At 41.5% G+C, this 144,179-nt stretch overlaps 1 long non-coding RNA gene across 1 annotated transcript; it reads left to right on the top strand.

Moving 5' to 3' along the window:
• Positions 1-69,918: 69,918 nt before the first annotated feature.
• LOC148542897 (uncharacterized) lies at positions 69,919-127,179 on the top strand. Its single transcript, XR_015873675.1, has 3 exons — positions 69,919-70,110; positions 77,760-77,876; positions 126,980-127,179. It is a non-coding gene; the product is annotated as an uncharacterized LOC148542897 (long non-coding RNA).
• Positions 127,180-144,179: the final 17,000 nt, after the last annotated feature.

Genomic DNA, 144,179 nt, shown 5'->3' with positions numbered 1-144,179 from the left:
TTGGTAGGGGTAACATGTTCCCTAGTTAGGGGTATCGTATGACCCTCAGGGTCTTGGCGCCTGGTGTCTGCCTCGTGGTTCGGTAGTAGATACCAGAGTCTATACACACAGCAGGTGTTATTGTTGTTGTTTGTGTTAGGTATCAGCTCTCAATGTGGTCGCAGTATCCAGTGATCAGTTAGGGTTATTGGGCATTGTGATTGAACCGCATGGTTGTGGCATATCGTGATTGTGAACTGAGTTGTTGTGGATGAAATCACTGAAAAGGGTAAGTGTTATTGGAATGCTTAAATTCTAGCAGTGCAAAGTACTCAAAAAGGGCTTAGGTGCGTGGCAGCAACCTGGTTATTCTTCCACAGGTGTGTGGGCGCGGCCTGTTAAATTGTCAACAAGTAAGTGAAAGTAGCCCTGACATTCTTTCACCGATTTAAATCTCTATTGAAAAGTTTAATGGTTTTTTTCCCCAAGATGGGAGCCAAACAAATGGTAGAGATATAAGATGATGTGCTACGCATGGAAGCGCCGATCGGTTCAGCACAGCATATAATGTATACTAAGTACAGTGCGTATGCAACTATATACTATGATGTATGGGTTAAGATGACGAGAATGAGTGTGAAACTTTTTCCCAAAGTTGGCAGCTTTGATAAGGAGATATTTTACAATGTCAGAGATCGCATCTGTATGGTGAAATCTTTGAAGAAATGAGTAGAATATAACTATAACTATAGAATATAATACTATTTAAAGTTGTGGCAGCACGAGGGGAATATGTGGCTTAGCAGTGGGCATGTGGTGCAAACTAGCATCACGCTCACGCCACAAAAGAGAGCGCACACACGGCAAGGTAGCGTTGCCGAAGGGAATGTTAGTAGCGCATGTACAGTCAATCTCAAAAATCATTAAAAAAAATCGTAATAAGTAACTTATACCCTGATTTAAGTCACCTACAGGAAAATGTAATTATAGATGATGATGAATCCACCGTAAATTCAGCCATTGCCCAAGCTGTTAATCTGCAACCAGCAGTGGAAGCAGTTGAAACCGGTGAGTAGTGGAGAGCGTGGCAGGAGAGGGAATATTATTACCACTTAAAGAGTAAGTCCAGAAATAAAAATAAAAAAAAAATATAGTGTTTTAAGTCACCTCTAAGGAAATGTAATAAGTGTGTGTAAGCCTCAAGTCATTGTACATGTTGGTAAAATCAAGTGTCCTTGTTTACAGTAAACATTGAGATTAAGAACTGAAGCACACTAACCCCTGCAGTATATCAGCAGTGAAACTACACAGGGCATGTTTTTAAAGCAATGTATCTGATATTCAGATGATTTATTGTTGTGCTCTGATTATGTTTATGTCATGTATAATGATAGTAAACTGCCATGCTTCATTTCTCATAAACAGGGCACAAGGTTGCAAAGGACAAACTATGGCAATGCCAGACCTGGGTCAAAAATGTGGAACTTTGTCTAAGCCCAGGGGCTACAACTTTACTGTTAACAGCTGTTCCAATAACACGGCAGACAAAGCTGCAAAAAGGGGCAGTAGATTTAAGAATAAATATGACGGTTGATCAAAGGGTGTTTTTTCAAACTGGTGATATGCAGAAATTAATTGAGATGCAAAATTTGTGTTCCATTCAGGAAAAGGCAGCAAAGGGATGTGAGCTAGAGTCCTCTGGACTCTGGAGAGATGGACAAGATAAGCCAGTGGCTCCCAAGGCATATTACCCAAGCTTGGCTGAGGCAGCGCACGGTCTGACTCTGACCTGCTTGAGGAAAAACATTGGGAAAACAATACCATCTGAGTCATCACACATCCCTCTGACAGATGGACCATTTCAGGTAATACAAATTGATTTCATCCAATTACCACCCTGCAGGAATTTTAAGTGTAATGTATTTGTTTGTGCAGCTGTGTTTTCTAATTGGATAAGAGGCATATCCAGCTGCTACTAATACTGCTGTATTCGCTGATAAAAAGGCTGTACAGGAGTTTGTATGCAGATATGGTATCTCTAGAATTATTGAAAGTGATAGGGGTTCTCATTTCACAGGTGATGTCTTCCAGAACATGTGTAAATAGATGGGTAATAATAGCATCAGGACCACTCACAGGCCGCCTCTTAATCTGTCCCCTTTCAAGATACTGTTTGGTAAGCAACCTCATTTGATTGTAAGCCCACAGGATGATTTAAAGGGTAATAATGAGGTTACTGTGGGGTATCTTATAGAAATGAGTTAGCAACTGAAACAACAACAGCAGAAATGTAAAACATTTTCACCTGATATGCTTGAGACAAACTGTCATGATGTTGAACCTGGAGAATATGTAATGATCCGTAATTTCTTGCATTCAGGTTGTTTGACTGACCGGTGAGAAGGACCATATCAGGTGCTGCTGACAAGTATGACATCTGTGAAAGTAGCCGAGAGAGATACCTGGGTCCATTCCAGCCACTGCAGAAAGGTTAATCACCCGGAGGAGATACAAGGCGGAATCATGGCAGATAATGTGGACCTGTCGATTGCAAGCCTGTTCTGGGAGAGTTGGTAACTGCAGTGGAACACCTGAGCTAGAGAAATATACAGACCTCTATTCCAGCAATGGAGTGGTGGGCTGTGATTATGGGGGGGGTCTTTCTTCCTGGGTTTTTCTCATTTTAGTTTGTCTTGGGATGTCTCATTTCTGTAACTGTGGGCAGAGGATGGAGAGATAGGTCAATGGTGGTATCAGTGGAGTGGAGTTTATTTTTTTATTTATTATTTATTTACAGTTTCTTATATAGCGCAACAAATTTCATTGCGCTTTACAATTTGAATTAACATTACACTGGGTTGTAAAAGACATACATACATAAAAGACATACATAAGGGTAAGACGGCCCTGCTCGCAAGCTTACAATCTATAGGGAAATAGGTGTTGATACACAACGATAGGTGCTACATATTGCAAATTGGGTTATACAGCCCACCAAGAACATCTGCAATCGGGCTGGACCAATCACATTGGAAAGTTGGCCTAGGGTTAGGAGGATGTTAAATTGAAGACAGAGAAGATGTGATAGGTGTTTACTATAAGAAGAGAGTTAGATAGGGAGCTATAAAAGGTTAGGTGGGTGGTCCTGGAATCTGATAAGCTTGTCTGAAGAGGTGAGTTTTCAGAGAACGCTTGAATGTTTGGAAACTAGTGGAAAGTCTTATTGTGCATGGGAGGGCATTGCACAGGGAGGGTGCAGCCTGAAAAAAGTCCTGTAACCGTGCATGGGAACAAGTAATGTGAGGGGTTGAGAGACGCAGATCTTGTGCAGAGCGGAGATGTAGGGTTGGAAGATATTTTGAGATTAGGGAAGAGATGTATGTTGGTGTGGTTTGATTAAGCTTTATGTGCGAGTGTAAGTATTTTAAATTGAATACGGTAGAAGACCAGCAGCCAATGGAGGGACTGACAGAGTGGGTCAGCAGACACTGAATGTTTGGTGAGAAAGATCAACCTCGCAGCTGCATTCAAAATGGATTGTAGTGGGGAGAGCCTGTTTTTGGGAAGACCAATAAGGAGACTATTGCAATAGTCAATGCGGGAAATTATGAGTACATGTATTAGAGTTTTTGCAGTGTCTTGCGTAAGATATGGTCGAATTTTGGCTATATTTTTTAGATGTATGTAACAGGATTTAGAGACAGATTGAATGTGGGGAATAAAAGACAGTTCAGAGTCAAGGATGACACCTAAGCAGCGAGCTTGTGAGGTGGGGTTGATTGTCGAGTTGTCAACAGTAATAGAGATATCAGGTTGGTAACTACTATTGGCCAGTGGAAATATAATTAATTCTGTTTTAGAAATATTAAGTTTGAGGTGGCAAGATGACATCCAAGATGAAATGGCAGAGAGACATTCAGTGACACGGACCAGCACAGATGGTGACAAATCTGGGGAGGATAGGTAGATTTGAGTATCATCCGCAATCAGATGATATTGAAAACCAAAAGAGCTGATTAGTTTGCCAAGAGTGGTGGTATATATTGAGAAAAGCAGAGGACCTAATACTGAACCTTGTGGTACTCCAACTGATAAAAGTAACGAAGTGGAGGTAGAATCAGAAAAGCGAACAGTGAAAGAGCTATTAGATAGGTAGGATGAGAACCAAGAAATGGCTGTGTCTTGATAACCTAGGGATTGTAGTGTTTGTGTGAGAAGAGAGTGGTCAACAGTGTCAAAGGCAGCAGAGAGATCTAGAAGAATTAGAAGTGAATAATGGCCTTTAGCCTTGGCAGTGACCAAATCATTTACTACCTTAGTCAGTGCTGGCTCAGTGGAAGTTGAGAGAAGGAGCAATACAGACACAAGGGCGGTATCTGACCAAACCCAGTACATTAATTGTTAAGAGATCTGATAGCCTGGAAACTCAGAGATAGTGTGAAGGTTTATCATCTGATGAATATTGTATTTGTGAGTTTTGTGGGTCCCTAGTCGATGAGAGATTCATCCAACGGTGCCAGCCTAAGTATAACCAGTATTGGGGTGGGTATCCTTTAGAGGATTATCATACAATGGTGGGCAAAATTTTGAACCAAACCGACTGTTGGGTGTGCTCTCACATGCCCCAAGGACAGCATAATGTAGGATTAGTGCCATTCCCATTAAATGTCTCTGAAATTTTAGAATTACAAAAAGGGAAGACACTGGATGGAAAATTTCTTAACACCAAACCACCCCAGTTTAAACTCCACCAGTACCAGGTAGATAAAACACTTTTATGTTTAAACATCACCAACTTCAACAAACCAGGAAGTTGGGAGATGACTGGGAATAACCAGACGATGACCTTTTCACTAAGAGCTGATAATGAACTGTTAAATCTTGAACTTTTACGCACAATAAGTTTAAGTGGGAGACACTTCCAGTATCGGTACACACGTAATGACACTAAAGAAATGGTTGGTAGGGTACCAGAAGGGTACTGTACCAGAGTTATTCATCCAGAAATGTGTGTTACTCAGATGGGAGAACCTGAGATAGGATAATTTGCTAGAGAAATGTGTTTGATGATCATGATGCATTCTATTCCTTATATTCTCCCCAATTATGTGTATTTTATATGTGGAAGGAAAGCATATAAGTGGCTCTCTCCGAGTTCAAAAGGTTTATGCTGCCTGGGAAGGGTACTCCCAGAAGTTATGACACTTACACATGGAAAAATGCTTGGTATCCATAAGAATACATCATCTCCATATCTTCATACACAGTATGAACATCGAGACAAAAGAAACATGATACCTGGTGATGTACATAAAGCCACACAAATGATTAGTGAAACAATTGGCTTTCAAATTTTAGTAGCATTGGATCCCACCAGGATCGCTCGGGGTACTCTAAATTTCAGATAAATACAAGATCTTTCCAAATTGATAGATAATATCACTGAGATGTATGATGACACTTTTAGGTACACGGTTAGGGAGTTACAGGCCTACAATAAATAACTTGTGCAACATAGGTTAGTGTTAAATTATTTAACAGCTGTTACTGGTGGATACTGTATGACTCTAGCCACCCAGTTTGGTGTCAAGTATTGTACGTACATCACCAATAACACTAATGACCCCAAGGTGGTGATAGACTGGAAGATGGATGAGATTCTGCAGCTCAAATGGGAATTTTGTAAGAACCATAATGCTTCAGTGGCTGAAGTAGAGGAAAAGGTAGAAGAGTGGATCTCTTGGTTGAACCCTGTAAAATGGTTCTCCAGTCTAGGAAAGTGGGTCCAGGAGTTGATTGCTAGTGTAGGTAAACTCCTGATTCTTATAGTGGTTGTCATCTTAGTAATTGGCTTATATGTCAGATGTGTTCCTACTGTGATGAAGTGTGGAAAAGGTACTTACAAAACTAACAGGGAGAATGAAATCATGATGGTGGTTAGTAGCAATACTATGGATACCAAGGTAAATGACACACTGTATTACAACTAGAGTGTACAATCAGGTGATTGCTTAGGATTGGTCATGTATGATAAATTATTGCAAATGTTCCTTTAAACATACTAGCTAATGTAGTCTCCATTTCCCCCACTCCACTCTTATAGGTTCGATGAGATCCCACATCCTGCCCATGGTCCCGTATAGATCCGCTGAGCATGTATAAGGGTTGTTTTACCCCTTCCTGAGGCGCATTACTAATGGATCAATGACCTAACTGTGTCATACCGTATAGGACAGTAGATAATTTATTATACATGACTAACTAGGATAAAATTGTGATAGCATCTTGTATGCTATCAAAGGGTGGACTGTCGAAGTCGAATAATTGCATGTGATAGCAATTCAACTGTTATTGGACAATTTGGTCATCCACTGTCCCATTTATGTTGGTACAATACATGACGCACCAGTGCATGCGCACGCACCCATTGTGTGCACTTATCCATACATTCGCACAACACTAAATAGAGACACTGAGACATGTATACAGCTTCTGTATACATGTCTGAGAAAAGTAATTTAAAAAAAATACACCAGGATACTGTGAGTGTTTTACATATAAATTGAGAAACCCCGCATACAGACAAGTATGGCTGTGGCAATTGAAATAAAACCCAGACACTGATATGCACAATTGAATTTGTCTGAACGAAGAGTTAGAAACAATGGTCAGAGGTTTGCTTAAGAAGTATTGACAAGTATATTCTAAATAGGCAGAGGAAAACCTTTCAATTAGCTATTAGATGAAGTGGCAATTGCAGTCAGCTGGGGGTCTCCACCCTGCTTGAAAGTGAACCTCGCTACTTGTAACACCTTGCACTGTAGTTTTAATATATGTTAGAAAGGGATAATATATATAGTAACCCATCATAAATACACTGAATTGCATAACACACACACATAGACTTACATGCATAGCCACACATTATGCACAGTTGCGCTGTTTATCATAAGCACTCTACACATAAATGCACCATGCATATTAGCAACTTTACGCAAGATTCTCTTACACTTACACAAATTTCCTAAAAGGTTCCTTAGTATAAAGGCTAATATTAGAAGGTTTATTTGTTATTGTATAATGTTATAAAATGCATGTATTTGATATCTAAGGTTTAGTATGTAGTAGCCACATCATGTTTGGTGCTATTCTAAACCACATCTTATTTGCAGATCTCTGGTTCCATCGGCAGGGAGATCACAACTTGCTTTTGCAAGTTATCGATTATAAAGAATTATGTGTTAAAATGTACTGTATGTATTGATTAGTTAAAACACACACAAATAGCCATTGGAGGGATGAACTACCATTGTACCAACTGACCTATGACAGAAGAACCAAAAAGAAGAACCAATAGGATTGTGCCAACTCATTTCTATTGTATTGCCTACCCTCTGTAAGGGTATATATTCAAGCACTCTATATTCAGTAGGGAGTCATCAAAGTCTTTCTGTTGACAGAGGCTTCACCTTTGATGCCGGAAATCTGGCTCCAGAGCGCCTGCATAATGTATTGGCTGTACCTTGTTTCTGTATAATCTTTTGCGCTAATTGTATTTTAGATCTCAGCGTGTTACTATCTGCTTTTTGGTGAATCATATCTTTTTGTGCTTTGGAACCACAATCAAAGTCTGGAAAGCAATTATTTCTTGTGCAACTTATAATGCTACATAGCAATATTTAGGGTGTATAGATAAGTGGGAATTATATATATATATATATATATATATATATATATACAAATGCTATTGTAAATATTAATATTATGATCAATGGTGTTTTGCCTTATGATATGCTATACCGATTCAGTTTATTCGACTACTTTAAAATACTATTGAAATATTAGTATTATGTTCAATGGTGTTTTGCCTTATGATATGGTATATTTGTGTAATTTGTTTCATATACTGTGTGTCATCTGTCTATCTCTTTATTAATACTTGATTCTTTGTCTAGATTTGTAGCATATTGTCTGCTTGTGTTATATATACCTGTGTTTAATGATGATATTGAATACTGTTATCAGGTGTGTATACGGTTGTCCTATTTAGACTTATGATATGCTATATGCTATTTTTTTTTTTTTTTTTGGTGTATGTTTTATCGGGTCCGTCAGCGTCATTTCCGGCACCAGGCAACCTTTGTGTCTTCCCTTCTGAGTGGCTGTGGTATGTTGGTTCCGGCTGTTGCACCATTTCCGGAGGCCGTATGGCGCATCATGTGGCCTGGTGCAGGTGAGGTTCATTGGTGGGTGATTGATAGGGGTATTTAGCGGTGTTGTGGCACTATGACTGGACAGTCCCCTGACGAAGGAGGTGAAACGGCTGCTGTCGGGACTTATCGGGTTGTGAGCATGGCTCCCCGAGCCCATTGGAGGCTATTTACTATGTGCTAAGTATATTTTTTGTGCTATATGGCTATTTATCCCTGTTGGTGTCTTTTTATTAAAAAATTTTTCTACTGGATGTGCTGGATTTGTCCCTATTTGGACTTTACTGCTTCATATATATATATATATATATATATATAGCACAACAAGAGACCGGCACTCCACATATATATACACACACAATGCCTGGGTGCCCTCCCGGGAAAAAACCTTTCCAAACGTATATGCACAAAGCATGGGCGGCACTCCACGGTCTTTAATATAGAAACTACGACACCATCAGGTATATATCAATGTTTCAGGTGTATTTATTAAAACCTTTCATCAGGACAAATAACATGAACATCTCTTACATACACCCAAGTGAAATCCCGGAGCTCCCACCGACCCATGCATGCCCGCAGGTGCACAGCGATGACTTCATGCATCCCGCCTGTGTCAGAGAAGGCGGAGGCCCAGTAACCATAGTGACCTGTGCACATTACCACCACCATACCTTGTTGCCGAAGCAACACAATGCTTGTAAACATATATGTGCCCATCGGCACAGACATACAGCATAAATCCCCAATACAATATATACAATATATGTGTTTCAGCATCATGAACATTCAGAATCTGGAAAGGTTATTATTTACATGCCCACAATAACACAGGGTAAATGCAAGGAACTGAACATTTAGCAATATAGATCAAACCAAATATCCTACATAATCAGATAAAATATCCGCCATTTACATGAAACCGATTATCATAGTGGAACATCAGACAATAATGCAGATATAACATAATAATCTAGACATGGGGTTCTCAAACTTGGTCCTCAGGACCCCACACAGTTCACGTTGTCCAGGTCACCCAGCAGGTGCACAGGTGTATTCATTAGTCACTGACACATTTTAAAAGATCTACAGGTGGAACTAATTATTTCACTTGTGATTCTGTGAGGAAACCTACAAAACATGCACTGTTTGGGGTCCTGAGGACCGAGTTTGAGAACCTGTGATCTAGACACAATAGTAATTCCAATGAATGAATATCAGTGCTCCACATGTCCTTAATAAAATCAATTTTGTTAAAACCTATCTAATATAAGCCCATGGACCATCCAGATCCCCACTTTAAACAGCTGATTCCAATATAGCCATCATGATAGACACAATTCCAAACTTAGATAATAAATTCATCCCTAGAAAGTACGCTCATATTAATGGAACCAGTCCATATGTCACTCTCAAATACATATCATAGATGCTACTCAGCTCACACAGTTTGAGTCTTCATCTATCCTATAAGCAGCCCAATATGAAATTAAATCATCCAGAGTGTTATCCATGAAATATACAATACTTCACACGATATATAAGAAAAATTAGAATAATAGCAAATACATTTCATATAAAACAACCCAAAGAGAGTCTCATTAAGCCCAGCCGGGGCCACAGTGTTGCAATTAAATATCTATTTTGCTTCCAATTGTAACAGCAAGCGATTCCTATCTCCACCCCTTACCAAAGGTGGTACCTGATTGATAAGCTTGTACCACAACATGGCTAGAGAGTGCCTTGCAGCTTTAAAATGTTTAGCAATGGGCTGATCAATGTCCTTGCCATCCAAAGACAGCTGAATCGCTGATCGATGTTGGGCGCCATTCCTTCTGAACGAACAGGCAGTCTTTCCAATATATGCCAGTCCACATGGGCATTTTATCATATATATATCAATATGTGATGTACAACTGAGTACATGTTTTATGGCCAGCTTTTTTCCTGAATGTGGATGAGAAGGGGCTTATACAAACAGCGGGAGTTTGGAAGGTAAAACTGGAGTAGTAGTACAAGGTAATATTAACCACAGAGCAGCCTGCAGCCATGGAAAAAAGCAAGATAAAATGCACACTAATAAACAGGTAGCATGAATATCAGCAATAGTACATAATAATATGGCTGGATAATTACCACAGAGCAGTGTGCACTGCAGACAACAAGAGAATATGATTGCATATACTGTAAACACATCCACATAAAATAATGGCAATTACAAACAACAGATATATTGCAAAATCGTATAACAATACACACAGATACACATGCAGTTGGCAGTATGGAATTGCAGCATAACATATAAAGCAGAATGGAATAGCAATATATTAACCAGCATGTGTTTTGCAGAGTATAATAGTAGCAAGAGATATGTACATACTGTATATAGCAGGATGGAATTGCAACAGTACACAACACAAATGGCTTGCAGAGTGGATTTGCAGCACAATGAATATTCCAGGTATACTCGCAATAGTTACAGGTAATGCAAGGCAGAACCAGAACAGGAACCAGGGATACCAAACAGCAGATGCAGGAACAGGGACCAGATAGCATGACTTCCACAAGAAACTATCTCCGGCAAGGCAGGAATGGGCTGGCTGCCCTATAACAGAAGTCAGAGCCAATCCCATGTGAAAAAACGAGATCAGCCTCTGGTAATCCCCACTATGAGCAGCTGAGTGCTGCATGTTCACAGATGCTTCACAGCTGGATCAAACCTCACTGTGGCAGTCTTTGCCTGTTAACTCTCTCAGCTCCGTGCAGCAGATATGAGCTGTCAAATGGCTCATAACATGGTATTAAGTTAATGTTATGTGATGATATTAACACTGATGAGGGTGAGGATAAATATGATGTCATCTTCCAACTGTTGACATCATCAACAACACTGTTAGCTGCCTGAAGCCCAATGGTAGCTTGTTTTGTTGAGCCCCAAACAAACAAAGTACTTCAGCCACAACAGTGGCAGCCCCTGTCACTGAAGTACTTGGTTTGTTAAACTGTGCATGTCCTTTTTAATATACAACATAAAGGTTGGTGCGAGGTTGAAATTCAGACATGGCCTTGCGAGAGCTGTTTTGTAGCATCAGAGAGGAGAAAATGCCATAAAAGAATACATTATTTCTTGACAAGGGTTGCAAGAAAAGCTGACCAAACTACCCCCCTTCTCCCTCCTTCCTAATTTGACAAAACACCGCTGTAGTGAAGCTATGAGGTGGACCGGAGGGTCTGAGCATGAGGGAACTAGATAAAAAGACAGAAAGGGGGGTATTCCCCAGATGTCCCCCAGCACACTAAATTGTACCTGCAACAATACTTAAAAACTATAGGGTAATAGAAATTCAGAGATATTTTTGCATACATTTGCAAACACATGGTAAGCCACCAGGCCAACTTCATGGTTTCTCTGATACATCCACATTGAAAGCCAGCTTACTTAGGAGTTACCCCTTGGACCTCCAATTAGCACTATAAGAACCAGCATGCCCTCCAAATGCTTGTTCCATCCATGCCTCTCAGGGACCACCAGTATCAGAGAAGACGTGAAATTGGCCTGGTGGCTTACCATGTATTTGCAAATGCATGCAACAAATATCTCTGAATTTCTATTACAATAGAATTTTCAAGTATTGTTGCAGGTACAATTTAGTGTGCTGGGTGACACCCCCCTTTCTGTTTTTTTGTTTAACATGACTCCCCCCCTTTCATACACCTGAAGAGTATTGACAAATTGATTTGAGCAGCTTCCACTGTTGTTTTTTTTATGAGGGAACTAGCTGAGAGGCCCTAGGGCAGTACAGGGAAATGGAGGTGGAGTACAGTATGTATGTATGTAGTGGAAGAGAGGAAAACAAATTATGGTTATCCCCAGCTTTGTTTTTAGATTTAGCTATAGCACATATTTTCTTTTAGGAATACAAGTTTGCAGTGACTTATAAGAGTAGTTGGGCATGGTGAGGGTGTTGTTTGCAGAATTTAGTAGGTGCAGGGGCACAGTACAACTAGTTTTATGAAGAATAAAGTACAAAAGCAATATTTATTGCAGTAGAGGGCACATGGTAATTTCAACTCAGCCCTGAAGTGGATTGTTATTTTTTTTAGATTTTGTGTTGCTCACTTAGGGAAGAATGTAAAATATATAGCATTTCCAATGCCATTAACACTTGCATACTGCATTTATTAACACTGTATGCATGAATAATTACACAAGGGACAACTCTTTGAGTAAGAGCTGTACCTTGCAAAAAGAATAGTTCTGGGACTATGACCCAGGAGCCCTATTTCACATGTGTGGCCAGCAAATACACAAGCTGCAGAAAGAAATTCTTCAGATCCCTCTTCAGGGAATTCTGAGGTAAGAAATCCATAGGTTTCTAAGAGTAGTACCATCTATAGATGGCGTTGCCTATCAGGAACAAGCTCTGAGAAGTTTTGCTGTTCAGGGCTTGACATATATTGGATCATCGCAACCCAAACACTTCTGTGGGGACTGCAGTGACAGTGTTCCCTAGCAGATATCAGAGATATCCACTACAGACCACTAAATTGCATATGGGGATTGTGGCAAACCTCCAAAAACAGCAGTTTTCTGATGTTTGACTGCATTTATGAGGTTAGTACATCCCCCTTTATGCTCATTGTGCATTATGTGAGGTCATCTGTGTGCAAATATTCCATGCACCCTGAACTTACAGTTAATAAGCAATTAATATCTTCAAACCATCATACTGCCTAATACCCCTTTTACACCAGAGCTAAAACCTGGGTTATTGCAGGGTTAACCCAGGTAGCTCCTTGGTGAAGAAGGGGTCAGGGTTGTATTCCCGGGTTGAGTGACCCAGCAATCCAACACAGGTAAATTGCAGGGTTTAACACGGGAATGACCCATGAAACCCTGCATTGTATATGGTGAGATCGAGGTCACGATGACCTGCAACACACCACATGCCGACTTCAGTGGCGCTTGGAAATTACGTCATTTCCAAGCGTCCACTTCCACGCTGGAAGAACTAGATCACTGCAGACCTGGCTCTGGTGTGAACAGTGCCGAATCGGGAATAACCTGGGTTGGCACCGACTAAATTCCGGGTCTGATCCGGTTTGGTACCCTGTTCCAACCTCCGGGTCATACCCGGAATTTAGGTATAAGAGCGGTATAACTTGAGTTTAGCACAGATTTCAAATATTATAGTGGTTTGCATCTAGCTGAAGGAAATTAACAACTGATTAAATATTTTATTGTGCAAAAATGTCAAGTCATAGGCATGTAATAAACACATCAGCAAGAGATTGTTCAAAACAATTTTGCAGGGGTACAGATTATTTCACAGAGGTGCAAAATGTCAGAGTTCTGCTGTATTACATTTTTTAATTCTGCCTTTGCTTTACCATTTGACATATGGTTTGGGTACAACTGGAACTTCCAAGTGGAACAGAAAGGAGAGTGGTAATTACATTTGGAAAGCTTTAACCTAAATTCTGTTGAAGAAATTAATACATTTTGATGTTCAGATGTGAAATTTGACAAATAATATGTGGAACAGTTTTGAAAAATGTATCTCTAACAATAGTCCATTTAAAAAAAGAAATAGTACTTATTCATAGCTAAGATAAGCACATTTATTTACTATGCCCCTGACAATTTCAGTGCTGGGGTTGGTAGTACAGGGGCACTATTTTCATCTTTTTCTAATAAGCAACAAGTTATCCACTTGCTATCTTAAGGGCTCATTATCATCTCCAAAATCACGGTGACCAACATATTTCATGAGCTTGTCAGACAAACTGTAAATAAGACATTCTCCCGCTTTTAAGATAATCATTATAAAATATTAGCAACACATCTCATGATAATGAAGTTGGTGTGTGCCAAGTACCTCTAGATAACAAAAGAAATATTGATTAATTTCACCCTTCTTTAATATATATATATATATATATACAGTATATGCTATTTCAGCATCATTCATTGACAGTGTTAGATTCCACCTGCCAGAAGTGCAAATGTTGCACTAAATTATGCTGCTCGACATACAGTACAAACAAATAGGAATAAGGAGCTGACTACATTTAAATAACTTCTAACACTGATCATTTCGATACCTTATCTTGTTGAAAGAAAGGTCACTCAGAAATGAGGGAGCAACAGGAATAAACAGAAAGCTCAGATTGTTTGAAGAGATTTCATGTTCTCATAAAAATAAAAATGACAGTAAACAGGAGCATGCAATGGCAAATGATATTTATAAAATACTATTATATACATTGTACAATGCAACTAGTGATATTAAAATTTCCAAAAATATCCCCTAGATGTGAATCTGTAATTGACATTTACTTATGCAAAGTACAGGTAACTGTAGCATATGAATGGAGAGAACACCTGGCTTTTAACAATACAGTATGTTGCTATATAAATTGCAATGTAATAGAATCATTTGAACAATAAATTAATTCTGATTTATATGAACAACATATTAACTTATAACTGTCATGTGTATCTGTAATCATGTATAATTAGTTGATTAATATGTACTATATCTTAAACACTTATTTTATTTGGCTTTATGCCACTAAACCAATTCTGTAGAATATTAGAGAATTGGTTTATACATGTTAACAGAGAATTCTGCCCACTACAAAATTCGGTTTTAGATGCAATATCCTCAGTAAAACATGATTCAAAAGAATTGAAGTCCAACATCCAAGCCATTCAGTGGACAACCTGATAATTTGCCTATGACTGTCACAGTTTAGCTCAATGGTTCCTGTTGGCAAAAAGTGGTCAGACCACACTCTCCCTGTCTGATAAAAGATCAGCATGAGCAATGACAATCCAAGAGATATTACAAGACTCACTTTGCTATGACTGATGGCTACCATGCTGTCCACTAACCAGGAAAATACAGGAACAAGCGGGAGCAGCATGTCGAATTTTGAGATGTCCATCAGAGAGCCAAAATCCAGGTAAGCTGTCTTTTGGAACTAGGTTTTAAAATTAGCAGTAGGTTAGAAATGAGGAAGGTGAATTTACTATTGTACATTAAGAGACAACATATGACTGGTTAAAAATATCTCACAACACAATATTTGATCCTAAGCCCACCTCTCCTTAAGATTGGATGATTCCAAAATTGTTATACTGTAGCTAGCTAACCATATAATTGATAAAATTAAGGTTAGAATAATACATTAAACCTCATTCATGGTGGATAAAGAAAACAGTGAGCGAGAACATAGCCCACTTCATCAAAATTTCTTGTAGTACCTCACTAAGAGCACAACCATGTAAGCCCTGAAAAGTGCACCCATCCCCTGGTGGTGGTCTGGTTCCAATAAATGCCCCCTCTCATTTCCAATTTAACTGACAAAATATTTGCCAAAAACAGTATCAGTAATTTTTTTAGGTTAATGAATCTGGACAGAAAAAAATTCTACAACTGCAAATATATCTGAAAATAAAACAACATTTAATGGTTAACACATTTTTAGTGGCTATAAAAATGATTCACCCCCTTGGGCTTTTTCACATTTTGCTATGTTACAGCATGGAATCATGAAGAATTTCATTGAAATGTTATTTGTAATAAACAAGACAACGTACTTGATAATGAGCCAAAAGAAAAATTGAATCCATTTGTCTAAAATAATTTAATTAAAGAATGAAAATTAGTTATTGCATTAGTATATACTCCTCCCATACAGTTAATACTTGATATTACTTAAAAAATCACATAACGCCAATTTAAAGAAATGGAGCAATTTCCTAATAGGCATTCAACCCATTAGGATTTATCGAGTTTAATGTAAAAATCCAAAACATCTCCCATTGAGAGAGGAGAGTATCTAAATTAACTCCCTTGTGTTTAATTTAACCTGTTCTATGGCCTGACAAACCAAACCTGAGGTGTCAGAATTATGAACTTCTCCAAAATGCTGAGGGACACAATGGTTACTAAGTTTATGTGTTCCTGTACTCTAATTTTGAAAGATCTTCTAGTTTTACATATACATATATATATGGTTACAGGGACATCTCAACATATAAACTAACGAACACGAGTTACAATTAATGTAACTACATATGGGAAATTTTTCAGTACCATTCATATTGGAGAACTCCTTCCCAGGTCTAGCAATGTGTTTGCAAATAATGCATTTACCACACTGATAGCATCCTTTAATCACTGGTTGTAACATATTAACAGTTGTATCTTGGATTTTACTTGGGGCCAAGATAGCCTTAAAATTCTGGGCTCTTCTGAACACAATCCTTGGTTGGTCTGTCAATACTTCCTTTAACACAGGGCCTAATAAGAAAATACCCCAAAGTTTCTTAAAAGTGTCTCTAATATATTTATCATAATTATTAAATCTAGGGATAAACAGTAGATCATCTTTACGGAATGGAGCTCCAGATTTTTTTGTTGTATAACTCAACAGTTCCTCCCTCTAAAGGCTCAGTGCTTCGACTGCTTCACCCATAGCTTCCTTTACAAGGGTAATCTGATAGCCTCGTTTGAAGAACCAGTCTCCATAAACTGCATTTGTTCACGGCTAGAGATAATATTACTACAATTCCTATTGATTCTCCAAAATTGAGATTTAGGGATATTGGTCTTCAAGTGCTCTAGGCGACTGCAGTTATAGTGTACATAGCTGTTCATATCCACCTTCTTACTATGACAGCAGGTTCTAACTTACTTATTAACTTTGTCACCTGTCAATACCAGGTCCAAAAATTCAATAGAGTCTTCCTGTATATTGGAAGTAAATGTCAGATTATAATTATTTACTTGTAGAAGACTCAAACTCATGAAAAGATTATTTGGACCCATCCCACAATAAAATAATATCATCAATGTACCATTTAAAACATTTAATATGGTTTTTAAAAAGGATTATTATGTATGACCTCATTTTCCCAAACTCCCGTAAATAAATTAGTGAAACTAGGTGCCATAATGGTACCCATAGTAGTTCCACACAGTTGAATATAAAAATTTTCCAGAAATATAAAATAGTTATGTTCTAATATAAAATATAGTTCACCAATAAAATTACTAAAACCCATCTCTAAATCAGAATCCTGCTCAATAAAACTTTTGACTGCCTCCACTCCCTTTTTATGCTCAATGGCTGTGTACAAAGCCTATACATCAATGGTTACCCATTTATAATGGGGTTCCCACATAAAATCCTTAAATAAGTTGAGTACAGCCATGGTCCTTAATAAAGGATGGTAAATCTAATACATACTTATTAATAAAAATGTCCTCATATTCAGATAAGGGAGCAGTTAAAGAGTTGATCCTTGCAACTAAAGGACAACCTGGTGGGTTAGATAGACTTATTATGCACTTTCGGCAAGTGATAAAAGATAGGAATTTTGGGGTGTTTTTGTAGCAAATAGTCATATTTGCTGTGTGTTGAAAAGCCCAAATCTTTACCTCTGTATATAATCACTTGAAGGGCTACAATAAAGTAATCAGTAGGATCTCTAACTAATCTCCTATAGGATTTAGTATCATCAAGGAGCCATTTACCTTCATTAATGTAATCCTGTATATTCATGAGGACTACCTCCTGTCCCTTGTCAGCTTGTTTTATAATTATATTTTCATTGTTCCTAAGATCTTCAAGGCTCTATTTTCTTCAAAGCTGAGGTTATGTGTCCTGGGTTTATATTCCCTATCATACAAATCCTTTTTAACTGCTTCATAGAACACATTCAAATGACTACCCTTGGATTCAAGAGGATAATATTTTATATATATATATATTTAATCGGCTTGCAAGTACCAGGGGTGAGTGGCTTCCACCTCTTGTCAGTCTCCCACTATATCCCCCAGCTCCTTTTACATTCACCCTGTATCACACACCTGGAAAGCCTGATCCACAATCACAACACCGTTGTTCCCCACACTAATACATCAATTAATTACCCCCCTCCTCCCCCATTTTTTCCCTTCCACCCAAATGGCAGCTTGGGTGACTTAAAATAAAAGAGTTTTTATCTAATACCTTTCTGTTTATTTGTTCTTTCCTATATACCAGTTATTTACATTATTATATGTCCAGGTGGTTTACCCATTGACAAGTACTGTTAGGGATTAATTTTTGTACTACAGCTGTACTACACTCTTTCTGTTATAACATCTTGTTACACACCCTCAAAACAACACCTCTAAGGTACGAACCACTAAGAGTTATTATTTATTTATGTACAAAGAGGAGGGCACGGGACCCCTTCATTAGGATCTGCTGCCACCCCTATAGCGAGCGCTGGTTACTCCTTTATGATGTTTCAACAAAGGTTTTCTTCTTTCCACCATCCCATACAACCAAGATTTATGAAGCATGCATGCTATTATTGTTCCAAGCACAGTTACTCTCATCTCTGTCATAGTTGACTGTAGAGATGTATACTCACATATCTTTGTTGCATTCATGCCAAAAAAACTCCTCTCTGTGTGCCAGGTCCCATGAGACTCTGCTAGCACTGGGCATATTGTCAAAAATGCATCTTATTTGCAATGTTTTGTGACTATGATGCACCTGGAGACTGCTATAATAAATTTGATATGCAACACTTGTATATCTGTGCGCAACTGAGTCTCTGAATCGGTATGCTAAGTGCTACAATGCAGCAACTGCCAATTTTTTCATGTCAAATTCTCTTGTGCTTCGTATACTGACTCAGTCACATACACATATAGTGCTGTATGTCAAATTAATCAGCACAGTCCTGATGTGTCATACCTTAGTTGCATTGCATTGTGACAAAGATGCCCGATGCTAGCAAAGCAGAGTTGCATTGGACATGGCGGCTCACTCATGCCAGGCATGTCAAGCTGCATGGTGTATTGAGGATAGATGTATAAGGACACATCTGTAACTCCCTTAGAGATTAACTTGTCCTCTTGTTGGCCTCCCTTACAACAACTCTTCTCTTCCAGATACTCAGTTTTAGAGGACAGGTTGTTCTAGGCAGCCACAGTTATTTCATATTTTATCCTTTTTTTATGATGGATTTAACTGTAATTTGGGTATATTCAATACCATGAAAATAGTCTTGTACCCTTTTTCTGATTGGTACTTTGCAATGACCTTGTCCCAGATCTGTTTGGGATGTTCTCTTATCTTCATTTAGTAGTCTATGTACTAAATGCCTGTGGGAGGTCATAATGACAGATGTATTTATGCTGCAGTCATGTGACACATTAACTGCACACAGGTGTACAGTACTCTAATAAATTATTCATGTGACTTGTGAAGAAAGTCGGTTACTTTAGAAGAATTATAGTATGGATGCAGCATTTTTTCATTACTAATTATTTTTGACAAATGGTTGGATTAAAAAAAATATTTTTGCCACAATATCAAATGCTTTGTGTGAATTAGTGGGAATAAATTTCACCTAAATACAACATAGTTAAATATTGTAACACAGAAAAATGTGAAATACTTATTATAGCCACTGTACAATATGAGAAATGAACTAAGCAATGATTAGCTAACATAATTTAGTTAGCCCATGTCAATTTTACAGTATATACAAGGTATTCTCTTCACAATTATAAAAAAGAAAATATGAACATATCATTAAATATACTGTACGCTGTCTATAGAGCCATACAGTAGTGATAGAAAGTTTGTGAGTCCTTTTCGGAATGTGTGACCTTAGATGTGTTCAGTTACTTATCAATGTTAATGAGAAATCAATAAATTATATAACTCACAAAAGGATATACGTTTTAATTAATTTATTCATCAATAATGATCCAACATTAACTATCTTTGCCAGGAAAGTATGTGAACCTCTAGAATTGAGTACCTGGTGTGACCCCCTTGAGCAGCAATAATTTCAATTAAATATTGATGGTAATTGTTGTTTAGTTCCACACAGTGACTTAAAGGAATTTTGTCCCATTCTACCTTACAGAACTGCTTTAATTCATGGATGTTGATGGACTTTTTAGCATAAATACCCACTTCAGTTCCTGACACAAAACATCAACAGGATTAACCTAGCCATTCAAAATCCTAAAATATGTCCTGTTTAACTTTTAACCATTATTTTGTGCTTAGAGTTGTTATCTTCACTTCATACTTTAGACAAATACTGTACTGTGGGCGTGATTCAGGTTTGGAAATAGATGTTGGCCAAGTGCGCATGTGCACGAGGGAGCCGGCTTCATCGTGCGCACGCGCGAGACCCGGATAGCGACGGCCAAGCCGTCGCTATGGGTCTCGCTACAAAGGGGGCGTGCTGTCGATGGTGAGTGACAGCACGCCCCCTTTGGTGGGTGTGCCGGGGGCATGGCTGGCCAGATGGAGGCGTTCCCATGGGAACGCCTACCGTCTGGGGCCAGCCCCACTGACATCACAAGTGATGTCAGTAGGAGTGTTCTTGGCTCTGATAGAGCCGAAAGCACTCCAGGGCTTGCGGCAACGATACCCTACCACAAGGGTCTCGTCGCAAGCCCGATGGTCTTGACCATCGCAACCATCTTTTTGGCCGCTCGCTATAGCTGTGGGTGGTCAACCACAGCTATGCGAGCGGCCAGGAGGCAGCTAAAAAAAAACAGAGGGACGGCCCTGATTCAGGGCTAGCACTCTGTCAGAGCTTCCGGCTCTGAATCAGGGCCAGAGTGAGATATCTCTCTCAACTGTGAACATGAACAAACCATATTGCAATGCAAGGGGTGTAAATACATACATTTTTGTACATGTGGGGTAAATACTGGCTGATTTTGTATGTAGCCCACAAATACTGCACAGCTTTATTATTACTCTACAATTTAGATGTCAGTTTGGAAACACTCCTCCCAAATCCAAATCTCTCTGCACATTTTAAATCTGCCACATCTGCAGTACAGCATGGTTTCACCAGGATGATCAGTTGAGAGAGATATCTCACTCTATTCCCAAGTCTGAATCAGGGCCTGTATCCTGACTAATTCCTGTAGAATGTGTAGGTACAGTACAATCTAAAATTCATGTTCTTAGTTGCATCGATAATGGCAAGCCTTTAATGGCCCCAAACCATGATATGACCACCATGTGTTTCACGGTTGGAATGCGATTCTTACTTTGGAACACAGTATTTGGTTTTCTCCAAATACAAAATTTCTCATTTAAGTTAAAAAGTTTTATTTTAGATGCATCCATCTACAGAATATTCTCCCTGTAGTCTTTAGCAAACTTTAAATTTGCATCAATCTTTTACTTGGAGAGTAATGCCTTCCTCCTACTGTAGCTATACTCCCATGCGCTTGCATCCCAATTTTGTATGTACAGAGTTGCAGAACTAACTGAGACCTGCGGTATCAGTAATATAAGTGACATTCCTGGATGCTGCCTGTGAGGTAAAAGGGAATGGCTAAAAAGTTGAGTGGAGATGTTGCTTCTTATGGGAGTGTCGCTAGTGCGTTGCTGAAATATGCACAGCCACTCACATACAGTAGGAGGCCATATTCGGGGGAAGTATGGTGCAATTGGTGGTGCATGTAAGTGTGCATCAGACCATAATGCAGTGTTTATAGATGCTGCAAGTGGGTGTGTAAGTCTTTGCACATTCGGAAGCACCAGATTTGTAGTGGCATTAGTATAAAAATGCAGATACAAGACCGGCAAAAGATGCAGACATGGAGGTTGCAGCATCTGCCTCAGAATCAGGCTCATAGCCCTCTAGATTGTATGCTCTTGTGAACAGGGCCATCTATTCTTTTACAATTTCTTCATAATTATGTTATGTGCCTAATTATGTTTATATTTAAAATGAACTTGTTTACTACTGTCCTTTTTGAACAAACCTGAAGTATTTAATTTGATTTTATATTCTACTCTATGTATGGTGCTGCGGAACCCTTTAGGAACCATATAAATAAAAGATGGGCAAGGGCCGGTGCATGTGCATTTCCAGAACACAAATGAATGTAGTATACACTGTAGGGTTTTCAATAAGTACTAAGCTGACAGAATGAAAGATATGATAATAATACACTAAAATAGATGTTCATGTAACATAATGTATTGATACTAAAGGTAAAACACAGAAAGTCTAATTCATAACAATAGATAATAGTAATTCATTATTACTTTCAGTCCCCCATTAGATTTACCTTGTACAGAAGCTAATATATGCATCTCATAGGAGTTATATCAGAATGTGCATAGTCACCTTGCCAGAAAATGTAATTAAATTCATGGTAAAGTGTTACATTAAAATGGCTCAACCTTCTGTGCTAACAAGCTGACAGGGGTTAATTAACTCTGTTCATGTTCCTAGACTCTTCTACTGTGAATAATTTTGCTAAAGAGAAGAAATACTGAGGATTTTCATAAGTGTTGTGCTGACACAACATATTATAAATGATTGTCATATTGTACATGTCAAACGTAAGAAATTAGAACACAGAACTTCATTTTGCTTTGTCATTCTTATCAAGCTTGATGACACACCAAAATGTAGCATCAGCACAAAGTAAAATGCTCTTAGCACAATTTTATAAACTTTTTATAACTCAAACATGTAATTATTTTATTTAAATATGCCACCATGCCATTTTAACTTGCAAAACAAATATAGACACAAAATATAACAAAATAAGAAATGGTATTTGCGCTATACATTTTCTGTGCCATACTGTACATTGCCCCATTTATCATATATATATATACTATATATATCAATACACAATACCTTTATCTTGCGCTCAAAATTAAGCGCAACCTCCCAAATCCTCATTTTTAATTTTTTTGCCCTGAAATTTGGCAGCACTGAGTGACAGTTTTACCCATCCATGCCAAATTTCAGCTCAGTAACTCCAAAAACTTTTGAGGTGTAGCCCCTTAAACACCATGCCCACCCCCCTCAGGAGTTCTGTATGGGAGAATTCCATTTTTTTCGAGTCAGCCTTAATATAAGGAGAAGGACTGGAAGGAATATATAATGAAAAAGATTTGCACTATACATTTTTCCGTGCCATACTGTACATTTATCATATATATATATATATATATATATATATATATCAATACACAATACCTTTATCTTGCGCTCAAAATTAAGTGGAACCTCAAATGGGAACCCCTAATAGCGGGTCCCAAATGATAACACTCAATGAAAAAGATTTGAGGGCGCTAAAAGGTACAGAAATAAAACCTATTTCTTTGACACACAATTATTCAAAAAGGTCTCTTAATGAGGTAAAAAAAAATGTCTCTTTGATATATTCTGGTTCGTAGGACCATTAAGAGTGGTTTCTTCTTGTGTAGTTCAGATGATGCCCCATACGTGGGCTAGCTGTAGCTTCCTGGAATTAGACCCTCTCACCAAATATTCACCCGAAACATGGTCAAATGGCCTCTTGTTAGTAGAATACCAGTTTGTTTAGTCTTGATAATAAGATTTTTCACTATATAAAATTTGCTTACATCCCATAAAATGGTTACCAATATCCAACGTCTTGGTGGGGTAATTACACCATCACCTCTAAGGGTGTGAGCTCAATGTTAGAAAATCTCACTGATGGCAGTTGGATTTTGGCACCAAAAACAGACCCTACACATTTCGTCCCTTGCTTGGGACTTCTTCAAGGGTATAATCTTTAAAAGCGTGATAAATATTAATATGAGAGGATAATCTTTAACGTATAATTGGCTTCATAAGGACTTACATACATAAATACTTATACATACCAAATATTGGTAAATGATAAATTGGACAAAATACTCAACGGTTTAGTTTGGGGAACATTATTCCAGATGTGGCCTGATAAAAAGCGTATAAACACATACACTAGTATAGAAAGGAACAGATGACAGATAAATGGATATACATACCAAAAATTACTGTGTATCAGATTGAAAGAATACTCCGCAAATTCATGCAAAGACTAGTTTTCCAAATGTGGTCTAAAAAAATACACATACTGTATTCTGTGATTACATGTACCCCACAGGGTGTTGCATATTGGTAACCATTTTATTGGATGTAAGCAAATCTTATACTGTATATTGAAAAAACTTTTTAGCAAAAATAAACTGGTTTTCTACTCTCAAGAGGCAATTTCACCATGTTTCGGGTGATTTTTTGGTGAGAGGGTCTAATTACAGGAAGCCACAGCTTACCTACGTATGGGGCATCTTCTGAACTACATTATGTGTCAAAGAAATAGGTTTTATTTCTGTACCTTTTTAGTGCCCGGTAATCTTTTTCTATGAGTGTTGTCATTTGGGACCTACTATCAGGGGTTCCTATTTGAGGTTCCGCTTAATTTTGAGCACAAGATAAAAGTATTGTGCATTGATATATATATATATATATATATATATGCCGGCTACCCTGCAGCGGGGACACGGGGGGCAGGGTAGCCGGCATTAGCGGTCGCTGTAGGAATGATCTGAAGATGTGATGTATCATCCGTGGGGACGAGAATCGTGATCGTGAGTGGACACTAACGATTTGAACATACTTTCATGATTTGTCATTCTGATGCATTGGAATCAGGCGAACTGTGCATCGTCTAGTGTGTACGCACCTTAAGGACAGTACTACCCGAGAGACGGCTTAGCGACAGGATTTCACTATAGAAATCCCAGTGCTAAGCGCTCATTGGCTGGGAAAGGCAAGCCTTCTACCTCTCAGCCAATGAAATGGTCCCACCATTCACTTCAAAGATGGCCACCACGAGTCAATCACAGCATGCAATGTCATCGCCCCGCCACTTCGGCTGGCTTATATAAGCCAGTGTGAGGCAGCAGCATGGTAGTCCGTCAGCCCAGAAGGAGCATGGAAGAGCTCCTGAAGAAAGAAGATGAATGGTAGGCCTGGGGCAGCAGCAGCCCAGTTAAAGAGCTTAAAGACTGCCACACCCAAGGTGAAGGTGCGGCTAAATAAATTACTTTCAAAAATCGGTGTAGTGTGTTTATATTAATATTTATTTTGCTGTGGAACTACAGGTACCAGCAGACCCATAATGCACTGCATGCTGGTACTTGTGGTTCTCTAAGTACCAGCATACGGGGGAGGCTTGCTGAGACCTGTAGTTCCAAAGCAAAAGACAATGGGCCTGATTCAGAGCCGCTCGTAAGCGGCCGAGCGATGTTTGCCCAACTGCGCATGTGTATGGATCGTAATACACATGCGTGAACCAGTCAGTGCGGCTGAAAATCGTTTGTTCGCTAAATAGCGAATGCCTGCTATTTTGAGTGACAGAATGAGGCGTATGTGGGTGGTAGCAGGGGAAGGTGCTTGAAAACGGGGAGTGGAGATCCGAACGCAGGCGTGCTTAAAGGTCAAAACGGGCGTTTTAAGGGTGTGCATAATTAATACAGCAGCGTCATTGACCACGTCACTGGGTTATTTTATAGCCAGAACTGCTCGCAAAATTGTGGTAGCAAAAACCAACCACAAGAATAGCGAGCAGTTCATACCCTGGTCGATGTACTCGATTAATCTAATAAATAGCGAACATGACGTAGGATGCGAGCGGCCAGGGGGCGTATTTTTTTAAAAAATTACCGCAGGTTTTGTTCGCTCATTCAGACATAGAGGCGTTCATTTGAATAGCCACCCCTATTTTCTGAACGAGCGAGCGCAAATAGCTTCCGGCTCTGAATCAGGCCCAATATCTTTAACTCTTTCATTTGCACCACACACTACACAATCAACCCAGCATTGACCACTCCAGGGGTGCTGTGGTTAGCCCTGGGCTATAAGCCTAGGCCTGTTGTGCACAACATTTATTGGGGGGGTCCCAGCTCCCCAGGGATCCCTGGCCTGAGCTGACTAGCAGTCAGGGGTAATTCTTTGACTGGGGGACCTGGTGTAAGGGCTACCCTGGCTGTGGCATTACCCCCCCGCTAGAAAGGGTCCAGTTCTGGTTATGGTAAATACATGGGAACCCTACTAATTTTTTCCCCTGTATTTCCAGAACCAGGACTGGCTCAGAACCCAGTGCTGGTTGAGCTAAATACAGGGGACTCCTAGGTTGTTTGTCCCCTGTATTTTGGCAAACAGGACTGGCTCTGATTAGCCTGGTGCTGGTTGTGCTTAATACAGGGGACCCTCATGTCGTTTGTCCCCTGTATTTAGCACAAGCAGCACTCGGACTCCAAAGTCTGGTGCTGGTTGTGCTGTGGAGGCACATCATTTTTTTTATATTACACATATTCATCTTTTAAAAGATGCATGGATGGAACTCACTGATATATCCATACATCTGTGTCTTATTGATTTGATTTTCTCAGGTGCATGCCCAGCACCATTGAGTCCCTCTGTCACCCACTGGTGCTCCTGTGCATGGCCCCATTGTTGCCACTGCTCCGCAACCCCACTGCAGCCACAGCCCCACACACCTGCAGACCACTTCCAGAGCTGTTTTTCCCTCTGCACCCCCAAAACATCATTGGTGTGCTGTCTGCTCCTACACCCATGCTATTAACCTATTTGCTGTCATTCTGCCCTGCAGGTGGCCCAGTTTGCTCCTCAAATCCCTGATGGTTAATAAATTATAAAAAAAGCAATGACAAAAAACAGTTACGGTTTCACATGTCCCATTAAAGCTTCTTAGACATGATCTGAAATTTCACAAAACCTTCTGAATTTGTGCCACTCAAACTAAAAAAAGCAATGAAATTCTGATAATTAAGGCTGACACCTTAATGGACGTGTTCCTTGGGCAATACAGATATGGTATGCCATCACACCATGTGGTTAACTGCAGATTCAGCACTCTCAGAAAGTGAGATTGCTGTCATTCACAAAATGGTGGAGCTGCTAATTCACAGAATTGTGTGCTCATTGGAATACACACATGCAGTCTATGCAACTGAGGTCTAAGCAGAAGATAGAGCTGCACAGATGGGAAAATAGTGGAGTGGATAGAGAAAGGGACAGAGCAGTGTGGATGGGGACAGATAGGAGTTAATAGGGGAGGAAAGTTTAAGCTGCACAGATGGGAAGGATCCAAAGTGATGCAGATGGGTGGAAAATAGTGGTGCGGATGCAGGAGAAACAGAGTGGCATGGTTTGGGAGAACAGAGTGACATGGATGGGGATACAGAGTGGCATGGGTGCGGGAAGACAGAGCTGCACAGATGGGTAAAGACAGATTGGTATGGATGAGGGAATACAGACTAGCACAATGGGAGAACACACATCAGTAGAGAATGGGGAAGACAGATTGGTGTGGATGGGGGAAGACAGAGTTTTGCAGGTGAGGGAATAAAGAAATAGCACAATTAGGAGACCACACAGCAGTAAGGATTGGGAAAGGTAGTGCAGCATGGAGGCACAGATAGTGTACTTGTATAGACATAGTATGATAGTTTTAGAAATTAGGGAGTTGAATGTGTATTCTGAATGAGATGGATGTATGGAGTGAGAAGGATGTTGGAACCCAGTGGGATTGTTGTGGTGAATGAATGGGAAGATTGTGGGCACTGAGTGTGATGTGTGTGCCACATAACTGCTCAGACCTCAGTTGTATAGACTGCATGTGTATATTCCAATGAGCACAAAATATCTGTGAATTAGCAGCTCCACCATTTGTGAGTGACAGAAATCTCACTCTGATAGAGAGCTGAATCTGCAGTTAACCACAAGGTGTGATAGCATACCATATGAGTACTGCGCAGCGCAAGGAGCACATCCATTAAAGAGTCAGCCTTAATGATCAGAATTTCATTGCTTTTTTAAATTTGAGTGGCACAAATTCATTATATTTTGTGAAATTGCAGATCATGTCAAAGAAGCCTTAATGGGAAATGGGAAACCATAAGGTTTTTTGTCTATGGAATATATATACAGTATTTATATATCTATAATATATACTGTATATATAGTACAAATATAATCTGAAATCACATCCCAATAATAAACTTTTTGCATGGTGCTCCTTGGAAGGAAAAGAACAATGTCATTCCAATAATAAAGTCCAGGAACTGGCAGTAAAGCCAGAATCAGGGCACTCACTGCTTGTGTTAAAATCCACTTTAATTAATCCAACATTGCAAAGGTAAAGTCAACGTTTTGGCCCCAAAGGGTCTTTGTCAAGACAGATTCATAGGAGACATCAGTTCAGCATGCAACCTGCTCTCTGGTTTTTAAACTATTACCTCAAAAACCTGCCATTATAGAGATAGGAAGATTCAATTTATTGCATAGCCTCAGTAGGAGCCTTCAGCTGGTGTACTCACTGTGGCTTCACTTGGGTGCAGCAAGATGGCTGTCTTCTGCGCGCAGTAGCGGGGGTTGGAACCAGGGGGAAGAAAGTGGTCGTTAACTGGGGAGGTAGTGGGCATCAGCTGTGGCCAGGACCCATGGACTGTAGGGGCCTTAGTGGTGGTGGAGGCAGCGGCGACAGTACGGGTGTCAACAGCAGTGCGGGCATGGCCCCCTCCCCAAAAACAACAACCAGCACCTGGTTTTGGAAAGCCAGTACTGATTGTGCTAAATACAGGAGACAAATGACATAGGGGTCCCCCGTATGAAGCACAACCAGTACCAGGATTTTAAGAGCCAGTCCTGGTTGCCAAAATATGGGTGACAAATGACGTAGGGGTCCCCAGTATTCAGCACAACCAGCACTGGGCTCTGAGCTGGTCCTGGTTCTGGAAATACAGGGGGAAAATGCATTGGGTCCCCCTGTATTTACTAGAACCAGCACCAGACTCTTTCTAGCGGGGGGGTGATGCCACAGTCAAGGGAGCCCTTTCACCGGGCCCCCTAGCTGAAGCATCACCCATGACAACTAGTCAGCCCAGGCAAGGGATCCCTGGGGAGCTGGGGACCCCCCAATAAAGGGGTCTCCCTTTCCAGGGCACCCCAGGCCTAGGCTGATAGCCTGGGGCTATCCCCTGCTCCCCTGGAGTGGTGGGTGCCGGGTTGATTGTGTAAAGTGTGGTGCAAGTAAAGAGTTAAAATATTGGCTTTATCTATGGAACTACAGTTCCCAGCAAGCCTTCCCCACATGCTCGTACTTGGAGAACCACAAGTATAAGCATGCGGGGCATTACGGGCCTGCTGGAGCCTGTAGTTACACAGAAAAAGCAAAACGATAAATACACAGAACACACACACACACCATAGAAAAGTTAAATTTTATTAAAACATACATGTACTCACACATGCACACACTATCTCACATATTCACCTTGTATCCCTGAAGCCAATCTTTCCTCTTCTCCAGTAGATAATCCTATGGAGTACCTGTAATAAAAAATCCATACTCACCTTCTCCTGTGCATGGATCTGTCCTCTTCAGGCAATCCAGGGTCTTGGCAAAAAAAAAAAACAGAAATACCCGGACCCATGTACATTAGTAGTGTTCTCTAAGAACACTACTACCCAAAAGCAGAATTTCAGTACAGAAAATCTGGTGCGGAGAGCTCATTTTGCTGAGAGAGGTGAACCTGCCGTCTCTTAGCCAAAGAGCTGTTATCACCATTGACTTCAATGGTGGGAACCGAGCATGCCCTTTTCAAAAATGGCACCTCAGAAATGTAAAGATGTCCACCGTGAGCCAATCAAGGCTCACAACGTCATTGCTCCACCCCCTCGGCTGGCTTATATAAAGCCAATGTGAGGCTCCGTCCACTCAGTTTGTCAGCCTGGTAGCTGGAGAGAAGACAAGCTGAAGCAAGAAGACACCGGGAAGTCCTGGATGGGCTGCGGTCCTGCAAAAGAGCTTAAGGGCCGCCGCCCTCCAGGTGAAGATGCCGTGGAAGTCCTGGAGGAAGCGGCAGCCATGTATAAAAGCTGAAAGGCTACCGCCCCCTAGGTGAAGGTGCGGAGCTGGTGGGTTTTTGGAGGGCGGGGCCACGCCATTTTTTTTTTTTTACACAGGTTTTATTTTTGAACACAGAAGTACAGACAGGTCTCACTTATCCTGTCCGTGCTTCTGTGTTTATTTATATACAATTATCACGGATCATATAGATCCAAGCCTGCATCAGTCTGCTGCTACCTCACCCGGGTCCTGCTGTCTGCACCACTGCTGCTGCTAACACCCATGGTTCCTGGCCACAGCTAATGCCTGCTATCCCTCAGGTCTGGCCACTGCTTATGGCTGCTTCCTTCGCCCAAGCCCACCACCACTACCACCCGCACTGATCTGCCATCTTGGTGCACCCAAATGAAGCCACAGTGACTACACCTGATGGAGGCTCCTACTGAGGCTGCACATTAAGTTGAAACTTTATATCTCTATAATGGCGGATTTATGAGGTAATAGTTTAAAAACTATAACTTTCGTAATTACCTAAACCCCAAAAGCACCTACCCTGTAAAAATAGCTACCTAATAAAACAAAGTCAAAGTGTAAAATTGCCCCCTACCATGAATTATGCCTTCCCAAAAATCCCTGATAGAGAACAGCAGAAAAGTGGTCCTAATTGAGTGTCAGAAAATACTGACAGTCGGAAATTTAAATTACCCCAAACTCCTAATTTTAATTTTTATGTTTTTGCCCTGAAATTTGGCATGCAGCACTGAGCAACAGTTCTACCAGCCCATGCCAAAACACCATGCCCCCTCGGGAGTTATCTTTGGGAAAATGCCATTTTTTTTTCAAGAGTACCCCTACGTCGCTCATCCCCTGTATTTTGACAACCAAAACTGGCTCTGATTAGCCTGGTGCTGATTGTGCTTAATACAGTGAACCCCTATGTTGTTTGCCCCCTGTGTTTAGCACAGCCAGCACTGGGGCTCCAAAGACCGATGCTGGTTGTGCTGTGGAGGCACGTAACTTTTTTTTTTATATTACACATTAATTTTTTAAAACAATACATGGATGGATCTCACTGATACGTCCATGCATCTGTATATTATTTATTTGATTTTCTCAGGAGCATGCCCAGCACCAGTGAGTCTCTCTGTTGCCCGCTGATGCTTCTATGCATGCTTGTTGCTGCCACTGCTCTGCACCTCTACTGCTGCCACTGCCCCACCCACCTGCAGACTGCCCCTGCAGCCATCTCTCCCTCTGAACCTTTAAAACACCTTCTCTGTGAAGTCTGCTCCTTCACCTGTGTTAGTGTACCTATTTGTTGTCCTTCTGCCCTGCAGGTGGCCCGGTTTGCTCATCAAAACCCTGATGGTTAATAAATGATAAAAAAGTAATGAAATTCCATAGACAAAAAAAATAACTGTTTTACTTGTCCCATTAAGGCTTCTTAGACATGATCTGAAATTTCACAAAACCTACTGAATTTGTGCCACTCAAACTAAAAAAAGCAATGAAATTACAATCATTAAGGCTGACACCTTAATGGACTTGTTCCTTGAGCAATACAGATATGGTATGCCATCACTCCTTGTGGTTAACTGCAGATTCAGCACTCTCACAGAATGAGATTGCTGTCACTCACAAAATGGTGGAGTTGCTAATTCACAGAATTGTGTTCTCATTGGAATACACACATGCAGTGTATGCAACTGAGGTTTGAGCAGTTATGTGGTTCCCACATCCCACTCAGTGTCCACAATCTTCCCATTCAATCACCACAACTATCTCACTGGTTTCCAATATCCTTCTCACTGTATTCATTTATCTCATTTATAATACACGTTCAGCTCCCTTATTTTTAAAACGATCATACTCTGTCTACGCATGTACACTTTCTTCCCCTATATGCCTCCATGCTGCTATATATTCCCCAATCCCTACTGCTGTGTGGTCTCCCAACTGTGCTAATCCCAATCTGTGTTCCTTTGTCTGCACCAATCTGTATTCCCCAGCTGCATCGCTCTGCATCTGTGCCTTCTCCACAGCCACGTTGCTGTCTTTCTCTCATCAGTGGTACTCTTTCTTCCTCCATCTGCACTACTCTGTTCCCCCCAACCGTGCAACTTTGTCTCCCCCCACCACCCTCACTACTCTGTTTTCCTCCCCATCCACACCAATTTGTCTTCTCCAATCCCTACTGCTGTGTGGTTTCTGAACTGTGCTAATCTGTGTTCTCTCCTCCTCACCAATCTGTCTTTCCCCATCTGCACCGCACTGTATCCGTGCCACTCTGTTTCCTTCTGCAACACTGCCTTCACCTAAGCTATGCCGTTTTGTCTTCCATTCCTCTATGGCTCTCTTTCTTCCTCCATATGCACCACTCTGTCCCCTCCCCCCACCCGCACTACTCTGTCTTCTTACCCATCCACACTAATGTCTTCCCCAATCCCTACTGTTGTGTGTTCTCCTATTTCTGCTAGTCTGTATTCCCTTATCCACACCAATCTGTCTTTACCCATCTGCACTGCTCTTTCATCCAATGTTCATGCCACTCTTTACCCACATCAATGTCACTGTCCTCCCAAACCATGCTACTCTGTTTCCCCCCCATCCACACCACGGTTTTCCTCCCATCTGCATTATTTTGTTCCTCCAACCTCTCTGCACCACTGTCTTTCACCCCTCTGCATCACTTTGGCTACCACCCCACCTCTGTGCTGCTTAACCTTCCCTCCTCTACATGTTTTTTGTCTCACCAATCCATGCTGCTCTGTCTCCTCCCCCCTTCCACACCACTTTTATCCCATCTGCACAGTTCTATTTTCTGCTTAGACCTCAGTTGCATAGACTGCATGTGTGTATTCTAGTGAGCACACAATTCTGTGAATTAGCAGGTCCACCATTTTGTGAGTGACAGCAATCTCATTCTGTGAGAGTGCTGAATCTGCCGTTAACTACAGGGTGTGATGGCATACCATATCTGTATTGCCAAGGAACACGTCCATTAAGGCATCAGCCTTAATGATTGTAATTTCATTGCTTTCTTTAGTTTTAGTGACACAAATTCAGTAGGTTTTGTGAAAATATACATATGTAGAATTTCAATACTATTGCTGGACCATCCCGTATTCGAGGACCAGCTGCACATTATCCAGCATCCTGAAAGTGAGAGCTGTTGGAGCAAGGTAATTGCCTGACTATAACTTACTCACACCTCTCAAACTTCTCCCATTTGACATAGAGCCTAATTCATTATTGTTTGCAACTGCAACAGCATATGCAGTTTGACTGATGGTGCATATTGTGCATGCATATGCACCGCACTGTGTGTGTGAGTTAGAATTGCAATCGCACTGCGATCAAATGCACAGATAGGAATCCATCACAGAGGGAGTGACAGGCTGTGAGTGTTTGGGGGAGGTGATGGAAGAGTGGTTTGGAAATAACACAGGCATGTCTATCCATTTGAATGCCATTGCATGGGCATGCATAAATTAGCAACTGCGATGGTGTACGCAGCTTGAGTTCTCAATAAGGTCAGACCTGTTGTAATTGTGCATGAGGGGCCGATGGTACTCGATGTTCCTAATGTATACTCAGGACTGCAAGGTATTACAGATCTAAGATAGCATTAGTGGGCGGCAGTCGGCATTTATGCTGACTGTGTAATGGCATTGCGATTGCACTAATTTGCATATTTTTGCAGTGGGTCTGCATGCATAATTGCAGCTGCGATCGCAATAGTGATCCATAATGAATCAGGCCCATATTTGGCTGAATGAGTCACATAAAAGATGACCAAGCCAATGGAAAGTTGGAGGGAATGCTGCAAGGAGCAACAGTTCTAGATGAGATGTGGCCTGATCATAATGCTCCACTGTACCAGCAGCACCTATGGCTCTGCCACATTTATGACTAAAGAATTGACACTGATCCACCTCCTAAAGATTGATGGCACCAATATGATGCTGATAGGTTGGAATGAATGCCTTCTTGAGATCATGTAGCTCTATCGAGTAATACCCAAATGGTTCTGCTTGTACTGAAGGTGGATACATGCTGGGCTGTTCTCATGCCAGAGATGGTGTGTGCAATGTTGGAAGACATCCTCAATGGCTGTATTGAAGAGGAGGTTTTTTTGCACATGTGCAGGTTGAGGATGAGAATCTTCTCAAGTGTGCTAATGAGAACACTGAGGATTGAAAACTCAGGGTGAGGTAGACCATGAGCTGCAGGACCAACTCATCATGGGACTGCAAAAGGTACCTTGCACCTGCATGGGACTGCAAAAGGTACCTTGTTTTGTTGGAAAAGTTGTCTATGAATAAGTCCCTAATATTCCATAATGTACAAGTGAATGCTATTGCCCCGGAATAGGATAATAACTTTGGCACTTATGTGGATGCACACTAGTGGCCAAGACAGTCAAGATGCCTGTCCAGGAGGAAGCTTAGCCATTGAACAACTGTGTGCACGGATTGGCAGAATCCTTGGCAGCTGTCAAGGTAGAACTTGCATAGATGAGGCAGGTTGCAGCTCAACAACCATGAAAGAGGCAATGGTGGACCAAATAAAACCCTGGAGAAACTTAAGGTTCTTGGTGTGATTACAGGATACATTATACCCAACAATGTCTGAATCCACTCTCTCAGGTGCCATTGAACTAGGCTCCCTTGTGATTGAAAATGAAACTATGGGAACTGATGACAAGGGATGGATTGTCATTTTATTGTTTATTTACAAAGTTGTAAAACCTGACACTTCATTTGGTGTTTATGCCCAGTATTTAAAGGGAAAGTGCTTTTACAAGAAGTGTCTTGCTAGCAAAAGACCTGCCCTTTTAAATATCAAGCATAAACATGAACAGAAATTTGTAAATAAACTCCCTCAGTTGATTTTAATGATGATTTTATCCAATCATAATATATTTAGGCTGACAGACCCAATGGAGCTTGCAAGAAAAGGGTTTACAAGTGACCACCAAAGAGTAATTTCTTTTTTCATCTTTACATGCCACAGATTGGGACTTGGGTTACACTGTCTGCATCCAATAGCGCCCCTATACCTGGGGCTGAAGTAGTCAGAATGGACATCTAACGCTGTTAAGGATTACTGGGACAGAAAGGCATCTTGGTTATGAAGACATCTGCCATGAAACAAAGACCTGTGGGCCTGATTCAGAGCCAGACGCTATTTGCGCTCGCTCGGTCAGAAAAAGGGGCCAGCTATTTAAATTGAGCGCTCGCTCTTTGCGGTCTGTTGATGCCTCTATGTCTGAGCGAGCGAACGAAACATGCGCTCGCTATTTTGTAAAGACGCCCCCTGGCCGCTCGCATCCTACGTCATCTCCGCTATTTATTAGATTAATCAAGTACATCGAAAGGCATCTGAACTTCTCGCAGTGCTTGTGGTAGGTTTATCCTACCGCAATCATGCGAACAGTTCAGGCTAAGAGACAACCAAGTGACGTGGTCGATGACGCTGCTTTGTTAATTATGCACACCCTTAAAATGCCCGTTTTGACCGTTTGGCACGCCTGCGTTTGGATCTCCACTCCCCTTTTTCAAGCACCTTCCCCTGTTACCACCCACAAACGCCTCATCCTGTCACTCAAATTAGCAGGCACTCGCTATTTGGCGAGCGCTCGATTTCCGATCGCACTGACTGGTTGGCCAATGCGCATTATGACCCATATGCATGCGCAGTTGTGCGAACATCGCTCAAAGCGAACTAGCGGCCGCTTACGAGCGGCTCTGAATTAGGCCCTGTGATCATAGAATGACTGTGTTGCAGGAGTTTGGACAGGCCTTATACCCGAAAAAGGGAACTGGTCTGGAGTGAGATGCCTGTGCTATAACAGGCCTGCAACAAGTAATGCTGGTGTGAACAAGAGGTGAATTCCAGTGAAGTTCAGGACGTGGGAGGCATTAGGATCAATTACTGACAAGAAAGTACAGTAATACCTCAGCACAAGGATATCAGGCATCAGGAAATCTGAATGATGATGGGGTTCTGGAAGTCATGGTAGAGGTAATTGGTCCACTTGAAGAGGAAGAAGAACTGCTAGCTGTGCATATACTGTACATTGTCTGTTGTAATTGATGGGGGTCCCTTTGTGGATCTGTAATTGGGGGAAAATATTTCTATAGAATTTGTGCTGACACTACTGACAAAGGTAGTAGCTGTCAAACCTGGCCTTGAGTATAAGCAGCACCAGGTGAAATTGGAACCAGTCCCAAAAATCCATGGGCCATAGGGGTCTGGGTTGAATCATAAGAAACACCTTACCATGAGTAGAATGGGTGAATTATCTTAAAGCATATGGTGATTCATATTGAACACCTGGCCCATGCAAATGTTAGATCAACTCTTTGGAAAAGGCAATAGGTTTTTGTATGCCGTGAGGATGACTTTGGTTGCATGGATAGCTCAGAGCAGTAAATCTGCATAGATGACACCTCTCACATCAAGAAAAGGTATGGTTAGATTATTCCTTAACTTTACCAAGAGGTCAAGACCATGCTACAGCAGATGATGGACAACCACATGGTTGTGAAAAGTAAAAGTCAAAGGTAAGCACCCATGTCTTGGAGCAGAAGATAGATGGGACCCCCTGGTTCTGTGTAGACTCTTGGTGGCTGAATAGTTGCATGGTCCAGGAAGCCTATCTATTGCCATGTGTAGAGAAATCTTTGGCAGTCCTGGGGCAGGCACAATTTTTTTTACTTTGGACCAGACCTATGGATAGCTTAAGAGGACTGAGTCAGAACCCTAAAAAACACCTTAACTCGAGTGGAATAGGTGAATTATCTTAGAGCAGATGGAGAACACTATTGAACACCTGGCAAATGCTAATGTCAGAACTACTTTTGTGGAAAAGGGAATGGGCTTTCTCTTGCCAGGATAATGAATCTGATTACACAAATACTTTTCAACATTGAATCTGCATAGGTGACATCTCTGCCATCCAGCAAAGATAGTCAAGATAATGTTCCAGCAAATGTAGGACAGCCATGTTCAAAGTTACAATCCTTGGTCAGCGACCATAGTGTTGGTGAAAAAGAAAGATCAGATCCTCTAGTTATATGTAGACTATTGGAGCCTGAATAGTTGCACTATCTGGAATTCCAATCAGTTGCCATGTATAGAGGAATCTTTGGCATTCCCTAGGGTGAGTACAATAATTGTGCCTGGGGTCAGCAAAATAATTTGAACATAGCCAGCAGATAGCTGAAAAGGTCTGAGAATAGACACCTTTCATTGCTCATGAATCTGTTTGAATTTTGCCAGATGACCTGTTGTGGCCACTTTCCAGCGAGTGATGCAGTGATGTTTATTTGTCTAGACAATATCATTAAGTTTGCTACCATGCTGGACAAGCACCTTGCATGGTTTGATTTGGTTTGGTTGTGCAATGCCTGTAACAGTACAAGTTAAAGGTCAGGAAGGCCCATTTCTTGATCCTAATTTGGAATATGTAGGGCACACTGTCTTAAGCCATTGAGTTTGATCCATGGTTGACAAGATCACAGCAATAAAGGGACACCATGGACAGTAACTGAAATACAAGCTTTTCTAGATCTGGCCAACTATTTATCAGGTGTATTGCCAAGGTGCTTGGCCCACTCCATGAGATGTTTTGAGATGTTCTAAAGAATAATGACACATGCCAAGGGAAGGGCAGTAGATTGGTGAAACAAATAGGAGAACACCATTCCATTATCATCCAAGGAAGCATTACAGGAATGCAAATCTATTATCTTGATTGCATATGAGAGGGTTGGGACCTACCAGTGTGAGGACTGGAAAGAGTTATGGATACCTGGTGGAAACCTGGCCCACTAATAGATATAAGCCTTCCATGTCTAATTTGACTGAAAGAATGGTCACAAGTCAGTGGACATCAAGACAAGATTGAGATGAACTGACCAGCATAGGAAGATGGTTGCTGTGCTACTGGAATTGGCTGGAACTCCAAGAAGAATTATTATGCTGACAAGAATATTTGGACCACAATGCATGGTGCATTTAGTAGCTTATCTTGCCATAAAAGCCAGCATGGGAGGTGGTACACAGTGCTCATATGCATGGAGCTCATTTGGTAGTGGAAAAGACATACAGTACCAGTGGCTATAGAGACAGTACTTCCCTCTGAGGTGAATGGTGAAAGAAGAGGGCAGAACATGTCAGAATTGCAGAATGGTTTAGCCAACATAGCAGCGGGCAATAAATAAATTATCCAGACTGGCAGATCCCTAGAGGTATTCATGGATCATGATAGGGTAATCAATTAGTGCACACCAATATGGCTTTAGTCACGACAGATAATTTCACTAAATTTGCCATAATAGTACACTCACTGGACAAAATTGTTGAGGTCATCTTGGCAGAGTTCATCCCTAAATATGGCTGTCCAGAAAATATCCAAGAATAGTTGCTTCGGGAACTGTTAGGCATAAGACAGTCAATGATCACACTGTATCATTCTCATGGGAATGGGGCCTACAAAAGTTTAATTCATACTTGTCTGTAGATTTATGGGACTGTTAAAGAGGACCAGATGACAAAGTGGCCTGAAGAAATACCTGCACTGCTCCAGTCTTTGCATGGTCTTGCTCTCTATTTGTAGGGACCACAAGGGACATAGGCCCTCATTCAGAGGTGGTTGCAAGAAGCGAGCACTTGCTCTGAATGAGGGCGGCTGCTTCTCTTTTCTAGTACGGCCTCCTGGTCGCTAGCTAAGCTGTGGGTTACCATCCACAGCTTTAGTGACCGACCAGGTTGATGGTTGCGATGGTCAAGACCATCGCAACCATCGGGGCTTGCAACAAGACCCTAAGGTTGGGTCTCGGCAACCACAAGCCCCAGGGAGCTTCCTGCTCTAATCGAGCAGGAAGCTCCCCACTGACATCACTGCTGATGTCAGTGCGGCCACCCACAAAATGGCAGGCGTTCCTTAAGGAACGCCTCCATTTGTGAAACCACCCCCTCGCCACGCCTACAAAACGGGGCGAGCTGTCGATCAACATCGACAGCCATCCCTTTTGCAGTGAGCTTCGGAGCGAGAGAATTTCTCTCGTTCCAGGGCTTTTCAGTGCGGACGCTGCGCAAGCGCAGGGCCTAAACATCGACCCAGTTGCGAGCGCTCAGCGCTTGCGACCGGGTCTGAATGAGGTCCACAGTGTGAATAAATGTGGGAAGAGAAATCTGCAACCAAACCTACAGTATGCTGATGTTGGTGCAGGTGCTCCCGTAAGTAAAACCCCTTCATCCCTGTCATCACTCACTGGACACTCTGAGTCCATAAGGATCCAGACATGTCCCATAGACTAGCAGGGAGGTGAGCCAATCAGTGCACACCACACAACTTTCAATTGTGCCTTTTTGCATCACTGGTCGCATGATCTTGCAGAAGCCATATTTAATTATGTGTGTGTGTTTTTTCATTTAATACAAATATTTTGCTCATAAAACTTTCTTTGCTCTATAATCCTAAATCAGCACTTACTTAAGTAACCATCTGATTTGAATATTAAAAACCAATAGAGGGGCTTTAAAGACTGTAAGATACCACTTTAGCAACAGTTTATTCTGTAGTTCACTGTACCTTTTTACCTGCATTCATATTATATCATTACAAGTATTGAACAAAGGGCCTGATTCAGGTTGGTTCGCATGCAGTCAGTCGATGTTTGTGCTTTGCGCATGCGTGTGCATTGCAGTGCGCATATGCAAACAGGCCACTGTGATCAGGAAGCGATCACAGCGAGCACGCATTCCCATTTCATAGTGATTGACAGGAAGTAACCGTTTGGGGGTGGAGAGGGGGGTTGTCGGCAGAACACAGGCGTAACTGTGCATTTAGATGCCATTACAGGGGTGAGCATAATTAAGACCCTGCAATTGCATATGCTGGCAGAGGTCTAGATGGCAAAAGAAAGTTTAGCAGTTTGTGAGGTAGGGTCAGGTCAACCACAACTGTGTGAATGGTTCTGATGTTACTTGATGTTACCGATGTTTTCGTTGACTTGCGGTTGCATGTCATGGGAGGTGGGTGGCTTTATACAGTGATGGGCATTTTGTTGGGATCAGTATGAAACACTGCCGGACGCATGGAAGACCAGCAACAGAAGATCCTGACAGGTAAGTTTTGTCATTTTTACTAACCCTCTTCCCCCTAACCCTTCCTTAGGGGTGCCTAACCCTAACCTCCCCCCAAGTGCCTAACCCTAACCCCACCTGTAAGTGCCTAAACCTAATTCCTCTTCCCCGCAGCCTAAACCTAAGTCTCCTGGGGGGTGCCTAACCCTAACCTCCCCCTGGGGGTGCCTAACCCTAACCCCCCCTTCCCCTAGCCTAACCCTAACCCTCCTGGGGGGTGCCTAACCCTAAGTCCCCCCGGGAGCCCTGAAACCTAACCCACCCACGCAGCCAGCCGCCCGGCTTACCTTCATTCGGTATGCCAGGCGTCAGGCTTCCGGCATAGGGATAATGATAGGCATAGGGATTTTTATGACTATCATTAGTCACCTGTAAAGACTGCACAGTCTGGAAGCCGGCGGTCAGCATTTCGACTGTCGGCATCCTGACTGCATCCCGTCTTGTTATAGTGCTGCGATTGCATTGCGATTGCATTCATTAGCATATTTTCGCAGCGAGCGGGTGTGTGCGAATGCAGCCGTGCAATCCGTGCTGAATCAGGCCCACAGAGCAGAACATTTCCATGATTATTCAGTGTTCTTTACTCTCAGTTTTAAAGCACAGTACCACCAGCTTTGAGAGACATCTCTGGCATCCCTCAGTCAATATGGCTGAAATTGGAAAACTGATTAAAGTTGGAATAAAACAGCATGTGTCAATTTTAAGTGTATGTTTAGACGCATCACAAATTATGTTTTGAAATATAGTTTATTTTTTACAACTGAGATAAGATCCCCAATAATGCCTTTCTTGAAAAGTGTAATGAACTCTAGCCATATTCACAAAATTTTCCCTGTTAATGTAGATCGTTCTCCCAGATCCCTATAATATAATGAAAAATATGATCAGAGATGAGTGACAGGTTATCTATCTTGCGGTCATACTGTAGCCTCAAAGTTGTCATTAACATTAAAATGAGAATAGATTGTGTCATTACCCAGTGACTTTTAATGGGAGCACAAACACTGGTTGAAAAAAAAAATTCTCCATGGTGGAGATTGAACTATTTAACCAGAGGCTTTAACCTTTACTATACACACAACAGGGAATAAATGTATTAGGCATTTATCTTCTAGAAAGCAGGGGATAGATTAACATTTCTCACGTCAGATACACTAATTTCTTAAATAGATGAGTATGCATAGGTGCTGAAACTATGATAGTGTAATTTATATTATAATTAAATCAGATCTATGCAGTTTGAGTAAGGCCAAGGAGATTAAGGTAGAAATAAAATTACCATTAGTTATCATTTAACAAATTCTGCTCTTGTCTTTCAATAAATATGTATGCAATATATTTACGGTAAATTAGATCTTTTTCTACTAAAAAATATGATTTTTTTTACATTTTTAAACTTTTTTACAGTATCTCATTCTACAGTACATGTATGTAAGTATAATTGTATCTTCTATCATGTTAGATATGTGTGTTTGTGGTTATTGTCAATACCACCTTCATGCAAAAAAGAGATAACCTACCACTGCCTCTTGTTTAATCCACAGGTTGCTTCCCGTGCAAGTGGTCCCCCGAGAGGGAGCCCTGACAGTTAATCCAGGACCTAGAGTAACCCTCTGCCCGAGATGACAGCTGTGAAACTGAACCAGGAAGGTGACTCAGTGGTTGCCGGGCAGAGAGGAACTTCCGGTGGTCGGACCGCACGGGAGCAGCGTGGACAGGATGGTGAGTGCATACAGCTATTTATTGGGGTAAGTGTTGTCGTTATGTTGTTTGTCTGGATTGTATTAATGGAGGCTTGAGAAAGAGGGTCATACCTCGAAATGTCGCCGCCTTGATGTACCTTTGATGTACTTTTGAATATATGCAACTTTTTCTTATATGAATCTCTGAGTGCCGTCTTGTTTTTGCTGGACTGTATATGATGGTTTGATGGGCACCGGAGGAAGCTGTTCATATTTTATTGAGTGCCGGCAGATTGGAAAGCTATATATATATATATATATATATATATATATATTATATATAAAAAGTGACAAATGCGGCACTCGGTGGCTTCAACAGTATTTGAGATAATTTTAATTCCTGTGGTCAGCATTTTAATGACATAGCATTTTCATCAGCATTTTCATGCTATGTCATTGAAACGTTGACCACAGGAAGTAAATTTATTTTGAATACTGTTGAGGCCTCTGAGTGCTGAATTTGTCACTATTTCTAGTTGTAGCGGGCCTGGACAGGACACGTTCATGCTGTCAATGGGGTGAAGTGTACATTATTTGTTATTGAGTGCCAGATTTTTTGGACTGTATATATACAGTATATATATATACATATATATATATATATATATATATATAAACAGACAGGATAGATGCGGCACTCAGGGGTTTCAATAAATCACACAATACTAATTTTTCCTGGGGCCAATGTTTCAATGACTGTGCATTTTCATCACAAGTTTTTTTGTCACCACAGGCAGATATACATATCAGTGCATTGTTCACAGGCAAGCTGTTACAGCAGGTACACAGAATCATCCATACAGCAACACAGTTCTTTTAGTAGACCCTCAGGTCCTGGATCCCTAACACTAGTCACCCCTGGGCCTATAACCTGGGTGACTAATTCACTGTCAGGATCATTGTGGATTTGCACTGATACAACATTAAAGACAGATAACAGGTGCTGCTAATTAGTCTTGCTTTGTGGCATACAACTGACCCCAGGAAAACCTGGACTGGATCTCATTACCATGGTGTTTATTGCTCCATCTCTGCACAAACCTGCTGCTCCACATTAACCTCACGTTACAGCATGCTATCCCTGTCACAAGATATATATATATATATATATATATATATAAATCTGAATTTTAATCAACTCTCTCTTTTACTACTTGATGATCTGGCTTGCACCCCCCATATACCATCTACTATTCTGCTACTGTATAACACTACAAAACCAACTATCAACAAGCAGCTATGGACACAATAATATAACTTTATTTGCCGGTCAACTAGTTGGAAGAGACCATGTTTGCAGCTTATACACACACTTACATACAACAGCCTTGTGCAATAGTGCACTCTAAACTGTGCAGCTAGAGTAGTACCAAGTTGGAGTAGGATAGGCTACAGTGAAGAGTTGGGTGAAAGAATGTTTGAAAGATGTTAGATTATGGGAGAGTCTGGACAGATGAGATCAAAGGTGGTGAAAACAGAGTCTCATGATGAGGTCTGACACGTACAGATTGATGGCAAGTAGTTGGTAAAGGCTTGGAGGTGAGGCTAAGTTTATTAAATTGAAATATGGAGGAAATGGGAAGTCAATTTAAGGATTTTCAGAGTGGTGCAGTTAATATGGAGAGGCAAAAATAGACAATCAGTCTCACCAAAGCATTTAGGAAGGATTGTAGAGTTGAAATATGGATAAGGGGATGGCCACATTGTAGGAAGTTGCAGCTTTGGCAACTTCCTGAATGAGAAAGGGGTATATTCTGACAATGTTTTGGAGAAGAACAAGACAGTAAAATAGCACAAGGGACTGGATGTGTGGAGAACCCTAAGGTCAGAGTTAAGGATGACACAAAAGCAATGAGAGAGAGAGAGAGCTTGGGGTAGAGAGATAGATATGTGTGTCATCTGCATATATGCTGGAGGTGTTTGAACTTCTTCATTGGTTGCAATTGAAAATGGTTTCAGTAGCATCCACAAAAACCGAGAGTATTCTCCAGTGTGTGGACTAAGATAACATACCAAACCTTCCCTCATTGCTTGAATTGTACATTTTCGATGGCTTGTTGCTGTTCTTCCAGTCACTGAAGCATATAAATAGTGGCATTTCACCCGGTTGCTACCTCTTGCTTCAGTTGAAGACATGACAAATAAAACTGTTCTTGAAGCGGCTGCAATCTTCTACATGCAGTTACTGAATGCTGAAAATGCCCAGAAATTTGAAGACCCATAGACAGTATCTCCTGCATGGTCCAGTTATTTTTTAAGAAAATCTGAACCAGCAAGTTCAATGTGTCCGCAAAGTATGGTATGTGTTCAAATTTACCCACTCATAATACTTGTACAATTTACAGCATGCATTATCGGAAATGACAAATCCTGAGAAGAGTCTTAGTGGGGTAAACAATTTTGCTATCACAATCATGAGTTTATCCAACAGATTGGCTAAGGTATGTCTCTTATTGAATTCAGTGATATGGAGGCTAACATCTTAATCACTACTAACCATGACATTCTCTCTAAATAAAGCCCCAACCATAGAAAAGTAAAAACTGGTGACTGCTCTTACCTCTACTGGAGCCATGGTCACAAAATCACAGCCAGTCAAATCATGCAGCTAGATATGTTCTGAGTGTTCCAGGTATTATTGCTTGGTGGGCTAAGCACTCCATGCCAGTTTTATAACCTGCCTTGCATAAGAAGGGCACAACTTACCAACCCAATCTGCATGAGATGCAAGGCCACTAAAACAGACTCAATTGAAATTGGACAATACTTCTGCAATACTATATTCAATGCCTGGAACAATCCGAGAATGAAAACTAATTTTAAATTAAAGACTGAACAATCTGAGCTATCAAGCAGATAGCTGGAAGTGAATTAACTCAGTGACTGCAAGTATCACACCAAGATAGTCAGACCAGAATATTACACTCCCATTGCACAAGCAATCACCCCACAGATCAAAGGATACCATTAATGAAAAGAGCTCGAGAAAGAGAAGATTTCTTATCAAGTCCTCATGAATCCACTCATCTGGCCAAGGGCTGTACACCATCTCTCATCCAAATAAGCCAGACAACCAGAAAAGCTACTGTATGAATCCTCACTCACACCACTCACAAGCCGTGCTCACTTGCATGAACATCTATGCACCCTACACCACACCATGCAAGACAGAGATGCAGAAGGTGCCTCAGGGCTATTAGACACCAATAAAGATGCCATACTCAAGCACCACTCCAGATCAGAATTTTTTTCCAGATAAGCCAGACATATCTTTCAAAATCTGTGCCTCTGAACCAGCATCCTCCATCGCAGGGCCAGCCAAAGTACCCAAATCAGCTGTGTGGCTACCAGTGCAAGCTGATTCACCTCAACCAGAGTCCCCCCAAGGTGACTGGCTAACCTGGTCCCTCACCACTGATACCGGTGGTCAGTAAACAAGCTATAAAGGGATGCTAATATGGTAGTGACAGTGGAAAACTCAATGGCCAGTGATGGAGCAGTACAAGCTGGGGAGACTGTGTATGCATCAGACCTGTAACAAATCAGCAGCAGCTGTGTCAGATATATTAGAACAGCCAGCTCCAGAGTGAGGCTGGCTGTTAACATCAGTGGTGGCCCCCTGAGTGCCAGGAGTGACCTTTTTGACCACCCGACTGCAAGTCCCCACCCCCACAACCACCGATATATCAACTCAGATACCACAGGAGCAGGACCACATCATAGCAAGCATAACTCTGCTCTGTGGCATACTCCTGCCTATCCTGAAATTGCTGTGCCCCCCCAAACTCCATACTGAGCTTTAGGCAGTGGCACAGCTGCTGAATCTGGAATGCTACACAGGCAGTCTCTGCAAGATTTCCAGATGAGGCCTCACTAGAAGGTGTCTGACCTCCCAGCCAGGAAGGCTGCATTACTCTGTCCATGTCACAGGATGCCCATGCTCTCCATGGACCCCAATACCAGATAGTGGTTAGGGAGCCCTGCTACATGTCAGGGGTGGGTAATGGGGGCCACAAATAATTCAGAAATAAAGATTGGAGAAAAAGAAAGATGGGGAAATTAAAGAATAGGAGAAAAGAAAGAAAGAAATTGAGATATAGCCAGAATATAAAAAAATAATCAAGAGAAAGGCAAGAGGTTGAACAAGCAATAGAAGTAAGACAGAAAGCTGAAAGACTTAAAGAACCAGGAAATTCAAATGATAAATCAAGCAAACAATAAGTTTATACAGTAATCACAGCCCTACACTATCATACTCCTGAGGCATTGGCAAAAAGAAGAGACCACCCTACCCAGAAAGAACTAGAATAACTACACATAGTACACCCACAAACAAACAGTTGATTGGCTAAATAAAAATTGGCCATATCACAAAACAGACCAACAATAATATAACCCCTGCTAAACCTAATGTAGACATACACATACTAGATGTTTAATTCATATCAGTCATATAAAATGCTTTGTGTTTTTCGTATAACATTAAACTCAAACCCGGTTTGCTTCAAACATTTTCAGCCCATGAAGTGCACCACCATGGTATATGCCATTAAATGATACAGTATATATGTTTCTAACTGTGTTGGAGATAATGGAATCGGTATGTAAGGCCACTGGATGTAACGCTTGAAGCCTGAACCATCAGGATCCCGATTGGGTCTGGTAAGTACCCTAACTCTCCCCACTCCCCCCCTAACCCTCCTTTTGTGGTGCCTAACCCAAACCTCCCCCGGTTGGTGCCTAACCCTTACCTCCCACTGGTGATGCCGAACCCTAACCCAGTGATTCCCAACCTCGGTCCTCAAGGCACACTAACAGTCCTGGTTTTGGTGATATCCAGGCTTGAGCACAGATGGTTAATCAAAATAACTGAGGTACTAATTAAGTCACCTGTGCTCCAGTATGGCCTCAAAATCTGGACTGTTAGTGTGCCTTGAGGACCGTGGTTGGGAACCCCTGCCCTAACCCCTCTTCCCACACCCTAAAACTAACCCTTCCAGAGGGGTGCCTAACCATAACCCCCCCTTCCCCTAGCCTAACCCTAAACCTCCCCAGGGGGGTGCCTAACCCTAAGTCCTCCCGGGGGGGCCTAAATTTAACCCTCCCCCTGTGGTTAACAGCTAACAGTCCCCGCTTACTTTCATTCGGGATGCCAGGCATCAGGATTTCAGCATCTGGCTAAACATAGGCATCGGTATTCAGACACCTATCTTTAGTACAGAATCAGGCTTCCAGTGTTAGGATTCTGATGTCTGGCATTTCGGACGCTGGTAAATAAACTGCATCGCGGAGATAACAATGCTTAGACTATATATTTGTAAATTAACACTGCATGCAAACCTAATAATAACTCGGGTTTAAGTTGCAGGTGTTTTGGTGAGGGAAATTATTTTAGCTAGATATATATTTTCAGGTAATAGGAAAGTAAATATATATGTTTACTAAAAGTTGAGATTACTACTAATAAATAAGTCTAGTGACAGCCAGGGGGAGTAGTGAAAACTTGTTTCTTTATGATACTATATATGAGACATTTAAAGGTCTGATTACATGTGTTGTATTCATGTTTACTTTTCTCAGAATATTTCAGTAGATGTTATGGTTGTCATCTTATACTGTATGTGGCTGAATATTATCAGAAAAAGCAATTGTTACAGATTTTCCTAAGGGACCATTTTGCAGACTAATAAAGTAACATCCTTGCGGATTTATTTGGGATACTTGTATTTTTGGGGGGTGTAGTGTCTAATTATTGGGTTTACGGGTTGCCCAAGCCAACACCTGGTGGGTATTATAGTCTACCATCAACCCCAATTAATAGACTCAGAAGGAGGCACTGCCATAGAACTACAGATCAACAGACTACTAACTCAGTGTGAAAAGAGAAGCAACATCATTTGAGTATTTGTTAACCAAAACTAACAGCATTTTATTGTACCGCCTATTTACCTTCTGCATTAAAGTACTTCCACTGTCCTTATGTCAACAGAAGATATTAATAGCTTTTGAGGGCTCTTTTTCTCAACTACTTATCTTTCCACATGTCTTTCATAAGGTACTTGTGTATGCTCATGTTTTAATTAGAGATGTGCGGGTCCGGTTCTCAGAGAACCGACAGCAACCAAATTTAAGGGTTCCGAGTCGAACAGAGGGCCCGATTCAGAACCGGACACAATGCTGCTCTCGCATGCAGTCACCAGGGGGCCGAGTATGCAAATCCTGCGATCACACAGCTAGACATAAGGGCTCCCTCTATGTCTTAGCATATGTCTTTGGAAGCCAGTGTAATGACGCCCACTTGCCCTTCATTACGCACGTCATCTCCAGGAAGTGTATATAACAATCGGTAACATTGGGAGCCATCGGAGGCATACACAGTTCTTGTCACTAGGCCTACCCTACCACAAGCACTGCGAGTGCTTCAGTCAAAATAAAAAAACAGGTGACATGTACAATGAAGCAGCCTTGTAATTATGGACACCCATAGAACGTTGATTTGCCGCTCAGACATGCCGGCATTTGCACCACCACTCCCCCGTTTTACAGGACCTTCCCCTGTCACCACCCACAAATGGCACATTCTGTCAGTCAAACTAGCGGGCATTCAGTGTTATCCGCGCAATCGCTTCCTGATCGCTATGACTGGCTCATGCATGCGCATTTTGCCGCATACACTTGCGAAGACGGGCAACAATCGGCCATAGCGTGCGAGCACAGCGTTGCATATGGGTCTGAATCGGCCCTAGAGTCCGAGTTCGGAATCACTTTGGGTCGAACCGAGTCCCAGTTCAGATCTGCCTGTGGCTCGGAACTCAGATTTAAAAACCGAACTTGGGTTTTGGATTTCATGCTAACAGGTCAAAATAATATAATTTTGGATGTTTTTTTTATTTTTAAAAAATATAATACAAATCTAAATGAAAACCAAAACACGACAATAAATCTGGATCCAAGGCTAAAACCAATAGACAGGGGTTGGCACACATCTCTAGTTTTAATATGCTTTAAAGCTAAATAATTTAGTATTTCTTATTGTTTTATGGGAGTTAGGGTTTAGAGATGTTTGAATTGGGCTGTTGTTTGTTTTGGCAAGGTACATTCTGAAAGGATACAGTAGCTCATAGAAAAGCCCCTTAAGTATTAGGAAGTATAAGTAAGGGAAACATAATCTTAATTCAAAGTTTCTTATACATGTGTTATACGTAACACACTTGGCTTCCTATTATTAAAGTGGAGGTATTAGATAGAAGGCATAAAATGAAGTATTTGAGGATTTGTTTCATGGTCTCAATATCCGGGAGTCATTGAAAACAACAAAGCAAAGACTGGAACGTAAGCAAACCAAACTCGCTGTACAATAGTGGTCTTCTGAGTGCAAGTGAAAGCATGGAGGTACAGCTGAATATATTAAATTACACATATGCATAGGTAATTATGTGAGTGATTCTATGCATTTAGTTGATTAATTTTACTACATAATTTTTGTTTCACACAAAAGTGCTTGTTTTGCCTGATTTTATAGCTATTTCCAGCTATTAGCTAACAATATTATTGAATGGATTATTATAGTTTTACTATTGTGTACTTTATTTATACAGTTCGCATTACTTCCAATTTTTGTTTTACATTTTAGATAAATGTATAACTTTGTCACTTATCAGATTATGGAGTTTATTCATCATTACTTCATTTCTACAAAAGCAGGTGAAAATTAACACTTCCACCATCATCTGTAGAAATGATGTGCCTGGGCCATTCATCAAGAAGGTAACGCAGGAGATACAGTATCACAAATATTTCCTGCTTACCTTTCTCTGCCGGAATGGCCCGCTGTCCCTATACACTAGTATGGGGACAGATTTCATCAAGCTCTGACAATACAATATTTTTGGAGTTTGACTGCATTTGCTATCTTCAGATGGCATTTGCTCCCGCTCGGGGCCCGCTTTCTGATCCCTCTGCCCCTTTCCGACTCCTTCCGCCGGACGTCATGGCTCTTGTGAGCACTTGTCTCACTGTTCTGAAAGGAGCAGTGAAAAGATTCACTGCTTCAAAAGGAGAAGTGCAGCCGCTCGTGGAGAAAGCTGATTTTTTCGACTCGTGGCAAGTTAGTATGTTAATTATTGGGGTCCGTTCAGACCCCGATAATTAACATAATGAACAGAGCCCTACATCTCTAAAAACTATTAATCTCCAAATATTCTTAAACAGACTGATTATTTTAGTTTAGCTCTGTGTAAAATCCAGGATATATAATTAATGCACAATTGTTCACCCAGTACAATTTGTATAATTTATAGATAACTCCAGAAGATTGAAGTGAATGTTAATGTTGCCATCATGCAAATCAACCTGTTCCTCTGTGAGTCTGAAATTGGGCAGAAAATCCACACATATGTACAAAGCATTTAAAAATCCCAAATGGACTATATCAGTTTCTCCTGTTTTGCAAACTGATTTGAAATTGTTCACTGCAGTGCTTAAAACACTGAAATATTTTAACGGTAAAACATTTAATGGAAAAAATGAGATGTTCTTTGTGAAATGTACTTCCTCTGGGAGATAATGCATATTATCCAAAATAAATTGCTCTTCTGTGCAGTAAACACAAACTTTCCAGTGTAAGTGTTATGTAAATTGGAAACAGTGTTCATCTCACTGAAATAACCGTCTCACGGATATGAATTACAATGCTGGTGTCAGCTTTGGTAACGCTTCAAGTAAGAATACAAGGTATTTTTAGAGGGTAAGGAAGTTTAGAAACATGTTGAGTTAACCGATTCACAGCAGAGATGCCCTGTAAAGAAGCAGGCTACAGTAAATTGCAAGATTTAAAGTAGCAGCTTTTGCTCACAATATGCACACCCAATCCTAATTCTACCTTTTAAAGCAACGGAAGTAACAGCAGTCTAAGTGATGTGATATATTGTAGGCATCTTCTCCTTCTAGCTATGAATAAAAATGCGTCAATAACTCTTATTTAGCTGACACCCTGCTGAGAAATAGAATGTCTCGAAACAAATAGGAGATTGCCTATTCTATAATTCCAAATACCCCATGTGGCTCCACCTGGCCTTGTCTTTTATTTGTTTTAGCTACACAACAGGGCTGTGCTGACATCTCCTCTGCTTGATCACCATGCTGGAGTTCAGTAGGTCACAGTGCACACAAATTCGTTGGGACAGTTGGATAATGAAAATAACATGAAATGCCAGTCAGATGATTGCAATGCAAACACAGAATTTTCAGGAACTTTCAAGTGGAATTTGCACTGAAATTAATTGTATGTTATTAAATGGCCTGGCAATTTCTTTTGGTGGCTTTAAGTGAAAACTATCTGTCGATACATTTGAATAGATAATTTGAATTGAGCAGAGTTTAAAAATATTTTTGACTTACAGTACAATTATTCTCCGTTCAGTACCTGGAACCTACTAATATTGCATGTAGAGAACACTCTTTATGACAGTGACATCTTTGGGTTATAAAAAGGGACTTTAACAGGAGCTGGCATAGAAGTGTTATTTAAATAGAAGATGTTGTAATTTAACAAATGATTTAACATTTAGAGGCAGATTTAATTCAACGTGAGGTGCCGTAGACAGCTTGCATTGCAAATTCTTTCTGGCAGTTATGCTAGACAGATTCTGTTCGCAGCTCCATAGGCTGGAATCAGAATCTTCCTTTTACCATTAAAATAAAGGATAATAATAGTAATAATACTAATAATAATAATAATAATAATGATACAGTTAACATGGGGATGCTGCTGGGAACCATTCAGGAGGCTTCTGTGTGTAACAGAATTTGACCATTAAAATAGTTATAAGGATTTAAAAAAAAAAAAAAATTTTTTAAGTTTTAAAAAACAGCTAAAATCATGTAATTTTTAAAATCCAAAACCCGAAATTTGGTTTTAATATCAGAAATCCGAAGCACTGGAAGATCAGAACCGCAACTCCAATTTATCCGGATGTCCTCAGGAGATTAAAACTGTGACTTAGATCTGTGCGTTTCACGAAATTCGGGTGGATTCGGATATCTGGAGAACCGAACTGCTTATCTCTAGTCTTAATACATTGTTATGTTGCATAGAAATAGTGTAATTCGGTGAAATTGACAATATACATAAATACACATCTTTCATATCCATTGTTTTTGCTTTTAACAATTAAATAGGAATTGTCTTTCCTGCAGCAGTCTATATGGATATGACAGTATCTGTAACTAATGCAAATAGACAGCCGCTAATTAATTGAATCTATTGATCTAACAATGCTACAATGCTAATAAATGAAGTACTATCAGCTAGAGGTCAATCTGGAAGCAGCCAGTCAGAAGCAGTTAGATTGTGCTGCTGATAGTCTCTACTGAATATTTTTGAAACAGATTTTTAGTACCGGCAGGAGTTAGGCATCCAGACATTGGTATCAGTGTCATAGTTACATGAATATGCCCTTACTGTTCCTGGCCAACACTTGACAGTCCCTTTTTCTCCACCATACCACCTTTCCAAGTGTAAGGAGTCCTAATTCGAAACTTCATTAAGACGTATGCATACATATATACTTGATAAAAAAAGTTATACATGCAAATCTATATGAGCCCCAAGTCCACAAAGATGTGACTAAATGTTGAATGTCCTGTGTCATAATTCACATTTCTTTCTCATTTAACTTTCCAACGTGGGCTAGTCAGTCTATAATCTATTGTGTTTAAGTCCTATCTACAAAATGGATACTTTGATTTAAGGGAAATTTAAGTCTCTTTTGGTACTTTATACATGTCATAATTATCTACAAAGGCGTGCGCAGGAGCCTGCAAAGTGAGTGCCGCTTTGGCACTTCCTCCTCCGCTGGATCATGGATTACTCCGTCCTCCCTCTTGCCAGGACAAAGACTACTCACCTGAGTGGCCAAGTGAGTCCAGGTGAGTAGTGTATGTCCCGGAGGGAGGGCAGTATTGGGTAGTCCATAACCCTGCAGAAGGGGAAGTTCCAAAGCAGCACCCCCTGTATAGGCTTCTGCGCACACCTATGATTATCTATAAATAATGTACAGTCAATAAAAAAACAAGAAACTTGAATTAAATTAGAAAGAATCACTACTGATAAGTGAGGTGCAGAAAAAATATTTATTTTGGCAAAAATACAAAACAAAATGCACCTATTGAGATCTTTCTCACCACTCTAGATTACAAAGCAAGTAATATTTTCCTGAGTGTTAAACCTCTATCATGCTGAGGGTTACTCTTCACTATTTGCCACTATTCCAATCAATAGCAGTCATTTTATTATGCAGTAACCACAAAATGTGTACCTTTTTTTTTAGAAGACTGAATTTTCAGAAAATACCATACAGTTTTCTTGCTCCTTCTAAAACAGCAATTTACATGTACCCAGAATGGCCAAAACAAGTGTTTTTTATTGAAAAACAAGTTTATATACTGTATTTTGTACTTTATAAACACCACAAAGAAATATTTTGTTATTCTTGCTTTGGTATTAATGCACCTTTCCAAAATAGTAAAAAAATAGGGGGGATATTTACTAAAGTGTGAGTTGTTGCCCATAGCAACCAAACAGTTTCTAGCTATTATATTCTAGAAGGTACTAAATAAATAAGTAAAATCTGATTGGTTGCTATGGGCAACACCTCCACTTCTAAAAACCCACACTTTAGTAAATATGCCCCTAGGATTCTACACGTTTCCATATTAAAGAATTTATTTTCCTTTTGATAGTTTTTGCCGTCTTAAATTAAACAAAATTTTAAAGACAAGAGAACATACCACACTAAATGAGTGGATCTTTTTTTTACACAGGATATGGACCATCATATTATTAGATAACCTCCCCCCTCTCCCATGCTTCTCAATGAGATCTTTCATTGGACTTATGATCATTTTATGCAGTATAGGGATGATCACACTGATCACCAGACAATAACTTCTATGGGGACACTAGAGGAAACATCTTTTATAATTGAGTGTCCCTTGTTTTGTATGTGACAGAGCGAGTGAGATAGGGGAATTAAAGTCTGTCTCATCCACCATCTCCTGCATCTCATAATTTCTGAATTTCTGCATAGTGGAACTCTCCATTGTGCTTTTCATAACTCTTTAGCAGCCCCCTCTATGACTCCTAAACTGGTGAGAACAGGTTACAGTGTTTTTTTCATTGATGCTGTACTATGGACAACAAGTGAAAGTCATCATCTTCAATTTCAAGGTATATATGTGGACAAAGAGCCCATATTGCATAATACTGTACCAGTATATTCCAATGAGCACTAAAATGCCAAATTTGCACATTCTTTCAACAAGATCACTATATTCGTATCTGGGGTTCTTTGCAAACCATCAAACTCAATGTAATTTCTGCAAAACAAACTTCTTGTCAGCGACTATCCTTGTCAAGCTGATTCCAATGGTGGAGCTATAAATCACCACTGTTGTATTTATGAAGTAATTCTAACAAAATGCATTAGGTGGTCGCCCACATCATGTTCATAGTGTTGTTGAATAGTACATTGATCTGGACTGGTTAGCTGGAGGATGAGGAATTGGTTGTCCTGAGAAATCACTGTGTTACTGTAACAAAGTGGCGAAAGCAAGTGTGGAGGCGGAGTTGAATGTTTTTGGGTATTTGGGAAAGATTTCTGGACTGCACACCCTAAATATATATATAATGGGAGGTGCTACCTGATGAGACAAATTGCAGGCACAAAAACAGACAAATCTCAGGTGCACAACTCCAAATTATTAATAATATATAAATCCAATAAAAGTTTGCAATCAATAGAGGTTTTTAGCATAATCTTGGCCAAGGTTATGGGCCTACCCACCATATCCAGGTAACCTCTGTAGGGTAGGTCCCTAACATACTACGATTCAAATCCAGAGTGCAGGATACCCCCAAACTAGCCCAGCTAAGCCGCCCCAGGGCACCGCCATAGTAAGAAAAGTGCAGTGTGAAAGAGATAGTTAGGAGCAGCTACTGCTGCATATAAAGAATGAAAATAAAAAGTGAGGTACACATATAATAAACAAACAGTGAAGGGTTAAAATGTGTTATAAAAGAAAAATGTGTTATAATGCGGTGCCCTGAAACAGATCAACCAAAGGCAATCCAGGGGGACCCACGCCCCAAAAATGAACCAAAGTTGCACTACAGTATATAAAACTTGTAGGACTTACCTAGAATTGTGCCTATTACTAGTGTGCATATCCATCACAAGACTCCATGCTTTTAAACCAATAAGGTAGGGGTGCTAATCCAGACTGAGGGCATCTCCTTTCCCTCAGGTGTGCAATAAAGCACATTAAATGGAGTATATGGGAAAGATTTCTGGACTGCACACCCTAAATATATATATAATGGGAGGTGCTACCTGATGAGACAAATTGCAGGCACAAAAACAGACAAATCTCAGGTGCACAACTCCAAATTATTAATAATATATAAATGCAATAAAAGTTTGCAATCAATAGAGGTTTTTAGCATAATCTTGGCCAAGGTTATGGGCCTACCCACCATATCCAGGTAACCTCTGTAGGGTAGGTCCCTAACATACTACGATTCAAATCCAGAGTGCAGGATACCCCCAAACTAGCCCAGCTAAGCCACCCCAGGGCACCGCCATAGTAAGAAAAGTGCAGTGTGAAAGAGATAGTTAGGAGCAGCTACTGCTGCATATAAAGAATGAAAATAAAAAGTGAGGTACATATATAATAAACAAACAGTGAAGGGTTAAAATGTGTTATTTCTTTTGCATATCCATCACAAGACTCCATGCTTTTAAACCAATAAGGTAGGGGTGCTAATCCAGACTGAGGGCGTCTCCTTTCCCTCAGGCCCTTCCTCATGAGGCCATTCCACTTTTTGGGTGTGTTATGGCCCTATTTGAAAAATGGGGGAGTGCCAATACTCTTTCTGGCACAGAGCACCAAAAAGTCTAGTTACAGCTCTGCTACCAGAGGGTATCCTAGCACTTGCAAAGAGTATTTTTGGTCTTCCACTAGAGTCCATGGAACCAGAGATATCAAGTTTAACAACATTAAACTAATTGATCTCCAGGTGGTTGAAGCAGAGAGACTTAGCAAATCCTCCAAAATAAGTGACTCTAAAATATTTTGAATTAATGGGACCACATGGAGGAGTGGGAGACCCTAGAAGTTAATCAAATGAATTGGGTCCTGGAAGCAAGTGCATCGTAAAATCATTCCCCTAGTTGGTGCTTTCGTTTATACAATACCTCATGTTTAAAACATTGCCTACGACCAGCCGACACATAGGGGTATATTTACTAAATTGAGAGTTTTTAGAAGTGGAGATGTTGTCCAGAGCAACCAATCAGATGCTACTTAACATATAACTAGCACCTTATAATAGATAATAGCTAGAATCTGATTGGTTGCTGTGGGCAACATCTCCTCTTCTAAAAACTCTCACTTTGGTAAATTCCTTGTACCAAGAGTATGGTATTGATATGGGAATAGTTTGCAGAAGATACAGTACCCTAGGTACTGTAGCACATTCATTTTAATTACTCCAATCCTCCCCGTCCATGATATCCTCCTAGAGCACCCGGTTTGAAGGTCTGTTTTGAGTATTGAGTAATGGAGGAAAGTTGGAGGAGAAAATCTGGGAGAAGTTCCTGTGTAAAATAACCCCTACGTATTTAATATGCATGGGATATGCATGCACTAGCTAAGAGGAGTAAGCAGCAATTACTACGATAAATCTGAAGTGGTGTGTAGATAATAGCAATACAAGCAACTTCTCTTTGTGGCACACTTATTACAGTGGATGTCATACTTACCTTATAACTCCAATAACACCAGGCTATGGTCTGTTAATATCATAATAATAATCCGTGGATTATGAGAAATTGTTCTGCCGCACACTTATTATAGCATCCACAGTGGAGAGGAACCAATCGATAATATTATTCCACTGAGTTTTAAGGATCCCTCCTAACACAATATATGTTTTATTATTAATAGATATCTCACAACAACACAGTAGTGGATCTGCCCTTTTTTTATTTACATGTGTGTTCTGTTTTGATATAAATTTTTTAACTTTATATTTCACTGTATATTTTCCCTCATTGGGGATATTCGTTTTAAGGTAATAACCATTAAAAGTTAAATTTTATCTTGTAATTTACTTGACTTGTGCGCCCATTACCATCAACTCTTTTCTTTTCTTTCTAATTACAGTTTCTAGTGCTGTCTGGTCAGATGTTTGTTTGAGCCAATGATATTGCTTGAGGGAGTGGTCGGTTTACCAGAATATATATTGGCTCATTTGCATGAACACAGCCTCTTTAGTTATGGATCTTTGAAACAGGATCAGGCTGAGTAGCTTTGCTTTCATATAGGCTGTCCACATTGTATTCCACCTTTTACCATGCCTTTCTTTCTGTCACCCTTTTTAATTGCACCTCAGTGCATTCCCTTTCATACCACTGTACCCCTGCCACTCTACCAGCCCTCCCTTCTCCTTACCTAGTTTATCATCTTATCATCTCCTTCATGGTACACCCCCCCTCCCTTACCCACTCTGGCTTCTCTGGGGCTGCGCGGTCTTCTGACTCTGCAGCCACGTCAGCTTAATTGTTCCCAGCCGCACCAGTGGGAGCACCCACTGTCCAGGCTCCCACGGCGCACTCAAGGGCCAACCTCCCTCCTTCCTTACCTGCTTTTGTTTCCTCCAGGGCTGCACAATCTTCTGACTCAGCAGCCCCATCAGCTCACCCACCCGCTGCACCAGCGGGAGCTCCAGCTGCTGCAGTTCCTGCTGCGCACTCTGCGTGGTACCCCTCTGCATCCTCCGGTGGCTTGCACCGTTGCACAGAGTCAGATGGTGCGGCTTGGCCTCTAACCATCTCTGGTGGTCTCTGCCCTAACGGCGGGCCCAGTGGCCATTTTAACACCACGCTGGCCATTTTGTAGAGCGGTGCTCTTCAGCATCCGGCCACCCTTGGCTTATCCCACAAGCACTTTGTTTCTCGGTCATATGCATCTGGCAGCTTTCATCTCTTCATCCCCCCCTGCATGGCTCTGTCACCTCCACCCCTTATTCACACCCCCCTTTTTCACCATGTGCAGGGGGCTTTTACATTCCCTTCCTAAATTCATCTTTTAAATTCGGGTCTGCTCCCCTCCTTACCACACCCACCAATTTTTCTCTTTTTCCCATTTTACTGTCTCCTCAACCCCCCACCCCCCAAAACCCATTCCCCCTTTTTTTTTCCACCTCCTTCACCCTCCAGGCTCTCACTCCTCTATACAGCCCCATTTCCTCAGCAGGGACTCCTTTGCTTTTTCCTCACATGTCCTCTGTAGATGCAGGTTGCGTTTTTTGTGGGAAGAGGTTGGGAGAAGACTGGGACTTGATCGGCTGATAACCCTGTGAATGTCAAGGCGGCCCCGGCAGTCGAGACGGCAGCTCCTCCACATGAAAGCCTTGTGGAGGAAATTTTGGGACCACCTGGTTCTGGTGAGTATGACTGTTTCACGATTTTATTTTGCTGGCCTAATTTTACTCTCATTTTTCGTTACCTGGTGCGCCCGCATAAAATGGCAAGAAGGTTATGCAGCGTTGGCATTTATTTAAGAGGTTAGGTGACAATGATAGGAGGCTATTGACGTAGGATATAGGGGTTAACATGAAGGAAAATTTACATTGTGCGAATTCAGTTTTTCTGTGCGGTTGTGTTTCAGCGAGGAAAGAGCCGCAAAGGTAAATTTGTAGAATTTTTGCTCGCTCACTTATGTGATGTAGTAAGGGGATTCAGGCTAAGAAGACAAGCTCTGTGGGGAGACAACATTTTTGAATGTAATAAATGGTTTAAATGCATGCTCATCTTCACCGAATGCTATTGGGTGAGCTGGCTGAGGAACATGGATATTTTATTGATACATCTGTTTGGTGCATTACATGTTTGTCCAGTTCATATTTGGCATGGGGGGAGTTTGATTCCCAGTTCAAATGGAACTACGATGGTTGGGTGGTATGCCTTTTGGGAGTTAAAGAGGCTTATATTTGGTTGCAGTAGCTTTGACCCTCCTTGGGTATGGGGTCGCCCCGCAGCGCTTATTCTACTGATAAGCCTATTGTACGGAGGTTGCAGGAGGTGGATGGTCGTCGGTTATGATTCCTGATTCTCTCGGGGTCAGGCTGTCATTTGACCTCTCCTGGCACCTCTGTGTGGGTGAGCTCCGGGCCTAGGATTGCCAATGTTACACTGGGCTTAGTGTTTCAGGTCCAAGGAAGCCAGTTAAGACTTAGTCACCGTTGTTTGGCTACTTTTTCTGTGGTTGTAGCTAACCTGGTGGTAGTAATTTTGTTGTGGTTGTGGGGTTTTTCATTTGACTTGCTTTTGGGGAATTAGTTGAGTCGCTGCTGATCAGGGCACCACATAGCTTACACTCTGTCAGGGTTTATTACTGAGGTTCCAGGCCTAGGTTGGAGCAGAGATGTTGCGGGGTGGATGGAGGTTCCTTTTCCTCATTCCCCCTTGCAGGATCTCTGTACCTCTCCATTGGGGTGGTTCCCACACAGGTCATAAAGTTGTGTCGGCATTTCTCCTAGACATTGTAGAGTTCCGTTAATTATACCATCACTGTAGGTCCTTCAGAACAGTTTCTCCATTTTGTCGAATTTTGGTTGTGGTATGCAGTTTGGGTTACGGCGCCTTGATGGTCAAGTTTAATTCTGGGTCATTTTTATTTTGTGGTCTGGACTACAAGGCCGTTACTTTCATGGGGCTTCAGTGGTTTTCAGTGGTTTTCGGGTGTTTAGGTAAACAATGTTTGCCTTAAGGCTGTATGGTTTCTTGGGCCTATTTTGAGAAATCTAGATTCTTTGGCAATGGTGTGTTCAGGCCGGCACTGGACAGTTTGGTGTAGCGCATGATCTGGTAGATTTTCTCTTCATAGGTTCAGAAAGGAGTGACGTTTTACGTTTTTGAGGGTTAAAGTTACATATGACATGATGATGGGTCGCGTTTACTGTTTGTCATTTGGGGATCGAGTTGGTCGTGCTAGCTGGAGGTCGTTTGTTGGGGACTAGGTTTGTTTAGTTGCTTGGTCATGCTGTGGGCTGATTTACGTTTGGCACAGTCTGTAGTGAGTGTGAGTAGTTAGTTGATGGGCTCCTTTAACTTAGCTTTCTATAGCTTCCCATAGTTCGAGTTGGATCTAAAACAGGGAGCGGGCCACTGCCGGGGAGAGCCAGCCTCATCATTCATGTTCGTCTGCCGGCGGAGGGCAATGAGGCACTAAGTAGTTGGGCCAGGTCTCTGGTGCAATTTAATGGCAATCACATTTATCCTTGGCCTTCAGTGACAAATTTTTGAGGCAACTGTTCACCCGTGCGGCTGGCTCATCTGGGTTTTTGGCCTCTATTTTTGATGGGGATTTTCTTCATGGCTACTTGGATTCGGGTTTGGCATGAGGTAGGTCTGATGAGTTATTTGTTGCTGTTCAGAGCTGTTCCCAATTGTCGTGGCCATTGTTCTCTGGTCTGTGCGACTGAGCTTTCATCTTGTTAATTCCAAGTGCGACAAAAATTGTGTTTAGCTCATGCCATCAACAACCAAAGCGCGTCTGCAATTTTCATTTGCATTGCTGCGTCATTTAATTTTGTGCATTTGGGTATAGAATTTTTAGATTTGAACATTCAGTTGGTGCTGCAGCCTCTCGTCACATTGACACTACGGATGTAATAGCCTGCCTGGTGGGCTTGACGATCTTATAGTACTCAGCTATCTTCGGAGGGTAAGTCTTAGAATATTTGCTTTTCTCCTTTGTTTGGAACCATTAGTAGCAGGATCAGTCCAAGAAAAGCCTGATGGCAGCAACCAGGGGATCTCATTCTATGTTAAGCTAGAAGGTAGTCATGACCCAACCCAGCCATTTATTGTTGCTATGCTATGATGGGTTGGGTGAAGGGTTTCCCCATTCGCGCCATCCCCCGGCGTCCTATTGTCATGCAGCTTCTAAAAGTGTTGCTTTTTTTATGGGTCAGGTGGTTTCTGTTGGGATTGAGGCCATTCTTTTCCATTTGTCCCTTTTGGCTGCAAATTTTGGGGCGCTTTAGGTGGAGAGAGTAGGTGGCTGTCAATAAGGCATCTTCATCATCAAGGCTTTTGTTTTAAAGATTTTGTCCTAGGAGATCACGGGGTAAGAGGAGACTGTCATGTATTATACAGGGTGGAGCAGGTATGGGGGCCACCTGTTTACACACTTCATCTGATTATCGCATATACAATTTAGTCAGTGTTTGTCTCCTGCAAAAGGTAGATAGTTTTCTTTTCTCAACATCTTGAGGTTTATTTGCCCGGTATGCCTTTCGGTGCATTATAGAGGTGGCACCCTGCGGGAGGGACGCAATGGTGGTTTGCATCCCGATCTTATCCTGCTTTACAAATTTCAGTCGCTACAGTTTGGACAGGGTTTAGTCGGGTGCGGTTCGTATGCTTATGCTTTTGGTACTCATTTTCTTTCAAATTGGGGCAGCTATTGGCGCAGTGTTTAAGGGGGTATCTCCCGCATACATGCAGACTTTAGGGCATTGAAGGTCAGATGACTACAAGACTTATATGTTGTGGCAAGTAGTAGGTGTGCACCTGGCACCAACCTGAAATGTTGTTTACCAGCCAATCATTGAATGTCTAGCGTTCAACAATTGGGGGGTTGTGAAGGGATTTTTACATTTTTCCTCCCATGAGCCTTGATCTGACCCAATTTGGTTCACGGGTAGGTTTTTTAGTTTTTCCTCTTCACTCAGGTTACTTGTTTCCCCTCTTCTGCATCCCAGCTAGGTGTTCTTCTCAAAGTTGTGTCAGGATGGTTGTGTTTGGTGAGGTGCTCATGGTACGGAATTTTGATTTTCATGGGAATTTGCTGCAGTCGACAGCATGGTTGGCTTGTGGGCCACTCTTATAATTTGGGCTGGAGCGACATGGTTTGGTTATGCACCAGTTGTGTTGTTTTTATGGGTGACAGGTAGCAGAAGGGTGTGCGAGGTTTGGCTTCATGTTTCATGCTTGATTTGCAGTGTCCCTGGTGGATACATTGTGTGTGCTTGGTGATTGGGGTTGCCTGTTGGGAGAAATGACATGGTGCAGTTGAAAGGTATGGAGTTGATTGTTTGTGGTGAGAGGTTTGTTGGAATAAAGACTGGATGGGAAGTTTGTGTGGTCTAAAATGGTGCCTTGTTTTGACTTGGAGAGCGGCGAGTAAGCATGGTGTGTTGAAGATAGGGTGAATGTGTCAGTAGCCAGTTATGCTGTGTTGCTGGGTAGCTTGGTTCTGTGTCATAGCTTTTTGTTGGTGATCCAACATGGTATTTTATGTCTGGTCAGAAGGCATCTTAGTGGCCTGGGTCTGTGTGTGCAATAAGGATTTGTGGTTCTGAGCGTCGGTTGTTTTGGGTGGCGGGCCAGTTTCCTTTGGAGTCTGGCTCTGGCAGGAGTACGCTGCAGCCCAGTGGCTTTATGTGGCATAAGATAACTTTGTGGGGGCACTTGACTTAGAAGAACCTGGCAAATTTGTCCTTCTCCATGCGGGGGACCCGGGCGCTTTTGTACGGAAGCGTCTCGAATTGGCCCAGGAGGGAAGTGGGACTCTCACATCGTTAGTGAGTCTTGAGAGGGGACGTTTCAGTCGTTCCCCGAATACTTGATTGAGGTGAAAGCTATAACTGAGTCTGCAGCATCTCTTGCCACCCTGGTTAGGTTAATTAATTAATTCATTATAAATAAAAGCTGTGACCTTTTTAGCCAAGCTATTGTTGTCTGTGTCATTATTTATTAGTTTAAGTTAAGTAAGCTTAACAAAGTTGTTAAGGGTTAGAAACAATAAACCAATGTATATCTTATGCATTACCCTAGGGCATGGGTCTTCAACCGTTGGCCCTCCAGCTGCTGTGGAACTACAGATTCCAGGATGCCCTGCAACAGTGTTAGCATGCTTTTATATCAAAATGGTGGCAGGGCATGCTGGGATGTATAGTTCCACAGCAGCTGGAGGGCCAAAGGTTGAAGACCCATGCCCTAGGGTTCCCATGGTTTCCTCTAGAGTTCTTGGAACTAGAGATAACTAGGACCAGGTTTCACAACTTTTAACTACAGTAATAGATCTCCGGGTGATTGGCCTCCATTAGAGGCAAAGCTAGTCAGAGGATTCCTATATTTTCATAATTAATTGTTCAGTAAATATCTGCTTTTATTTCTAAGACCCCTCATTGTGTCTTCATTACCTGCAAGACAATTTATTCAGCAGGCTCCAGTTATTACATTCACTGGCAGTGGCAGCTAAAAGAGCACAGTAACATCTGCATATTTTCAGTGGTACACCTGCACTTACCAGCATTGCAGCTTCTATAGATGTTGTTTATAACAACAAAAAGCAGCAAGTTACAACAGCTGCACAATACTTGTCAGCAGAGATCAGCAGTCTGTGATTGAGCTTGTCACACCTTAGCTCACAGCAGTTGTTCTGAAAATTCTTTGTGAGCGTATTTTGGATCCATCACTTAATCCAGCTCATCCGAATTGTCTGATATAGGACTACTTAAATTAATGCTGGAAATCAAACTTTTAACTGGACTTCCCATACAAGTTGTGAATATGTCAGGTAAAAACTACAATATTTATAGGATCTTTTTACATTCTATTTGGACTGAATTTTAATTTGGGCAGTACATTAATTAAATGAGCAGAGACTTATCACCATACATATCTAAATTAGATGTGTGCAGTATTTATTAAGTGTCAATTATGTCTATGGTTATTAACTATACCATTGTGTTTTGTTTGATTATATATTTATTTTGAGGCATTAATAGTTTTTAAACTTTACATGTGTCTTCATTGATGTGATTATATTATGACAGATTAATCCTTTATATTACAGCATTATGCAGCCTACGGCATAGTTTAGCAGTGCACAATTACTTTGCGTACATACTGTCTACTAAAATATACTTAAACATATGTGTATTATCACTAATCTTCCAATTTCTTTTTGTGTACTGAATAGGTTGCTGTCCTGCAGCAATGAAAAAAGAGACTTGTCTGGGCCATGAAGCACCCCAGTGGACTAATGAAGACTGGAATAAGGTCTTACGGACCAACAAATCAAAATTTTAAATCTTTAGTTCATGATGCAGGGTTTCCTAGGGCCTGATACAATTATCCTCGAAATGAGGATTAGCCATGATGCTGTGTCTGGGGCTCTTCAACTGCAGCCCCGATAAGCCCATAGGCTGCACTTAACACAGAATTCTCTTCGCCGATTCCTGAGGGTCGAACAGAGATCAGCATCAAGTAGGGCTTTCTACCCTTCTTGGTACTGCCGTCAATGTGTTATCCCATAGCTCTGTATACTTATCCCGGAATCTTTCCGTGTGCGTTATGATAACAAGGATAACTGGTTCCCGCCCTTAGTGTAACATTTTATTTTACTATGCGGCAGCTTGTGAAAACTACCACTTCCCATGTTTAAGCCCAAACTTTAAAGGGCAGCATTTTTATAGTAAAACACCCCATGTTTTGTTAGTTAAAAGTATTGTCCTTTTAAATTTAGCATTTAGGCACATCAGAAAGTGGTGGGTTTTACAAGCTGCTGCTTAGTAAATAAACCCGTGTGACACTAGCTACTAAACATGGAAGAGGAAGTGTGATTGTCTGGGGCTCTTTTGCTGGATCCCTAGTCTATGACTTGCACAGAGTGACTGACACTCTTGAACCAAAAGGGCCACCACAACATTTTGCAGCATTAGGCAACACCCTCCGATTTATGCCTAGCTGGTCAAGGGTTCAACCTTCAGCAAGATGATGAGCCAAAATATACCTCAAGCTATGCCAGAATTACCTTTTAAGGAAAGGAATAGGTTGGTAGGCTTCAAATCATGGACTATAACAGATAGAAGGGCAACCATGCTCGATAGGTGTGCTAGATGATGGCCATTAGCTACACGGTATAAGAAGTGTTTCATCTCATGAAACCAAATATTGCAAATAATACCACACAATCTGGGCTTACGTTTGTTGAGAGGGAAAAAAGAAAAGAAGAAAGAAGAAAGAAAGAAAAAAGAAAAAGGGAGAGTCTATTATGGATGAATAGGAGTTATCTACTGTATGAAAGAGAATTCCACTGTGTTTGTTCACATGTAGTGAGCTATAAATTCTATGTGATCCAGTTCAATAGGTAAGGTAGGAGTCACTGAAGTTAATGTTCCAGATTGTATGCCTTGCAAATGGTAATACTGTACATATTAATATATGCAGGGTGTAATACTTTCTCCTTGTCTCATCACAATAGTAGTTCACCTGAGATAACACAGAGCACACAGTATAAGAGTATATCAGGACATTAGTTATGTTATCAGGAATAGGTGAGATAACTTTGTACTCACTCTGATATATAGCCGATGGTAGCTGGTCCTGTTTGTCTCCTTATGCTCTCTGCTGCTAATATGTGGTAGGTGGGGGCTTGTATGGATAAATACACTGTTAAAAGTTTGTATAATTAATACAAGCTTTATTAGATGGGATACTGGAACTTACAATTCTACTAGTACAGCAGAGTGCCTTGGTTTTATATAGCATGCTGCAGATAATGGTCCTCATTCAGCAAGGCTGATGCAATCACGGCTGTAATTGCGCACGCAGGTCTGCTGCGAAAGTATGCTAATGCATGCAATCGTACAAAGCGCTTGCAGGGACATCATGCAGATGCCCACTTCCCCTCTCTCACATCCGTAATACGTTGCAAACCTCCTCAAACATCGGAAACATTGAGTACCATCAACCCCTTACGCAGAATTACAGCAGCCCTGACATCACCTCTAAATTGTTAACCTCATTGCACGCAGTGAGTACTCAAGCTGCATATGCAATCACAGAGACTAATTTATGCATGCCCATCCAACGGCGGTCAAATGGACAGGCATGCCTCTGTTTCTCCGACTGTTCCCTGTCACCACCCCCAAATGCTCACTGCCTGTCAATCATTCTACAGTGGCACTATGTGGTCTCTGTGATCGCAGTGGTGCCTTCATGCACTGCGATGCATGCGCAGTATGCAACAATTGGCCAACTGCATACGCTTTAGCAATAGCGATCCTTGCTGAATGAGGCCCAATTTGCAAACTTTCAATAGTATCACATGACTGTGTGACACAAAGTAACAGTGAGGATGGGTGTGATCCCAACACATTTCATCATGTTTCTTCAGGGGGTGTAGTTAGTTACAGTATGTGATATGCTATCCCACTATTTGTGTGTTTCATATGTCTTCCCCCTTATCAATGACCGGGTTAATGTTTCTCCATTGGGTGAAAGATCTGTCACTCAAACTGTCTTTTGTAAACAGAGACAACCTGCTTTGCCTTAGCAAATAATCATTGTTCTTGCATGTTACATTGGATCTAAAGATAGTTATAGTTTATGTAATGGGTTTTTTGTAGCTGCTGGCCAGATGCCTGGTTTCTTATTGCTCATTATTTTGAGGGCAGTGTCCGAAGAAGCCAATTACTATGCCTATGTAGTCTATCCACTATCCTGTGTCCCATAACAGCTTGTCACACTGTTTCATTTGTCACAAATGCCCAGAGATACTGACATTTGTGAGACTCCACTGGAAGGAGAGCATTGCATTGCCATGATAATGGTGCAGGTGTTGTCCTATTGGCGCCATTAGCATCTGCCAATGTTTGTCCTGGTAACTCCTATCTTGTATGTTATACCCCTGGATGCTATGGAGACCAGCACAAGGATGGAGGTGAGTATAGGATCTTCCAGGTACTACAAACGGATTCTACTAGAGAAGGGGACCAACCAGCTGGGCACAGGTAAGTATGTGTGGGTGAGGTAGGTAGGTGTGTAATAAAGTTATACTTTAGACGATGTGTGTGTACTGTGTTTTTTTAACCATTTAATTTACAGTGGAGGAACGGTTGCTGCCCGCCTGCTGGCAATTGTAGTTCCACAAGTGCCAAAACGCAGGCATGCTGGCACCTATAGTTCCACTGTAAATTACAATAGCTTGGAACTATATACAACAATATTACCCCTGCAACCACCGCTACAGGGGTGCTGGGAAGAGCCCCAGGCTTTATCCCAAGCCTGGGGTTTCGGGAGAGGAGGGACCCCTTCTTGGGGAGGTCCCCACCTTCCCTAAGATCCCCGGCTTAATCTGACTGGCTTGGGGTCTTAATGCTTTGGTCATGGAGATCTGGTGTTAGATGTCTCCTGGCTGTGGTATAACACCCCAGTTGGTTTGGGTCCGGTGCTGTTTTAAATATAGGGGGACCCCTATGCATTTTTCCCCCTATATTTAAAACCAGCACAGGCCTTGCAGCCAGGTGCTGGTTCCTAAATTACTGGGGAACCCTACTCGTTTTGTTCCCCATAATTTTAGGAACCAGGACTTGCTCAGCAGTCCGGGGCTGGATATGATTTTTTGGGGGGCCTACATAATTTTTTTTATTTTAGAAAAACACTATAAATTAAGTACACATGCAGAAACATACACAAATCACACTGATCTGTGCATGTTTCTGCAAAACTCACAGCTCAGGTGGACTGTTTGAAACTTCAATTTATCAGGGAGTTTGCTACAATCTCACCCGTGACTGTAATCTCGATTCTTGGTAAATTCCTGAGTTGCATCTTTTTCATGAAAAGTACTTCAGAGTTTGGCCAATGGTGAGTTGATTCGAGTTTGCAATCTCACCCGTGTTTCTCAGTGAAAAATTAAAACTCTATGCCAAACTCACCTGAGTTTGTCTTTAGTAAATTTGCGAGATGAAAAACATGCCTAAACTCACCCGAGATTGCAATCTCCACCAAACTCGATTCTTAGTAAATTTACCCCTAAGTACTAAGGAAAATGTTATTTGAGATGCTAGACTTTCCCTTCTTAACCATTAATGTAAGTTAACATCTGAGCTTACATCCCACTTAACTCTATCCTCACTGTTCCTAGTGGAGTGTAAATATGTCTTGTAGTCACATCTTACAAAAAGATTGGAAGGAACATTTTCTGCATGATAGTATAGTCCCAGTGTTTACATAGTAGTGGCCACAATATTTATAGAGGTTCATGAGAGAGAATTTTTGTATTCATACCTTATATTATCAATACATGTATATTTTTTATATCTCAACAAAACTAACTCTAGAGCGCATAGTATTTGATTTTAGTATAATATCATGGAATGGCCAGCACAGTCTCCAGATTTAAACCCCATTGAGCTGGTTTTGGATGACCTGGAAAGAAGGGTGTAAGCAAATAAACCTGAAAGAGCAACATATTTGTGGGAATTTCTGCAACATTGTTGAGAAGAATAATATTTGATTTCCATTGCAGAAAATATGCAAGAGTGTTCTCAGGTTATATCTGCAACATGGGGATATTTTGATGAGTGAAACAAAATAATTCTATGACTTATTGTATTTTTTATCTACAGGTGTTTTTATGTCATATGCTTTAATTCCGGGTACAATCAGACATTAAACTGTGTACATTTTAATAAAACCTGGAAAAAGGGGGTGTTCAAAAACTTTTGACCATTAGCTTATATATTGGTATTGGTGCTTCATAGGCCAGCCAACCTCATACCTGGCTACAGGATCTTAAGCAAGCCAGCAGTGTAAAATGGTAATTTATTTTAAATAACTAACATTTTTAACAGAAAAAAATAAATGTTTATATCAAAACTAAAAAGTGTATATTAATAACATATACTGTATAGCATTTTACATAAGTTTGCACAATATGATTAAAAATAAAAGTCATAGTGGTCTTTTAAAAAAACATTTAATGTGTAATTCACATTTACTTAGCCATAGTTACTCAATAACTCTGATGCCTGAAGATTTCATTCTGAATGACACCTTCAATGAAACAGTCTTGCCTATTTTCAAATAACAAATGTTCTCCTTTATGTCTTTGACTCTTTTACATACATTGACAATAATGAATTAGATAATGGATGACAGAGCACACCAAGATGACTGATTAGGAAGCAGTATTTTTTTAATACTTGATGGTTTTACAAATATCACTTTGCTTTTATCTGTGCTATTGACCTGGCTCAATATCAACGATACTCAAGCTTCCTCTGGGAGAATCTGCAACATGATCAGTTCTTCAGCTCGCACTGCTGTATTGATTGCCTACTGAAAAAACATCAATAGGTGCAAGTGTCTTCCCAAAATACCTCAGAGGATGAATGTCTGATTAGGTACAAGGACATCCTGCTCCTCTACAGTAATTCAAGGTGTCTCTAAATAACAGCACAGCCTTATTCGAAGGAAATAGTCCAGGTAACGGACTAGTTTTTGTGATCTACTATCTACATCAATAACAGTGAGAAAATTCAGTAAGAGAGTTTCTGCAGAGTGAACAGTAATATTAAACCAAGGATGCAATATGACATCATGTATGGAAACGCAAATGAGAACATAACATTTTTTATAATACTGCTTTTTCAAAGCTAAACTTTTTTTTTATAAATACCTACTAAGCTCAACATATTAAAAAGTTAACAAGATATACCATTCAGAGGAGGTATTTACTACTGTGCGGGTTTTTAGAAGTTAAAGTGGTGTACATAGCAACCAATCAGATTCTACTAGCACCTCCTAGAAGATAATAGCTAGAAATTGATTGGTTGCTATGGGCAACAACTGCTCCTCTAAAATCCTACACTTTAGAAAATATACCCCACAATGTTTTAAAATAACTAGTATTGATGTGTTTAAAATAAAATGCAAGTTCATGAATAGAATAAGAAAAGATCTTATCTATAAGTGAACAAGAACATCTTGTTTACCATATCAGCATTAACCCCTCATGGCTCTGTGATATGGTGTCAATTACATAAAGTAATCCACTACAGGTATTTCTCAGAGACTTACTCTAATCATAGCGCTCTGACAAAGTGATAATGTCATGTGACTTAGGATGTTGTCACTTGTAAACAAGCAGTGCTGGCAAAATAAGTGAGTCAGGCTAATAACAACACAGAATGTCTGCTTTACTTACACATAAGCCCTGCTTTTATTCTATTTGTGTTAGAGATGAGTGACTTGGACTTGGAGAAATCTGACAGAACTGAAGTTAGGGGTACCAAGTAGTATCGCGTCATGATTCCAATCTGCTTACGAAAATCGGATCTTGTCACAAAACAAAACAACATTTTCCCAGAAATCTCGGATCTCGAGTGTTTCGATTGCATAATCCAATCTCAAGGTAATGCATGGCAAATGGAATTTTTACATAATTCTCTATACTCACGTGCTTTTGATCACATATTGTACTCTTATACTTGCATAATTTTGAAAAAGCTATTCAGGGAGATTGAGAAAACAACACTTATGAGCGCGGCATTAAAGTGGACGTGTACTGCTACATCTGAGAGGTGTGTCATAAACTGACTTACCTCCAAATATAAACAATCCCCAAAGTAGTTAGTAAAATCTATTTGTTCATGAAAACACACTGATACTTTTCAGAAAATGCATATCGCCATAGGGATCATTGTGCCTTATAACAAATGCAGGGAAATTATACTAATGATCCTATTTGAATAGCATATGGCTACATAATGGGGGTAAGGAGGATTCAGACAGATTGCTACTATTTTTAAGGGAATCTCTCTGACAATGTGGTAGAGTTGGCAAGTATGCATTCTCTAAAAGGGCACTGTTAGCAGGGGCGGGCTGGGCCGGGGGGCAGGGTGCCATCTGCCACCCGGGCCGGTATAATTCAGATTATTTGGGGGCCGCAGGTTATAAATGACAGGTGGCTGTGTGTCAGGCAGTGTTTTCTCCCTGGTCACTCACACTAAGCCACTGCAGGGTTATGTACTGTCACAGCTGCTACAGTGCTGATTGGTGGATGGCACTGGCCATTCACCAATCACACTGGCGGGAGGGCTGCACATACTACTGAGGATGTTGAAGTGTGCAGGGAGGTGAAGAGGGACAGAGAAAATGATGAGCAGGGAGCCACCATCGAGAGGGGGGGTGGTGGTGGGGTGCCGCACAGGGAGTGCCAGTGTACTGGGGCCAATCTGGCAAAGGGTCCCACTGGTGCTGATGATCGCGGCTGTAACCAGCTTCTAATTCACAGGTAGAAGCAGTTCTGGGCTGGTATAATCAGTAAGCCCCTCTGCCAGTCTTTTATCTTCAGATCCATGTTTAAATGTGGCAGAACCGACTAGCAGTGCACAACTTCTTCTCCTGAATGTCTTCTAGATTTAGACAGTCTCCTTTGCATGTTGCCCTGCCCCCAGGTCTCCCTCAGCTCCTCCCTTCTGACCCTCCCCCTGCTCCCACTGGACAGACTAGGCTAGGCAGAGGCACTCTGAAGCTCCTCAGCTGTGCCTCTGCTCCCTATGTGCTACCTACCTCCCCACACCCCAAGTGTTCCCAGCCATCTCTATCAAGTGTATCTCTGCCCCACTCATTTTGTCCCCTATGCCTCTCCCTCTGCTATGCCTCAGCCTCCTTTGCTATCTGTGTCTCTGCCCCACTCCATGTGTCCCCTATGCCTCTCCCTCTGCTATGCCTCAGCCTCCTTTGCCCCACTCCAGCCTCCTCTGCCCCACTCCATGTGTCCCCTATGCCTCTAACTCTTCTATACACTCCAGTGCCCAGAGTCTATAAGTGCTTCGCTGACCACACACTGCTCAGTGCGCTGCTGTACTGAGAGGAGTGTGCCCGTGACGGAGACTGCACATGGGCACCCTTCTCTTTAGAAATGCCCCTGCTCTTTCCCCATCTGTGCCACTGCCACCCCCACCCCACCGATGGCTACTGGCTGTTATCAGAAATGGCGCAGACCAAAAGAAGCAAAACTGCGTACAGCAACACATATTTTAAATAAAGGATGGCAGATACGGTAAGCACAATTTACCTTTAGTAATTTGATAGTCATATTGTATGTGTGTGTAAATATACAATTGTGTGAAAACTTCACGGCTAATTAATTTGGCCCCATGTGTGACATGCACAAGCGTGCTGCAGCAACGTGAATGAAGAGGAACAGTAGCAAGGAGGGTTAGTATAATGGGACAGATGGGATATATATATATATATATATATATATATTACACATACATACATACATACAGTATAGAGGGAGGCTGCCCTGTCTGTTTCATTTGTGGGCTGGGCCCCATCATCCCTGAAAGGTGGGTAATGTGTTGGGTCGCCTATAAATCTGAGGTCTAATTTATTTTTCTACAAATGTTTTTGCTAAATGTTTATTTACAGTATATTGCTATACTTGGAAATGTAAGACGATAATTGCACTTATTTATGGGGCACATATATCTGCGACTAATTGCCGCAATTCTGCTTTCTGCTGATGGTTGGCTTGGGGGATCGGAGAAATCCATGTTGGATTTCCCTGATTCGCCAATTCAGACCACAAAATGGGAATTTTAACTTGCTGTGTTTCCCTGATCCAGCGGTGGATCGCCGATTGATGGCCATGGTTTTGATTGCTGATTGGCGTATTGGCGTAGGGGAATTGTGGCACTGATGTATGACCCGCTTTACTTTCACACATCTAGTGAAGCTACACTAATATTTGGGATAATTCTGATCTGGTGTATGATTTTTAATTTCGGAGAAGGGATCATCAGACTGAGGATATGATTCAGATTTGGGGTGAATTCAGATCTGCGGTATGATTTTTAATGAGGGAGAATGGATCAAATCTTGGGGTGATCAGATCTGGTTTCTAAGTTTTAATAAGCGTGGTGGAGTGCTCAGATCAGGGTTCTGATGTTATTTATGTAATAAAAAATTTGTTTCTTTTAACTATTATTTTAAAATTATTTTTCATTCTCAAATGTTGGTGTAGTTATTTGTTTTTAGTATCTGTAAAAAAATATATATGTTTTTATTATTATTCCAAATCAGTAATATTATACATTTTATATTTTATACATTTTTCCATGTAATAATACTCTGTATTCTGTTACTAGCATGGTCCCTGTTTTGTATACTGGCCAGTAGAGTGCTTCCATTATTGTATATTAGTCACTAGAATGGAATGCTTCTTGTACATATGTCCCTAGAATGCTTCCTGCATTGTATATCAGTCACTATAATGGTCTCAGTATTCACTAGAAAGGCCTCTCTATTTTATGTCAAGAATTGTGTAACTTCACTAGATGTTAGGGGGCGGGGACGGCCGGCGTTCCTGGAATGGGGGTGAGATGCCTCCATTTTCTGGAGTGCCAAGGCCAGGGACTGTGTCCATGGACACAGATTGCTGGTCTCACATGTCGGCAGCCTAATTAAGCTGAGGTTTACTCAATTGGCCGGCGCCATCTAACATTGCGACCTCAGTCGCAGCGCTGGGACCACAGATGCAGCAGGAGGTGTCAGACACCTCCTGCTGCATTTGCATTTTAGCAAGGACAGAATTGCACAGCTACTTGTGTGCGTCTTTGCAATTCCATCCTCTGCTGAATCAGACTCTCTGTACTGTATTTAATAGAAGTCTTTATAATAGTAACTGTTTTGTATTTCATTGACAATTGAAGCCTCACTTACATCACACAAACCACACCCACAGAGGTTTTGTCACGTTAATTTTTCAATCACCGTTTGCTGGTAGATAGGCTGGGGCCACTTGCTTATGTTTGCCCTCCAGGCTGAAAGTTGCCAGCCATCCCCTGACTGTGAGGATGCTAGTCTGACAATTTGACACTTGTGCGTGTAGGCAAAGGATCGCTGTCAGTAATTACAGGCATCTGCAACTCTGACACTTGTGTTGAAAAGTACATTATTTTAAATGAGAGATGTGCGCAAACCCCCGTGTTTTGATTTTGGTTCTAAACCATTGTTGTGTTTTAGTTTCAGTATGGGCAAAACAACCCTCAATTGTTTCTTTATTTCTTTAAACATTGATAAAAACAGCTAAAATGTAACTTGGACCTTTTTTGTTGCTATAGTATTATTTAAATCAATAACATTCTTTTCCATTAAATTTTGTCCATGTCACAGCTAAAAATATTGTTTTCACCATTATCAGTGAGCTAGCTGGCTAAACTAAGCAATAGAGCAACGGTATAAATGAATGAAAGTTTAAAAGACTATAGCACTGCAGTGGCAGACAGGATGGCAGTTTAATAAACTATACAATGCTATAGAATGTTTTCATTAATCAAGAACTAATAGCTTAAAAGTAAAAGCCTAGAAAAATACAAGATATAATGATTTACAAAATCAAAGGCCTTACAGTAGGTTAATAGAAATTGATAATTGTAGAAAGTAGAATGTGATAAATAATAAGCAGGGCCAGATTAAGGTCTGTGGTGGCCCCTGGGCAACAAACTTATGGGAGCCCCTATATACCACCGTTACTTGTCATTCTAGGATTTTTTTTTCTTTCTATTCACCTTAATGCCCCCAGTAGTAATGCCCCTCTTGCAATGCCCACTGTAGTAGTGCCCCTTATGCAATGTCCCTAGTAGCAGTTCCCCTTATGTAGTGCCCCCAGTAATGGTCCCCCCTATGTAGTGCCCCTTGTAGTAGCCCCCCCTATGCAGTGCCCCTTGTAGTAATGCCCCTTATGCAGTGCCCCAGTAGTGGTCCCCCCTATACAGTGCCCCCAGTAGTGCCCCTTATATAGTGCCCCCAATAGTGGTCCCCCCTATGCAGTGCCCCTTATATTATGCCCCCAGTAGTAGTCCCCCCTATGCAGTGCTCCTTATATTATGCCCCCAGTAGTAGTCCCCCCTATGCATTGCCCCCAGTAGTAGCCCCCCCATACAGTGCCCCCAGTAGTTGTCCCCCCTATGCATTGCCCCCAGTAGTAGTCTCTTCTATGCATTGCCCCTAGTAGCGCCCCCCCATACAGTGCCCCCATGAAGCGGCCCCTCTATAGTGACCCCTGTAGTGGCCCCCCCTATGCAGTGCCAGTGCCCCTTATACACACACCAAAAATAAAACACAACTTACCTGAATCCCCACTCCTGATGCTCCTGAGTCCTGGCTCTTCTGTTGCACAGTTGGGAGAGCCATCAGTGTCATTTTTTCTCTCCCATCATCACCCGTTGCAGGGGGGAGCCAGAAGGCAGAGCTCATGAGTGAGCACCAGCCGCCTCCCTCAGTTGATGAAGCAGCCAATGAGAGTCTGTCTGATTCTCATTGGCTGCTATAAGAAACACACAGCTGCCACCAGCGGCTGTGTGTTTGTCACTGTGTAGTGTGGCCGCACTCACTGTGGTCGAAACTACACTAGCGGTGGGGACACTAGCGGTGGGTGCAGACAATGCACTGCTGCTAGTGGGGGCCACTCCAAGTGTGGGGGCCCAGGGACGACTGCCCCTGTTGCCCCCCCCTTAATCCAGCTCTGATAATAAGGTCAGCAGAGGTCAGCAGCGTACAGTAGTAGTAGTGTGCTGCTGTACGCAGATTCCAAAAAGTCGAGAATCTGTGCATGCGCAGGACCCTTTCTACACATGTGCGGAACGGGTCATGTGTGATTGGACACAGACCAGCAGCAGGCTGTCAGTGATTGACATTCTGCTGCCATTTGTGGATAGGAGGTGATGGCCTCTATTTTTAAAAAAAAAGTTGGGGGAAGGAAAGAGGACAGGGTCTCCATCGGCAGAATTGTTTCTGATTATTGTAGCAGTTTAACTCTTATGCCCCTTGTTGGTGAATCAAAATTAGGGATGAGAAATTCGTATTCTATGGAAGCCGAACCGCTCCGGACATGTGGAATCTGAGTCCACCCGAGCCGCCGCTCAGGTGTACCTGTCTGACTCGGATTCCACTTCAATGCTGAATATCATCCTCCCGATGTCAGATTCTTGCGAGAGTACGTCTCTACATAATGCAAGAGACCGGGACTTGGGGGCACACTGCACGCTGATGTATGCTGCGCTATACTCTGCTGATTAAGTGCTGTGTCCAGAGACTCACAAGAGTCTGTGCTGGCAAAGTGACTGGGTAAGGGGGCACACTGATATATGCTGCGCTATACTCTGCTGATTAATGTAGTGTATTAAAGGACCGTAACTCCTTGGGCCTTTGCCCTCTGTGTATACACGCATCGTGACTTCTTGGGCCATAGCCCTCTGTGTAACTGTATAGAAGCACTGTGACTCCTTGGTCCTTAGCCCTCTGTGTATACAAGCACCGTAACTCCTTAGGCCTTAGCCCTCTGTGTATACAAGCACCATGACTCCTTGGGCCGTAGCCCTCTGTGAAACTGTATACAAGCACTGTGACTCCTTGGGCCTTAGACCTCTGTGTATACAAGCACCATGACTCCTTGGGCCTTAGCCCTCTGTGTAACTGTATACAAGCACAGTGACTCCTTGGGTCTTAGCCCTCTGTGTAACTGTATACAAGCACTGTAACTCCTTGGGCCTTAGCCCTCTGTGTAACTGTATACAAGCCCTGTAACTCCTTGGCCATAGCCCTTTGTGTAACTGTATACAAGCACTGTGTCTCCTTGGGCCTTATCCCTCTGTGTATACAAGCACCGTGACTCCTTGGGCCATAGCCTCTGTGTATGCAAGCACTGTAACTCCTTGGGACTTAGGGCCTGATTCAGAGCTGGACACTATTTGCAGACAGTCGTTCCAAAAAAGGGCCCGGCGATTTAAATTGAGCGCTCGCTCTTTGTGGTTTGTTGACGCCTCTATGTCTGAGCGAGCAAACGAAAAATGCACTCGCTTTTTTGTAAAGACACCCCTTTGCCGTTCGCATTACACATCATCTCCGGTATTTATTAGATTAATCGGGAACATCAAACTGCATCTGAACTGCTCGCAGTGCTTGTGGTAGGTTTTTCTTACTGCTATCACTGCGAGCAGTTCAGGCTAAAAGACAACCAAGTGACGTGGTCGATGACGCTCCTTTACTAATTATGCACTCCCATTAAATGCTCTTTTGACCGTTAGGCATGCCTGCGTTCGGATCTCCACTCCCCCGTTTTCAAGTACCTTCCCCTGTTACCACCCACAAACGGTACATTCTGTCAATCAAATTAGCAGCCCCTCGCTGATTTGCGAGTGCACGATTTCCGACCGCAATGACTGGTTTGCGCATGCGCATTATGACCCATACGCATGTGCAGTTGTGCGAACATCTCTCAGAGCGAATGAGCGGCCGCTTACGAGCAGCTCTGAATCTGGCCCTTAGCCCTCTGAGTATGCAAACATGGTGACTCATTGGGCCATAGCCCTCTGTGTGTCCATAACACACAAGTACTGTGACTCAGTAGTGAGTAGCAGTGAGTGGCAATGTTTCATAGATGTGCTTTAAACTGCAGTGTCTGTGCCGCTGCTCTGTCGCTTAGTAACTAGCCAGCTCACTGCAGCGTTTGGTCAATAATGGTGAAAACAATACTATAAGCTGTGAAGTTGTCTAGACTCTAAATTGACTGTAAATGACTGGAAATTAATGTTACTGAGGTTAATAAAACTCTAATAACAAAAAAAGCCCAAATTTTCTGATTTTAGCTTTCTTTTGTAAATTTTTGTAAAAAAAATCTAAATCCAAATCCAAAACCAGTCATGGCAGTTTGGCAAATCCAAATCCGAAGCTGGAGATGGATCACAGCCATATCCAAATCCAACAAAAATGGTCCGGCGCACATCTCTAATCAAAATATTAAATTTTAGTGCAACAACTTGGGTGTTGTTCAGGCTGCCAATAACCAGAGTGCTCTCTGTCCATTTGTATTAATACTTTTGCAATAGTTAGTTTACAATTGTTTGAAACTGAATATTTAATGTCAGGGTAAGCATATCCTGGACATAACGATGTGGCTTATGCTTTGTTTTGCTGAGACTGGGCATGTTTTTACGTGCTTGCTCCTGGTACAGCATTGTAGGGTTCACCCTGTCTTTTTATGTCTGGTAGATTATCAAACCAGCATGAAAGACCTTGGTATGAAAGAAATTGTACCATCAACCGTAAAGACCTACTTGGCAGCTTGGGAGAAGTTGTGAATTTTCATGGTTAGCAGCAAGTTGGCTGGTAAGGATCTGCACCAAATGGTTTTATGTTTTGTTTTATGAATACCCCTAAATCGCTAGAGAGAAATAATTGATTTCCAGACTTTGATTGTGGTTTCAAAGCACAAAAAGTTATTTTTGCAACAAAAAGTTAGATGCTCTGATCTATTACAATTAGTGCAAAGACAATTAAATACAAAAGGTACAGCTTGAAACATATGCATGCGCACCGGTCCCAATATACAGTCGTCAATCCTGAGGTCTGTGGTCATCCAAGAGAATGGCTACTGACTGGGACCGGTGCGCAGGTTATATACCCTACAGATCATGATAACAACAATGTAGACAGACAAACATAATTCCATTGGTTCTTGCTCTTGGTCTTTGTAGTAGGCTGTAGTTCATAGGACAGTTCATATGTTGTCACTAGGGGTATGTCCCAATTCTCCAACAATGTCTTGAGATTATATTGTCTTTCTTTAACTTGTTTAAGACACTACATACAGAGTATACAATCTAACCAATAATTTCCTATAATCCATAACCATTGAACAGAAGATGTGACTCCCTCACTGATAGATTTGAATATCTGGAAATAAACATGGTGTCAGTATAGTACCAAACATGCCATGTCTACCATGTTGTATACCTTAAATATCATATGTGCACACTTTATACCATAATGATTGTCTAATAAAACCTTTCCTATATGTGCTTGCATAAGTAATAGTGAGATATTTACAGAAATACATAAGTATGTGTTGTGCATCTGAGCACAGCGCAAATGTTGCGGTGTGTGTATGTATTGTACACAACGCAATTATGCCCTCTGTGTTTGTGCATTTTATCTTACATACCCTAATATGCATTGAGCATCTTCATATTAAAATAGTTACAGGGATTGTACGTGGGTATGTGCCTAAGCATAAGAGCGTCTATGTGTTCGCATTGTGGATACACATGCGATTGTCTATGTGTATGCACGTGTGTGCAAATGTGCATTAGTGTTTGTGTCATGGATTCAAATTATATATATATATATATATATATATATAAAAAAATATATATATAGCTTTATCCAGTAACTGGTATTTTTGATATTATATCCGTCAGAATCTAATTACAAAAGGTCATATATAATGAAGTTTGTCCTGCTCACAGGTGGTGCAAGCCTTGGCCATAGTCAAGAAGTCTGATAACTTTAACAAAGGCTTTCTTATGCTTATTTAGAATCCAATAGTCAGTACTTCTTAACCACATCAGCACTGGACAAAAGGCATACAATTGATAATGATAATCAAACTTCTGACAATTGTTTCTAACTCTACATTCAGAACACTTCCTCTGAGCATATCAGTGTCTGTGTTACACTTCATTTGCCACAGACTTACTGTATCTGTATGCGGAGCTTCTCAATATATATACAAACACTCACAGTATCTTTGTGTATTTTTAATTACTTGTCACAGACATACTCCTGCTTCTCACACACTTGACTAAACCTTGAATGACATACAGTCAGGTGCATAAATATTGGGACATTGACAGAATTTTCATATTTTGGCCTCTATTCACCATCACAATGGCTTTGAAATGAAACAAACAAAATGTGCTTTAACTGCAGACTTTCAGATTTAATTTGAGGGTAATTACATCCAAATCAGGTGAACGGTGTAGGAATTACAATGGTTTCTATATGTGCCTCCCACTTTTTAAGGGGCCAAAAGTAATGGGACTATCAACTCAAAAGCTATTTCATGGACAGGTGTGGGCTATTCCCTAATTATTTCATTATCAATTAAGCAGGTAAAAGGTCTGGAGTTGATTCTAGGTGTGACATTTGCATTTGGAATCAGTTGCTGTCGACTCTCAATATGAGATCCAAAGAGCTGTCACTATCAGTGAAACAAGCTATCATTAGGCTGAAAAATCAAAACAAACCCATCAGAGAGATAGCAAAAACATTAGGTGTGCCCAAATCAACTGTTTGGAACATTCTTAAAAAGAAAGAGAGCACCCGAGAGCTCAGCAACACCAAAAGACCCGGAAGACAATGGAAAACAACTGTGGTGGATGACAGAAGAATTGTTTCCCTGGTGAAGAAAAACCCCTTCACATCAAGAACACTCTCCAGGAGGTAGGTGTATATGTGTCAAAGTCAACAATTAAGAGAAGACTTCACAAGAGTGAATATAGAGGGTTCACCACAAGATGTAAACCACTGGTGAGCCTCAAAAACAGGAAGACCAGATTAGAGTTTGCCAAACAACATCAAAAAAAGCCATTACAGTTCTGGAACAATATCCTATGGACAGATGAGACAAAGATCAACTTGTACCAGAGTGATGGGAAGAGAAGAGTATGAAGAAGGAAAGGAACTGCTCATGATCCAAAACATACAACCTCATCAGTGAAGCATGGTGGTGGTAGAGTCATGGCGTGGGCATGTATGGCTGCCAATGGAACTGGTTCCCTTGTATTTATTGATGATGTGACTGCTGACAAAAGCAGCAGAATGAATTCTGAAGTTTTTCGGGCAATATTATATGCTCATATTCAGTCAAATGCTTCAGAACTCATTGGATGGTGCTTCACAGTGCAGATGGACAATGACCCGAAGCATACTGCAAAAGCAACCAAAGAGTTTTTTAAGGCTAAAAAGTGGAATGTTATGCAATGGCCAAGTCAATCCCCTGACCTGAATCCGATTGAGCATGCATTTCACTTGATGAAGACAAAACTGAAGGGAAAATGCCCCAAGAACAAGCAGGAACTGAAGACATTTGCAGTAGAGGCCTGGCAGAGCATCACCAGGGATGAAACCCAGCGTCTGGTGATGTCTATGCTTTCCAGACTTCAGGCTGTAATTGCCTGCAAAGGATTTGCAACAAAGTATTACAAAGTGAAAGTTAAATTTAGGATTGTTTAGTTTGTCCCATTACTTTTGGCCCCTTAAAAAGTGGGAGGCACATATAGAAACCGTTGTAATTCCTACACCGTTCACCTGATTTGGATGTAATTAACCTCAAATTAAATCTGAAAGTCTGCAGTTAAAGCACATCTTGTTTGTTTCATTTCAAAGCCATTGTGGTGGTGAATAGTGGCCAAAATATGAAAATTCTGTCAATGTCCCAATATTTATGCACCTGATTGTATATATATATGAATTTGTGCGCATCGGCTTGCTTCCGACGCAGAGTAGCGTCCAATTTACTCTTTATCAGCCCATAAACGACTATATCATCAGATAATAATTAGAAATGATCATAATCAATTATTTGACTTCGACAGTTTGAGGTCATTAACAGGCAGATTATTGTAAGGGGTTGATGTCTTCAGCCATGTCCAGTATAGGCAATTTCTCTAAACTTCAGGGGCTCCCAGATCCCATGGAGTCATTTTTGCTATGTAAAGCCTTGTATGGATGGGCTAAGGAGTCTCTGCAGTCAACTGACTTGTGCTTATTCATTTGAATTTTATGGTGCCTTTCAGATTGGTGAGCTTATTGCTTCTAGTAAGGTGTACCTGTTCAAGAATTCTTTGATGATGTGTAAAGTACATCATTCTTTACAGAGGCTCATTCTTTTCTTTCATTAGGATTGTTTTGTGCAATCCTTCATCTGATCTTAGTGCTGTTTGATAGTTTGTTCATGTGTCAGTTTATTTGTTTTTTTTACAGACAGGACCCTGCATAACAAGTCTGGATCCTCTGACACTTCCTTGTGATTTAGGTGGAATGCCATACTCTTGTTACAGGCCTTATCTGCAGTTATTTAAGTCAGTTAGGTGGCTAGGTGATCACATTAGGTAGTCAGGTTTGCTTCAGTTGATGTAAAAGATTGTTAGTAAGCTGAGTATCCCTGATGTGTTACTGTTACACCTTGGTGGTAATGATTTGGGCACAATGAAAGCAGTGCAATTGATTATGGCTATTATGACTAGTTTATTTAATATATTCTCATTTGCATCAGGTGTCTTTCATCTGGTATGATACTGTGCCACTTCAGGTTTGGAGAAGTTTTGGAGAAGCTAATGTGTCCAAGAACCATGTTCCAAAAAGGTTAACAGGGTGGTTACCAAGTTAATGATTCAAAATGAAAGTGGAGTTGTTAGGCATCCAGGCTTTTTATTTGAGTGTCCGCAGTTTAATCGGATGGTATCCATCTTGTTGACATGTGTATACTATTTGTAGTAGAACACAGGTAATAAATAGTAGAAACAAGTGGGATATAGATACACCAGACAAATCAGGACTTAACTAGGAATTTGGTTTATTGTAGTGACGCAGTATGTTTGTACATCTGTACTCACAGTACCCTACACACAGTATACTGGATGGAGCAGAGTTTAAGCATACCATACACAGTTATGTATGATGGTAGTAGTGCAGCAATACAGAAGTATATGCAGGATATATTGTAGGGTCACCGGAGCTAAGTGGAATGCATCTGTGTTCCACTGTGGCACTCTAACACAGTAACAAGATGGCACCATGCTTGCACAGAAGACCAAAAGGAGGCCATCTTGGTAAAAGAGAATGCTTCACTTATAGAGCATTCATGGATACAGAGCAGTAGTGCACTCCATATTGCTGGACAAGGCCTCTGTCTCAGGGACAGGGACAGTATTGGCCAAATAAGGGAAGGTGGTTCCTTGGTAACCCAGGTTGTACCAAGGGCTTGCATAGTATTCCAGATTGACTGTTGCCTGCATTCAGGGCCTGATAAAGAAATTTAGGCTAAAGCAATCAGGGCCGTAGCTAGGGTAGTGCGGCAGGTGCCATCGCACAGGGCACCACAGATCAGGGGGCGCTGTTTGGGCCTGTCAAATTTCTGTTTATTATCATTCTCACTTATAACTTTCTCTTATTTCATCCCCACCATCTCCTGGCTTCCCCTATCTCTTCCCTGGCCCTTCCCCATGAGGCAATTCCCATTTTTGGGTGCATCATGTCCCTTTGAAAAATGAGCGGGGTGCCAATGCTCTTTCTGGCAAAGGGCACCAAAAAGTCTAGCTATGGCTCTGAAAGCAATCTCTTCTGCCTTCTCTGATGGATCGCAGTTGCAAAAATATGTTAATGCATTCCAAAGCACAGCTGACTTCTCATATCCGTCCGGCGACGTACAACAGCGGAAACATTAATAACATTAATAACATTGATGCAGATAGGGCAGTCATGCAGCATATCCAGTAAGTCTGACCAGCCGCAAACACTGCAACACTTATGATATGCGGATAGCTAATTTATGCACTCCCATGAAACAGCATTTAAACTAGAGATGAGCAGGTCTGGTTCTCCGAGAACCAGACCCACCCGAACATTACAATTCTGAGTCAGATCCGAGTCTGGCTCGGGTTTTCCTGCCTAACTCGGAATCCAAAAAGAGGCAAAACATCATCATCCCGCTGTCGGATTCTAACAGGTTTTGGATTCTATAAAGGTCCCGGTGATCGGTGCCATTTTCACTCCAGCTGTGGAGAGTGTACAGAACAGACGTGGTCTGTTATTCTCTGTTGTGTGCAGTGTTGTGTTTGTTCAAGGGTGCAGTGTTGTCAGGCTGGGGCTGCAGTACATAAAGTGGGGGGTGCTGTTGTGTCACTGTTGTCGTGTTAATCAAGGGGCTAGGGCTGAAGTTCATAAAGGGGTGCTGTGTTTCATCCAGGGGTGCTCTGTCAATCCAGTGTAAAAAAAATAAAAGTTAAAATTCATAATTATCATTCCACAATACATAAAAAAAGATCATTTTAATTTTTTTTGTGTGTGTGCTAGTTAAGCTATTACAGGTTGAGTCTCCCATATCCAAAATGCTTGGGACCAAGGATATTTTGGATATCGGAATATTCCGTATTTTGGAATATTTGTATATCATAATGAAATGTCTTAGGGCCCAAATCTAAACACAGAATGCATTTATGTGTTATATACACCTTATACACACAGCCTGAAGGTCATTTTATACAATATTTTCAATAATTTTGTGGCTCAAACAAAGTTTGTGTACATACATGAAATTAATTTATGTTTCATATACACCTTATACACACAGCCTATAGGTGATTTTATACTTTATTTTTAATAATTTTGTGCCTTTAGCAAAGTTTGTGAACATCGAACCATCAAAAATCAAAGATTTCACTATCTCAGTCATGCAAAAAATATTCCGTATTTTGGAATATTCCGTATTTCGGAATATTTGGATATGGGATACTCAACCTGTATTGTTAGGTGACACTGCCAGTTTATCATCCATGTATTTATGACTCTGCAGGTGGTCTGTCCTGTTGATATTAAAATTGAACCTCTATATACCCCTGCCTGTACCTTCTAAAATCCTACCTATAAACCTCTAAGGATGACGCTAATTTGCGTACGCAGTCATACCATAAATAAAGACTTAGACGTGGAATCTGTGGTTCCAAAGCACAAATGTTATTCAGGTAAAAGTTCAGACAGTTACACGCAATTGATCAAGACACAATTTAGGCGCAAAAGGAAAATTATACAGACCCAAGTACAGTATACATACGCAGGCGCTTCCGGACCCGGAGATAGGCATCAGCAAGAGACCACTAGTCAAACAGCGTTCAGCACGAAGACTGAGAACCAGCGTTCATGCACACATATTTATACCCCCCAGAATAAACAGGACAATAGGGAAGTTTGTTGCTGGTGTCATTGGTTCCCAGGGGAGAAGCATCTGTTACAGCACATTTAACAGGCTAGTTCAAATAGACTCTCCCTGTCTCTAACAGCTGGGGATCTTCCTCTTCATGCCCCCTGCAACATCCTAACAGCTGTTCCTAAAATATACATTTTGTTGCTTGTAGGCTCTGCGATCCATAACTCGAGAATGCATGATGCGATCTCCCCACCGATAACACCAGAATACTGTAAAAAGAGTACGCATCAGTACAACTCCAAACACGACTTGTTTAGCATGTATAATACCTTAGTTATCAAATATCTTTATTTCTCAGCATTTAGTCTAACTGAACCAACTTAAATCATACACTTTAAAGCTTATTAAACCTTATGTGTGAATATGTAATGTGTGAGTATTCGGGGTTTGATATAAAGATGTATTAATGTGTGTATGAAGATGGGTGCACTTTAGCAGTGTGACATGCTGAGCCAGATAGTTCCACATGCCCCCTGTCAGCAGGCCCCCACATTTCCTGTGTTCAAAGGAAACTGTATTATCATCTCAAGCTGTGAAGTTGGGGCCATCCTGTCTGTGTGTGGGGCTAAGACCTGTTTAGGATTCAGACAAATCCAATTGTGTAGATCAATGCCTGAATTATATTACAATTGCCACAACTATACTTTGTCTGCATCCAGGGATTCCCAATTTGTATGTAAAAATACCCATTGTCTATTCTATTTACTTTTACTCAGGAAGCTTGTTCTTCCAGTTGCCCTTGGTAGATTAACAAAAACATTGCCATCTGTTCTTAGCTCCTGAGTTGTAACTTGAAGTGACGCTGGTCACAAAATGGCGTCTTGCAGATTCTTGTTTCTAAAATGGAGTCTAGCTGCCATTTGCAAGATGGCGTCGCGCACGCTTCAATTTTAAACTGATCTTGTCTCAGCCAATAATCCAGTTTTGACAGTCCGCACTCCATTGTTGTCCATAAAGGGGTGCTGTGTTGTTCATCAAGGGGCTGCTGCCTCATCATTATTGTTCGGCGACACTGCCAGCCAGACTGCAGGTTATCATCCATGTATTTGTGACTCTGCAGATGGTCCGTCCACAGTCCGCAGGGGTGCTGTGTTGTTCATCAAAGGGCTGCTGTCTCATCCAGGGGTGCTCTTCCACAGTGTAAAAAAATTAAAAGTTAAATAAAAGTAGCATTCCACAAAACAGAAAAAAATATATATATTTTTTTAGGTTTTTGTTGTGTTTGCCAGCTACGCTATTATTGTTCACTGCCGGCTAGTTTATCATCCACGTGTTGTGACACTATATGTCATAGCACAGCGTGTTTTTCTTATTCATAAAAAATATTGTGACACTGTAAGTTGTAGCAAAAGTTGCAGCAAAGTGTGTTATTCTTTTCTTCTTATTCATAAAAAATCTTGTGACACTGTAAGTGGTAGCACAGTGTGTTATTATTTTCTTATTCATAAAAACTATTGTGACACTGTAGGTCATTTATACCACAGTGTAATATTTAAAATTGATACAAATTGACATGTGTGCCGTACCCCACTTCATTTGTGTTTGTTAATAAGGAGAACAATCAGTTTAGAGGAGAGCAGGAACCACATACTAGTGCAGGAGTTGCTGCCAGTGCTACCAGTCATGACAATACTGGTCTGTCTACATCATCTACTAAAGCCAATGCCCAACTGCATATAGGGCATCTAAAATCAAAGAACCATACTTTTATAGTGGTAAAGCAAAAACATCAAAGGGAAAGTTAGCTGCAGAAAGACATAAAATTGGCAATATGCCTTTCACCACACAAAGTGGCAAGGAAAGGCTAAGGCTTTGGGCTTTATTGATGACTGGTGGTTCTGCCTTTTATGATGATTTAAGCACAAGTGAACATGCTAACATAGAAATTGAGGATGCTTTTGAGGAAGTGCACCAGGATGATGAGGATATTTGTGTAGCTAACATTAATAACGATGTTGATGATGAGGATGTTTATGATGATGATGTTGTTGATGAGGATGTTGTTTGTGTAAATCAAGCACCAATGGAATAAAGAGTGTTGCCCAAGATAAGGAAAAGCCCACTGTCATGTTTGAGCAAAAGACAAAAAAATCCACTTCTTCTTATGTGTGGAATTATTTCTACCCAAGACCGGACAACAATTGTCAAGCCATCTGTACCCTTTGTAAAGCCAGAATAAGTAGAGGTAGGAACCCTAACCATCTAGGAACCTCCTCCCTGTTATGTCATCCGCAGTGCATCCATCGAAAAAGTTTTTTCTTTAATTCAGAAACTTTGACTAAAAAATTACCAACAAGCAGTCCAGCATCAGCTAGCTCACTTCTCTCTGCTAAATCCAAGCACCTGCCGTCTTCACCACCAACACATTTATCGACAATATCCTCAATCATGAAGCAATTAGTTTGTTTGGGCCCCCAGAAGACAAGCTAGCAATGGGCAGCTGACAATGCTGGCAATGATCTTTACATGCACAAACTGGCTTTACAGAGGCAAGATGACGTCGCCATCATCATCCGACTCCTCACCCTCATCAGTGTCTACATCATTTTTCTTCACACAATATTCATTCGTTTCCACTAGAATCCACTATTACAGGTGCCTGTGTAACTTTTGGACATAATTGGTGGTGAAGGTCTTCCTCATGGAATTTGTAGTTAATTTTGATGAACATCATCTTTACCACATTTTGAGGAAGTAGCCTTCTACGCTGATCACTGACAAGGTTTCCGTCTGTCCTGAAAACTCTTTTAGAGTACACACTGGAGGGTGGGAAGCTCTAGTAAAGCAAAGCCAGTTTGTGCAAGGGCCTCCAAATTGCCTTTTTTTTCTGCTAGTAGTCAAACGGACTGTCTGACATGCCTATTTGGATGCTATCATTAAAATTAGTCCTCAACCATTCTTTGAATGGTTACCATATCAGATGGAGTCACGGTAGAGGTCTCATTAATTTAATTGTAGTCAATTATTTTGGCCCCAGCTAGATGTCAAAACTTGGTTATGTTGACTCACCTGCATCACCAGTGGGTCTTTTGGGAAAGTAAATTTTTCCTTGGAAGCCACACTTGCTGGAGAAACTGAAGGAGGAGCCATCGTGCCTCACGTGCCACTTGAGCTGGCAATTTGCTTATCAAGAGACTTTACCTCATTCCAGATCTGTGTCCATTGGGAAGAAAGACATGACAAATGACTTAAAGGAATGAGCACGGTTGCCAAAATGTATTGTTCTGAATGGAAGGTCCTGACAAGCCTTGGTTCCTGGTGAAGCAAATAAAGAACTTAGGCCCTCATTCAGAGCCGTACGCTCTGAGCAGAGCGCACGCTCTGAATGAGGGCCGGGCTCCATTTTCATGGAGCATCCTCCTGGACGCTCGTATAGCTGTGGGTCACCACCCACAGGCTATACGAGCGTGCATTGTGATGGTCGCGATGGTCGAGACCATCGCGACCATCGAATTTGCGAGCCGGAGCCTGCGGTTGAGGTTTTCAACCGCAAGCTTAGGAGTGATTTTGGCTCTATCAGAGCCAAAATCACTCCCACTGACATCACTAGTGATGTCAGTGGGCCGGCTTCTGCCGGGAGGCGTTCCCGTGGGAACGCCCCCGTCAGGGAGGCACGCCCCCGGCACGCCCACCAAAGGGGGCGTGCTGTCATTCAACATTGACAGCACGCCCCCTTTGATCGGACACAACGAGCGAAGGACTTTCCTTCGCTCGTCGCGTCTGGCGCATGCGCACGACGGAGCTCCCTCCGTCGTGCGCATGCTCAGTCCATAACATCGACCCACTTGCGAGCGGACAGCCGCTCGCGAGTGGGTCTGAATCAGGCCCTTAATCTACAAATCCAATGTACTTTGCATAATCTCTTTGTTTCAGCTCCTCCATAAATTTCTCAAATTGCTTTTCCAACAGTCTAATTAGGGGAACTACCTGACTCAAGCTGGCAGTATCTGAACTCACTTCACAGGTGACTACTTTGAAGGGTTTCAGCACTTTGCACAGCACTGAAAGTATTTTCCACTGAGCTTGAGTAAGGTGCATTCCCCCTCCTCTTCATGTCATAGTTTGCTGTGTAGCTTTGGATGGCTTTTTGCTGTTCCTCCATTCGCTGAAGCATATAAAGGGTGGAGTTCCACCTTGTAACTACCTGTTGCTTCAGCTGGTGGCTGGGCAAATTCAACATTTCTTCCAGGTGCTGCAATCTTCTACATGCTCCTGCTGAATGGTAAAATGTCCAGGAATATTTCGGGCCAGAGAGAGCATCTCCTGCACGGCCCTGTAATTTTTTTAAAAAATTGCACCGCCAAGTTGAAAGTGTGAGAAAACATAGGACAAGTTAGAATTCACTCAGCTGTAATGCTCTCTTAATATTGGTGGCGTTGTCAGAAATTATGAATTTTGAGGAGAGTCCAAGCAGGATAAGCCATTTTGCAATGACTTCCCTGAGTTTTTCTAAAAGGTTGTCAGCAGTATGCCTCTTATTGAAACTGGTGATACCCAGAGTAGCCTGCATCTGAATGAGCTGCTGTTTCTTAGATGCTGCTGCTGTTGGTGCTGCTGAAGGCAATACACACAACCAGTGGGCTATTACAGTCATGTAATCTTGCATTTGCTCTGTTCTGCTTGTCCACATATCTGTGGTTAAGTAGACAGTGGGTACAATGGCATTTGGAGGACACTCATTTTGTTTAACATTCCTATACAGGCTGGGAATTGCTTTTCTAGTGAAGTGGAATCTAGAGGGGATTTGGTAGCAGGGACACAGGTCCTCAATTAACTGTATAAAACTAAAACCCACTACATTATTGGTGGATATTGGATGCACATATAATACCAGCATAGATGTTATGGTGTCAGTGATCCGCTGTGCAACTGGGTGACTGGTATCATACTTGCTCCCCATACATACTGCTGTCATACTTGCTCCCCCTTGCAAATGATTGTTTAATAGTCAATTGTTTTCTTAAACTACTACTTGGAGGAAGATCCACTCTCAGGAGCAGCAGCAGGCATAGTGCTCAAGAATTCTTTTGGGGCAAGGACTGATGTGAATGATTTAATATTTTTTGTAAATGCCACCTCCGCTCCCCTCCCCTCCTCCCTCATAAAATTGCTTCAGAATAAATTTAAAAAAATTACATTTACTACTAATCAACCCCTCCTTTCTCTGCTTTCAACTACATACATACTCCAACTCCCTTAGGCCTCTTGTATAATAAAAAACATTTGTATCCTGATGAGCCATATTGGAAGTTGAACTGCCACAGCCATTGAAATCTTCTACATGCGGTTGCTGAATGCCAAATATGTCTTGAAATTACATACAGTGCATAAAGAAGGCTGAGATAAACTGAGACATGCCACCTGTTGTTGACAAATAACTTCCAGTAGGCCAAACATCATGGATGCTAGGAGTTCTAGTTCAGCTGAAGAGCTACAGGCTGCTTTCCTCTGATGTAAAAAGCAAGTCTTGGTCACATTATCCCTAACAAACTCCCTGAGCACAAAGAAAACATCTGTTAACAGTGTGTACTAATAGCACCTCCGCAATTAAGGCTACTGCATTTCTATTAGTTGTATAAAAAGCCTCCTCCAGATCACTAATGTCTTTCAATAATGACTTGAAGAACTTGTTCCTACAATGATCTTCCCTCATATTTTTTTTTAAGATTCAAAACATTAAAATAAATAATTTAAAAATGAATCAATCCTTACATCCTTTCACTGACTTTAGTCCTTAAAGATATACCAACTCCATTGGGCCTCTGACCTAGCTCTTGATTAATTAAAACATTCTTGGTTTTAAACTTAAATGCGGTCGTATAGTTTATTATATCCTGTCTACCACTGCAGTACCACTCTATGCCATGTTGGAAGCTGGACTGCCATATGTTAGTGCCGCCCAATGCTGTCACTTAGCTTATTCAGCCAGCTAGTTGGATGCAACCTTTTGGCCTAAACTGGATGAAATCAATATTGTGAGCTGTGAGATGGTGAAAATTGACTGGAAACGAGTGCAAAATAATGTTATTGAGGTTAAATTATACTGTAGGAACAAAAAAAGGCCCAAATTACATGTTTTTAGCTGGTTTTATGATTTTTTAGAAAAAAATACAGATCCATAACCAATACCAAAACATGCAAGGGTGGTTTTGCCAAAACCAAATTCAGATCGAAAACACGAAGGAGATTCAGATGCAAAACCGAAACACTGTGGTTGGCGCACATGCCTAATTTAAATGGTAAGACACGCCTGAATTTGACTAGTCACCCACCATCACCTCCCATCACTCACTTTGCGAATGGATCCTCTGTGCGGAAGTAATCGCAAAACAATCGCTGCGCATGTGCAGTGCAGCTTATATGCATGGGCAATGGCAAAAAATCGCTTGATCTGCGTAAAAATCTGCATTGCGTCCATTTCTGAATCAGACTCTTAGAGGTTTATTTACTAAAGTGAGATTTTTTTAGAATTGGAGATGTTGCCCATAGTAACCAATCAGATTTTACTTATTATCTTCTAGAAGGTGCTAGATAAATGTTAAGTAGAATCTAATTGGTTGCTATGGGCAACATCTCCATTTCTAAAAACTCTAATTTTAGTAAATTTACCCCTTAGTGCCTTCTTGCCACCCTGAATTCATATACGGTAATTGGAATTTAATTACTAATAAATGCTGTGATTTCAGCATGTCCAAATATAGTTGTCTGTGCCATTATTTCTAGGTTTCAGTTAAGTTTAGAGTTAATTAGAAATCCAATATAATGTAACCCCAAGTGTATATTGTAAGAAGTTTACAAGTAACCATTTATTAATTCTATAATGCAAGAACATATAATGGAACACATTATATGATTTCTTGTTAATGAATACTGGTGTAATAAGGTCACATTAGTCCATTTGTGGTTCATAACAATAGTACAGCCATGGCCAAAAGTATTGGTTTTCACAAAGTCTGCTGCTTCAGTTTTTATGATGAAAATTTGCATATACTCCAGAATGTCATGAAGAGTGATCAGATGAATTCAATTAATTGCAAAGTCCTTCTTTGCCATGACAATGAACATAGGGCCTGATTCAGCAAGGAATGCAAGTGATAGAATGCACGCACTCAGCCGATGTTTCTACACTGCACATGTGCGTACTAGCCAGTGCGATCGGCTGTATCCATGCGTTCCTTGTTGAATCGCGCCATTGATCCCCAAAACAACATTTCCACTGCATTTTAGCCCTGCCACAAAAGAACCAGCTGACATCATGTCAGTGATTCTCTCGTTAACACAGGTGAGAGTGTTGATGAGGACAAGGCTGGAGAGCACTCTGTCATGCTAATTAAGTTAGAATAACAGACTGGAAGCTTTAAAAGGAGGGTGGAGCTTGAAATCATGTTCTTCCTCTGTTAACCATGGTTACCTGCAAGGAAACATGTGCAGTCATCATTGCTTTGCACAAAAAGGGCTACACAGGCAAGGATATTGCTGCTAGTAAGATTGAACCTAAATCAACCATTTATCGGATCATCAAGAACTTCAAGGAGAGAGGTTCAATAGTTGTGAAGAAGGCTTCAGTGCGCCTAAGAGCATCCAGCAAGCGCCAGGATGTCTCCTAAAGTTGATTCAGCTGTGGGATTGGGGAACCACCAGTGCAGAGCTTGCTCAGGAACGGCAGCAGGCAGGTGTGAGTGCATCTTCATGCACAGTGAGGTGAAGACTTTTGGAGGGTAGGCCATCAACTTCTCTTCAGGAAAAACATCAGGGAGAGACTGATATTCTGCAAAAGGTTCAGGAATTGGACTGCTGAGGATTGGGGTAAAGTTATTTTCTCTGATGAATCCCCTTTCAGATTGTTTGGGGCAAAAATGCTTGTCCGGAGAAGGAAAGGTGAGCGCTACCATCAGTCTTGTATCATGCAACAGTAAAGCATCCTGAGACCATTCATGTGTGGGGTTGCTTCTCAGCCAAGGGAGTGGGCTCACTCACAATTTTGCCTAAGAACACAGCCATGAATAAAGAAAGGTACCAAATCATCCTCCAAGAGCAACTTCTCCCAACCATCCAAGAACAGTTTGGTGACGAACAATGCCTTTTCCAGCATGATGGAGCACCTTGCCATAAGGCAAAAGTGATAACTAAGTGGCTCTGGGAAAAAAAAACATAAATATTTTGGGTCCATGGCCAGGAAACTCCCCAGACCTTAATCCCATTGAGAACTTGTGGTCAAGAGGTGGGTTGACAAACAAAAACCCACAAATTCTGACAAACTCCAAGCATTGATTAGGCAAGGATGGGTGGCCATCAGTCATTATGTGGCCCAGAATTTGATTGACAGCATGCCAGGGCGAATTGCAGAGGTCTTGAAAAAGAAGGGTCAACACTGCAAATATTGACTCTTTGCATAAACTTAATGTAATTGTCAATAAAAGCCTTTGACACTTATGAAATGCTTGTAATTTTATTTCAGTATACCATAGTAACATCTGATAAATAGGTCTAAAACACTGAAGCAGCAAACTTTGTGAAAACCAATATTTTTGTCATTCACAAAACTTTTGGCCACAGCTGTACATACTAACTATACTAAAATCATGCATTACTATTTTTAGTTTTTATTATATACTGCATAATTCAGTTATTTTATAAATACTGTACTCCTGGAAACATAATACTTAGACATGAAATAATTAAAAATTACTCAAATGAAAATAAACTATCATATCAACCAACATTTCAGGCATTTATTGCTGATTCAAATGTTTCTGTTTGGTTACAATGCTTCAACAATCACAACCAGTGAATCAACAGAAGTGCAGTCTTAATTTCCTAACTCATACAATTTTGCTTTACAAAATTTGCTGCAAATATATTTGGCAGAATCATGGAGATACAACTAGTGTATTAAACAAATTTCCTTACTTCATTCTCAAATAGCTTCATAAGATCTTTCTATGTTTATAACTATTTTGGCAGGTGGGTTCTGGAGATGCTGCTGACTTCTCCAACATATCCACTAATATACGGTAGCTAAAGTGCATTCATGTGGGCTTTGCCAGGGCAACAGTCTTCCTAACACACCATGGAAGTTACACCAACTGCTAGCTGAAGACTGCAGGGCTTCTTCCACTAGCAGTCAGACATACTGTATTGTGCTGAAAGTCTGATCAGCTGTAAAATCACTCATGAGTTAATTCTGGGGTGCAACATTTGCTTACTTGGATTTTCATTGGTGTTCTCACAAGTGGTTACTCTTAGTTATTTTTATAGTTTAAGTACAGTAGACTTCTGGCAGCCATTCCCTGAATGGTGTTTGCTGTAACTTTGTCTGCTGTAACTTTAAGATTTGGGAGAGGATCAATGTCCACTCCCCATAACACATTACCCAATCCAGTGGAAAACTGCTATGTAAACTCACGATGGAAGCGAAACCAGGCTTAACCACTTAAATTATGTGTTTTTTTTCCCCAAGAAGTTACCTACACTTTTTTTAATTTAAATGAGTCAAAAACATATTTTGAAAACATATTAAAACATATTAAACTATTTTAGTGAACAAAATTATGCCTACATCTTTCTAGCACACCCACTGGTGTCTGTAGGTCCTCATTGAATTAATACCCCCACCCCTCCAGTGGTAATAGATGCCCTGGTTGCATTACACCACCCCCTGTGGCACTAAACTCCCTGTCACAACTCATGGAAGGGTAATGGATGTTGGTCTGTACTTGGGATTGGCAAAGATCCAGAACAGAGGCAATGAGTCTAGCTTGGTTGTGGCCTTCTGCCCAGATTCCCTCATACAGGTGCTGACGTGCTTGGTAGTGCTGCTGGAAGTACGTATGAAGTGTAGTTGACAAGCCGGGTCAGAACCAATCAGACAGCAAAGTAACAGGGAGAAGACAGAATCAATTCATATGAAGCCTAAGTCGAACCAGGAATTACCAAATGCAGCACCAGAGGATCAAACAGAAATGGGTCAAAAGGAATAGCCGAGGTCAGGAACAGATAGACAATAGCACATGGTCAAGGTATGCTGGAGCAAGGTATGAGCCTGTACTCTGGCATTGGAGGGAATGGGTAAGAAATACTGCCGTCCGCAAGGCCGGCGGTTCGATTCCCGTCAGCGGCAGCCCGACAGGAGCAGAGTGCGATGCAGCGGAAGCCCGACAACGCTGGAAATCCCGATCGTGGATAGGTAAGTATCCACTAACCTAACCCCCCTAACCCTAACCCTCCGTAGGGGTGCCTAACCCTAACTTCCCCCCAAGTGCCTAACCCTAATCCCCCCTCTAAGTGCCTAACCCTAACCACCCCCTTCCCCGCTAACTTAACCTAAGTCCCCCGGGGGGGTGCCTAGCCCTAAGTCCCCCCCGGGGGTGCCTAACCCTAACCCTCCCTCCCCCTAGCCTAACCCTAACCCTCCCGGGGGGGTGCCTAACCCTAAGTCCCCCCCGGGAGCCCTAAACCTAACCCTCTCCCCCCGCGGCTGTCCGCTCGCGGCGCCCGGCATCACTACGATCGTGATACCGGGCGCTGGTCTCCCGGCGTCGGGGAAATGCGGGCGTCTACATCTAGATGCCCGGCATTTCAGCCTTGCAGGGATGAGACAGTCGGGAATCCGGCTGCCGGTATATAGGCAGTCGGCTTCCCGATTGCTTCCCCATTGGAGTGCTCCCAGGAACTTCCTTATAAAGGTCTAATTTCAATTCCAGCACCAATTAGATTTTCCCTTAACCCGCAGTTGTCCCCTTAAATCTTAAACAGAGCGGCGTGCTCCCCTATGGGAGCCATGGCCACCTGTATGCCGAAGCCACCGGAGGGGAGGAGAGAGAACTGCTGATAGCGGGCGCCAGGGACTTTCCGCCTGCTGTGATGCCGCACCCGGTAAGTGACCACCGGGTTTGGCTGCGCTGTGACACTCCTCTTGTCTATAAATCCACTACCCCGTCCCCCAAACCATGGCAAATAACATCTTTTTAACATTTTAAAATTAGCATCCCCCACACACAGGACAGTGAGCAAAGACTGCGTTATCACTGCTGGTAGGCCAGAGGGGAATGTACGGGGAGGACAATGTAGCATAGGATATAACTATGTCAGCGAAACACCAGCTTGCTGCAATCACATCCTATGTGACCGTGCCAGGTAAGTGGTTAAAAGAGGGTGCCCAGCAGTACAGGTCATGTTCTACTCCTGATTTTGAACAGGCTGACTGAGGTTATGTTTCCTGCTCTGCAGTTCTTGAATCATGCTTAACTATTGTATCAGATAAAACTGCTGGCCCTACAACTTAGTGAATCTTCCAAAAGCAGGAGAACATTTTGTTTGGATCTAGCCTTACTGGCAGAAAAAAGGTGTAGTCTAGTAGGATCGTGAACCCCCTGGCTATTATTTCCTTGTATATATACAACTATATATATATATATATATATATATATATACACAGTACTTGTCAAAAGTCGAAGCACACCAGTGTATTTTAAGGAATTTTCAATTTAACTGCACAGTAATGAAATAAAGCCTATACTAATTTTTCCAGCTTTTGGCTATCCATTCAACTCCACTGCTTTGAAGAGCCTCCCAGAGGCCCTCAGTGTTGGTAGGCATCTGTTTTCGGACTTCCCTGTCTAGTTCTTCCCACAAAAGCTTGATGGGTGAAACATCTGGTGATTAAGGTGGCCATTCCATTTTTTTTCCGACTTGGGCGACTTGTTTCTTTTGCAAATAATTAGTACACAACTTGGACGTATTTTTTGGATCGTTATCTTGTTGAAAAATTAAGTTCTGACCCACAAGTCGCCTTTAGGAGAGAATCGCATGACACACTAATATGTTGTGGTATACCTTTTGATCCATTATTACGTCGATTCTGACTGTCTGACTGGAATTGAAATTAGACCTTTATAAGGAAGTATGAATAAACCTGTGGATTCATCTAAATGTGAGTGCAGGTTGTTTGTCTACTCTGCAGGCGATTAGCTTGCTTAGTGACAGGGTTTTTATATATATATATATATATATATATATATATATATATATTAGGGATGTGCAGGCTCGGATAGGTTCGAGTTTGCACGTGGAGTTCGGATTTTTCCCGCCAAAAAAACGGAACTCAGAACGAGGCAAAACGTCATCTTACATGGACGAACATCATCATTCCTGGTCTTTTGTCCAGGAATGATGATGTTCGTCCATGTAAGATGACGTTTTGCCTCGTTCTGAGTTCCGTTTTTTTGGAGGGAAAAATCCGAACTCCACGTGCAAACTCGAACCTATCCGAGCCTGCACATCCCTAATATATATATATATATATGTGTCAGGGGTGGCACTCTCAGCCTTCAGTGTTAGATCACTGGGGTGCCTCTAGGGAGACTTAAGCAGAATCCCATAAATATGTACACTTTCATAATAAGAAAAGAAGAAAGGTACTCTCCAGATTTCAGCAAGATTAATCAGCTTTAATTATCACACCAATGTAATTTGCTTGCCAATATTTTGGTTCTAAACGAACCTTTGTCAAGGCATCGATTTCAAAACATCATAGGGTTACTATAGTGGGGTGGTTATAACAGCCTAAGCATTATGGTCTGACAGGCCCCTCTGTTGTACAATACAGTATGGTACCCTTAAGTAGTACGTGTTATATGGTACTTAATGCTGATATGGGTATATAATGCCCATAGTATGTTTCCAAATATACATCATATGTCAATATATAATCACTTAATAGTATGTGTGCGTAATTCCCCTCACCTAGACTTATAAAATGAATATTCACAATACATTTATCAATGTTACCTGTTTCTGGTATCATGGATCCTGCAGGGCAGTATATGCCCTATCTTACCTGTGTGCTATTCCATTTAGTTATGGCATGCTGCTGTGTATGCATGCTAGGCTATGCAGGTCTTGTAATTTAAATAGTCCACAACCGGGCTGGGTTGATGAACTTGGTTCTCGCTTTGTTCAAGCATTTCTTTAGTAGGGAGTGTACTTATCCCCTCTCTTTGAGTCGGGATGTCATGTGTCTTGTTTGGTTGCATCAGAGTTGTTTAGTAGTACTCTGAGGTACTGGGAGATAGGCAGACAGTCCTTAGGTGGGTGGTGGCTCATTGCCATCAGGTCGGTTTCCGTTTTGAATAAGGTTGTGCCCAGTATGTCGCCCTCACGGAATATGGTAATGTCCAGGAATATGATTGAGTCCTTGACAAAAGTTTGTTTAGAACCGAAACATTGGCAGGCAAATTACATTGGTGTGATAATTAAAGCTGATTAATCTTGCTGAAATCTGGAGAGTGCCTTTCTACTTTTCTTATTAAGAAACAGTATATATATATATATATATATATATATATATATAAATATAATTACCACATCTCTGGCACTCCCTGAAATCAATATCTTCTACAGTCGGTGCCCTTACGAATATGGAGACAAGCGACCAAAGATGCGGCACTCTGGACTTAACAAATTTGTTAAGTCCAGAGTGCCGCACCATTGGACATTTTTATATATATATATATATATATATATATATATATTCCTATCACCAGCGGCACTCCATAATAAAAGTAGCAATCAGCAGGTTTAATGATCAATGTTTCGATGAATTTATTACATCGTCTTCAGGATACAAAATGTATAAAACACACTTACTTTATACCCCATACCACACCTCGTGCTCAGCCACGGCTTCCGGGTCCGGCCATGAGTCACCCAATAGTGACATCATAGATACGGGCCATTGCCAAGGCAACATAGTGAAAACGAAAAACAAAATGAAATATAATGAGACAATAAATGATTCTGAAACAAAACTTACTAAATATAACCATTACTGATTAAAGATCCATTATCCTATCGGAGACCCCCAACATATATTCAATACAATATTAACATCATTACACAATCAAATGAAGCCACAGAGTACTATCATATTCACACATGTTGGATCCAGCTCAAAAAGGGTCACAGACTACCATATTCCTACAATTACCTATACGTATCGGATTATTAATATACCAATGATCCTCTTTAAATAAAGCAATGAAGCCCCCCAAGCTATCGTTAAGACCCTTAGGATGTAATGTGCCCAATCGATATATCCACCTTGCCTCACATTGCAAGAGCCTCTGTGATCTATTACCCCCCCGTGTTGGAAGGTGGAACATGGTCAATCAAGATGTATCTGAGTGCTGATAAATTATGTCCTGCCTGGGCAAAATGCCTGGCCACAGGCTGGTCACTTGTGCAAGACTTGATAGCCGATCTTATCGCTGACCAATGAAGTGCCATCCTGTCACGTAAGGTCCGGTCTGTCTTACCGACATAACTCAGACCACATGGACAGGTTATCAAATAGACTACAAATTTCATCAAACAACTCAATCTGTATCTAATAAAGTATTTCTTACCACTATACGGATGATTAAAACTATCACCAATTGTAAAATATCTGCAGGTAAGGCAGTTTAAACACCTAAAGCATCCCTTCTTTAAACTGAGGAAATTATCCTCATTCTGTTTCCTTAATGCACTAATATCCGCCTTAATCACCCAGTCTTGAATATTCTTGCCCCTGGTATAGCATTGCATCAAAGACACGAAACTTAAATTAAGATCACCATCCTTCTGTATAATGGGCCAGTGTCTCCTAGCAACTGAACGTATCTTGTTGCTCAATACATTGTAGTGGTTAACCCAGGGCATACGCTTCTGTTCCAATTTTGGAATCTTCGACTTTAATAATTGGTCACAAGATATTGCCATAGCCTTGGTTTTTGCTGCCAACAGTGAATATTTATCATACCCTCTGTCGATAAAATTATCAATCATCACATCAATCTTATCTGACGCTACTTTAGAACTACTGCAGATACGTCTAGCTCTTAAAAATTGAGAATACGGGAGTTCAAGCTTAGAAGGCTTAGGGTGAAAACTTATATACCAGGAATATGGTAGTCTGTGACCCTTTTTGAGCTGGATCCAACATGTGTGAATATGATAGTACTCTGTGGCTTCATTTGATTGTGTAATGATGTTAATATTGTATCGAATGTATGTTGGGGGTCTCCGATAGGATAATGGATCTATAATCAGTAATGGTTATATTTAGTAAGTTTTGTTTCAGAATCATTTATTGTCTCATTATATTTCATTTTGTTTTTAGTTTTCACTATGTTGCCTTGGCAACAGGCCATATCTATGATGTCACTATCGGGCGACTCATGGCCGGACCCGGAAGCCGTGGCTGAGCACGAGGTGTGGTATGGGGTATAAAGTAAGTGTGTTTTGTACATTTTGTATCCTGAAGATGATGTAATAAATTCATTCGTTATTCGCAGAGGGCACCCGAAATTGACTTTATTATTGGGAGTACCATCTGACTTGTTTCCAATATTGTTGGATAAAGCCTCAGTGCAGGAGAGGTTTTTTCCTAGGAAATAGGCACCCATTGTGTTGTTCCAGAGTACCACATCTTATTAAGGAATTATGGCTGAAGGTGGTCTTGAGACTATGGATGATATTTGTGATGTAATCAATATCGAAATGCAAATGCATGGACTTTCTTTCTCTGAATCGGAGGCGGAGGGTATTTTATTCAAAGAGTCTTTTGAAGATGTAAGAACTAAAGGTTCTGATCAATTGTATTGAGAGCTATTAAAAATGAAGCAAAGGGAACTTGATTTTTGTTATCACAGAGTGACATTGAGTGAGTACTATAAAGCAAAGCATATGCCACGTGGCTTTCGTGTTAGGAACTGTCCGACAATAGGACGTCATAATGTTGCATTCTGTAAGAGATGGATTGCTATATTAAATAAATGTAGCTTTGACCTCATCTTGCTTGTCATCGAGGAGGCAAATAGAGAGTTAAATGTAACAAAAGATAAAATAACAAGTTTTGAACAAGCCCATAAGGAGATGTTGTTGGCGGATCCTCAGCCTGATTGGATGGACAAGTTGAGCATGCAACTGGCTACTTATAAGAAAGATCTTATACAGTTTAAAAAATTGAGATTATCGAAGGTCATTAATGACTATGAGCAGAATCGCGTTTATAGGTGGATTAGTGGAGGTCAAGGTGAATTACCATATAGGAGGGTTGTGCGCCGATTAATCTGACTCCACACATGACATACTTACTACCAGTGACTCTGATAATTGTGAAGTTAGCCGCAGTCGACCATCTCCTGTCCCTTTAGGGACTTTGACATGGGGTCAGCTGTTAGAGCAAAGAGAAAGTACATGCGGCGTGGCAAACAATGGGCAAGGCAGAAGATGCCCGGGCCGGCCACCTCTGCAGAGGCGTCATTAGTGTTTAATTTGTCTCATCGACAATTGTCTGTTAATGAGATCAAGGTACTTTCTAAGGGATTGTCTTTCGTTCCGACTGTGCAGTTTGATGACATGAAATGGCAGATAGAAAAATATAAACTCAATCGTCAGTTAAAGTTGCATGAACATTTTAATGGGTCTAAGTCTAAATGTGTGCCTTCGGATTTATTGAATATTTTCTGACATGCCACAATCTTTGAGAAAATTGACATCTAGGTCACTGTATGAACCAAATTCCACTAATCATTCCATCAAAACATTGATGAACATGGTTGACAAGGATGTCAATATGATTAAATCTAAGGAAGTATCTAAAAATTATAACAACTTGAGTAATGATGAGTTTCAGGCTCAGTGCTCAATATCATCCTATACCGACATTGTGATACGGCCTGCCGATAAATGCGGGTCAATTGTGATACAGGATCTACAGTGTTATAGGACTGAGGTATTAAGACAGCTGAGTGATGTGTCGGTTTATTTACCACTAGACCATGATCCTACTATACGATATAAGGCGGAATTAGTGGAGTGTCTTGAGAATGCTGTTGACAGGGGTATGATCTCTAAGGATTTATGTGACGCCTTGGTACCAAAATGTCCAGTGATTCCATTATTGTATACGCTCCCAAAGGTGCACAAAAGTTTGGATAACCCCCCTGGCCGACCTATCATCTCGGCCAGGGGGTCGCTGTTCCAACCCTCTTCAGTGTATGTGGATACGTTAATACAGCCGTGCATAATGGGACACCCAGATTATTTAATGGATACGACGACTTTTTTGAACAGATTAATGTCTGTGGGTGATATACCAGCTGATAGTTTGCTGTGCAGTATAGATATTTCTAATCTATATACGGTGATACCAAACTCAGAAGGCATTGCGGCAGTTTGTGAATTGATAAGGGACAATCCATTGTATACTGGTCCAGGTGTTGATTTGGTGGCTCAACTATTAGACCTGATTTTGACAAAGAATTATTTTATTTTTGATGATCGTCTTTATTTACAACGCATTGGGTGTGCGATGGGGTCGAATGTGGCCCCATCGTACGCCAATGCCTACATGTTTAAGAATGAAAAGGATATATTTTTTGCATCTTCTATCATTTCAGAATGTAACTGGTTTTATACCCGATACATAGATGATATTTTTATTATTTGGTCAGGTACGAAAGATCAGTTTGTTGACTTTATGAGTTGCCATAACAATTCGGGTAGCCCAATAAAATTTACATATACAATAGATGCTTTATCTGTGACATTTTTGGATATTGAGATAAATAAATGCAATACGATAAGCCTACCGATAGGAACACTTTTTTGCATGCAGCAAGTTTTCACCTAAGCCTTCTAAGTTTGGACTCCCGTATTCTCAATTTTTAAGAGCTAGATGTAACTGTAGTAGTTCTGAAGTAGCGTCAGATAAGATTGATGTGATGACTGATAATTTTATCGACAGAGGGTATGATAAATATTCACTGTTGGCAGCAAAAACCAAGGCTATGGCAATATTTCATGACCAATTATTAAAGTCGAAGATTCCAAAATTGGAACAGAAGCGTATGCCCTGGGTTAACCACTACAATGTATTGAGCAACAAGATATGTTCGGTTGCTAGGAGACACTGGTCCATTGTACAGAAGGATGGTGATCTTAATTAAAGTCAGGTGTCTTTGATGCCATGCTATACCAGGGGCAAGAATATTCGAGACTGGATGGTTAAGGTGGATATTAGTGCATTAAGGAAACAGAACGAGGATAATTTCCTCAGTTTAAAGAAGGGATGCTTTAGGTGTTTAAACTGCCTTACCTGCAGATATTTGACCGTTAGTGATAGTTTTAATCATCCGTATAGTGGTAAGAAACACTTTATTAGAAACAGATTGAGTTGTTTCATGAAATTTGTAGTCTATTTGATAACCTGTCCGTGTGGTCTAAGTTATGTCGGTAAGACAGACCGGACCTTACGTGACAGGATGGCACTTCATCGGTCAGCGATAAGATCGGCTATCAAGTCTGGCACGAGTGACCAGCCTGTGGCCAGGCATTTTGCCCAGGCAGGACATAATCAGCGCTCAGATACATCTTGATTGACCATGTTCCACCTTCCAACATGGGGGGGTAATAGATCACAGAGGCTCTTGCAATGTGAGGCAAGGTGGATATACTGATTGGGCACATTACATCCTAAGGGTCTTAACGATAGCTTGGGGGGCTTCATTGCTTTATTTAAAGAGGATCATTGGTATATTAATAATCCGATACGTATAGGTAATTGTAGGAATGTGGTAGTCTGTGACCCTTTTTGAGCTGGATCCAACATGTGTGAATATGATAGTACTCTGTGGCTTCATTTGATTGTGTAATGATGTTAATATTGTATTGAATATATGTTGGGGGTCTCTGATAGGATAATGGATCTATAATCAGTAATGGTTATATTTAGTAAGTTTTCTTTCAGAATCATTTATTGTCTCATATTTCATTTTGTTTTTCGTTTTCACTATGTTGCCTTGGCAACGGGCCGTATCTATGATGTCACTATTGGGCGACTCATGGCTGGACCCGGAAGCCGTGGCTGAGCACGAGGTGTGGTATGGGGTATAAAGTAAGTGTGTTTTATACATTTTGTATCCTGAAGACGATGTAATAAATTCATTGAAACGTTGATCATTAAAGCTGCTGATTGATACTTTTATTATGGAGTGCCGCTGGTGAGAGAAATATTTGTTGTAACCCGCTTGTGGTTATTCGCAGAGGGCACCGGAATTGACTTTATTATTGGGAGTGCCCTCCAACTTGTTTCCTATATATATATACATATATATATATATATATATATATATATATATATATATATGTTGAGTCTCCCATATCCAAATATTTCGAAATACTAAATATTCCAAAATACGGAATTTTTCTGGAATGACTGAGATAATGAAACCTTTGATTGCTAATGGTTCAATGTACACAAACTTTGTCTAAGGCACAAATTATTAAAAATAATGTAGAAAATTACCTACTGGCTGTGTGTATATGGTGTATATAACACATAAAAGCATTCTATTTGTATATTTGGGTCCCATTCCCAAGATATTTCATTACTATATGTAAATATTCCAAAATACAGAAAATTCCGCTATTCAAAATACGCTTGGTCCCAAGCATTTTGGATATGGGAGACTCAACCTTTATGTATATATATATATATATATATATATATATATATATATATATATATATATATACTGTATATATGTGCTTTATGTGCAGGGCCGGCTCCAGGGGTCAGAGCACCCTGTGCCGGCCCATCATATGGCGCGACCGAATTTGGGGGCGTGGCCTAATTACCATAGGCCACACCCCATAGTGTGAATGGGTGTGGCCTGATTACCATAGGCCACACCAATTCACTCTCTGGGGGTCCGGCACCGCCGCACAGCTGCGACGGTGGGGGTTCCCAACCTCCCAATTAGACCACCCGCGGGCCACTTCGGCCCGCGGATGGAGCAGCGGGACAGTACTGTCCCACTGAAATCGGGATGCTGGGGAAGGGTGCCGCCCTCTAGGGGTGGCGCCCTTGTGCGACCGCACTGGTCGAACACCCCTAGAGCCGGCCCTGTTTATGTGCATAACATACTCTGTTTTCTTTTATAACTTAAAGGTGCCTTTTTTATCATTATCGTTGTAGTAGCCTGACCAATGGAAATTACGGCGGTAACTTGTAACCTCATGCAGCACATAAGACGCCCCCCAAGTGGCCAGCAGGCACTAAGTGGGAAAAAGTGATAATGTTACTATTTGCATTTATGTTTGTGGTGTTTTGTAATATTTTCAAGTATTCAAACAAAGCTCAATTTAAGACTTTGAGCAATTTATCTAAACTGAAAAAGCTTAGTCATATTACCATTATTTCAAATCATTTTAATATTATGAATTGGCAAAAAACTAATTGATTTGGGACTGATTGTAGGTCAGAAAAAAATTAAAAGTTGAAGGGGTTCCAAGAATCATTAAGGATGAGAACAATTGATTATGCAGCATGATACATAGTTTATTGACTGATGGAGAGAACACTGTGGAAACTTTATGATGGGTGAAGGGATCGAATATCATAACATTAATAGATGCTAGAGTAATGATAACAGTGATGAACATCATTTGAAGGTACCTCTGCATCACCAAATCAATGGACCATATCAAACATTAAATGGATTGTCATTAGATTTAGAAGCAAATTATCTGATGGATATATAATAGGAAAGATTAATGGTAGGCCCAGAAATAAATAGTACAATTACTACTTTCAGCTGTCTTCAGATTGATTATGAGGCGTGAGGTGGTGCAGTAATTTTTCTGAGGCTAAACCTCCGCCATACTGAAATTGAGTTTAATGCTTTCCACTAACAGACAGTGTGCCGTGTCTGATGGAATTGTAGAAGTACAAATACTGTGACAAGCTGATTCTTTCTTTGAAGGCAGCAGATGAAGCTTTTGTACTAAATATGCATGAAAGTAAATGTATTAATTTCTCTTTGTAATTTAAAAAATAACATTGAAATTAAAAACGACCTATTAAAAAAATATATATTGCTTTGTTTGGATGTACAATATATGCTGAATAAAGTAATTTCAATTGACAACTACAAGATGTTTTTATAAAAAGATATTGGGCCTGATTCATCATGGATTGCAACTGCAATAGCGTATGCAGATTGGGCGATGGTGTGTACTGCGAATGCGTATGCACCGCATTATGCATGTGCGATCACAGTAAGCCATCGCAGAATGATTGACAGGTAGTCAACATTTGGGAATGGTAACAGTGGAGTGGTTGGAGAAACGCAGGCATGCCTGTCCGTTTGAATGCCATTGCATGGGCGTGCATATATTAGCCACTGTGACGGCATACGCAGCTTGAGTACTCACTGCGTGCGACGAGGTTAGCAATTTTTTAGTAAAGTCAGTGTTGCTGTAATTGTGCTTGAGGGGCCGATGGTACTCAATGTTTCCAATGTGTATACAGGACTGCTAGAGGTATTACGGATATGAGATAGTGGTAGTAGGCAGCAGTGGGCTGGCTGTGTGACAGCATTGTGATAGCATTCATTAGCATATTTTCACAGTGGGTCGCAGCTGTGATCACAATAACGATCCATAGTGAAGCAGGCTCATTATTTACTAATGCCAGGTAAACATTCTGCCATTTTTCATGTCAATTTTACCAAGGATATGCATTTGTTAATAAGCTACTTCGATAGTAGAGGCATTAGTGAGATGTTATTAGTTTAAGAGTATCTATAACTATTCAGAGTTTGAATTTATAAATGAGACCCACTAGTACCAGGGGTACAGAGAAGAGCCCTTGGCTGAAATGGAGAGGGATCCCATTTTTTGGGACTCCCCTTTTTACCTAAAGATTCAATCTTGAACTTGTTGACATTATGGTTGGAGCAACAGCATAACAAGGGTGGGCACTGGGGCAAGTGCCCTGGTCCTCAGGGCAATGCCTTTAATACAGTATACCTATTTCTGCTCAGTTTTTATGACTACTACTACAAGTAAAATGGACCCAGTGACCCCCATTCCCCCCGCTGTAAGGAAAAAGGCAGTGCATAGTTCTCCTCTGCTGGTCCGTCCCCTCTCAGATGCAGTAAGGACCGTTGGTGGTAAGGGGGGTGCTTTTCATACGTGTGCACACCCATGCTCAGAATGGCATAGGACATGCCATTCTCTTATATAGATCTTTTTACATGTTATGTTCAGTTAGTGAATTAATGTAAAGAACTTTGGGGTAAATATGTGTAGCAATGAAAACCCCTTATCCTGATGTTTTTGCAGACAAAAAGTGGTATTCCTATTCCTCCAGAAGGTATGAAAATGCAGACTGTGTAGAGGTGGCTAGTGGCTCCTTTGTCTTCTGTTAATATTGCCCCTATTATTAGCACTTACTAAGTGATAAAAAGCTGAGCTCTTCATTGTTAGCCCACTAAAACATTTGAGGATGGCACTATATGTTACCAGGCTCACGACTGCCTCCTGATGTCTTTGCACATGTGCCGTCCGTGCTTCCAAAAATGAGATCTTGCAGTTTACCAAGATCTCACTCATGCACTGACCAATTCCATTTCATATCAGTACTGGGTTGATGTGACACAGGTCAAACCTTTAAAGAGCCATTTTTTATTTGCCCTGGGCACCATCAACACTAGTTATGCCTCTGGGCAGGGGGACCCCACATTGTATCTCTCCTTGTCAAAGTGTCACCAGCCCTGCATGGTTCAGCCTAGAATTGGATATTGAAAAATAGAGGGGACCCAATGCTGCTCCCTCCCTCTTCCTCCTATTTATCAATACAAGCCTAGGCTAAGAGGAATGGTGCTAAATAACATTTTGGAGGGGGGATAACATGTAATTTTTTTCATTAACCTGTTTTACCTCATTTTATACATCAAAGTTTCCAAAAATCCTTTCTATATGTGAATAATCCTTAGCTGATACGCTAGAGTCAGGAATATGGCTGCTGGAATGCAAGCGTACCAGTTGGGATGCAAGCGCACTAGTCTCGGGTGATTATCGTGGGACTGCGAACTCTCGCGAGACGCGGGAAGTCAAGCACACAAGGCACTGGTCATATCCCTGGACTGCTGACATGCAAGGTTTTGGTAATTGACACACAATCATGTTAGTTGCTGGGTGACTAACCAGAACAATTGGTATTGAGACAAGGTATTGTAATTAAGTGATTTTGCATTTAGGAAACTTCATTGTTTAACTTATCTAACAGTGGGCCATTTTTTGGGGTGTCTTTTTGGTGAGTGGGTCTTTTTTAGAAAGATCAATTTGGAGCCTATGGAATCTACTATCATCACATTGAAGTCGGTCCAGTACATTAAAGAGAAAGAGAGGTCTTGTTGTGAATGAGACTTTCCTATTAAGGAATCCTACTGGACTTTTTACTCGAATCATTTCACGTCTGAAATCTTCCCTTTTCAATTGGTGGATAATATAAGTTATTTAAGTGATTTGCGGCCTTTAAGTATTTTGTTTGTGTATTTTAAATATTTGTTCCCACTAACAGGGGTTCCACTTGAGGTGCAGCATTCACAATATAGTGCAAAATAAGGGCATTTCTTTTGATATATTTATATATATATATATATATATATATAATTTTTGTTAATCTCTCTTTTTCCTCACTCATACCATATATTCCCGGTGGATGAGAAGAGAGTCAGAAACCATTTACTAAAAGCCATGAGTAATGGTTCTCTTAACCAATCAGCAGTCAGCCCATTCATTTCAATAGGACTTTGAAGTTGGACCCGAATCCAAAACCTGCGAGAATTATCACTTTTCCCTCTTATTGGTATCCGGAATTGGAGGGGAGATCCGAGTCCCGTTTCGGATCTGGCTCGGATGTGGTAAGATTATGTGAGAACCAATCCCGCTCATCTCTAATTTTAATATTGTACATCAAATGATTAAGTAACTAAGTATTATCTTGTCATAAGTAGGTTTGTTGTTATTTATTTGTATATTTTTACTTTTTTTAATAAATCTGAAGCAAAGGAAAATACATAGACTTGGTTTTTAGACATTCAGTAAGCCACTCGCAGCGAGTTCAATCCTTAATTATCGCTAGGGGAATTTTTCTCTTGATGAATAGGGCCCTAAAGCCTGTAACATAGGAACAGTAATATTATACAGACATCATGATAAAATTGTTATTAGTGACACTTTAGTTTTAAATTTGCGGCTTTTTTTTACTAAAATAATTATGTCATTAATCATAAGGCTCTTCTAAAATTATAAAATTTCCAAAAAACTGCACCTTTTGTGGAGACAGCTTTTATAAAGTGAGATAAATTTCCCCTGCAGCGAAGTTTTCCATTGGACCTTTAAGCAAGCTGTGTATGCGCAGCACCTGATCATCCACAATATATTAGAATATTTATAAAAAATACCTACATATACTATTCGATTTTAGGAGATGGGGATGAGCGGAGCAGGCCTCAGTGACCACATCCTCTGCCCAGTGCCTGCTCCCTGCCTGCAGCATCTGTCTTTGTGTCTCTGCTCCCTGATTGCAGCTCCTGCCCCTGTTTTTCCACTCTATGCCCACACCCTCCACCCAGTTGTCTCCTCTTCCTGCACTCCCTTCCCACAGCCTCTGCCATGGTATTTCCTTTCCCTACCTACAGCCTCTGCCCCTGTGTCTCTGGTCCCTCCTTGGATCCTCTGCCCAGGTGTCTCCTCTCCCTGTGTTCCCTGCCCAAAGCCTCTGCCCCTGTGTCTCCACTCCCTCCCTGGATCCCCTGCCCCAGTGTCTCCTCTCCATGTACTCCCTGTCTGCAACCTCTGCCCCTGTATGTCTGCTCCCTCCCTGGATCCTTTGCCACAGGCATTGTGGACGCTGCAGTGCTGTGAAGCCTGGAAGGGAGTAGATACCAGCTGCAGACTGGGAGGACACAGCAGGAAGGGATCTGAACAGATCCCTGTGCTGCAGAAGATGCAGTGTAAATGGCATGTTTTGATGGGATTCAGGGGCTGTACACCATCTTTGGATGGCCTACAGTGTCACTGTCAAGTTCCGAAACAAAAAAGCATTTTTGGAACTTGATATAGACTTTGCTCCCACAAATGAGGGAGCAAACGTTTGCAAAGAGGGATCCTTTCAGATCCCTCCACCCCTGTCCAGCTCCTTCCAACAATCTAAGGGGCTTTGTGCACCTGCGTGAACTGTAGTTTACACATGCACACTAGCACTGCTGATTCAGACTCGGCAGTGCTAACTTTCGCTGCTACAAAAGTAGCAGTGAAAACATTCGAGGAGAGAGATGATTTTTGGATCAGCTGTCTCAGTGCCGGAGCAATGTTGAGTTGCTCTAGCGCTTGACGCTACTTAAAATGTTAATTATTGGGATCTGCCCAGACCCTGATAATTAACATAATGAATTTGGCCCTTTAAAATGAGAAAAAGGAGTTGAAAACATGGTTAATATAGGACTTTTAGTGATGATGAATATGACCCTTATGCTGCAGAGGATGGGGCCAAACCACTAACTTGATCAGTGATAAGCTCCCATATGTTGGTGTTGTGCAATTTATTCACTAGCGAGAAATTGGTCTGTAGCCCCTTAGTGAGCATACAGCTGGAGCTAGTTGCCTCAGGCTGGAACATAATTTTCTATGTTTTTATTTTGGTATTTCAATCTAGACTGTTGTATCACAGAGCCATCAGGATTTCTGCGAGATTGCGGCTAACTCTAAAGACGCAATCAGTAACAAGGCTGAACCAGCCTTATAACTCATTACTTCTTTATATTTACCTGCAATCTCACAGAAAACCAGATGGCTCAGTGAAATAAGCACTTAATACCCCCATAGTCTGAGTAGACATGCTTCATTTAATAACTGCAATAATTTGTATGTAATATGAATCTTTGCTTATTAAGGCATTTTACTTGAGGCATGTACAGTAGGTGATCTCCAGACTTAAATTGACAATGACTGCCCTCGTCACAACACAGCCAAAAATGTACTTCAGTTGCAAACATGATGGTCTGTATTTGTGCCCTTTTTAATGTATTCTGATTTTTATGTTAGGAATGAGGTTAGTTTGTTTTGATGAAATTGTCAGTCTGCACTGTGAAATCTGCAAGCTTGTTCAGTGTACTGGTTTATTCCTTCTACCTAAGAAGGGAATCAGTATGATTTACCGGCAGCCGCATGGCCGGCGGTTCAAATCCCAGCAGAGGCAGTCTGACAGAGGAGGAAATCCCGAACGTCAGAAGGTAAGTATAAACTAACCTATTCTACCCCCTAACACTAACCCTCCCTTAGGGGTGCATAACCCTAACCTCCCCCACAAGTGCCTAACCCTAATCCCCCCTCTAAATGCCTAAACCTAACCCCCCCTTCGCCGCCGTCTAAACCCCTGGGGAGGTGCCTAACCCTAACCTCCCCAGGGGTGGTGCCTAACCCTAACCCTCCCTCCCCCTAACCTAACACTAACCTCCCAGGGGGTGCCTAACCCTAACCCCCCTTCCCCTTGCCTGACCTTAACCTCCCGGGGGGTGCCTAACCCTAAGTCTCCCCCGGGAATCCTAAACCTAACCCCCCCCCGTGGCTGTCTGCACCCGGCATCCCTTAGATTGGGATGCCAGGCGCCAGTCTCCTGGTGTAGGTAAAATGACAGCCGTCGAGATTTCGATGCCTGTCATTTAACCCTTCAGCAGTCGGGAAGCCGGCGGTCGGCATTGCATCTGAAATGCTCGCACTCATTTAAACTCTTTGGTAGAGACTAGGATTACAGTTGGGGCACTTTAAGTTTAAAAATTAGTTTACGGCTTATTTAAAGAAGGTACAAAATATGTCACCAAATCATCTCTTATGATGGGTAAAATAACTGCTAATATAACATCTACTAAATATTAGAACAAGGCAAAAAGTCATCTTTCACAGAAAAAACATCATCTTTGTCCGTGAAAGATGATATTTTATCTCATTCTGAGATCCAAACTTGGCGGGAAGATCCGAGCTAAAACCAAACCACTCATCTCTATTGAATATATGAAATAATTAGCAATTATAATGTTATATGATGAACTATGGATGCATAAAACATACTGTATTTAAACACTTATGTTTACACACACAAGACTCTATTTATTAACATTATTTTTACTAAAATAAAGTGAAAAAGGGTGTTTTCACACCCTTTTCACATTATTTTAGTTTCACCTGTAGTTATTACAGGGCAATTGGAGTAGAATTAGTAAAATTCTACTCCAACCCCTAGTATCACTTATTTTTAGTAAAGCAGATCGCATTTCCCATAATTGTAATGGGAAATGTGATCCGACCAGAGTAACTAAAAATAAATTGTAAAAAAATACCGGGGGAAGCCCTGTGATAATAACGCCACCTGGAGGTGGCGTTATCCAGGGTTTCCCCCAGTTACCGGGTTCCCACTCTGCTCTAACAGGGAGAGCAGAGGCGGGAGCCGGTACCAGTAATCAGCTATGTGGTCTAAACAGACCGCAAGCTGATTGCTGTAAAAAAAGAAAAAAAAAATTGAAACATTTTTTTTTTACTTACCTGAATCCTGGGACCGGTGATCGGGCCTCCGGTGATGGCTCCTCTCCGGTCAGCTGGTCTCCCATAGTGCACTGCGGCCCGGTCATCAGGTGATCGGGTCCCAGTGCAGTATGGGAGATCACCTGATCGGGAAGCCCGGAGAAGATCACCGGAGGCCAGGAGGATGCAGGTAAGTGTAATGAAGGGAGGGGGGTTGTGGGGGGGAGTTGTTTCGCGGGGTTCCACTATCGCGGGGGGCGGGGCTTAGCATCTGTGGGGGGTAGCAGCGACAGTGGGTCGGCGCATGCGCAGGCTCTTAGTCGCGGTATTTTTTCCGAAAATCCCGCGACTAGAGTGCGGATGGGATCCGCAGGGATAGAGCTTTATCACAAGCTCTGTCCCTGCAAGGGATTTATAGTAAATCCCTGTGATATTGCCTGAATTCGCAATGTAAATAGAGCCCATATTCTTTGTATGAAATGCTAGTTCTTATGGAAATAATAACTATAATTGCTAAAATTATAATATATTTTAATCATGCACATAATTCACAAAAATGGTTATGTTGTGACAACCACCTTGCTACAGTATTTCCATCTTAATTATATACACCATTTAGTTCAGCCTCTTGATACATAAGCCCACAAGGACTTTAGTTCAACTGAGAGTTGCTTACAGATTTTTTCATGGTGGATATATCATTTGTTTGATCTAATCTTCACAAAAGAAAATGACTGTGAACCCTGAGGCTTGGTAGATTACTATATAGTTATATTGCTTCTAAACAGTAATCGCTAAGGGAACAGCATTTAAGTGTAGTTCTACAAAACATGATTTAACGCCTTTAGCTTAGTAAGATTGACCAATGTGTCAAATGGGCTGATACTACAATTGGGCACTAAAATACTTGTAAGAGGAAAAAAAAATAACATTGTCATAGTTCATGGAACAGTGTGTTAAAGTGTCTTTGTCAAGTTTGCAATGGTCATTCCTATATTAAACATTACATGGTGTCTTCACAAAAAATGTGTTAAAAAAGTAACACTAGAATTATTTTCAGTCTACGTAGTCATACTCAACTACTAGATCTCCTGCTTAGTCTTTCTCTTCCCTGTCAACAAAGCAAATTACTGTAGGCTCACAAATAAAGTGGCAATTAAGCAGATTGTATGGTTGCGAGCAGGGCCTACCTACCTATATATCTGTCTGTTATTACCCAGTTTTGTTCTATTAATGTTTACAATTGTAGAGCACAACGCAATATGCTGCGCTATATAAGAAACTGTTAATAAATAATAAAATAAATATAGTGTTCTGAATAAGTAGTATGATGTATAAGTGTCTAATTATTATACTGTATTGTAGTTATATTTATGATTTGATATCTACACTTATTTCAGTCAAGGTGTAATTGTGAGCATACAGTACATGCACTAAAAAAAAAAAATATTAAAAATAACACACAGAAACAAAGCTACATATAAAATATAACTTACAATGTTTTCCTTTCTACATTTATAAACTGACTATTTTTAAAGGCAGTGACTTACATGCATACAGCATACGCACAGATGTTTTGTTGTCTGGGCAGAAACATGAGATAAATACACAACAACATGATTCTGTCATACACAAGATCTGCACAGTAACACGCCCATGCCTGTTATTCCAATGAAAAAGGAGCACTATGGAAACAGATGTTTATTCCCAGACTGCGACTTTGACATGTTCCGGAGGTTTATTGGAGAAACTTGCAAAGCGGTGTATATGCTATATACCCCTTTTATACCTTCAGACATTATGTTAGTAATAAAAAATATATATATCGCTTGCAATACTTCTATGTCAACCACTAGTTATTGCCCCAGAGCATTATACAAATATGCACAGAGTAAAGATATCATCATCTCTGCAGTGCCCAACTATTTTTATACAAATAATTGATTCAGTACCTGGTCCTAACATTCACTCTGTAAAAAGAAAAGATTGTGTATGTTGAACTCTTCTTGTAATAAACTGTTAACAATGTAATTTCATTTAGCAGACAAAAACTTTTTGTTTTACAGTGTGAAAACTTTGCGTTAGGACAGTGAAAAAAAACATTTTAAACACAATTTACAAAATGTTTAGCCTGTTTAAACTTCCACCAGCATTACTGAATATATTGACTCTATTTAAATAATGGAACCATTAATAAACATACTGTATGTGTACATTACAACAGGTTGTAGTTGGCGTGGCCAATACCCGGATTGTTCCCCTCATACACAGTCTCTCTCCTCTCCCTGCGTCCTTGTTCCTACTGTACCTTCTCAGAGTGTTCACTTCGGCAGTGGTGGATGCGGTGTAGTGGTACCATTTCTAATGTCTGCTCTGGCATGCAGCGTCCTCTCATTGGCACTCTACAGTACATGCATGCATACCCAGAATATCTATGGGATTGGCCATATCTAAAACTCATTTCATCTAAATGTCTCCAATTAGGTAGTCACAAAACACACTAGTGTTCTATCTAAGTATATCTTGTGGCTGTATGTCTATCTATATTCATCTCAAACCCTATGACCTTTATTTTCCATCTTGTTTCATCTCAGACTATAGTGGATGTTGGGTTTTAACCAGGGCCGTAGCTAGGGTAGTGCAGCCGGTGCCATCGCACAGGGCACCACAGGTCAAGGGGCGCTGTTTGGGCCTGTGAAATTTCTGTTTATTATCATTCTTGCTTGTAGCTTCCTCTAATTTCAACCTCTCCTATCTCTTCCCTGGCCCTACCCCATGAAGCCATGGCACTTTTTTGGGTGCATTATGTCCCTTTAAAAAATGAGGGGGGGCACCAATGCTCTTTCTGGCACAGGGCACCAAAAAGTCTAGTTACGGCTCTGGTTTTAACTGTGCAGATAAAAATGTGTGTCAGACTGACAGGCATTTTATCTGGCAGCCTGACACCCAGCAGATATCATGGCCAAACACTGTGAGATATCACACAGTGTATGTCCATGATATCGGCCTTCCTCCCCTGGGAGGAGACATTTTGCCATTCCTCCTCTGTGAAGGAACAGAGGAAATGTCCGTTGGTCGGCCGTGGCAGCCAAATGCGGCCAACTTATAATTTCAAAATACTGCTTCAGATGGACATGCTGGACTATATTTTCGGATCAGTCGGGTATATACACAATATTATCTGGGCGATTCACTGATATTGGAAAATTCCCCCAGATAATTATATAGTGTATGCCCAGCATAATATGACCATCTTAACGTATATGGGCAAACAAACAAAAATGGCAGCTGCTCAATCAATCTAGCAGTACTAATCAGGTGCATGAAAGGGAGGGATCATACTAAGTAGAAAAAGGAGGGGGATTTAACCCCCTATTGTACCTCAGCACACTGAATAATACCTGCAACAATATATGAAGACTATATGGTCATAGAAATTCAGAGATATTAGTTGCATGCATTTGCAAATACATGGGAGGCTGCTGGGCCATGTCACGGCTTCTCTGTTACCAGCAGTCCCTAACACTAAGGGGTTCACGTCCGGGGCGCAGTGCACCCCAAAAAACGTCCAGCCCAGGACCACCCCAGGGCATCACACGAAAATGGAAAAAGAGTGACAGTGCAGTGTAAAGTATAGCTGTGTGTGAGTAATCATTAAGTGTGGAATGAGAGGTTAAAATGTATGTGAAAAAATACATGAATAATAAACAAACATAAAAGGTGATGTGAAAAGCAACTATGTGTATTAAGTGGTGATGCCCTGAGGAGGCCCAGCCAGACCAGTCCCGAGGGCCCTACACCCAAACGCTCACCCCAAATGTAAAATATACCAATTATAAGGCCTCATGATAAAGGCACATATATAATTTTATCAAATGTAAGGCCTCATGATAAAGGCACATACATAAATGCATCCAAATTGAGAGCCAGCTTACCTGGGAGTCACCCCTGGGAACTCCAACTAGCACTACTAGAACCAGCATGCCCTACTAATGCTGGCTCCTTCATGCAACTCATAACAAACAAACAAAAATGGCAGCTGCTCAATCAATCTAGCAGTACTAATCAGGTGCATGAAAGGGAGGGGTCATACTAAGTAGAAAAAGGAGGGGGATTTAACCTCCTATTGTACCTCAGCACATGAATAATACCTGCAACAATATATGAAGACTATATGGTCATAGAAATTCAGAGATATTAGTTGCATGCATTTGCAAATACATGGGAGGCTGCTGGGCCATGTCACGGCTTCTCTGTTACCAGCAGTCCCTAACACTAAGGGGTTCACGTCCGGGGCGCAGTGCACCCCAAAAAACGTCCAGGCCAGGACCACCCCAGGGCATCACACGAAAGTGGAAAAAGAGTGACAGTGCAGTGTAAAGTATAGATGTGTGTGAGTAATCATTAAGTGTGGAATGAGAGGTTAAAATGTATGTGAAAAAATACATGAATAATAAACAAACATAAAAGGTGATGTGAAAAGCAGCTATGTGTATTAAGTGGTGATGCCCTGAGGAGGCCCAGCCAGACCAGTCCCGGGGGCGCTACACCCAAACGCTCACCCCAAATGTAAAATATACCAATTATAAGGCCTCATGATAAAGGCACATATATAATTTTATCAAATGTAAGGCCTCATGATAAAGGCACATACATAAATGCATCCAAATTGAGAGATAGCTTACCTGGGAGTCACCCCTGGGAACTCCAACTAGCACTACTAGAACCAGCATGCCCTACTAATGCTGGCTCCTTCATGCAACTCATAACAAACAAACAAAAATGGCAGCTGCTCAATCAATCTAGCAGTACTAATCAGGTGCATGAAAGGGAGGGGTCATACTAAGTAGAAAAAGGAGGGGGATTTAACCCCCTATTGTACCTCAGCACATGAATAATACCTGCAACAATATATGAAGACTATATGGTCATAGAAATTCAGAGATATTAGTTGCATGCATTTGCAAATACATGGGAGGCTGCTGGGCCACGTCACGGCTTCTCTGTTACCAGCAGTCTGTAACACTAAGGGGTTCACGTCCTGGGCGCAGTGCACCCCAAAAAATGTCAAGCCCAGGACCCCCCCAGGGCATCACACGAAAATGGAAAAAGAGTGACAGTGCACTGTAAAGTATAGCTGTGTGTGAGTAATCATTAAGTGTGGAATGAGAGGTTAAAATATATGTGAAAAAATACATGAATAATAAACAAACATAAAAGGTGATGTGAAAAGCAACTATGTGTATTAAGTGGTGATGCCCTGAGGAGGCCCAGCCAGACCAGTCCCGGGGGCCCTACACCCAAACGCTCACCCCAAATGTAAAATATACCAATTATAAGGCCTCATGATAAAGGCACATATATAATTTTATCAAATGTAAGGCCTCATGATAAAGGCACATACATAAATGCATCCAAATTGAGAGCCAGCATACCTGGGAGTCACCCCTGGGAACTCCAACTAACACTACTAGAACCAGCATGCCCTACTAATGCTGGCTCCTTCATGCAACTCATAACAAACAAACAAAAATGGCAGCTGCTCAATCAATCTAGCAGTACTAATCAGGTGCATGAAAGGGAGGGGTCATACTAAGTAGAAAAAGGAGGGGGATTTAACCCCCTATTGTACCTCAGCACATGAATAATACCTGCAACAATATATGAAGACTATATGGTCATAGAAATTCAGAGATATAAGTTGCATGCATTTGCAAATACATGGGAGGCTGCTGGGCCACGTCACGGCTTCTCTGTTACCAGCAGTCCCTAACACTAAGGGGTTCACGTCTGGGGCGCAGTGCACCCCAAAAAATGTCCAGCCCAGGACCCCCCCAGGGTATCACACGAAAGTGGAAAAAGAGTGACAGTGCAGTGTAAAGTATAGCTGTGTGTGAGTAATCATTAAGTGTGGAATGAGAGGTTAAAATATATGTGAAAAAATACATGAATAATACACAAACATAAAAGGTGATGTGAAAAGCAACTATGTGTATTAAGTGGTGATGCCCTGAGGAGGCCCAGCCAGACCAGTCCCGGGGGCCCTACGCCCAAACGCTCACCCCAAATGTAAAATATACCAATTATAAGGCCTCAAGATAAAGGCACATATATAATTTTATCAAATGTAAGGCCTCATGATAAAGGCACATACATAAATGCATCCAAATTGAGAGCCAGCATACCTGGGAGTCACCCCTGGGAACTCCAACTAGCACTACTAGAACCAGCATGCCCTACTAATGCTAGCTCCTTCATGCAACTCATAACAAACAAACAAAAATGGCAGCTGCTCAATCAATCTAGCAGTACTAATCAGGTGCATGAAAGGGAGGGGTCATACTAAGTAGAAAAAGGAGGGGGATTTAACCCCCTATTGTACCTCAGCACATGAATAATACCTGCAACAATATATGAAGACTATATGGTCATAGAATTTCAGAGATATAAGTTGCATGCATTTGCAAATACATGGGAGGCTGCAGGGCCACGTCACGGCTTCTCTGTTACCAGCAGTCCCTAACACTAAGGGGTTCACGTCCGGTAATTTTTTTGATATATTTTACATTTGGGGTGAGCGTTTGGGCGTAGGGCCCCCGGGACTGGTCTGCCTGGGCCTCCTCAGGGCATCACCACTTAATACACATAGTTGCTTTTCACATCACCTTTTATGTTTGTTTATTATTCATGTATTTTTTCACATATATTTTAACCTCTCATTCCACACTTAATGATTACTCACACACAGCTATACTTTACACTGCATTGTCACTCTTTTTCCATTTTCGTGTGATGCCCTGGGGGGGTCCTGGGCAGAAAATTTTTTGGGGTGCACTGCGCCCCGGATGAGAAACCCCTTAGTGTTAGGGACTGCTGGTAACAGAGAAGCCGTGACGTGGCCCAGCAGCCTCCCATATATTTGCAAATGCATGCAACTAATATCTCTGAATTTCTATGACCATATAGTCTTCATATATTGTTGCAGGTATTATTCAGTGTGCTGAGGTACAATAGGGGGTTAAATCCCCCTCCTTTTTCTACTTAGTATGACCCCTCCCTTTCATGCACCTGATTAGTACTGCTAGATTGATTGAGCAGCTGCCATTTTTGTTTGTTTGTTATGAGTTGCATGAAGGAGCCAGCATTAGCAGGGCATGCTGGTTCTAGTAGTGCTAGTTATAGTTCCCAGGGGTGACTCCCAGGTAAGCTGGCTCTCAATTTGGATGCATTTATGTATGTGCCTTTATCATGAGGCCTTACATTTGATAAAATTATATATGTGCCTTTATCATGAGGCCTTATAATTGGTATATTTTACATTTGGGGTGAGAGTTTGGGCGTAGGGCCTCTGGGACTGGTCCGGCTGGGCCTTCTCAGGGCATCACCTCTTAATACACATAGTTGCTTTTCACATCACCTTTTATGTTTGTTTATTATTCATGTATTTTTTCACATATATTTTAACCTCTCATTCCACACTTAATGATTACTCACACACAGCTATACTTTACACTGCACTGTCACTCTTTTTCCATTTTCGTGTGATGCCCTGGGGGGGTCCTGGGCTGGACGTTTTTTGGGGTGCACTGCGCCCCGGACGTGAACCCCTTAGTGTTAGGGACTGCTGGTAACAGAGAAGCCGTGACGTGGCCCAGCAGCCTCCCATGTATTTGCAAATGCATGCAACTAATATCTCTGAATTTCTATGACCATATAGTCTTCATATATTGTTGCAGGTATTATTCAGTCTGCTGAGGTACAATAGGGGGTTAAATCCCCCTCCTTTTTCTACTTAGTATGACTCCTCCCTTTCATGCACCTGATTAGTACTGCTAGATTGATTGAGCAGCTGCCATTTTTGTTTGTTTGTTATGAGTTGCATGAAGGAGCCAGCATTAGTAGGGATTGCTGGTTCTAGTAGTGCTAGTTGGGGTTCCCAGGGGTGACTCCCAGGTAAGCTGGCTCTCAATTTGGATGCATTTATGTATGTGCCTTTATCATGAGGCCTTACATTTGATAAAATTATATATGTGCCTTTATCATGAGGCCTTATAATTGGTATATTTTACATTTGGGGTGAGCGTTTGGGCGTAGGGCCCCCGGGACTGGTCTGTCTGGGCCTCCTCAGGACATCACCACTTAATACACATAGTTGCTTTTCACATCACCTTTTATGTTTGTTTATTATTCATGTATTTTTTCACATATATTTTAACCTCTCAATCCACACTTAATGATTACTCACACACAGCTATACTTTACACTGCACTGTCACTCTTTATCCATTTTCGTGTGATGCCCTGGGGGGGTCCTGGGCTGGACGTTTTTTGGGGTGCACTTCCCCCCGGACGTGAACCCCTTAGTGTTAGGGACTGCTGGTAACAGAGAAGCCGTGACGTGGCCCAGCAGCCTCCCATGTATTTGCAAATGCATGCAACTAATATCTCTGAATTTCTATGACCATATAGTCTTCATATATTGTTGCAGGTATTATTCAGTGTGCTGAGGTACAATAGGGAGTTAAATCCCCCTCCTTTTTCTACTTAGTATGACTCCTCCCTTTCATGCACCTGATTAGTACTGCTAGATTGATTGAGCAGCTGCCATTTTTGTTTGTTTGTTATGAGTTGCATGAAGGAGCCAGCATTAGTAGGGCATGCTGGTTCTAGTAGTGCTAGTTGGGGTTCCCAGGGGTGACTCCCAGGTAAGCTGGCTCTCAATTTGGATGCATTTATGTATGTGCCTTTATCATGAGGCCTTACATTTGATAAAATTATATATGTGCCTTTATCATGAGGCCTTATAATTGGTATATTTTACATTTGGGGTGAGCGTTTGGCTGTAGGGCCCTCGGGACTGGTCTGGCTGGGCCTCCTCAGGGCATCACCACTTAATACACATAGTTGCTTTTCACATCACCTTTTATGTTTGTTTATTATTCATGTATTTTTTCACATATATTTTAACCTCTCATTCCACACTTAATGATTACTCACACACAGCTATACTTTACACTGCACTGTCACTCTTTTTCCATTTTCGTGTGATGCCATGGGGGGGTCCTGGGCTGGACGTTTTTTGGGGTGCACTGCGCCCCGGACGTGAACCCCTTAGTGTTTGGGACTGCTGGTAACAGAGAAGCCGTGACGTGGCCCAGCAGCCTCCCATGTATTTGCAAATGCATGCAACTAATATCTCTCAATTTCTATGACCATATAGTCTTCATATATTGTTGCAGGTATTATTCAGTGTGCTGAGGTACAATAGGGGGTTAAATCCCCCTCCTTTTTCTACTTAGTATGACTCCTCCCTTTCATGCACTTGATTAGTACTGCTAGATGGATTGAGCAGCTGCCATTTTTGTTTGTTTGTTATGAGTTGCATGAAGGAGCCAGCATTAGTAGGGCATGCTGGTTCTAGTAGTGCTAGTTGATGTTCCCAGGGGTGACTCCCAGGTAAGCTGGCTCTCAATTTGGATGCATTTATGTATGTGCCTTTATCATGAGGCCTTACATTTGATAAAATTATATATGTGCCTTTATCATGAGGCCTTTTTAATTGGTATATTTTACATTTGGGGTGAGCGTTTCGGTGTAGGGCCCCCGGGACTGGTCTGGCTGGGCCTCCTCAGGGCATCACCACTTAATACACATAGTTGCTTTTCACATCACCTTTTATGTTTGTTTATTATTCATGTATTTGTTCACATATATTTTAACCTCTCATTCCACACTTAATGATTACTCACACACAGCTATACTTTACACTGCACTGTCACTCTTTTTCCATTTTCGTGTGATGCCCTGGGGGGGTCCTGGGCTGGACGTTTTTTGGGGTGCACTGCGCCCCGGAAGTGAACCCCTTAGTATTAGGGACTGCTGGTAACAGAGAAGCCGTGACGTGGCCCAGCAGCCTCCCATGTATTTGCAAATGCATGCAACTAATATCTCTGAATTTCTATGACCATATAGTCTTCATATATTGTTGCAGGTATTATTCAGTGTGCTGAGGTACAATAGGGGGTTAAATCACCCTCCTTTTTCTACTTAGTATGACTCCTCCCTTTCATGCACCTGATTAGTACTGCTAGATTGATTGAGCAGCTGCCATTTTTGTTTGTTTGTTATGAGTTGCATGAAGGAGCCAGCATTAGTAGGGCATGCTGGTTCTAGTAGTGCTAGTTGGGGTTCCCAGGGGTTACTCCCAGGTAAGCTGGCTCTCAATTTGGATGCATTTATGTATGTGCCTTTATCATGAGGCCTTACATTTGATAAAATTATATATGTGCCTTTATCATGAGGCCTTATAATTGGTATATTTTACATTTGGGGTGAGAGTTTGGGTGTAGGGCCCCCGGGACTGGTCTGGCTGGGCCTCCTCAGGGCATCACCACTTAATACACATAGTTGCTTTTCACATCACCTTTTATGTTTGTTTATTATTCATGTATTTTTTCACATATATTTTAACCTCTCATTCCACACTTAATGATTACTCACACACAGCTATACTTTACACTGCACAGTCACTCTTTTTCCATTTTCGTGTGATGCCCTGGGGGGGTCCTGGGCTGGACGTTTTTGGGGTGCACTGCGCCCCGCACGTGAACCCCTTAGTGTTAGGGACTGCTGGTAACAGAGAAGCCGTGACGTGGCCCAGCAGCCTCCCATGTATTTGCAAATACATGCAACTAATATCTCTGAATTTCTATGACCATATAGTCTTCATATATTGTTGCAGGTATTATTCAGTGTGCTGAGGTACAATAGGGGGTTAAATCCCCCTCCTTTTTCTACTTAGTATGACTCCTCCCTTTCATGCACCTGATTAGTACTGCTAGATTGATTGAGCAGCTGCCATTTTTGTTTGTTTGTTATGATTTGCATGAAGGAGCCAGCATTAGTAGGGCATGCTGGTTCTAGTAGTGCTAGTTGGGGTTCCCAGGGGTGACTCCCAGGTATGCTGGCTCTCAATTTGGATACATTTATGTATGTGCCTTTATCATGAGGCCTTACATTTGATAAAATTATATATGTGCCTTTATCATGAGGCCTTTTAATTGGTATATTTTACATTTGGGGTGAGCGTTTGGGTGTAGGGCCCCCGGGACTGGTCTGGCTGGGCCTCCTCAGGGCATCACCACTTAATACACATAGTTGCTTTTCACATCACCTTTTATGTTTGTTTATTATTCATGTATTTTTTCACATATATTTTATCCGCTCATTCCACACTTAATGATTACTCACACACAGCTATACTTTACACTGCACTGTCACTCTTTTTCCATTTTCGTGTGATGCCCTGGGGGGGTCCTGGGCTGGACCTTTTTTGGGGTGCTCTGCGCCCCGCACGTGAACCCCTTAGTGTTAGGGACTGCTGGTAACAGAGAAGCCGTGATGTGGCCCAGCAGCCTCCCATGTATTTGCAAATGCATGCAACTAATATCTCTGAATTTCTATGACCATATAGTCTTCATATATTGTTGCAGGTATTATTCAGTGTGCTGAGGTACAATAGGGGGTTAAATCCCCCTCCTTTTTCTACTTAGTATGACCCCTCCCTTTCATGCACCTGATTAGTACTGCTAGATTGATTGAGCAGCTGCCATTTTTGTTTGTTTCTTATAAGTTGCATGAAGGAGCCAGCATTAGCAGGGCATGCTGGTTCTAGTAGTGCTAGTTGAAGTTCCCAGGGGTGACTCCCAGGTAAGCTGGCTCTCAATTTGGATGCATTTATGTATGTGCCTTTATCTTGAGGCCTTACATTTGATAAAATTATATATGTGCCTTTATCATGAGGCCTTATAATTGGTATATTTTACATTTGGGGTGAGCGTTTGGGCGTAGGGCCCCCGGGACTGGTCTGGCTGGGCCTCCTCAGGGCATCACCACTTAATACACATAGTTGCTTTTCACATCACCTTTTATGTTTGTTTATTATTCATGTATTTTTTCACATATATTTTAACCTCTCATTCCACACTTAATGATTACTCACACACAGCTATACTTTACACTGCACTGTCACTCTTTTTCCATTTTCGTGTGATGCCCTGGGGGGGTCCTGGGCTGGACGTTTTTTGGGGTGCACTGCGCCCCGCACGTGAACCCCTTAGTGTTAGGGACTGCTGGTAACAGAGAAGCCGTGATGTGGCCCAGCAGCCTCCCATGTATTTGCAAATGCATGCAACTAATATCTCTGAATTTCTATGACCATATAGTCTTCATATATTGTTGCAGGTATTATTCAGTGTGCTGAGGTACAATAGGGGGTTAAATCCCCCTCCTTTTTCTACTAACGTATATAGGCACACTGGTCAGCTAACAGGGTCACATGATTCTAGGGACCATCCAGCAGGTACAGGTTGGGCCAGCGGGCATCTACATGGATTGTGCGGCCACTCACTCCATGCATAGAGCAGCCAGCTAAGGAGCAGGCAAGGAAAGATGATCTCCGGCCATTCTGATTTTGAATTGCACACAATCAGTTTGGCCAGACAGCATTCTCTACCTGCCTCCCAGCCTGCAGCCACAGAGCCAGAATTAGGGGATGGGTACATACTTTAATTACAGCTATAGTGAACAGCAGAAACTGCATGGTGGGCTGGAGAAGAGGAGAAAGAGGTGGAATCTGTAATCCTGGCTTTACAAAAAAAATTAAATGTTTAAATATTGATTTTGATGAAAGTACCAATAAATCTAAATGCTTGATTTTATTGACCATTTACATTTGTGTTCTTGTGAACGGATGGGTAGGGGCCCCAATCCATTGCTTTGTCTATGGCCTACAATGCTATTAAGATGGCCACGTAGCATAACTTGGATTTCGGTAACAGCAGAATGTGACAGATGTGTTATCATGGGTTGGGTATGGGATCAGCGGCATCCCGACAGTCAGAATCCTGACTCCCTTAGGTAAGTAAGCTAACACTAACCCTCACCCCCCCTCCCCCCTCCTTGATGCTTAACTGTAACTTCCCCCCCTTAGTGCCTAACCCTAACCTTCCCCCCTTAGTGCCTAACCCTAACCTCCCCGGTGCCTATCCCTAACCTTCCCCCCTTAGTGCCTAACCCTAACCTCCCCCTCCCCGGTGCCTAACCCTAACCTCCCCCCTTTAGTGCCTAACCCTCCCCCTGGTGCCTAACCCTAAACCTAACCCTCCCACTAACCCCGATACTTATCTTTGGGATGCCGTTGATCGGGATTCTGGAGCAGGGATCCCGACGCTGTCAGGATTCCAGCACCAGTATTTCGACCATTGGTATCAAACACCATGCTGACTACATCCCGTTATGATGAGTGCAGAAATGACAGTAAGGTGAAAGTCACAGATTGAATGTTAGATGGTGGAAACAATATTTATTCACATAGAACTGTGTTAACAGACTCCTTCCAAAATGGAACCGGAAATTTGTGGTGTCAAACAAAACCTCTATATAAAAAGTACACCCAACTTATTTTTAAAGGTAATGAAAAACCAATCTTAAAAAACAGGGCTATCAAACCAAAGCCTTTATCTGAGTTTACAGAACTTAATACACTTTTCAACTCAATGTCCATTGTATCAGAAAACTAGAGACAATGTAAATGTATGTATAATACTATTTCTAATTTTTAATGATGCCAATCAAATTATTATTTCACTGTTCATATGGCCTGATTCAGGTCTGGATGCTATAAATGTAGTTTTCCGATTGTGCATGTGCAGAATGGGTCCTGCGATCTGGCACACATTTTTTGGGAAGTGATGAGACCAGGGTCTGCATCAGTTGAAGCAGATTACTCAGACTGGCCAGTTCCACCACTGGTCACGATGGTGATCCAAGGCAGCATCTACAGATGCTGCACTCAGGGCCTGATTCAGTAGTAAACGTAATTGCGAATACAGATCCACATTGAGCAATTGTTTGGCATTGCGCATGCTTATATAATGCACTGTGCAGCAATTGCATAGCAATTACCGATGTGCAGAGAAATCCATCGCAAAGTGAGTTACAGGATATCAGTGTTTGGTGGTGATGAGAGGGGGTAGCCAGAAATACGCAGGTTTGTCTGTACGTTTGAACGCCGTTTCATGGGTGTGCATACTGTAAATTAGCCACTGCAATTGCATACGCAGCATGAAAGCTCTCTGCATGCAAGGAGACTTGAAGTCTCTGCGGCTTCTCAGATATATTGGAAATGCTGCGTCAATGATACCGATGTTTACACAGAATAGCGACATTAGATGGATATGAGAAAGCAGCAGTGGGCCTCTTTATTCCAGCTAAGCTTTGCCAATCATTAGCATATTTTCACAGCTGTGTTCCATGCGAATTCACAGCTGTGATCACAATTGCTGAATCCGGCCCCCAGATCGCTATTGCCGCCAGGAGGAGTCTACTTCCAATAGACACCGCCTGCAGTATTTTATTATTTACTGGATGGTATTGCACAGCTCTTCCTTGCAGCTGTCAATACCATGTGGACCTGAATATGGCCAATAATTTGGATAAAATAATGTTAATGCTTAATACATTGATTTAAGCCTACACTTTGCTTTGTTTGTACTATGTATGAAAAGTGCTTTTTCCCTAAATGATTGCCTTGGAAGGTATTGTTTTCACAAAATATAGGGCCTGATTCAGAGTAGTACGCTATGATGACGTTTTCACAGTTTTGCGATTATCTGCCATCTGCGCATGTATCAAGGTACATTACCATAGTCACTCCCAGCGAGTATATTTTCGCAGTGTTATTGACAGTCAGGGAGCATTTGTGGGTGGTAACGTGCAGTGTTGGCTAAAAATGCAAGCGTGTTGTGACTATTTCGGGGGAGTGTCACATCCTGAGTCTGTGATCCTGTACACAAGAAATTGGAGATTTGCGCTGATCCCGTGTTTTGATTTTGGTTCTAAATCTTCATCGTGTTTTGGTTTGGTTTTCATTTTGGATTTCTTTAAAAATTTATAGTAACTGCTAAAATCATGTAATGTGGCCCTGTTTTTGTCCCTATAGTATTATTAACATTAATAACATTTATTTCTAGTGTGAAGTTTTCATCCAAATCCATCCAGTGGAAGGCTCAAAACAGGGTCCCTGGGTCAAAGCTTTGCCCACCGTACACAAACTGGAGGCCCAACTGGGAGTCTAACCCAATATGAAGAAACATACACAAAGTAGCAGACCTGAAGAAGCAAATATTATCTACAGATGTAACAATCTGAATGCAAACATAGTAGAATTGATTCAAGCAATGATTTAATAAAAATTTTAAAAATGTTGTACATACATGAACAGTTGATACAATAAAAGTTGATATCAGCTATAAATTTACAGAACCCTCAGGTGGAATAGCAGTGGTGTATTATATATGTTGAGAAAGTCGCTAATGCTTGTTCCAAAACATAACACTGCACTTGATGAATGCAAAAAAAGTATCATATCTGGAACTCCTTGTGTCAAGGGGGCATAGTCCACAAATGTTGGCGCACCGCTGTAGGAAAATGTCCCATGTACAAGTGATGACTGGAGATAGTTCAATTATAAATGATAGATCCTCACCATTGCAGTGATGTGCCTGTAGTGAAGCCTCGTCCACTTGTTCCAGAGAGCAATTGCAGTATATTTTGGTAGTCCCAATGAATGCTGCTGTGAGTCCAGTGCTGGTTCAAGCCATTCCACACATTAAAAGGGGGCTTCCTAAGGTAAATAGGGGTGAGCTCTGACGTGTTTCGCTGCTGTAAGCAGCTTTATTAAAGGTACTCTAACCCCCCTCAAAACTGCCCAGGATCAAACTGAACAACCTCTTGTTGGTTACATCCAAATCACTGCAGAGGTGTATCTTTGAGTCATTAAGTTTTATTATGTGATGTCCAAATCCAACCAGAGGAAAGCCCAGAACAGGTGCCCTGCGCACTCCACCGTGAGGTCTGTCCATGACCCCAACCACTACATTAGGCATATCAGACCAAGTGCCACCTCTCTTTGAAGTTTTCATCCAAATATATCCAGTGGAAGGCCCAGAACAGGCTCCCATGTCAAAGTTCTGCCCAGCATCCCTGGGTCAAAGTTTCTGCCCAGCATAAACCAATGGAAGGTCCGACCATGACTTCAACTCCCTAGTTATGTATTCTGAGATCCAATGTTACCACTTTGTGAAGTTTTTGTACAAATCCATCCAGTGGAAGGCTGAGAACAGGCTCCCTTGGTCAAAGTTCTACCTAGCGTACACCAACAGGAGGTCCGACTAGGACCTTAACCCCTCTAAAACCCCCTAAAACCTGTCCAAGATCCAACTGGATCACCTCACATTGGTTTCACCCAAATTGGTGCAGGGGTGTATCTTCAAGTCATTAAATTTTATTATGTGTTGTACTTATCCATCCAGTGGAAGTCCCAGAACAGGCTCCCTGGGTCAAAGTTCTGCCTAGCGCACTCCGCTGTGAGGTCCGACCAGGACCCCCAACCACTACATTAAGCATCCCAGACCAAGTCCCACCTCTGTGTGAAATTTTCATCCAAATGTATCCAGTGGAAGGCCCAGAACAGGCTCCCAGGTCAAAGTTCTGCCCTGCATCCCCGGGTCAAAGTTCTGCCCAACGTAAACCAATGGGAGGTCCAACCAAGACCTCAACCCCCTAGTATGTTTACTGGAATCCAATGTTGCCACTCTGTGAAGTTTTTGTACACATCCATCCAGTGGAAGGCTCAGAACAGGCTCCCTGGGTCAAAAGTCTGACCAGCGTACTCCGGCCGGGACACTAACACCATATAACCTTCTAAAACCTGGCCAGGATCCAACTGAACCACCTCACATTGGTTTAGTCCTTATCAGTGCAGAGGGGGTCAAAATGCATAACCTGACAGATAAACAAACAGACCAATGAATTTTAAATTTAAGATTTGTGCTCTGTCGCTTTGTTGCGTTGTCGCTATGTGGTCTAATAGTAAAGCATCCTGAGATCATTCATGTGTGGGGTTTCTTCTCAGCCAAGGGAGTGGGATCACTCACAATTTTGCCTAAGAACACAGCCATGAATAAAGAATAGTACCAAAACATCTTCCGAGAGCAACTTCTCCCAACTATCCAAGAACAGTTTGTTTGCAAACAATGCCTTTTCCAACATGATGGAGCACCTTGCCATAAGGCAAAAGTGATAACTGAGTGGCTCGGGGAACAAAACATCCAAATTTTGAGTCCATGGCCAGGAAACTCCCCAGACCTTAATTTCATTGAGAACTTGTGGTAAATCCTCAAGAGGCAGGTGGATAAACAAAAACCCACACATTCTGACAAACTCCAAGCATTGATTAGGCAAGAATGAGATGGCCATCAGTCAGTATGTGGCCCAGAATTTGATTGACAGCATGCCAGGGTGAATTGCAGAGGTCTTGATAAAGAAGGGACAACACTGCAAATATTGACTCTCTGCATAAACTTAATGTAATTGCCAATAAAAGCCTTTGATACTTATGAAATGCTATGAAAAGTATACCTTAGTAACATCTGACAAAAAGCTCTAAAAACACTGAAGCAGCAAACTTTGTGAAAACCAATACTGTAATTCCCAAAACTTTTGGCCATGGCTGTACAGTATGGGGCATATTCAATTAGCCGCGGGGTTTACCCCGCGGCTAATTGACGTGCTTGATGGGATTCAATTAGCGGGGATTCCACGTGCGGGGAAAAAGCTATTCTATTGAATAGCTTTACCACGCTCCGCGGGACTTTCACCCATCAATTACTCGCGGGAGAGGTCCCGCGGGTAATTGAATATGCCCCTATGTGAAGCTGTGTGATTTTGCTCCCTCTCCTACCATCAGGTGATAGCCATGGAGAGCAGAAACCAGGGGGGGGAGGTTCATGGCAGGTTCATTCTTATTCTGTGTTGAGGAAATCACCAGGCTCTAAAATAGAATTATGAGTGAATAGAATATTGTGAAAGATCTATCACTGGATTTATGGAGCTATTGTTGATATTATACTGGTTTTGGGAAAGCTGCTTTATCTGGCAGAATCAATGACCCTTTATCCACTTAAAGATCTAAGCATATATTAAACTGTACAGAGTTCATTATTTAATTATCCTGAAAGTCTGTCTTTTTCCAGCGTTGTGCTGCAATCAGTGTTTTCCCTGGACAGGTGAAGTAAGGCACGCTGACCCTATTAATTTAGAAAATAGGCAGTAACATGCATTAGGCTGAAAATATTATTTTACACAGCACAAGACCTTTTACACAGGCATGTAATTAAATAATACAATTATCGGTAATGACTAGGCAATGGGCAGTAAACTTGCCTCTCATTTGTTCCAAGTAAAGGAAACTTACAACTTTTAGGTTGGACATTTGGAATAACATTTTTAGGCTGCAAGGGAAATAAAGTAATATAATTTTGACTTCAAATACAGTTTAAAAATTCACATATTATATTAAACACTAGTTATTAGTAAATTGTAAAATGTTATTGTACAGTATTTCTTAGAGACAGCTATGACCATATTCATTAGTTATGCCATGCATTATGTTATGTTATGTTTAGATGGTTGCTAGGGTATGCTGGCACTTGGAGAACCACAAGTGCCAGTATACCCTGACAGATAGGGTTTTCTGTGACCTGTAGTGCACATGTATAACGGGACACATGCACCATGAAAATATTCCTTTATTAAATAAAGACTTTCCCACACCCTTGGTTCACCACCACCAAGCAAGTTTTCCTCTGGTTACAGGACCTCTTAAACTGGCCATCCACTATACAATTTTCTTTCAGATATCTGTCCAATATGGCTGGTTGGAATGAAAACCTGGTAATGTATAGGAACAAATGACAGCCAATCATATGATTTTAAACACTGAAAAAGGGACAAAAAAATTGTTCAAATTGGTTAAATTTGTGTGTTTTAACCAATTTGTCTGAACAACTATTTTTGGCTATTTTCCAGTGTTTGTGAGCAAATGGATGATTGTCACTTGCTCCCATACATTACCAGGTTTCATTCCAACCAGCCAGATTGGACTGATATCTGACAGAAAATTGTATAGAGGATGGCCAGCTTAAGACTGCCAGGACCAGTGGTGTATGACTATAGTTATACACTTGGCAAATTGTTAAAATTGCATAAAACTAAAGATGTAAATATGAAAATCATGTAGGTATTAATGATCATAGTAACTTCACACTAATGCTCTTCACTCAAGTTGGTTACTCTTTAAACAAGCACATCACTTGTGAAAAAGCATATGTAGTCCTTCCATTGGAAGGATGATACATCAATCCTCCATGGATCCTTGGACCTGGCTTTGGATGGGGTAGATAGGAGAACTATTGATGACTATTCTTAGACATGGACAAAATTGTGAATTATGTGGCCTCAAGGACGCTTTGTCCAGAGTCAAAGGCTGCCTGGAAAGAGAAACTGCAATTTCCCTCTCAGTTCATCTCCTGCATGTGTCTTTGTAAGTAGGTGCCCATAAGTGGAGACATTTTCTTTGGTGCCGATACAACCATTTTTCTGCAGCATTGCTGCAGACTAGCCTGAATTTACAAGGATTCAGGCTCGTCCAATGGGTCTGTGGGTTTTCAAAATTGGCATTGGCTGTGAGCTAATTGCAGTTTGTGGATCAACAGCCAATCACAGGCGGCCAGGAAGAGCCACTTCATAGTTCCACCCACTAGCTGGATCTTAAACTAGATGCTGCAAAACGAATTAAGTCAGCTCGTCGTTGGAGAGCGAAGAAGAAGTATGTGCACAGAACAGCTTTAGTGGCTGCAAAGGAGGCCAGAAGATGGTGCACTCAAGCAAGAAGGCAACAGCAGAGCCTTGAGGATGGCGTCAGTCAGCGGGAGTCAAGAGAGCAGCTGAAGACTGGAGAGGCCTAAATATTTTAAAAAATATTAGTCCTGCACTGAACTAAATTACACTGAGTATAGCTTGTTATAAGATCCATAATTCCTTATAATGCCCTCTCGGGGTGTAGGTGATGACCAACTGCATCTAAATTTTATTGATTAACTTCATTTCTCTTGTTACTGAATATGGTGCTACCTCTCTCACAATAGATAATTTACGATATGATATAGAAAAAATGGTGAGATTTGTAGGTGCACTCTGGGAGCTATCAAATGCTGATATTTAATTTTATTTTATTGATATATAATTTTAATTTAGTTTAGATTCGAAAACATAGCTTTTAATAGTAATTAAATAAAAAAGAGGGGTAATGTATCCTTATTCTGTTTCTTGATACAAATAAAGGTCTGCAGTGGTGGAAACCAAAGAGCTGTAAGAAGCTCTCCACTGCAGCCTCTTTTGCTGATATTGGTAGGCGTACCACCTATATGTAACCCTACTTAGATCACTAAGGTTGTCATGTATTCAGCCTGTGTCATTAAGTAGGCAGGCACTAGTCTTGAGCCCCTGAAAAACTAACTCTGGGCATTAGGACTCATATGTATCATACCTATGAGAGAGATAAAGTAGAGAAGTTGCCCATAGAAACCAATTGGCTTCTACAGCAACTGTAATTTTTTAAACTGTGCGAGATAACTGGTAGTTGGAAGCTGATTGTTATGTCTGTCTGTCTCATTCACTGACATTGCCTCCTCCATCATCGCTGAGAGAAAATCTAAATGCTAACCATTGATGGTTAACCCACTGATGGCCATCCCTACTGCTCAGTCAAGCTGTAGCCCAACCCAGCTGCATGTGACCTGTGTACACTACAACCAAACCTGCTGGGCAAGTGACGCTTCACTGTTAGTGTTGGCAGGTTAGTGAAGGAAAAATTTTAACTTCCCTGCCATTCAGTAGAGATTTGGGAGGCTTGCTTCTTATACCCTGCAATTGCTAGCTGGCAATTCTCCCAGACAGTAAAAATTGTGTGCTTTAACTAAGTAATATTTATGTAATGACTGTCCATAAAACATACACCAAATTGATTTTTTAGCTTTTTCACAGCTGATTAATAGGTCATAATTCCAAATGCCCTGATTTTTTCCCAGTATCAATCTATCATAAAAAAAATATTTTCTTACAGATCAAATCAAGACAGTTAAAATTAATTTCTGTAACAATTTATCATATTTGAATTAAAATTATAAGTACAGAGTGTGTTTTTTTGAGATTGGTAGAGATAAATATAAATTTGGACAATTATAACAAAAAATTTTTACAGTTTTGAAGCCAACTCGCTCTAATTCCACCTGAAAAAAAGATGGTTACTTCTGTACTTCTGTTACTTTAATCATCACATAAATGGGATGGAGCCTCAACTAATAAATCAGTGGACAACATTTAACACACCAGCACTATGTATATATGTATACTGTATATATGTAGAGAGAGAGAGAGAGAAAAAGAAAGAGAGAGCGCAAATGAGCATCTGAAACTGAGCCAATCAGAGATAGCAATGTGCCCTGTTGCTTAGCAGCAGCCTAAAGAGGGGATGGGGTTAGGGTCTGAGCAAGGTCATGTCTAAGGCAGACAGAGAGTGGGAAACAGCCTCCAACAAAATCCATGAAGATGCCCTAATGCAGGCACAGTAGCCAGGAAGAAGACAGGGGAAGCATAGATATATGGTATTAAAAACAAACGACCATTGGAATACCATCAAAAGATTTCCATTAGATGGTGGCTCTGGTGATGTCCTCTGGGGCTTCGGTCAGTTGGTCTTCTGGATCCTGCACTGTGACCCTGGTTGCTGAATAGAACAGCTGACCAGAGTCACAGTGCAGGCTGGGATACCAGCTGACCGGAGCCCCAGAGGACATCACCAGAGCACCGATCATCGGAGGTAAATGAAAGTGAGGGGGGGTCGGGGAGAGATCATGTCATGGTCATGGGGGGGGATATGGTGAGCTGGTCAGCATATGCGCAGGCACCTTCTCAGTGTAAATACAGTGAGAAGTCTGCGGAGGGGATTCGCAGGGACAGAGCTTTATCGCAAGCTCTGTCCCTGAAAGATTTTTGATAAATCCCTGTGATATTTCCTAAATTTGCAATGCGAATTTAGGCAAAAATATCACACTACAACCGCATTTTAAATGCGGATTGTAGTAAATAGGGCCCTTATTGGCTTACTGTGATTGCTGGGCCTGTATATGCTGTAATTATGACACACAATACACTTTGTATGATGCATATTAAAGCTGGATAATTCATATTTATCCCTTTTCATGGACTGAATACACCTGCTTTAAAATCAAACATTTGCAAACTCCCCTCTAGAAATTCTGGTTTTGCCATTGGAGTTGTGGTGAGATGCAGGGGACTATGGTGATATGGCGTAGGTTGTAATGAGATGTAGGAGCCTGTGGCGAGATGACATTGCTCCCGTGCAAAGCTGGAGTCGCTAGTACAGTATGATATAAAATGTAAGCCTAAAAATTGTATTTTGGGGGCATTAGGCATCAAGTATTTAATGGAGAATTGATCTTCAAATCTGTTTGCATTTGGCAAAGTAACAGAACAATGTTATAGCCCTTTTCCACAAGCAGCAATAACCTGGGTCATTGCAGCAACCCAGGTTAGTGCTCAGTGTGAAAGGGCAGGGTTGAAATAAGCCGGGTCGATTGACCCTGCATTTCAACCCTGGTCACGGGATACTATTGTACTGAAAGAACCATCCATTTTCTTTGTCATCTCTTAAGAAATCTTTTCCTGTTTTATGTGTTTCCTTTACATGTATGACAGGGAGACCATCAGGAATTTTTGAACATTAAACAAAGTGAGCGGTTATAACCTCCAGAAAGGACTCATTTTCTGAAATATTGAAAAGGATTGAGTATTATCCACACTTTTTATATTGATTGATTGTTGTATATCCAGCACCACCTTGTGTCAAATATTTTTTATTCAGGGTTGAATGTGTGTTCAACCCTGCTCATGAAGCAGTGTGAATATGTAACCCGTGTCAATGCGACCCGGGTCCCGTACTCTGTATATGAAGAACCAGCACTTGGAGATGAGATAATCTCCAAGCACCAGGTCATCACGTAATGCTGATGGTGTCATCGACTCGACATTAGTGCCAAGTCGGGCTGCCTGTCTGAATGGGGTCTCAGCCGGGTCGCACTCAGGATGGGCGCGTGAACATAATCCCGGGTTTGTCCAGTAATTCAGATGGAAAAGGGGTATTAAAGTGTTCCAGTATGAGTTACTCATACTGCCACTTTATTACAAAGGAATAATAATCAGGAATGTAGTTAAAATAAAACACCTAAGCACTTTTCTTAGCAAATAACAGCTGATAAGTCACAATCAACTTTATGCACAGCTAACAATGTTACATAAGGTCCCTAACTTGTATCTTCAGGCAACCTCTGTGTCTTTAAAGAGGAGTTAACAGTTTGTCTCCAAAGCAGTTTGTAACCGCATGAGAGATGCCTTGAAGACAGCAGACTTAATTGTATTCCGTCAATATTCCAAGAAGTGTCAGCTGTGTCAGATTTAAAGTTGGACCTCACAAGGGGGGATGAAAATGCTCATGTCCATTATTCAATCTGGCTGAATGAGGTTTCAGTTTTAATATCTCCTGAAATGGCCAGAGCCTGCAATGTTCTGATTGAAGCCATTTTAAAAACATGACAACATCCTCAGGACAATGGGTTTGTAATATAATGTAGCTGATGTAGCTGAAATGTATTAAATAAGGGATGCAGAAGGCCTGAAAACAGGCAATTAAGGCATGCCAGAGTGGCAGTGTTATGGTGCTTTGTGAAATCTGATATGAAAATAGGCAGATGCCTAATGAAAACAGATGATTTAATTGATATATTTCTCTAATCAATTAAATTCATTGTCATCTGTGTTCTCATATAGCCATAGACAGGAAAAGGAATTTACTCTTGCATCTGTTGAAGAACATTAATGCGGGTGCTCCTGCTGATATTCTGCACCAAGAACAGATTGTCAAAATAAACCGAGGTTGCTTGACAGCTCTGTTAAATTAATGTTTTATCGGGTCATTTTAAAACATCACAATTTTGGTGCTGCAGGCTAATTTTATACTGATGAACATGTCTATGCTGCACCAAATTGTAATTACCTCTGCATTTAAAGAAACAATAACATTTATAGTTACATCAATTAATAATACATAAAATATATATAAAAAATGTTTAATACTGATATATTTTTTCCAGCAGATTTTAGATGTTCCGGCTATCTATCTATCTAATCGTGGCAAGGTCATGGTAAGCATTCCATCTCCTGAGGTAGACAGGTGCACTTTCACACAGCAGCCAAAGAGTAGCACAGTCCTGGGCCATGGTACTAGTAACCACAGCTAGTTTTATTTTATTTGCAGCATAAAGATAATAAATCATAATAGAAAAACCTAATCTGTCTGGCTCTAATTAAACAAACGATTCCCTCTCCAAGAATGGATGGTCCTAGAGGGGATCAGTATGATTTACAGCCTGCCGCATGGCTGGCGGTTCAAATCCCGACGGCGGAAGCCCGGCAGTGAGATCCTGACAGGTAAGTATTTTTTTCTATTTACTAACCTAGCCTCCCCCCCTAATGGTGGATACACACTACACGATATGCTCCCTGAGCGATATCGTGTAGTGTTGTCCCCGGCAGGCTGTGCTCAATGTCATTCATGACATTGAGCACAGCCGCTGAACGATATCATTAATGATATCGTTCAGCGCCGGGCTCTCTCCCCCATTCCCTGACATGCAGCAACCTGACGAGATCGTCAGGTTGGCCTGCATGTCAGCCCGATGAACGATGATGACGAACGACCCGCGGGACCGCGCGTCGTCATCATCGTTAATCTTTTTGGGGTTAAAAATGGACGATAAAGTGGACGACTGAACGATAACAATATTGTTATCGTTCAGTCATCCACTTTATCACCCAGTGTGTACGTACCTTAACCCTAGCCCTCCCTTAGGGGTGCTAACCCTAACCTCCCCCCCAAGTGCCTAAACCTAACCCCCCCTTCCCCGAGCCTAACGCTAAGTCTCCCGGGGGTGTGCCTAACCCTAACCTCCCCTAGCCTAACCCTAACCTCATGGGGGGGTGCCTAACTCTAAGTCCCCCCAGGGAGCCCCTAACCTAACCCCCCCCACCGGGTGTCCGCGCCCGGCTTACCTTTGATCAGTAAGTCAGGTGTTAGACTCACGGTGTAGGTCTAGTGACAGGCATCAGTAATTCAATGCCGGTCATTAGACACTTGCCGGGATTTAGACCGTCAGCATCCCGACTGCATCCCGTCCTAGAGTCCCTCTCACAAAACAACAGTATTTGAGAGCAGTGGGGTCTACTCAATTCAATTAGGGCTATTATGTTAATGGGGGTGAAAAAGGGTGATAGCCTCGTGCTTTAACGCCAAAGGTTATTCACGTACAGACCCTTTTTTACTTGAGCGGCTTGTTAACGCCCATTAAATTAATGTGTTATCATGCCTCGTTTCACCCATAAAAAAATCTACAATAAGTGCAGCCTGCCAACTGCCTTGGGGGCTAATTGAAGAGCCCCGGGGGATGAATTACCATGAAGTAATTTACCGTGCCTAATTAAATTTCCCCCTTAGTATCCCCAGCGATAAACTTTTGTTCAAACAGACATCATGACAACCAAACAAGTTAGAATTTCAGTTATTAATTTATCATTTGGCATCAGCAAGGCTCAAGTCAAAGTATGCTTTTTGTGATTCTCCTGATAGGAAGGTTGTTAAATAGGCATCAACATCATCACTTTTAGTCATCTGTTTTAGAAAAGTCTGGCCTGTATGGAGCTAGGGCTAGTTGTAAGCATTTCCAGGCAGTGCTGCCAGTTGCTGTACCACCTCTTGCGAGGCCTCAGTCCTGGAGCTGCTGGTTGTGGTTTCCATCAACAGCCAGTTGCTGTTGCCTCCAGATCTCCTCAATATCCAATTGCTATTACCTCTGGGCCTCCTCACTGGCAAATTGCTGCACTCTGGTAGCATCCTGCTGAGCCGCTGTAGTCTGAAGCAGCATTTTAACTATGTCTTACATGTTAGCTGTGGGTGTAGGGATGAAGCAGAATTTGGTTTCCCTAAGCAAATGACGACACCATGGATTTCAAAGTATAAAAGTATCTTCCAATACAAAAATATAAATGAGTGTCTGTCCCTATAGATTCTATTAGTAAATCTATTCACTTCAGTGGCGGAATTAGCGGCAGTTCATCTGGTGGCTTGCACCGGGGCCCGCTGTGGTGCAGGGGCCCACAGCCACCACTGCACCTGCCGCTAGTGTCCCCTGGGCCCCAAAAGTGTAGTGCAGACTGCAGTGAGAGCGGACAGCACTATACAGTAACAAACACACAGCCGCCAGCCGCCAGACAGTCTCCATAGAGGAAGCCGGCTGGAGCTCACTCCATGTGCTCCACCTTCCGGCTCCCCCCGCAGCGGGTGATGGGAGAGATGTCATGATGTCTCTCCCATAGTGCAGGAGAGCGGGCTGGAAGGAGCGGACAGCAGCAGTCGCAGCCGAATCGGGGATACAGGTAAGTTGTTTTTTTGGGGGTTTTTTTTGTGTGTAAGGGGGCTAAGGGAACTGGCACAGCACAGGGGGGCGATACTGGGGGCATTGTAGAGGGTGGTTGGCCTACTACTAGGGGCAATGTATAGGGGGGCTACTACTGGGGGCACTGTATGGGGAGGTGGCCGCTACTGAGGGCACTTTATAGGGGGGACTACTACTGGGGGCAATGCATAGCGGGGACTACTACTGGGGGCACTGCATAGGGCGGATTACTACTTGCACCTGGGCCTACCACTCTCTAGTTCCACAACTGATTCACTTTATTATTTCATAAAAAAAATTTTGCTTTTAAATTGCTAAAGAGAATGGATGAGGTCTGAATTTCTACTTTGCTAGTGGAATAGGTAATATGTAGTAATATGTTAAAGATTAATATACAATCACTTATTAATTACAGGTGCAATCAGCATCATAATGATATTATAGTCCCTATTTATGTATGCATGCTTTTGCATTTAAATACTTTATACTTATAATTGTGGTTATATTATCACATTGCTATTTTAGATTGTTATTTTTCTGTTTTACTTTAATATTTACTTTTATCAATATTTTTTGGTAAGCAACATCATTATATTTGCAGCTTTTGACTATATTAAAAAACAACTGTATAACTAAATGTACTAAATGTATATATTTGCAAATAATTACAGCGTTTGATGGGGAATATTATACCCTACTTAGGGAGGGTTACAGCCTGATCTCTACAATAGAAAATGGGATTTCCTATTATATTCAGTTGAGCACTAGGACGATCTGATGGCTTTATTGAACTGAAAGACACAAAGAAAGTGCTACAAGTAATATAATTATAAAATGTTTTGAGTAATAGATTTAAATTACAAACAATGTTTTACTCTTTCATGACTGTAGTACACATGGTTATAACTACGATAGATGATCCCTGAAGTGTAAGATTTATTAGGAAACTGCAATTTGAGTAATTCAGATTGCCGCAGCTCTTATGATCTAAGATTAATCGGTCTGAATCTTTTAATATCAAGTATTGAAGTGTTTTTATTGTCATCATTTGTCTATATTTTGTTTATATCTCAGAGTCTGGATGAGTAATAAAAGTGAATGTTTGTGTATATTTAATTATATTTAAGAATATATATATTTGTAGTGGTAATTACAAATGAAAGCACAGCCTGTGACTAATAAAGAACATGATTTTAAGAGCTAACGAACTTTTAAATATCTAGCATGGACAAGCTGATATATGCTTCAAATGAAATTACACAATTAACAAAAAAATGTGTCAAGATAATATGTCTGGCAATAATTGTTGACCTATCTAAAGCCTGGTTCCACATTCACTACACTGGACGTTAACAACTTTAGGGATTTTGTACTCAAGCTGGTTACACACTGGAGCTATGGGCATTCGTTCCAATATCAAAATGAATATTAAGCCCGGCTCCGTGCTACCGTCCTTCTGGCTGCAGCTTCAATCGTCACTTCCAGAATACAGGTAATTGGCCTCACTCCTGGAAGCCTAACAAGATATGTGTTGGCATAGTAACTGCCAGGAGTGATGCCAATTACTCATATCCCGGAAGTGACGAGTGAAGCTGCTGCAAGAAGGATGGTAACACGGAGCCATGCTTAACGCATGAGAAAGTCAAGCCGCAGAAATACGGCACAGACAGCGGCCATACACCAACGGCATTAATCTCGCTGCCTACCCGCACTACCCACACTGACAAAGGGTGCAGCTCTAACTCACCCGGACCATCAGTTGTTGGCAGGGCCGTTTCAAGAGAGGAGGGGGCCCGTGTGCAGTCTCCGTCATGGGCCCCCGCCTCTCAGTGTGGTGGACGGCAGCACACTGGGCACAGCGCAGCCAGTGCCGCACTGATAGACTCTGGGCACTACAGTGTGCCCAGAGTCTATAGCGCATGCTCAGATCACCGGGAAAATGGCTACGGCGGACATTTTCCCTGTACTGCGCATGCGCAAAATGATGACAAAAGAGTCGTGGTCCCCATTTTCCAGGCATTTTTACGGGCCCCTGAACCCAGGGGCCCGTATGCACCGCACACCTGCACCCATTATAAATACGCCCCTAGTTGGTGGGAAGAAGGATTGGATCTCACACAGTAAGCAGAAGGAAATTAACTTAAGTGCTATTTTGCCACACTGTTTTTACCTGCACGGACAACGGACTGTTTGTAGTTTGACTTTGATTTTTCATCCCTAGCTGGCTAGCCATTCGAACAAACAGCATTATAATGGCTTTCTTCATCGAACCAGCAGAGAGATAGTTAACTTCACAATAGAGGAATTTTGTATTACCTTTTAAATTGAACGTTTTTTTTTATTGTGCTAACCTCATTGAACTGCAAATCGAAGGTTTTTAGTTCATATGTAACTGGTTTTATTTGCTATGTGATTGCTATAAATAAATACATTCTTTTAAAAAAATTTATCAAATTGTTTGTATTCCATATTGTGATCCTCACATATTTTAGCTGAGCACACTAGTTTGTGCCAAGAGTCTAATCCTGATATCTGATTTAATATGTATAAAGAAGGGAAACTTTATTGAATCTTATTGGGCTGCATTAGAGTGCCTTATATTCACATACCATTTGCGCAGGTGACACACGGTTAATAAAATCCACCTGTGTCTCTCAGGGGTTGGGTAAAGGATCCCGGTGGTCAAGATGCCGGTGGTCAAAATACCAACAGCAGCATCCTGACAGTCAGAGTGCTGACACTATTCGGCAAGTATCCCTACCCTAACCCTTAGCCCAACTTTCCCGCAGCTTTACCCTAACCCTCTCCCCTGAAGCCTAACCATAACCCTCCTCCCCGCATCCTATCCCTAACCCTGTCCCCTGCAGCCTAACCATAAACCTCCCCCCTCGCAGCCTATCCTTAACCCTCTCCCCTGCAGCCTAAACCTAACCAGCCCACTAGTGCCTAACCCTAAATCTAGCCATTCCCCTAACGCTTACCATCGGGATGTCAGCAGTCAGGATTCTGGAGCCGAGATTCCGACTGCTGCTGGGATTCCAGCGCCGGTATTCAGACCACATGCATCCCGACTGCTGTGATGCTGACTACATCCCTCTCTTGGCATACAGTCCTAGTAGTCGGCAGCAGAGTAGCTCTTAGGATTGGAATACAGTGGGATTCAGCAGTACCAGCTCACTACTCACATTCAAGATATAACAATATTTCTTGAACCATGGTGAGAGTAGTTAAATGGCTCCCGCACTTTGAAAAGAAATAGGTTATGGATCATTAAACTGTTAATTGTTTGGTCCCTCTCAAACCATTTGTAATCTGATAGTGGACAATTTGCAAAAAATGGACAGCATTTAAGGCATTACTCACCAGCAAAAACACATAACAACAGTCTGCATCTCCATAAAAGAGAAGTTAATGAATCTGGGGGGAGGTTGCATGTCCCCTCATAAACGATTTGTGACTTCCAGGTGTGTGTTATAAAGGTTTCTTTTTTTTTTTTTTTTTAAATACCGATATACAGTAATAAAAACAAAATAACAGTACAGTGTACAAACTGAGCTATGTAAGGCAGTCTTACGGTCTTGGGGCTTGATTCAGCTTGGATCGCAGTTGCTTATATGCATGCAATCAGCCGATTGTATGGCACTGTGCATGCGTATGCATCGCAGTGTGCATGCGTGAACCAGGCGCTACAAATGGGACTGTGGGCCTGATTCAGAGCCGGACGCTATTTGCGCTCGCTCGTTCAGAAAAAGGGGCCGCTGTTTAAATTGAGCGCTCGCTCTTTGCGGTCTGTTGACGCCTCTATGTCTGAGCGAGTTAACGAAACATGCGCTCGCTATTTTGTAAAGACGCCCCCTGGCCGCTTGCATCATACATCATCTCCGCTATTTATTAGATTAATCGGGTACATCGAAAGGCGTCTGAACTGCTCGCAGTGCTTGTGGTAGGTTTATCCTACCGCAATCATGCGAACAGTTCAGACTAAGAGACAACCAAGTGACGTGGCCGATTACGCTGCTTTGTTAATTATGCACACCCTTAAAATGCCCGTTTTGACCTTTTGGCACACCTGCGTTCGGATCTCCACTCCCCGTTTTCAAGCACCTTCCCCTGTTACCACCCCCACAAATGCCTCATCCTGTCACTCAAATTAGCAGGCACTCGCTATTTTGCGAGCGCTCGATTTCCGACTGCACTGACTGGTTGGCGCATGCGCATTACGATCCATATGCATGCGCAGTTGTGCGAACATCGCTCTGAGCGAACGAGCAGCCGCTTACGAGCGGCTCTGAATCGGGCCCTGTGATCGCAGTGACAATGCAAACCCATCGCAGAGTGATTGACAGGAAGTGCTGTTTGTGGGTTGATGGGAATGTGGTTGGGAAATGCAGGCGTGCCAGTGCGTTTCAATGGCATTGCATGGGCGTGCATAAATTATCCACTGCTATACCAGATGCAGCCTCATAGCGTGCGCTGAAGCTGAAGCAAACAATTCCTGAGTGTGGTCTGTCCTGCCTTAACGGTGCATATGGGTCCGATGTTACTCGATGTTACCGATTGTTTCGCTATGTTGCCAAGCTATACAGATGTGAGTAAGGGGAAGTGGGTGTCCTTGTGTTAGGCTGCGATCACAATGCGAGTGCAGACATTTGCATAACATCGCTGATATTATCAACTGCGTTGCGACTGACACGGCTGGCCGGACACCGCAGCATCGGTAGACTCTTGTTACTAGAGTGTGCCCAGAGTCTATTACGCATGAGCAGATCGCTGAGGAAATGCCGCGGCTGCCATTTTCATTGCCATTTCCTCACTGCGCATACGCAAAATGCCAGAAAAATGGCCACAGCTGCCATTTTCCGGTGTTTTGAGCAGCGTAGAGACACCTGACGTGAGACCTCAGAGAGATAAGTTTTAGATAATATGGGTGCAGGGTGTGTGGTGCAGGCCCCCCCTGGACCCGGGGGCCCGTGTGCACCACACCCCCTGCACCCTTTATAGATATGCCCCATGCTACTTACCAAACCATGGCTCCTATGTAGGCCAGGCTGACAAATAGTTACATTTACACAGAATGAAATAAGCTGTTCCTCTGCATATTCAATGCTTAGTAAATGAGCCTTAGAGTCTTTGAAGTGGGTCATGGCTAATGCTATGTTACATTACTACATCTATTATTATTACATGCACACCGAGAAATTATTCAGTGACTCACTAGGCTTCTAAGTGGTTAAGATGCCACTTACCACAGTTGGAATAAATCAAGCTATCACACACAACTTTGGAGCTCTTATAAACAATATTATATCCATTTAATCTTATACAGTTAAAAATATGAAACCATATGTCTGGAAAATGCCACATTTCAACTTTAATAATGGCATTCAGGTTTTTATGAAATAAAATAATCAAGACAATTAATTCCATTACCATTACTATGAGTGTGAAAAAACAATTTGTTTCAATGGAGAGCTAGTAGTTTAATTGTGTCTTTAACTGAGCAAAGTGCATTAGATTATATGAATATCAAATAAGGTCTCCTGGTTCCATCGCAAAGAGCCTGTTAAATGTTTGCTTCTATGTCTCAAAGTCTCCAGTTATGCAACTACAGGAAATTAAACAAAATTGCTATGCTTTTGTGAAATCTAACTGGCCTAACCACATAGGGAATTGTACATTTCCTACTTTATCAAGTACATATGGCTAAAGTACATAAATATGCCTTTTATCAGTGTAACCCCTT

The sequence above is a fragment of the Taudactylus pleione genome, unplaced genomic scaffold, assembly GCF_031769625.1.
Source record: "Taudactylus pleione unplaced genomic scaffold, aTauple2 ptg000007l, whole genome shotgun sequence".
Classification (NCBI taxonomy): domain Eukaryota; kingdom Metazoa; phylum Chordata; class Amphibia; order Anura; family Myobatrachidae; genus Taudactylus; species Taudactylus pleione.
The sequence above is the reverse complement of the archived record's forward strand: the minus strand, read 5'-3'. Positions and strand labels throughout refer to the sequence as shown.